The sequence below is a fragment of the Budorcas taxicolor genome, chromosome 9 (genome assembly GCF_023091745.1).
Source record: "Budorcas taxicolor isolate Tak-1 chromosome 9, Takin1.1, whole genome shotgun sequence".
Taxonomy (NCBI): Eukaryota; Metazoa; Chordata; class Mammalia; order Artiodactyla; family Bovidae; genus Budorcas; species Budorcas taxicolor.
In genome coordinates, this window is record NC_068918.1 from 30,945,480 (window position 1) to 31,089,658 (window position 144,179).

Here is a 144,179-nt window from a genome sequence, read left to right on the forward strand (position 1 = left end):
AGTAGTTTGAGGATAGGGTTGTACCCCTTTACTCAATCCTAAAGAAATCACGTCACTCGAAATCACATGGTTATAAGAAAAGTACACTTGAGCACAAGAAGTTCCCAGTATCTGGAATAAACAAGAAGCCTTGTTTGATTGAAACACACAGATCTCCTCTTTAGTTTTCAGCCCCGACAGTCTCCTGTTCCCACATATTATAACTTGTTGTTCGGACCCCCTCCTTATTTTTTCATTCCACAGCCGTTTTTGAGCACCTGGCCATGCCAGTCACTATATTAAATGCTAGAAGAATAACCAACACATTGCAGTGCTGGGCCATTCACAAGCCCCTTTTACCATCATCGTATTATTTGGCCATGTAATGTGAGCTATTTACAATGTGAACCGAGACTCGGTCATCCTTACATCATCTCAGACTTAGTTTGGTGCCTGCTCGTACACTTAATGTTTGTTGAATGGATGCATAAATGTACATGAGGATGAGGAGTGAATATATAAAACCTTATAATCCTGGTTTATGCATTTTTTTCATTGGCTATCAAGCATTCATTCACTTCTCTCCTTAACTCTTTTTTCCCTTGAAAATGTTTTCTGATCCTTCTCATTCCCTTCTCCCTTGTAGAGCATCTCCTAATGGTGCTCAGAAGCAACACCTCAACTCCCCAGAAGTCCCTCAACCTTCTGCCTCTGTCCCTTGGCTGGGATCTTTGTTATCTTAACAAGCTCTGGGTGAGGGGACCCTGTGGGTCAGTACCACTCTGGCCTCTTTTTGAAACAGATCAACTCTTCTTGTGTTGGGGCATGCTGCACCATGTGACTTGTGAGACCTTAGTTCCCTGACCAGGGATTAAACCCAGGCCCTGGCAGTGAAAGTTCTGAGTCCTAACCACTGGACTGTTAGGGAGTTCCCAGAACTGACCAACACTTTATGAAGGTTTGGCAATTGGACTAAGATGCAAATTTTGTATTCTTATTACTGTTGTAGAATAAGTTTAATTAGGATAAAAATCTGTGTAGATTTTCCTTGTTAGATTAGAAATCAAGATAGCCACATGTAAGAAACCTAGAAAACTGTGGTGGAAACCATAAGCTAAGCTCATATACATTTAGCACGCAGGGTGAGGGCAATAGGGAAAATCAGGAAATGGATGGTGTTTAGAGATTGCTAGAAATATTTCAAGCAGTTAGCTACTAGCCTCACAAACAGAAGGGGGTGTGTATGTGTGTTTAAGTACCTTTTATATCCACCTTACCTGTCTCCTGAGAAACCTGTATGCAGGTCAAGAAACAATGGTTAAAACTGGACATGTAACAACGGACGGGTTCCAAATTGGGAAAGCAGTACGTTAAGGCTGTATATTGTCACTCAGTTTATTTAACTTACATGCAGAGTACATCATGTGAAATGCCGGGCTGGATGAAGCACAAGCTGGAGTCAAGATTGCCGGGAGAAATATCTATAACCTCAGATATGCAGGTGACACCACCTTTATGGCAGAAAGCAAAGAGGAACTAAAAAGCCTCTTGATGAAGATGAAAGAGAAGAGTGAGAAAGTTGGCCTAAAATTCAGCATTCAAAAAACGAAGATCATGGCATCTGGTCCCATCCCTTTATGGCAAATAGATAGGAAAACAATGGAAACAGTGAAAGACTTTATATCCTTGGCATCCAAAATCATTCCAGATGGTGACTGTAGCCATGAAATTAAAAGACGCTTGCTCCTCAGAAGAAAAGCTATGTCAAACCTAGACAGCTTATTAAAAAGTGGAGACATTACTTTGCCTGCAAAGGTCCATAGAGATATTTATTCCCCCTTTTACTTATGTACTTAATCATTTACTTATATCAATAGAGATCATGGATATTTATATTTTGTGCTAAACCCATACCTTTGTGTGTGTGTGTGAATGTGCTTTCTTTGCTCAATAAAATGTTATAACTTTCAAAGTCAACAGAGGTGAATTTCAAAACTTTTAGTGGTTATGCAGTACCGCTGCATGCTTTTGCTTCCACTTTTTATTTCCAATAGTGCTGGAATAACAGCCTTGTACATTCATTTTTGTGCGCTTGTGTGACTATTCTTTAGTTTACCATTCTAATCCCATCCTTAAGGCCTATTATACTTAATTTTTGTTCCCTGCTCCTCAAGCTTCCCTGCTTCCCCTTAGCTTCTTCTATCTTCTCTACCTAGAACATTGTTCCTATGTCTTTGCCCAGAAAGACAAAGACACAACAGGGCGATCAGGGAAGGAGATGCACTTTAACTGCTCCCCCAGCCAAGAGACCGGAGAGGGAGAGGGTGTGAGGTGAGAGCCCAGAAGCAGGAGGCAGAGAGAGAAGGGCCTAAAGACAGAGGAAGCAGTGGGGTTTATCCTGAGGATGAAGGAGAGCCATAGGGGCAGCGGGATGGCAGGCCAGATGAGCTTTCACCCGTGCCACATACCAGGGCTGGAACCAAGTTAAGGTGAAACAGCCGTCTCAAGAGGCACTAGAGTTACTCACCCCCTCTGCCTCATTTATCCGGACACTACTGTAGAGGATTAGCTTTGTCATCTCATGTTTTGTTATTAACTTTACTAGCCACTTTCCTGTTGGTAAAGATTGTGCCAGGTTTCCCCTAAATTACCACATTAAATCATCGGGAAAACTGAAGGCCTGCCTCCCTCAGCGCATCTACAGGATTGTGTCTTGTTGAGCTGACACTCCCATAATGGGTCAGGAAGAGGGTCAGGATGAGGGTCTTCCACAGGAGCTTCCACCACGAGGCAAACAAATGTGCCTGTAGACTTTGATCAGGAGGAAACGTGTATTCCTTCTCTCAGCATGTATTTATGGGCATTAAGAGACGTGAAAACTGGTAGAATGCAGTCCCAGGCCTTGTGCTTAGTCACACGGGAGGGGATCGAATATATTAGATTCCAGTTCATACCTGCTGCCCCCTTTTTAATCCCTCATCTCCATCCACAACCTTCATGCATTTCTGTGATAGAGAATGGAAGAGAGAGCTGGGGCGAGACACAGGGAAGGGGGAGAATTGCTCAAGCATCGTAAACACACTCCAGCACCGTTGTGCATAAAATCAGGTGTAAATTGAGATCCAGGTTGACCTATGGAGATAAGAAGGCAGGCTGGGACAGTGGCTACAAGCAAGGGCTCTGGCATCACCCCGGCCAGGTTTCCACACACTGGCCCACAGTGTGACTCCAGGCAAAGTACTCACCCTCTTTTAAGTTTTAATGTCTCATCTTAAAATGGGGAAAATAGAACCTTCCTCACTGGATTGCTGGAAAGAAGTGGTATGTAAAGCATCTGTCTCGGAGCCTGACTACAGTGTTTAATAATTGGTGGCTTTCATCACCCCGGAGAATAAGAGAGGAGACCTGGATGTGGAGGCAGGAAGAGGTGGTTACCCTGGAAGTGTGGGAGAGGGGGTGCGCTGGCAAAGAGTGGGACAGCCAGGGTGCGCATGAACTGAAAATTCAGGCTTCCTCTGCCGTCCTGTGCACATGTAAAGCCTCAGGTCAGAAGGGAGGTAAGCAGGGCATTGGCACCAGGGAGAAGCCACCCTTCCTGTCCCGTCCCCACCTTTCCCTGCCCAAACTGCCACTAGCTGCTGCTCACTGAAGGCGGTGGCGGCACAGCTTCCACAGGGAGGAGACCCTGGGAGATGGATCTGTTTACTTGTCTTGTTAAGTTGCTGTCTTGTCTCCTTCAGCAGTTGTGGCCCACTTCATTCATCCAGTCGCACCGAGGAAAACAGATACCTTAAGTGGGTCAGAGGAACGCAGTGTGGCCCAGAACCTGCTGACTTTGCAGTCTTTACGTACACCACAAACAGTTATCAAATGTCTGCAAGTGTACATTTGGAAGATACAATGACACCTAACAGGACTTGTACGAAGGAGCACTGGTGATTAGAGAAAGGGTAGACAGAGAGAAGTGACCGCATTCCATGGGTATGCTGCGTGGAGCAAGTGACTTCTGAGTCAATGGAAAGGGAAGGCGTGTTTACCACAGAGTCTATTTTGTCAGGCAGCTCTTACTGAGAGAGATTGAGAATTAGCTAGAAGAAAACAGGATCAGAGATAGGTGTGTTTTAACACCAGAGTGACTTGGGCATGGGTGTGGACTGAGAGAGCAGAAGCGGCTGAACTAGTCAGCTCTCCCAGGCACTGTGGGGGAGCGGGGTGCGGCTAAGCAGAGGAGCAGTGCACCCTGCGATGGGGAGAGGAGGTGAGGTTAGCTGCTGCTGCTGCTGCTAAGTCACTCCAGTCGTGTCCAACTCTGTGCGACCCCGGAGACGGCAGCCCACCAGGCTCCCCCGTCCCTGGGATTCTCCAGGCAAGAACACTGGAGTGGGGTGCCATTTCCTTCTCCAATGCAGAAAGTGAAAAGTGAAAGTGAAGTTGATCAGTTGTGTCTGACTCTTAGCGACCCCATGGACTGCAGCCCACCAGGCGCCTCCGTCCATGGGATTTGCTGTAAATGTAGGTAAAATGGAGGGGGAGCAGGTTTTTCACACTTTCGAAGGTTCTTGGCTTAATTTTCTCAGTGAAGCAGGGAGTCGCCTCCTGAGACTGAATGAAGGAGGGTCGGTTGGCTGGGCCTGGAGAGAGAGGTGAAGCTATGCAAGAATCCCTGAAGACTGTTGACTGGGATGGAGGACCTAGCTGCTGCGTTGGAAGCAGAGGTTTTGTTAGGGTCCTAGACCTCAGGGGTGTGAAGTTTCTTTTAGCAAATGACAGTCTCTGCACCCCATAGGGAGAGGCAGACCGTACAGCGAGATGGGAAGGGGTGGTAAGTTTCAGGCCACCACTGTGTGTCAAGGCTGTACGGGAAAGTGGGAGGACATCAGGAGACTGGCACACTCAGACAAAGCCGGGAGACAGTGCGACTGGAGGGCCCCCTGAGGGGAAAGAAGAAATAATGCGAGGGGAAGGACTGTGATGAAGACTGAGGAGTCGCAGAAACTCTGTGCTGGTTTCAATAGTGTCCTCCCAAAGTCCATGCCCACCCAGAACTTCAGAATGTCACCTAATTTGGACATGGGGGTCTTTGCAGACATAATTAGTCAAGATGAAGTCATAATAGTCAAGATGAAGTCATAATGCATTAGGGTGGATCCTAAATTCAACGACTGGTGTCTTCATAAGAAAACAGAGACACAGTAATACACACAGAGAGAGGAGGATGTCTTATAAAGACAGAAGCAGAGGCTGAAGTGACACGGGTCTAGGAATCAAGGAATGGCAAGCATTGTCGGCAACCACCAGAACCAGGAGAGTGACATGAAACAGATTCTCCTTCAGGGTGTCTAGAAGGAACCACCAGCCAGACCTCGATTTATGACCAACCTAGATAGCATATTCAAAAGCAGAGACATTACTTTGCTGACTAAGGTCTGTCTAGTCGAGGCTATGGTTTTTCCTGTGGTCATGTATGGATGTGAGAGTTGGACTGTGAAGAAAGCTGAGCACCGAAGAATTGATGCTTTTGAAGCGTGGTGTTGGAGAAGACTCTTGAGAGTCCCTTGGACTGCAAGGAGATCCACCCAGTCCATTCTGAAGGAGATCAGCCCTGGGTGTTTTTTGGAAGGAATGATGCTGAAGCTGAAACTCCAGTACTTTGGCCACCGCATGGGAAGAGTTGACTCATTGGAAAAGACTCTGATGCTGGGAGGGATTGGGGGCAGGAGGAGAAGGGGACGACAGAGGATGAGATGGCTGGATGGCATCACTGACTCGATGGATGCAAGTCTGAGTGAACTCCGGGAGTTGGTGATGGACAGGGAGGCCTGGCGTGCTGCGATTCATGGGGTCGCAAAGAGTCGGACACGACTGAGCGACTGAACTGAACTGAACTGAACTGAATTCTCCAGAACTATGAGAGAATAAAAATTTCTGTTGTGCTATTTGTCACGGTACCCCTAGGAAAAGACTACAAAGAGGAAGAAGGTCATGGCTATAGAGCCAGGTTGATGGTGGCCACATCCCCTTTCCCACTTTTTTGCTTTGCCATGACAGTGAGGAGAAAAAGGGTTGGCTGACATTAGAGAGAGCCAGTGAGGTGGACTCGGCGGGACCTGGGAACTCATTAGATGATGGCTAGGGAGGGGAAGGAGACATGGACAAAAGGGGCCAAGAGGACTTGAAGGTGTCACAGCCAGTAAATGAGTGGCCACTGACCTCCTTGTCCTGTGACTGGCACAGCCCTTCTCCCCTGGAAGAAGAACATATGGTCTGAGAAGATTCGGGAGGCTGGGTGGAGGCTCAGGAAAGAAGTGGAGGAGGGGCCGTGCTGCTAAGTGACGAGTGAGTTTGTGGTGAGGAGGTAGAGATAATCAGAAGCGATGATGTCTTCCACAGCTGAGGAATGAATGAGAGGAAGGTCAGGTAGAAAAGCTGTGCTCTTTGGACATCAGTGTGGTTTGTCTGCTAAAGGGTTACCTTGGACTCAAGAAAAATTAGTATAATTGTCATTTTTTTCTCTCCCACCCCATGTACGTATATTACATAAATATTAAATTGAACTACATCTCTGCATCATAATCCTGGCTATTCTAACCTCCTACCTGAGTTGGTCACAATGAAACAGAATTGGAAGAAGGCTCAAAGGAAAGAGCACATGACTGTGCCAATGTTGTGTGCATGCACACGCGTGTATGCATGTGGTGAGGAGACGGGAAGTGCTTAGAAACTGGGTGTCTCATCCCAACAGTGTCCTTTGGTACACCGGTGTGGCTGATTTCTGGGAGGGTGGCTCGCACTGCTACCTGCCCCGACTCTGCCCGTGTGGTGCTCTCTCTCTCTGGAGGAGTGGCCATAGCACCCAGGAAGTCCTGGGTCTGGGTCTCCTCTGGTTAGCAGGGGCTCAAGTTCCCTCGGAGGGGATCACCACCTCCCCTGTGTTGTAGATCATGGCCCAGGCTGCTCCTGCTTCTTGTAGCTGCTGGATAAGGACTCATCCCTAATGCTGTGTTTTGTCTTACTGTAGCAGCAATTTGTTGTTCATCTTCATTATTTCTAAGTACAACCCCTTGGTCTACATTCCTGGCATAGAAACAAAGAACTGGTTAAAGCTAATACCTTCTTCTAATGGAACCTGGAGAGCAAACCCAGAGGATCAGGGTAGGCAACTCTTCCAAGAGCCCGAAAGCCATTTTCCTTCCAGCACAGTCTTGATGCTTTCCTTGCCTCTGTTTGCTCAGATAGTTCTTAGATGTAATAGAATACTCCACTTGCAGCTTGATGCCAAGAGAAGATTTATGCTTATTTATCAAACCTTCACAAAGAATAGAGTTAAGTAGGATGAAAATTAAGCACAGAAGCAAATAGAGTTAAATAGGATGAAAATTAAGCACAGAAGCAAATCAAAGCTTAGGTGTTTTATTATGCATACCGCCACCCACAGAGCCCAGGTCTCTTGATCAAGAGATAAAGCAGAAAAGTCTGGAGGGAAGAACCAGGTAAATCAATGAAGGGGATGTTTCCTTTGCTCCTGTTGTCAACAGCTCTGTGTTGCCCAGTAAATTTCACAACATTTGAAGGCCAGTATAACATAGGAGGGATTCCCTGGTGGTTCCGCAGTAAAGAATCCGTCTGCAATGCAGGAGATGCGGGTTTGATCTCCAGGCTGGGAAAATCCCCTGGAGAATGAAATGTCAACTCACCCCAGTATTCTTGCCTGGGAAATTCCATGGACAGAGGAGCCTGGAGGGCTACAGTCAACGGGGTCACAAGGACTCCAACATAACTTGGCAATTAAACAACAACAACAACAACATAATACAGAGGAATACTGAAGAAGTGCAAACTTCTTATTAATTCATTCAATATTTTGAGCATCTATTGTGCACTGGGCATTGAGCAAGGAGAGCGCTGGGAATATAAAAAAGAATACAATATCTGTCTTGTGGTAGGCATTAAGATCCATACAAAGCACATAGGCAGGAACTACAGTTACTGTCTGGGGAAGCTGGGAAGTCTTCAGGGAGGAGGTGATAATTCAGGTAATTCTGCAAGATGAGTAGGAGACTGCTAAGTATTAGAAATAGCATGCACTAAAGTACAGAGCTGTAAAGAACATCTTTTGTTCAAGGAACATTAAGAAGTTGAAGGCCGTAATAATTTAGGTAGTGACAGGGGATATGGCCAGAGACGCAGGCCTTCTACCAAACAAGAAAAATGGATTTTATCCTATGAAGGGAGCTCTGCTGGGAGTCTTTTAAGTCTCTGCTTGGTGATGGACTGGACTAAACACTGGAAGACTAAAGATGAAGGGTGACAGGTGAGGGTATGGAGGGAAAAGAAGAACTGGCAAAACAAAGGGAAAGAAAAGAGTCAAGGTGAACTGCCAAGATTCCTGGCTGTGCAGCTGGGTGGGTGGTAATGCTATTAACAGAGCGGGGAGTACAAGATAGCCAGCAGGTTTGGCAGGGAATCAGCACATTCACTCCAAACCTATTTAATGCACCTTGGAGCACTCTGCAAAAAACTCAGAGGGAGTGGACAATACAAGACCACAGAGCGGGAGGTTGGGACTTGTAGTGCAGACAAGGATAGACCTACAAAGAGGAGGTCCACCCGCAAGTTGAGAATCAAGACAGGCACTACTGGGGACTTCCGGGGTGGTTCAGTGGTAAGGATTCTGCCCTTGCAATGCAGGAGGCATTGGTTCAATCCCTGGCCAGGGAACTGAGATCCCTGCACACCACACAGCGAGGAAAAAAGCAAGCAAACAAACAGACATGGGCACAGTATAGGAATTAAGTATGACATCCTGAGCTACAAACTAGAAAGAACCTAGAAGAGTTGGTGATCCAGAAGGCTGGAGCACAGTAGATGGAAACTGCTTCAGGAAGCAGCTATATCCAGCCAGGAACACATGACTCCCATCCTCCCACACAAGTCTGTGATGAAGTGAAGAAAATCCATCAGGTAGAAGGCACCTGACATCTTTCTCTGTCTTTCTCTGACTCTGCCCAGTGCCCTTCAGGGCTCATCTCTGGTTCAAATCCCTTTGCAGCCAGAAGGGACGTCAAGACCACAAGTCATGGGGAATGGACAGGTGGGTCCTTTCCTGGATAGTTCAATTGCAACCTGGGAAGGGACAGCAATTTACTCTGTTAAAAGATTTTTTTTACCATTATGCAATAAAAGATATAATAAAGGAAAATTTGGAAATACGGGGAAAAAAGGAGAGAATACTTAGTTTCAGAAATCACCATTACCCTTGTGGAACATTTCCTTCTAATCTTTTTCTATATACATAAAGTGAAGAAGAACTAAAGAGCCTCTTGATGAAAGTGAAAGAGGAGAGTGAAAAAGTTGGCTTAAAGCTCAATATTCAGAAAACAAAGATCATGGCATCTGGTCCCATCACTTCATGGCAAATAGAGAAACAGTGGAAACAATGGCTGACTTTATTTTTTTGGGCTCCAAAATCACTGCAGATGGTGATTGCAGCCATGAAATTAAAAGACGCTTACTCCTTGGAAGAAAAGTTATGACCAACCTAGAGAGCATATTCAAAAGCAGAGACATTACTTTGCCAACAAAGGTCCGTCTAGTCAAGGCTATGGTTTTTCCAGTGGTCTTGTATGGATGTGAGAGTTGGACTGTGAAGAAAGCTGAGTGCCAAAGAATTGATGCTTTTGAACTGTGGTGTTGGAGAAGACTCTTGAGAGTCCCTTGGACTGCAAGGAGATCCAACCAGTTCATCCTAAAGGAGATCAGTACTGGGTGTTCCCTGGAAGGACAGATGTTGAAGCTGAAACTCCAATACTTTGGCCACCTGAAGGGAAGAGAAAATGGGACTCATTTGAAAGGACCCTGATGCTGGGAAAGATTGAAGGCAGGAGGAGAAGGGGATGACAGAGGATGAAATGGTTGGATGGCATCACCGACTCAATGGACATGAGTTTGGGTAAACTCTGGGAGTTGGTGATGGATGGGGACGCCTGGCGTGCTGCAGTCCATGGGGTCACAAAGAGTTGGACATGACTGAGTGACTGAACTGAACTGAAGAGTTTTGCTTATTTTTTGGTTATTGCTAGCATATGTACTCTTGTCTGGAAAATCCCATGGACAGAGGAGCCTGGTAGGCTGCAGTCCATGGGGTTGCTAAGAGTCAGACACAACTGATCAACTTCACTTTCACTTTTCACTTTCATGCACTGGAGAAGGAAATGGCAACCCACTCCAGTGTTCTTGCCTGGAGAATCCCAGGGATGGGGGAGCCTGGTGGGCTGCCGTCTATGGGGTTGCCCAGAGTCAGACACGACTGAAGCGACTTAGCAGCAGCAGCAACATATGATAAGGTTAGGTTTAATGAAGTGTTAGCATACATATATAATGATTCATTTAAAATATTATAAGCTATGTTATTGTACATATTTCATAAATACCACTTTTAATGATTGCATAAATTGCTTTGATTGAAACAATAATCTATTTGAGTCTTATAATACATACATGGTAAAAATTCAAAATGCAGAAAAGGTATACATGAAAAATAAGTCTCTCCCATCCCTATCTCTCAGCCCTTCAGTTCTCCTTAAACATAAAACTAGTTCCATTCTGTTGTGTGTTCTTCCAGGGATATTCTACATATATCCAAATATGCATTTATAAATAAATGTAAATAATATTCTTTCTTCTCCCCCTAATGGCAGCATATTATACACAATGTCTGCAGCTTGCTTTTTTCACTTATCAGTGTATCTTGAAGTCTGTTCCAAATTGCCAAATTAAAGCTGCCTTGTTCTTTTTATTAGAAAAGCGATTTCTTAGTAGGCAACAAAGGGTGGCTCTCCTAGGAGCAGCGGGACCCTCGCTTGGGCCAAGGTGCCTGTCAGCCAGGTCTGCTCCTATGAGCCAGGAATGTCAAGTCTGATATCTCCATCTCCCATCCATAGGATAGGGTGACCCAGAAGCCCAGGAGGCAGGAATGTTTCTCATTAACGAATGGAGGCTGACTGGAAGACTGAACCTTGCTCCAGAAGTGAGGCTGTTTTCTATTTCATGTTCACTGGCTTGTGAAAGCCCACATGCTCCAGGAAACCTCCCCAGGCCTCTCTAGCCATCAGTCTGTCAAATAGATCAAAGGCAGATCTCTCCAGTAGATCTCCAGGGATGGCGTGACAACCTTGCTACAGACATCCCTCCATCTCCTGGCCACAGCTCTTTTCTCATAGTTTTCTTGAAATTTCCCAGTTAGAGGGCCAGCCTTCAACACTAGATCTATCCTGCTAGTATTTTAAGGAGTCTTACTTTACTAACTCAATTAGTTCATGCATTTAATATTCAGAAAGATAACCAAAAATCTGAGAGGTTTGATAAAATAATGTTAAAGGCCCTAAAAGAAAGGGAGATTATTGAAGAGAAATATGGACAGTGGCCTAAAGTATTTGTTGGAAACAAGATTTTCCTGTTTTCCTGAACTTCTAAGACCTCCTCCTACTCAACCCCAGATAAACAGGAAGGGTGGATTTCTCATGTTGATAGTGCTGATGGGACCCAAAGGGTCACACTGTGCAGCTCTTGATCTCAAGGAACCTATAATCCACTGTGTGCCAGGCACAGTGCCAGGCACTATGAATAGATACAGTGAGGTGAGGAGGGGTTCATGGTCCAGATGGTAAGACAGATATCAGTGCAACAGATATCACTAGTGAGTGAAGAGTGGAGGCCCAAAGAATGATAGAGGTTGAGTTTTCAAACTGTGGTCCTTGACTCACTGGTGGATCATGAAAGCAAACTTAGCAAACTCAGGCAGATGCTTTAACCTCTGAGCCACCAGGGAAGCACCATGAATGTGATCAGGATCTTTTTTTTTTTTTTTTTTTTGGCTGAGCATGTCTTTGTTGCCGCTTGTGGGATCTAGTTGTCTGATAAGGGATTGAACCCAGGCCCCCTGCATTGGGAGCATGGAGTCTCAGCCACCTGGACCACCAGGGAAGTCCCTAGGATCTTTTTGTAAAAATAGTAGAATAGCATGAAAAATCCTAAAGCTTGTGGCATATATTTTGAACACCGCTTTGTGAAACTTTTCTTTTCCAGTTACATATCAAGTTATACGAGTTTCAGTCATCCTTAAAAATGTATTTATTACTGTGGATTATGGGTATAAAGTTGAAAACAACTGACTTCACAGGAAAGAGTGATTTATGTACTTGTGAGTAGCCAGGGGAAAATACCTCAAAAGTACAGGACCCAGCACTGAGTATGTGCTCAAAAATATTTACTGAAGCTGTGCATGCTGCAGGACTTTAAGGGAAGGCCAAATAACGCAGAGTGGGCTCAATAACCCTAATCCTTGGGATCAAATGTGGGGGCTACTCAGGCAATATTTCATATTTCTTACATCTGAGATCCTTCCACTTTGTTCCAAGATCATTGCTGCCATTCTAATGCAGGTCCTCATCATCTCTGGGCTAGACTCTGGCAAAGGCTCTAAACTGGTGTCCCTTCTCCCCCAGCCCTCTGTACCAGACAGTAGTGTATTCAGCTATAACAGGAATCCCTACCTCAGTGGTTTAAACAAGTAGCGATTTATTATTCACATGTAACAAAAAGTCTGGATATAGACTAACCAGAGCTTATATAAATAGTAGCTCAAGGGTGTGATCTGAAAACCAAGCTCCTTCTATCCGCCTGCTCTGTATATCTTTAGCATGAAACCTTCATCCTCGTGGTTGTAAGATGTCTGCTGTACCTCCAGGCATTATATCCTTTTCCCAGATAGAAAAAAAAAATGTAGAACAAAGAAACATACCTTTTCATCGGTAAAACAATAGCCTTCCCTGAGACTACTGATGTCCACTCAGTAGACTTCCAAATTATATCTCATTAACCACTTCTACTGTAACATACCCTCCCAAGGGCTTCCCTGTGCCAAGGGAACCAGTGAGTTTGCGTTTTTGACTGAATACATTGAAGCCTTCAAAGAAAATATAGGGTTTTGTTAGGAAAAAAAAGAAAAAAGATGTCTAGAATCATCAGCTACATCCCTTTTAACATAATCCTTGCTTCTAATCTTTCAGTGGTTTTCCATTGCTCTTAAGAGCAAATCTGAAAGCCTTAATGTTGCTGTTAGGGACTGATCATGTCCCACCAGGCCCCCAAATTCATGTGCTCATATGACTAAAAGATAAACTAAGGCATATTAAAAATTTTAAGAGTTTATCTGAGTAAAACTCAATTCGAGTTGGGCAGCAGCCAATCTAGCAGGCCGAAAGGAGCTCTAAGAAGCTGTACAAAATGAGAGACTTTTATAGCCCGAAGGGTGTAGGACCAAGGAAATTATACTAGGCAAAAAAGTGTGTTGGTTATTTAAGGTTACTTTACTTTAGGGGATGACAGGGGTCTCTCATGTAGATTATCTAACTAGTGCTGATCAGGCAATTTCTGACTGACTGGTTTAAGATTCCATTTCTAGGAGAGATGAAACTGTAATTAAGTCTCAGTTTGACGACATGGGGTTTAGTACAAGCAACTCCACTTGGGGCCTGGTATTTTTTAATATCCCCGTGGGCCTTAGAAAGCATCACTACGAACAAGGCTAGTGGAGGTGACGGAATTCCAGTGGAGCTATTTCAAATCCTGAAAGATGATGCTGTGAAAGTGCTGCACTCAATATGCCAGCAAATGTGGAAAACTCACCAGTGGCCACAGCACTGGAAAAGGTCAGTTTTCATTCCAATCCCAAAGAAAGGCAATGCCAAAGAATGCTCAAACTACCACACAATTGCACTCATCTCACACGCTAGTAAAGAGATGCTTAAAATTCTCCAAGCCAGGCTTCAGCAATACATGAATTGTGAACTTCCAGATGTTCAAGCTGGCTTTAGAAAAGGCAGAGGAACCAGAGATCAAATTGCCAACATCTGCTGGATCATTGAAAAGGCAAGAGAGTTCCAGAAAAACATCTATTTCTGCTTTATTGACTATGCCAAAGCCTTTGACTGTGTGGATCACAACAAACTGTGGAAAATTCTGAGAGAGATGGGAATACCAGAACCCCTGACCTCCCTCCTGAGAAACCTGTATGCAGGTCAGGAAGGAACAATTAGAACTGGACATGGAACAACAGACTGGTTCCAAATAGGAAAAGGAGTACATCAAGGCTGTATACTGTGACCCTGCTTATTTAACTTATATGCAGAGTACATCATGAGAAATGCTGGGCTGGAAGAAGCACAAGCTGTAATCAAGATTGCTGGGAGAAATATCAATAACCTCAGATATGCAGATGACACCACCCTTATGGCAGAAAGTGAAGAACTAAAGAGCCTGTTGATGAAAGTGAAAGAGGAGAGTGAAAAATTTGGCTTAAAACTCAACATTCAGAAAACGAAGATCATGGCATCTGGTCCCATCACTTCATGGGAAATAGATGGGGAAACAGTGGAAACAGCGGCAGACGTTATCTTTTTGGGGCTCCAAAATCACTGCAGATGGTGACTGCAGCCATGAAATTAAAAGACGCTTACTCTGGTGGCTCAGAGGTTAAAGCGTCTGCCTGCATTGCGGGAAACCCAGGTTCGATCCCTGGGTCGGGAAGATACCCTGGAGAAGGAAATGGCAACCCACTCCAGTTTTCTTGCCTGGGAAATCCCATGGACGCAGGAGCCTGGCGGCCTACAGTCCACGGGGTTGCAAAGAGTCAGACATGACAGAGTGACTTCACTTTCACTTTCACTTTACTCCTTGGAAAGAAAGTTATGACCAACCTAGAGAGCATATTCAAGAGCAGAGACATTACTTTGCCAACAAAGGTCCATCTAGTCAAGGCTATGGTTTTTCCAGTGGTCATGTATGGATGTGAGAGTTGGACTGTGAAGAAAGCTGGGTGCTGAAGAATAGATGCTTTTGAACTGTGGTGTTGGAGAAGACTCTTGAGAGTCCCTTGGACTGCAAGGAGATCCAACCAGTCCATTCTAAAGGAGATCAGCCCTGGGTGTCCTTTGGAAAGAATGATGCTAAAGCTGAAACTCTAATACTTTGGCCACCTCATGTGAAGAGTTGACTCATTGGAAAATACTCTGATGTTGGGAGGGGTTGGGGGCAGGAGGAAAAGGGGACGACAGAGGATGAGATGGTTGGATGGCATCACCAACTCGATGGATGTGAGTTTGAGTGAACTCCGGGAGTTGGTGATGGACAGGGAGGCCTGGCGTGCTGCTATTCATGGGGTTGCAGAGTTGGACATGACTGAGCAACTGAACTGAACTGAACTGAACTGAGACAGGGGCTTCCAAGGTGGCTCAGTGGCAAAAAATCCACCTGCCAATGCAGGAGACAAAGGAGACTCAGGTTTGATCTCTGGGTCGGGAAGATCCCTTGGAGAAGGGATGGCAACTCACTCCAGTATTCTGGTCTGGAAACTCCCATGGACAGAGGAGCCTGGTGTGTTACAGTCCATAGGGTTGCAAAGAGTTGGACACGACTTAGTGATTGAACAACAGTGTCTTTAGTAGAAGAGATTAGTACATACAGAGACACCAGGAATGCATGGACACAGAGGAAAAGCCACGTGAGGACACAGTAAGAAGGCAGCCACCTGCAAACCAAGGAGAGAGGCCGCAGGAGAAACCAAACTGCCAACAACTCCATCTTGGAGGTGTTCCAGCTTCCATTTCTCCACTGTGAGAAAATAAATTTCTGCTGTTCAAGCCACCTAGTCTGTGCTATTTTGTTATGGTAGCCTGTGATATTGTGATTTATAATAAGAAATATATATTTGGTTTTCCTCCCCTTAATGGCACAGAGCTCCTAAAACCCTTGGAATTTTCAAAGTGATGAGTGCAATAAAGGTGTCTTTTGTTATGTTAATGAGGTGATTTGGGGAAGGCTCCTAGGTAACCTAAGGATCTGGGTTAGTTGCCAGGGGAACCAACCAAGGGATTAGAGGATTGGAAACTTCAGCCCTCTAAAGAGGAGAGAGGGGCTGGAGATTGAGCTCCATCACCAAAGGCCGATGATTTAATCAATCTTGCCTTTCTAATGAAGCCTCCATTAAAACCCAAAAGAACCGAGTTCAGAGAGCTTCTGGATTGGTCAACATGTGGAGATGCAGTGACTGTCTCACAGAGCTTGGAAGCTCCTCACCCCTTCCCACACACCTTGATCTAAGCATCTCTTCCATCTGAGTGTTCTTGAGTTATATCCTTTCGTGCTGCTGCTGCTGCTGCTGCGTTGCTTCAGCCGTGTCTGACTCTGTGCAACCCCATAGATGGCAGCCTACCAGGCTCCCCCGTCCCTGGGATTCTCCAGGCAAGAACACTGGAGTGGATTGCCATTTCCTTCTCCAGTGCATGAAAGTGAAAAGTGAAAGTGAAGTTGATCAGTTGTGTCGAAGTCTTAGCGACCCCATGGACTGCAGCCTACCAGGCTCCTCTGTCCATGGGATTTTCCAGGCAAGAGTACTGGAGAGGGGTGCCATTGCCTTCTCCACATCCTTTCATAGTAAGCCAGTAATCTAGTAAGTAAAATATTTCTCAGTGTTCTGTGTTTGATTCTAGCAAATTAATCAAACCCAAGAGTGGTGTATATGGGGGGTTGCACCTTGTAGGACTAAGCTCTTAACCTGTGGGATCTGAGCCTATCTCCAGGCAGATGGTGTCAGCATTGAGCTAATTGTTTCACAGTACAGGAAAAAAAACAAAACAAAACCAAACCCACAACTCTTTAGAGAAGAGAATGGCAACCCACTCCAGTATTTCTGCCTAGGAAATCCCATGGACAGAGGAGCCTGTCAGGCTGAGTTGGACATGAGTTAGCGACTAAACAACAACAATAGAAAAAAAACAAAGCAAAACTCACAAATCCTAGGCCCTAACAAACTAAGATAGTTGCTTAAAAGAGCTGAGCATGATCTGGATCCCCACTAACCTTGGGCTCCCTTACTGTCTACCAGACGAGCTGGCCTTCTGTAGTTACTAGAACAGGTGAGCCCTGCTCCAGGCTTTGGACCTTTGCACACACTGTTCCTTTTCCCTAGTGCTCTGTTCCCCTGCTTTTTACATGACCAACCTCTTGTCCCACAGGTCTCCACTAACATTTCACTTCCCTGAACAGCCCATGTGACAGAGGTGGCTTCCTGATGTTCTCCATCTCAGGCCATGATGTGTTTCATAAATCTTATGAAAAGTATTATTATGATTTATAATAATTTTTTTGTTTACTTTTGTATGTTCTTTAAGTAGAGGATCTCAAGCTCCATCAGGGTGGGAAGATGTCTAGCTCCTACTTGTGTCCCTATGGCCTAGCACATCCTATATCGTCCATAAATAATTTCTGAAGGAGTGAATAGGATGTAAGTTATCTGGAATTATCTGGTTGGTTAAATTTATTTTTAACTATGTGTGGAATGACAGGAGGAAGAGCAAGCCTGGCCTTCCTGGATGGAGGATGGGTAGCAGCTGTATACAATCACCACCCACAAATATGCTCCTGGGGTTTTGAAGGGAGTGGCACTCTCCTGCTTCCTTTAAGTCATTTAAGACCTTTCACTGACCTTGCTGGCATGGAATGAAGATGATCTTCCAAGCAGGTTGTTTGTTAGTGGTTCTAGTAACAGCTTGGTAAAGGAGGTTAGAGGTAATCCCATGGCCTAAACTGGTCAGAATCTCATCAACTGCAGTGCAGCCTCTTTCAACGCTGTGCCAAACTCAATCTAGTTCGTTAAATGAAGACACATAAGCGTGTTCCTTTTCAAACAATTGAGCAACAAAAAACAAAACCCAAGCTATTTTAAAAGCTTTGTAGAAGGGAAGGTTACTCCAATCATCCCATATCACAAAGGCTGAACATCACAAAGGACTGTCAAATGGCAACTGGAACCTACTCCAAGTCTCTTAGGTGAAATCTTTCTCCAAGGCGAAATCTTAAGATGCAGAGCAGCAATTACCTTGACACACCTGGCCATAAATCTCCTTGTTTGAAAAATTCATACCTAAAAGATTGTTGGAACAATGCAATATTATTTCAAAACATCCAAGGTTATGCAAAAGCAGTGAGACTAGCTAGTCAAAAACAAAGATATAAGAAGAGTTCCTGGAGTTCCATTGATAAAATTTACCTTAAAAGGTATTCTGTACCAAAGGTTTCTGGGCCTCTGAACATGTTGAAAAGGAGCAAAAATATTACACTTGCATGTTTTTGCTAAATGAATAAAATGTGGGCTAATCCACATTAGAGTTGGCTAATCCTCTCAATAATTAGATCAGGACTTTACCTCTAAAGGACTCCCCTGGTGGCACAGATAGTACAGAATCTGACTGCAGTGCAGCAGACTTGGGCTTGATTCCTGGGTCAGGATGACCTGCTGGAGAAAAGAATGGTAACTCACTCCAGTATTCCTGTCTGGAGAATTTCATGGACAGAGGAGCCTGGCAGGTTATAGTCCATGGGATCACAAACAGTCAGACATGACTGAGCAACTAACATTTTACCTTGAAAAGAAATCCAAACATTAGCTTTCCCCTTTTTTCATTTTATAAACACAGGTGAACCTTATTTTAAAATACATTGTGCTCCTGGAAGAATGTATGCAAACAATATTTTTGGAACTAGAACCATACAATATCTAAAGATTCCAACTATTTTAGGGCTCCTTATTCTGAATTTTTTTTTAAAAAATTAGTAAATGTGTTTGTAATGAAAATACTCACTTTCTAATTCTTCCATCTTTGTAAAAGCAGATTTTAGAGGCTCACATTTGTATGTCTTGTGGAGTAAAAACAGGATTATACACCATGATCAAATAGGATTTATTCTAGGAATGCAAGATTGGCTTAACCTTCAAAAGTCAATTAATATAATATGTCACATTAATAGAATAAAGGCCAAACCCTACAGGATCATCATAACAGATGCAGAAAAAGCAGTTAACAAAATTTAAGACCACTTGATGATAAAAACACTCAACAAACTAGGAATAGAAGGAAATGACTTCAACCTGATATAAAATATTTATTGGGAAAAAAAAACACAAAACCCACAGTTAACATCAAATCAGTGGTGAAAGACTGGCTATTTCCCCCTAAGATGAGAAGCAAGATGAAGATGTCTGCTGTTCTCATTTCTATTTAACATTGCATAGGACATTCTAGCCAGGCAATTAGGCAACAGTAAGAAATAGAAGGCATTCAGATTGGAACACAGAAAATGAAATAAAGAAAAGAATTCCATTTACAATACCCTCAGAAAGAATAAATACTTGGTACTAATTTTAATAAAAGAAGTAAAAGGCTTTTAAGCTAAAAAAAAAAAAAAAAGAAACTACAAAACAGCACTGAAAGAAATTAAAGAAAACCTACATAAATGGAAAGATATCTCATGTTCATGGTTTACAAAAATCCCTGTCAAAATCACAGCTGACTTCTTTGCAGAAATTAACAACTGATTCTAAACTTCATGTGAAAATTTAAGAGACCAGAAAAGCCAAAACAATTTTGAAAAAGAACAGTTTGAAGATACATTTCTCCATTTCAAAACTCACTACGAGGCAACAGTGTTCAAGACAGCACGGACTGGCATTATAACAAGCATATGTGTCAATAGAATAAAATTGAGAGTCCAGAAATAAAGTCTTATATTTACTGCAAACTGACCTTTGACTAGGATGCAAAACTATCCAGTTGGGAAAGAACAGTCTTTTCAACAAATGGTGCAAGGCTGCTGGATATCCATATGCAAAAGAATGAATTGGAGTTCCCTATCTCACATAATACAAAAATTAACTCAAAATCGAAGACCTAAATGTAAGAGTCAAAACTCTAAAACCCTTCAGAGAAAACATAGGAGTCTTTGTGACATTGGAATAGGCAATGGTTTCTCAGATATGAGACCCAAACACACTCAACAAAAGAAAAAATTAATAAATGCGACTTAATCAAAATTCAAAATTTTCATGCTTCAAAGGACATCATCAAGAAAACAAAAAGAAAACTCACAGGATAGGAGAAAATATTTATAAGTCATATATCTAACAGGGGACTTGATTCTAGAATGTATGAAGAGCCTGTGCATGTATGCGTGCTAAGTTGCTTCAGTCGTATCTGACTCTTTGTGACCCTATGGACTGTAGCCTGCCAGGCTCCTCTGTCCATGCAATTCTCCAGGAAAGAATATTGGAGTGGGTTGCCATGCCCTCCTCTAGGGGATCTTCCCGACCCAGTGATTGAACCCACACCCCCTGCAGCTCCTGCATTGCAGGCAGATTCTTTACTGCTGAGCCGCTGGGGAAGCCCATAAAAAGCTCATTGTTATTGTTCAGTCACCCAGTCATGTCCCACTCTTTGCAGCCCCACAAACTGCAATACACAAGACCTCCCTGTCCCTCACCATCTCCCAGAGTTTGCCCAAGTTCATGCTCATTGCACCAGTGATTGCACGGATGGCTGGACACAGCCATCTCATCCTCTGACGCCCACTTCTCCTCCTGCCCTCAATCTTTCCCAGCATCAGGGACTTTTCCAATGAGTTGTCTGCTCACATCAGATGACCAAAATACTGAAACTTCAGCTTCAGCATCAGTCTTTCCAGTGAATATTCAGGGTTCATCTCCCTTAAGATTGACTGGTTTGATCTCCTTGCAGTCCAAGGGACTTTCAGGAGTCTTCTCTAGCACCACAGTTTGAAGGCATCAATTCTTTGGCAATCTTCCTTCTTTACGGTCCAGCTTTCACAACCATAAGTGACCACTGAGAAGACTATAGCCTTGATTATACAGACGTTTGTTGGCAGAGTTCATATCTCTGTTTTTCAATACGCTGTCTAGGTTTGTCATCACTTTCCTGCTTGTGGGTCAAGAAGCAATAGTTTGAACCCTGTATGGAATAACTGATTGGTTCAAGATGAAGAAAGGAGTAGGACAGGGCTATCTGCTGTCACCCTGCTTGTTCAACCTATACTCTGAGCACCTCATGAGAAATGCTGAGCTGGATGAGTGACAAGCTGGAATCAAGATAGGCGGGAGAAACATCAACAACCTCAGATACCTGGATGATGCCACTCTAATGGCAGAAAGTGAAGAGGAACTGAAGAGCTTCTTGATGAGGGTGAAGGAGGAGAGTGAAACAGCCAGCTTAAGACTAAATATTGAAAAAAACAACTAAGATCATGGCATCTGGCCCATTACCGCAGGGCAAATAGAAGGAGAAAAGGTAGAAGTAAGGACAGATTTCTTCTTGGGCTCCGGAATCACTGTGGACAGTGACTGCAGCCATGAAATCAAAAGATTTGGCTTCTTGGCAGGAAAACAATGACAAAGAGCCCATCAGTTCAGTTCAGTCGCTCAGTCGTGTCCAACTCTTTGCAACCCCATGAGTCGCAGCATGCCAGGCCTCCCTGTTCATCACCAACTCCCGGAGTTCACTCAAACTCATGTCTATCGAGTCAGTGATGCCATCCAGCCATCTCATCCTCTGTCGTCCCCTTCTCCTCCTGCCCCCAATCTCTCCCAGCATCAGAGTCTTTTCCAATGAGTCAACTCTTCGCATGAGGTGGCCAAAGTACTGGAGTTTCAGCTTTAGCATCATTCCTTCCAAAGAAATCCCAAGGCTGATCTCCTTCAGAATGGACTGGTTGGATCTCCTTGCAGTCCAAGGGACTCTCAAGAGTCCTCTCCAACACCACAGTTCAAAAGCATCTATTCTTCAGCACTCAGCCTTCTTCACAGTCCAACTCTCACATCCATACATGACTATTGGAAAAACCATAGCCTTGACTAGACAGACCTTAGTCAGCAAAGTAATATCTCTGCTTTTGAATATGCTATCTAGGTTGGTTATAACTTTCCTTCCAAGGAGTAAGCGTTTTTTAATTTCATGGCTGCAGTCACCATCTGCAGTGATTTTGGAGCCCAAAAAATAAAGTCTGACACTGTTTCCACTGTTTCCCCATCTATTTCCCATGAAGTGATGGGATCGGATGCCATGGTCTTTGTTTTCTGAATGTTGAGCTTTAAGCCAACATTTTTACTCTCCTCTTTCACTTTCATCAAGAGGTTTTTTAGTTCCTCTTCACTTTCTGCCATAAGGGTGGTGTCATCTGCATATCTGAGGTTATTGATATTTCTCCCAGCAATCTTGGTTCCAGCTTGTATTTCTTCCAGTCCAGCGTTTCTCATGATGTACTCTGCATAGAAGTTAAATAAGCAGGGTGACAATATACAGCAACTGGACATGGAATAACGGACTGGTTCCAAATAGGAAAAGGAGTACGTCAAGAGCCCACACAACTTTGTAATTAAAAGACAAACAGAAAGTGGAAGTGTTAGTCGCTCTTAGTTGCATCCGACTCTTTGTGACCCCATGGACTGTAGCCTTCCAGGCTCCTCTGTCCGTGGAGTTCTCCAGGTAAGAATACTGGAGTGGGTAGCTACTCCCTTCTCCAGAGGATCTTCCCGACCCAGGGATCCAACCCAGATCTCCCACATTGCAAGCAGATTCCTTACCCTCTGAGCCACCAGGGAAGCCCCCAAAGACAAATAACCTTATTGCTATATGAGGAAAGGATCTAACAGACATTTCGCCAAGGAAGATTTACCAATAGCCAATACGCACATAAAAAGATATTTAACACCACTGGTCATCAGGGTAATGCAAATCAAAACCGCAATGCAAAGTAGCTGTCTGAAAACAGCTTATGGTAACCTGTTATTTACTGGCAAAGAAGTACCTCCTTTTGTGGACAAATGAAATAAATTAAATACCACGGAAAAATAAAAAATGCAAAACACTAAATGGGTGGCACCCCACTCCAGTACTCTTGCCTGGAAAACCCCATGGATGGAGGAGCCCGGTAGGCTGCAGTCCATGGGGTCGCTAAGAGTCTGACAGGACTGAGCGACTTCACTTTCACTTTTCACTTTAATGCATTGGAGAAGGAAATGGCAACCCACTCCAGTGTTCTTGCCTGGAGAATCCCAGGGACGAGGGAGCCTGGTGGGCTGCTGTCTATGGGGTCACACAGAGTCAGACACGACTGAAGTGACTTAGCAGCAGAAAAACAAAAAACTACAAGTTTTGGTAAGAATGTGGAGAAATTAGAACATATTATTAACACCTAATTCACTTATACCATCCCTAGTAATATATCTAAAAGAATTAAAAACAGGTATTCATGCAGATACATGTGCACAAACATTCATAGCAGCATTGTTTACAATAGCTAAATGGTGAAAGTGATCCAAATGGCCATCAACAGAAGAATGAATAAGCAGAAGGGGGCATATCCATACAGTGAAATACTACTTGAATAAAAAATCGATGAAGTACTGATACAATATACAAAATGGATGAGCCTATAAAACATCATGCTAAGGGAAAAAGGCAGTCACAAAGGATCCCATTTCATATGGTTCCAGTTAAATGAAACGTCCAAATTTGGTAAATCCATAGAGTACATAGATTAGTAGTTATCTTGGCCTGGGGAAGAAGAGAGGAAATGGAGGTTAAGGAGTAGAAGGTTTCTTTTGGGATAATGAAAATGTTATAAAAGCCATTGAATCATACATTTCATGACTGAATCATACATTTGAATCATACATGTTAAATGAATGAATTGTACAGCATATGAGTTATATCTCCATGTAGCTATTTGAAAAATTAACACTAAGAACTTTTTTGAAAAAGCAAACTACTTCCTTGGAAGAAGCATTACTATTTCTAGTACTGAGACTGGAGAGACTAAGACAGGTGTTCAGAGAATGTCCTACAAGATGTGATAAATGACAGTCCCGGTGATAGCTTTCAATGCAACAACATAAGGATGTTCTTAGAATCCTCTTTAATAAAGGACAGGGCACTAAGGAAAATGCAATTCAATGCTCTCGGGCTTAATAATCCAATGAGGTACTCTGGAGAAATGAACAACCTGTGCATCTTTCAGGAGAACTTCCATAACTATTTTTTTCAGCCTTGTTTCCCCCTTCTTTCACATACTATCAATATTTACAAATATAATGATGCTTACTGAGAAAACTAGAGACAAGTGAAAAGAGAAAATAAAAATCACCCATAAGTTTACCACCTAGAAATGATCACTGTTAGCTTTTGAAGTTGGAGATAACCAGTATTGGAAAATAGTTGTTTAAAAGAAATTCATTTAAAACAAGAGACAACATTTCATAGCAAATCGTGTGTGCGATGGGGAAGAAAAGATCTGATACGAATATTATCTTAAAAAATAAACCAAAAACTTATAAAGATTTATGCAATTTATATTGCTTCTGCAAGTATGAGTGAATCAAATTTCCATTTTGGAGAAGTGTAATTTTATGAACATATTTATTTGTTTAGTAACTTGATTAGACGATCTTCATTTCATCATTTGACCTTTACAGCACAATTCCATACAGAGCATTGCTGTTCATATATATATGTTTGAGTACTTTACTCATTTTTCCAATGGCCTAACTGTAGAATACTGAGTGACAGTGAGTTCAAGCTAGTATATCATGCAATGGAACACTATTCAGCCACAAAATGGACTAGAGTATTTATACATGCTACAACATGGGTGAACTCTGAAGACATTACGCTAAGTGAAAGTTAATCACAAAAAAACACATATTGTACCATTCCGTTTACATGAAATGTCCAGAGTAGGCAAATCCATGGAGATAAAAAGTGGATTACTCAGAGGAGGAAAGAATGAAGAGTGACTGCTAATGGATATGGGACTTCTCGAGGTGATAAAAATGTTCTGAAGTTAGTAGTGATTGTTGTACAACTCTGTGAATATCCTAAAACTACTGATATGTACATTTTAAAAGGGCAAATCTTAGCTGCTACTGCTGCTAAGTCGCTTCAGTCATGTCTGACCCTGTGCGATCTCATAGACAGCAGCCCACCAGGATCCTCTGTCCCTGGGATTCTCCAGGCAAGAATACTGGAGTGGGTTACCATTTCCTTCTCCAATGTGTGAGAGTGAAAAACAAAAGTGAAGTTGCTCAGTCGTGTCTGACTCTTCACAACCCCATCGACTATAACCTACCAGGCTCCTCTGTCCATGGGATTTTCCAGGCAAGAGTACTGGAGTGGGATGCCATTTCTTTCTCCATTCAATATATGAATATATCCCCCAAAACATTATACTCTCTGGCAAGTTCTTGGAAAACAGCTGTCCTCTGCTACTGGTAAATGAGTTGCCTTCTTGCACAAATTGAGGACCCTGAGGATGACCAGGGTTGGAAAAGTAGGCTATACCACATTCCCTAAAAGTGATAGGACCACAGCTTGAGGAGCCTGCTTGGAGAATTTTATCTTACTCCTATTCTTTATGCACTCTTCCCACAGCAAAGAAACAGCCAAGGAATTCTCCTGCTGATGACCCTAAATATACTGCTCACTCAATAAGGAATTGATAATTGATGATATGCTTTATTGAATTGGTATGATACAAAGCCATATAGCACTAAAAACTTGCCTCACTCTTACCTGATTATTATAGAAACAGCTAGGCAAGGACTCAGGATGTGGTGGAAGGATGGAAGCAGCAAGTTTCTTATGGTGAGATGGTTTTCTCTTCCTCCCTCCCTGTCTTCCTCTTCTTTCTTTCCCTCTTTCTCCTCCTTTTTCCTGTTCCTTTATTGTTCTTAAGTTGGCACAGTATTATGAGTAATTTATATAATTATAGTATTACAATATCTAATACATTTTCCAGAAGACAGCATCTTTTATCTACATTAATACTTCGGTAGATATCATTTAATTTCAAATCATTATTTTTAAAAGGACAGATGAAGGTAAAGGCTGAAGGATTATCCCGACTTTTATTAACGTGTCCTCACACTTCATGTACACTAACCATAGAAGGTGTCATTTAACTGAAAGAAGATAATGTATCCTTCCCCTCCTGGCCTCTCAAGGAATACCTGAATATTTTCTAAGTGCCTATTGTTAAGTCCCAAATGAGTAGAAAAACGAAATGTTTTTTCTATCAATTGCCTTACAGATGGGTACAAATTTCTGCAGCTGCTTTTTGCTTTTTCATTTTTCTTAAAACTTGGCTGCCACAAGCCAGTTCAATTAGTTTTAAGTTAGATTTATATCTGCTAAATAATTCACTTTATTAAAAAAATATATTCCTATTTATTTATTTGGCTTCCCTGGGTCTTCATTGTGGGATGTTCCCTGACCAGGAATGGAACCCCGAACCCCTGCATTAGGAGCTCAGAGTCTTAGCCACTGGACTACCAGGGAAATCTCAATAATTCGCTTTTTGAGAGATCAAAGTCACAAGTTAGTTCCAGGTCTATCTAGTTGTGGTTATTATTCAAATTAGTAGGAAAGGACTTAATAACAACAACAAAAAGAAATAAAGAGAGAACGCAAACCATCAACAACAACAAAAAGAACTTAAAACTTGATCCTTTTCCTACCCCCAATGTCCTATGAAAAGTTTTGCCTGAACTCAATCTTTTCTCCGTATAATGTCTGCTCATTGGTCATATTTATGCCTCTAAAGTTTCATAGAATAAATGTAATCCTCTTTCCTCCTGACTGTTTTTTGAACATCTGGAGACAATTGTTACATCCTTCTCAAGTACTTTGCTCTTTTCCTGATTCCTGGTAAGTGCTTCCTCAAACCTTCACACATGGCTTCCTGCACATTTACAACTCAATTTAAAGGTCACCTCTACACAGATATCTTCCTTAGTGGCTTCCCTAGTGGTTCAGTTGGTAAACAGTCCAGCCGCAATGTGAGAGACCTGGGTTCAATCCCTGGGTTGGGAAGATCCCCTGAAGGAAATGGCAACCCACTCCAGTATTCCTGCCTGGAGAATTAAATGGACAGAGGAGCCTGGTGGGCTACATTCCATGGAGTCACAAATAGTCAGACATGACTAACTGACTAACTTTCTTTCATTCTTTCTTACAGAGATATCTTCCCTTGTTATTCTAAGACAACCTGTCTTAGTCGTTTCATCAACTCTTTTATCATCCTTGTATCATTTATCACTTTCTTAACTTATCCATTTGTGAACACTTTTACTGCCTGCCTCTTTCCCTCCTAGAATGTGAGTCTGGTAATCTGCCTCTCTTGTTCACACAGTTCCTAGTGGAATTGAGTGTTCAACAGGACCCAGCCATTCCATTCCTAGATATCGACCCAAATGAAACAAAAATATTGTCCATACAAAAACTTGTAACATGAATGTACATAGCAGCTTTCTCCATAATGGCCCCAGACTGGAAACATCACAAATGCCCACAATCAGATAAATAGATAAGCAAAATGAGATACATCCATAAGATGACATACCATTCAGTAATGAATTACAGATAGATGAAGCAAGATGTGCAAACCTCAAAATCTTCAGGCTGAGTGCAAGAATCCAGTCATAGGAGCCCTGCTCTATTTCATTTCTATAAAATTCTAGAAAATGATAATTATAGTGACAGAAAGCAGAGACATTACTTTGCCAACAAAAGTCCATCTAGTCAAAGCTATGGTTTTTCTAGTAGTCATGTATAGATGTGAGAGTTGGATTATATAAAGAAAGCTGAGCGCCGAAGAACAGATGCTTCTGAACTGTGGTGTTGGAAAAGACTCTTGAGAATCCCTTGGACAGCAAGGAGATCCGAACAGTCCATCCTAAAGGAAATCAGTCCTGAATATTCACTGGAAGGACTGATGCTGAAGCTGAAACTCCAACTTTGGCCACCTGATGTGAAGAAATGACTAATTTGAAAAGACCCTGATACTGGGAAAGATTGAAGGCAGGAGAAAGGGACGACAGAGGATGAGATGGTTGGATGGCATCACTGACTCGATGGACATGAGTTCAAGCAAGCTTCAGGAGCTGGTGATGGACAAGGAAGCCTGGTGTACTGCCGTCTATGGGGTTGCAGGGTAGGACACAACTGAGCGACTGAATGGGACTGACTGACAGAAAGCAGATCAGTGGTTGCCTGGGGCTTAAAGTAGAGGGAGAATGGACTACAGAGAAGCATAAGGAATTTTTTGGAGTAATGAAAATGTTCCCATCTTTATTGTGCTAGTGTTTTCATGGGTTTATACAAATGTCAAAACTCACCAAATCATACACTTTAAAGGGATATACTTTATTGTACAAAAATTATATTCCAATTGATAAAAATAAATTTGTTTAGTGACTGCCTTTTTTCCCTCTGGCAAATCATCTCCACCCAATCTGGCAAGGTTTGGAGATTTTTCATTGCTCTTGTCACCATCTTCTGAACACAGTCCAGCAGCTCAAGTTCCTCCAAGTGTGTGCCCAGAATTGGAACCAATGCTGCAAATGTGGTTTGAGCAAATTAGAGAACAATGGGTCTCTGTTCTTCCACTTTTTATTACTGTATACTCATATCAGGCTTTGCTGTTTTCAGACTTTCTTGTCTATTTCAGGCATTCTATTTCAGTCAACCTGAATGTTGTACTTCTGTCAGTGCCGCTTAAATTTCTGTGGATCTTTCTGGAAGTCTGCTCACACTGATGACTGACATAGTGTTTGTCCCCTGGGTCATTTCCCAACTGTAGAACCACATCTCTCTTATCCTAAAAATGTTCATATATATTTCCCCTCTAGGTACTGAACTTTTCATTTATCAAACTAAATTTGTCTTTTTGGCTTCAGGCCATATTCCAAGCCTGCCAAGATATTTTACATTTATGTCTTCTAATAGCCCCACTGCTTTGTCATCCACAAATGTGCCCTGTCTTCATTCAAGTGGAAGATAAACTTGTTTAAGGAGCAAAAGTCAACAACAGAGCCCCGAGGCTTGCCAACAAAGATTTCATTTGTAGTTATCACAGATTATTCATCATTCATCAGTAGTCTTTGGGTACACTAGTCCTTCAAATTGCTTTGAATCGGCCTGAATGCTTTTTCAGTTATATCACATTTAAAAAAAAATTAATGACAGGAAAACACTTACAATTTGATACTGATTTTAAGAGCAGGGTACCTAGTAGTTAACCCTACTACTACTGGCTCATGACTGAAGGGGGTATAAAGGGCTTCTAAAGGGCTTGACAAATTTCTTTATCTGGATAATGGTTATAACAGTACATTCATTTTGTAAAAATTCATTGCATTTACTTATCTGAATAATACCCCATTCCCATTTGTGGTATTAATGGGAAATTAATGTGGTACTGAAAAGCAGAGACATTACTTTGCCAACAAAGGTCCGTCTAGTCCAGGCTATGGTTTTTCCAGTGGTCATGTATGGATGTGAGAGTTGGACTGTGAAGAAAGCTGAGCACCAAAGAATTGATGCTTTTGAACTGTGGTGTTGGAGAAGATTCTCGAGAGTCCCTTGGACTACAAGGAGATCCAACCAGTCCATTCTGAAGGAGATCAGCCCTGGGTGTTCTTTGGAAGGAATGATACTAAAGCTGAAACTCCAGTACTTTGGCCACCTCATGCGAAGAGCTGACTCATTGGAAAAGACTCTGATGCTGGGAGGGATTGAGGGCAGGAGGAGAAGGGGACGACAGAGGATGAGATGGCTGGATGGCATCACCGACTCGATGGATGTGAGTTTGAGTGAACTCCGGGAGTTGGTGATGGACAGGGAGGCCTGGCGTGCTGCGATTCATGGGGTCGCAAAGAGTTGGACACAACTGAGCGACTGAACTGAACTGAACTGAATGTAGTATTAATTAAAAAATTTTAACTTTAAAAAGTTTGCTTTTTTAAAAAAGCAGAACTCCAAATAATATAGTAAGATCATCTTAAGAACCTGCATTTTTAAAGCAATAAGATGTAGCAAAATGTTAATAGTAGTATTCTGGGTGGTGAGATTACATGACTTTTCTCCTCTGCAAGTTTCTCTTCAATAATCAGAAAAATGATGTTTCTTATAATCAAGGAAAAAAAGTTTTATTATGATTGATTGATTTCTGGGCTTGTGGGAGCCTAGTTCTTCAACCAAGGATCAAACCCAGACCCCTGCAGTGGAAGCTTAGAATCCTAACCACTGGACCACCAGGGAATTCCCAAAATTGTATTTTAAAGAAAATACTTTCTAAATTGAAAACATACGTGTAAGGTATTGTTCTAGCGTGACACCTGAAACATACTGTTGTTGTTTAGTAAGTTATGTTCAACTCTTTTGCTATCCCACAGACTGTAGCGTGCCAGGTTCCTCTGTCCATGGCATTTCCCAGGCAAGAATACTAGAATGGGCTGCCATTTCCTTCTCCAGGGAATCTTTTGGACCCAGGGATCAAACCCTTGTCTCCTGTATTGGCAGGCAGGCTCTTTACCACTGAGCCACCAGAGAAGCCTCTGCAACATAATAATGCTTGATAAATGAGTGAATGACCACTTCTCTATCTGCCAGGCAAGGACTCCTTTCGAAAAAGCAATGTGATCAGTTAACACTCTCAGCTCCCAGGGAATTCATGCTGGCTTCTAGCAATGACTACCTTCTTGTCCGAGTAAGTGCTCACAACCCACCTGTGTAATAATTCTCCCCAAAATGTTGCCAGGACCAAATCTGCCTCACTCTGCTTCCTCATAATTCCTTCAAGATTAGCTAATGGTCCTTTTCTGGGATCAAGACTCAGATTCTTTCAATCAGCCTGGTGCTTTCCATACTACATCTCATCCACCTTGAGGTGAGGACTATGGAGCCCCACTTTGCAACCATGATGGCTCTGTTCCTCTCACTTCCTGAGCATGGAAATCACTTAAGAACTCTGCCAGCTAGTACTGTACCACTTGCTTTATCGGGGCCTCTTTAAAGATATTACTTACCTTTCTACTGCTACGAGCACAAAACAAAGCCTCATTTGTTTTCTTTGCGTTTTTTGAAAAACTAACACTTCTAACATTACTTAGGGAACCATACCACTAATTGGTATTGCCAGTGGTTTTGACTGTCTTTAATTGGATCCTTGTCTTAAAATCTTAGCTGAGGGCTCAGAGAGTATCAGGAGATGATGTCACTTTCTTTTAAGGCCACAGCTCTGTCCCTAACATTGCTCTGCCTGCAGTGTTAGGCACTGCCTCCCGCATGTTCCACTCTTGAGGAGCTCCTTGGCATGTTTGCATTTTTTTTTTATTTTTTCATCTTTTACTTATTTAATTTTTGGCTGCACTGGGTCTTCACTGCTGCACACGCGCTTTCTCTAGTTGCAGTGAGTAGCGGCTACTCTTCGTCAAGGTGCGCAGCCTTCTCATTTCGTTGGCTTCTCTGTTGCGGAGCAGGGGCTCTAGGCACACGGATTCAGTAGCTGTGGCTTGCAGGCTCTAGAGAGCAGGTTCAGAAGCTGTGGTGCATGGGCTAAATTGCTCTGCACTATGTGGGATCTTCCCGGACCAGGGATTGGATTCATGTTCCCTACCTTAGCAGGCAGTTCTTACCCACTGTGCCACCAGGGAAGTCCATGACTGATTTTTCAAAATTCAGTTTAATCCTTCCCCAAGGTCTCCCTATGCAGAGGAAGGTGCTGGGCATAAAACTCAAACTTGTGACTAGACTATGAATCGAATGGATGGAAAGAGGCCTAAGGGGACAGCAATGGATTCTCATGCTCTTTCCCTCAGTGCCATAAACCCTAGGATTGCCTCTTAGCTCCGAGCCAGAGGCAATCAGATTGTCTTCTAAAGTGATGTCTCAATTCAGGTCTCTGCCACCTGCTTTGTCAGCTGACTCTGAGGAACTAGCTTCTAGCTAAGGGGCTGGGAAAATAAACTTCTCAGGTTGATGTATGTGAATCTTCCAAGTCCATTTTAAATGCGCCTGCTAACACTAAGCAGGTAGTGCTTTGCCCTCCAGAAACCTCTTTCTGATCTTGCCTGCAGTGTTTCAGAGGGACAGAGGGGATCCCTGAACCCAGCCTCTGCTTAAGCTCAACTCTGGCTCTGGCTGCAGGTCCTTTTCCCTGATCTGGCATCCAGAGCCAGGGCCTCTGCAGCCCTGGGTTCCAGCTTAACGGGAGGGCATGCCTCATAGAGCCAACACTTGCCACTCTGCTTCTAGGTGAACCTGTCTGAGTTTGAGGAATCAATTCCAATCCAGTAAGAGACTTAAAAGCTCAGGGGCCTTGCTCCTTGCTTGGCAAAAGCCTTAACTGTTGAGTTCTAGAAGCTTTCCCGTCACCACCACCCCTTTTTTGTTTTAATCTTCTTTAATACAGACTCCAGCCCCACTGGAGATTTCCCTCGTGGCTCAGATGGTAAAACGTCTGTCTACAATGACAAAGCCCCAGGTTCGATCCCTGGGTCGGGAAAATCCCCTGGAGAAGGAAATGGCAGCCCACTCCAGTACTATTGCCTGGCAAATCCCATGGACAGAGCCTGGTGGGCTACAGTCCATGGGGTTGCAAAGAGTTGGACACGACTGAATAGCTCCACTTTCCACTTTTTCCAGCCCCACTAACAAGCAGGGGCCTGTGGTGTGAGACCTTTCTTCCTGTGTTTAGAACCTACTTTCTGGTGCTCAGAGTGTGACAAGGCAGGGTGGGAGGTGAGAATGGATTGGGGGAGGAACGGAAGTTGTTTCAAGGAAGCACCAAATCAAGAAAATTAAATATGCTGAAAGGCTTACCTTATGTTTATGCCTTATTCTAAAACTTTTTCCCTAAGAATTTTGAACTGGAAAAGGTGCAAAGACTTCAATTCAAGCAAGGCAGTCAAAATTTTCAAACATGGCATAATATGGTCCACTCTGGGTGGTACAGAAAAAGGTGTTATCTTTGCTGTTTTTAAACTTGAACCACTAAAGTTGGTATGAGAGGAAAACAATATACATATAAAAGCAAGTTGACTTTCTTTTCACACCTGGCATAAGCCTTGAGCCAACAAATCCAATTTAACTTTTTGTTCACAGTAGCTTTTTTTTTTTAGTAGGTTATGTATTTTTGTAAATATTTGGCTGTACCAGATCTTAGTTGCAGTATGTGGGAACCAGTTCCCCAACCAGAGATAGAAGACAGGTCCCCTGCATTGGGAATGCAGACTCAGCCTCTGGATTACCAAGGAAGACCCAACAGAAGCATATTTAAATGGATGTGAACAGTCTACACAATTTCATAATGTATATATATATATATAATATACACTAGAATACATATATGTATATATCCTAAAATATATCTGCCTTTCATGTAATTATGAGGTGTTTTTATGATTTCTATGATCCATCAATTATTATCCTATTATCCATTAGGATAATAATAAATACTGTGTATTTTTGTAGGCTCTTAATTTCATAATGGACAAAGTACTGATATTGAAATTTCATTAAAAAACAAACCTTCTCTTCTTGGTCAAATTTAGCAGTGGTTTGTGATTTTAACTTCCGTTTTAAAACTTCTGTGAATCCTTTCCCGGCCTCACCTTTGGGTGGGGGGGAGGAGAAATGGGTAAAAATATAAATGAAAGAAAGAAATCAGAAGAAGCTAGATAATTGAAAACTGACTTGGGCTAAGTTCGCCTCCACCCGCTTCCTTTATTGATTTGGGTAATAACACCTCTACTTTGGACTATGTTCAATACCAAGATAATAAATAGCATTTAAGTTATAAAAAGGAATAAAACTTCATGAAATTGTATATACCTTGGTATTAATATTAATATCCTAGAAAATATATGTTTTGTATTTAAAAAATAATAATAATCTGCTTTTCTCATCTATCAAAAACCAAATTTAAGTAAAACTTAGGACAGGGAACTTACCACCTTTACTGAAATGGATACATATTCTCCAATCAATGTATGTGTTCTAATGTTCAAGGACAAATGGAAATTAAAATGCACTTCCCACAAAAATGATATAAATGGTGAATCAAGAGTTCCAGATAGCTGACAACTACAACAAAAAGTCCTTGAGTTAGATTTCAGTAATACTATGTAATATTCTCTTATGAAGAAGATTCAAAGACTAAAAAACTGCACAGGAAACAAGCTGTTTATTGCTGTTCAGTAGCTAAATTGTATCCAACTCTTTACAGCCCCATGGACTGCAGCATGACAGGCTTCCCTGTCCTTTACTACCTCTGAAGGTTACTGATTAAAACAACAAAACACTTTCAAGACATCACATCTGCAGAAAATGTGGCGATCTTTACATTAAGATTGGTTGAAATGCTGAGGCAGGTCTTCCTGATGGAGAGGGGTCAAGGTGTTAAAACATGCCCACCAAACTGAGAAAACATCTTGAGACCAAAAAATGAGGCTGGACACTTCATGCGATCAGATTATAGGGTAGTTTACTTAGAGGGTAGGATGGGATGGATGACATCCGGAAACACTGGAGATTTTTATAGTTAACCAAGGGTACGAGGGTACGTGCTTGGAAAACAGGAAGTGCGTTCCAAAGTCAAGATTTATGAACGGGTAACTAGTCTCTTGGGTACTGAGAATACGTCAGCCAAAGGTCTTCATTATTGTTTGGAGCCTAACAATAATAAAGAGTGCAGAGGCCACCTGGACCTAATGATCACTAAACAGTATCTATTCACTACAAAGCCATTGACAACAGAGATTCACTACACAGTACAACCCTAGGTAGGGTGAGCTGAAGGACAGGAGGCGCTGAACAGGCCCAAGATGGCATCACGTTATAACAGCCATTCAACATGGCAGAGGGTCCTTCTTGTAAGTGACTGGTGAAAAGGGCCCATTGCTTTGCCTCCTGAATCACTGTCTTCATCAGTGTTAGTTGGACCTGTCAGGGGTCAAGCACTGGGCAAAGACTATACTCCTATCATTACTGATGCTCCTTTCATGACTCCCTTTCTCCCCAGCTACTGTCCATCTACTTGTAGATAGCAGGACATGAATCGTTTTAATTTAACCCTCTCTCTCCATTTAGACATAATCTGCCTACTTCAGGTCTAGATCTCCTGGAGAAGGGAAAGGCTACTCACTCCAGGATTCTGACCTGGAGAATTCCATGGACTGTATAGTCCATGGGGTCACAAAGTCGGACACAACTGAGTGACTTTCACTTTCACTTTTCTTTTTTCAGGTCTAAAATTATGTAGTCTTGGTTAAATTTATAATCAAGGACTTCCTTGATGGTGCAGTAGATAAGAATCCACCTGCCAACGTAGGGGACACAGGTTTGATCCCTGGTCTGGGAAGATTCCACATGCCTTGGAGCAACCAAGCTCATGTGCCACAATTATTAAGCCTGAGTGCTGCTGCTACTGAAGCCTGTGTGCCTAGAACCTGTGTTCTGCAACGAGAAGCCAAAAAAAAAAAAGAAAAACAATGTATAATCAAGCAGCAAGTGCACATAAGTGATACTAACGCCCTCCTTTTTAAGAGGAGAGTATCAGCCATCTGGAAAGGGATGGGGAGAGGGAAGGCTAAGGAATGGGTTCACAAAAGAGAAAGGATAAAGAAAGTAAAATTGAGATTCCAGTTTTTGCTTAGTGTCAGCAAACTCATATAAATGCATGCACACACAAAGACATGGAGGAGCTCCTTGACATGGAATTGAAAACAAAAGCATTTCTATTTCATATAACACACCATGGTTTACGTATGTTTGTTCTTATACAGCATAATTGGGTTGTGTAAAGGAGCCTTTTTGCCAGGGACTCAATCAAGGAAACTAAAATTTACATTTAGGGAAAACAAGTTTGCAATACTAGGAATAGGAAGTAGAAAGCCTTTTGCCATTTTTCTAGGCACAGGGCCAGTCTTCAAGAAAATTTCAAAACAAGCTGTTTGGTTTTGACTTACTCCTACTCAGTATGTAAACACCCAGGGCCTTCGTGCGCCCTTTACCTAGGGCTACCTGGTACCCTCAAATGTCCTCTGCCTTAACTTACCATTCCTCTTTTCTCACTTCGACCCTTAGCAAAACTTCTTTTCTCTCTGAGAAGATGGATTAGGCTTCATTTAGTAGTAGAATCTCTTGAAATTAAAATAATCAGTAGTAAGGCAATATGTCAGGTAGTAGACATCTCAGAGATTTATGTTCTAAGACATAAAGCTTAAAATCTCAAAATGAATCTCTGGTAGAATTTTAGGCAGAACAACAGGAAAGTCAGGTTGTAGGTATATGCTGGGAGATGGGGTCACGTTTCCAAGCAGCTCACACTGAGCATGTATACAGTTACTTTGGAACATTTACACTTTCCATGACTTCCTCCCTTTATCTAAGGCTTAACTCAAAATTCTCTAAAATACCACTGGTTGTTCTGGGGATCCTTCCTCACTTATCCACCCAATGAGACAGGGGACATTGTAGAGGGTGGGCAGAGGGTAATGTCACATCACAGAAAGAAAATGGCATACCTGGGTATAATATCTCCAGTAAAAGTGTAACTTTCAATCTAATACTAGTATGTTACTGTTCATAATGTATATAATATATATAGTTTAGGTAAATTATCAAGTTATAAAAATATATAATAAAATCTTATAAGAAACTCTGAAACAATGGATGCTTCATAACTACAATAAAAATGCAGCTATTGGCTAAATTCCATCAATTCTTTTTAATTCTCTTTGATTTGTTCTCATCTTCTGCTTTCCTTTCTGCAGGTCGCTTCTTCAGCCCCTTCATTTTCCTGGTTTGTAGTTTGCTTAGGTCTTGCTTTTGCATATGAATTCTTCCATAAGTTGTACCAAAAGTATCATGAGAGATATTTTTCTTCTTCTTTGGCTATGAAACAGTAATATATGAAAAAACAGTTGAGTCTACTATTATGAACTGATAAAAATCCTAGTGTACAACAACTATTGTTTAACAACTTCAACCTAAGAAACTAATCATTGTCATGCACCGAGAGAAGTTCTTATGTTTAGCTTAAGGATTATGACTATCATTTCAAATATTTACTGGCATTCCAGAGATGCCATTTCTACTTGCTTTTTAAAACCATTCAAAAGTCAAAATACATTTTATGGAAGTATGGGTTATACATCCTAGGCTTGAAATTACATTTTCACAATGCCCAAAATGAGACCTATTTTTGCTGAAAACTGGCAGTCTTGGCTACCAGGAAGCACTCGGCAACACTTGATGCTTGGTTTCTACAATTTTATTATCCTTTATGATTGGCTTATTTGCTTCTTCCTTCTTTCTTTGGCTCTGAAAGTCTAATTTTATCTATTATATTGATCTGTTTATATATGTCCTTTAATGTAATATGCTACAAATCCTTTTTGGAAAGAAGAGAGGAATATACAAATAAACATGGCACCAAGCTGCAAGTCATGTACCTTCAGGGCTTTGGGCATTTTCATAGATAATTTATAAAGGTCATCTGATGCTAGATGTGTCCGCCTCAGAACCAAATCCAACGAGGGTCCCATCTCTTCCAATTCAATCCGTGGTGTTCTACAGCCAGATTTCTTCAACAGCAACCTTTATGAAATAGCAAAAAGAAATGTTGCTTTGACTTTGATAATCAAAATCCCATTCCTCCAAATACTTTTGTTCTAGAGAATTATAGTTCCATAAAATAACAAAATGTTTGGAAAGCCTAATTTTAATACTTTATATACAGATAGTCCTCCTAAGAAGTGGAATCTTTTATTTGATGTCTTTATTTAAGGTTTACATAATTATATTAAAAATTTTAAGTGGATCTTTAAGACATTATATTTACATAATTAACAAATTCTTATTTCTCTAAGATCCGTTCAGAATCAACTTTTCTCCAAAGCACAGACACTGATCTCTATAGACTGGAATGAACATAACAAAACCATGACTTTCTGGATACCATATGTATAAATAACCTTGGATCTGAAAGCATATGAGGAATACAGTGCGGGGAAGAAGGGAGATTCATTTAATTCTTTTTTGGGGGAGTGACATTATAAGAACTGCTCAAAGACTTGAAGGTTATTTGTGCTGAAAGACTCAAATTCGTTAGAGTGATCAGATCTCCACACAGAAAAGAACTAAATAATAATGTTCAGAAAAGATGAGCCTTTTCACATAAAAGTCAGGATGAGAAGGAAGTAACAAGTGACACAGAGAAGAGAAAGAAGAGGAAAGCAGAATAAGTAAAACCCAGGAATAAGAAAATACCAGGAAGCAGGAGTGAAATGTGTAAAACCTTATTAAAAGCCCTGCGTCACATGAAGACAACCAACCAATACAGTCCACTTACAGGAAGTGCTTTTACTGGCTTCTGGAAGAGTCACAGAGATAGGTACGCTGTATCAGACACAGTAGTTCACACTCAACTAAACAAGGCAAAAAGGAAAAACGAAGCAAAAAACCCCACAGCCTAGGATATGTAAAGAGCAGAAATGTTAAACAAACAAAAACATACAAACATTAAAAGATAAAATAAATGTTAGTATGGGGCTTTAAGGGAGCAAGCACAGGGAAAAAAGGAGCTTAAACAAGGGCTCTTAAGCCACTCTCCTCATGGGGATTCTGGGAGAAGAGACCTGAGGGAAGGCCTGTCTCTGGCCTACTGAGGGGAAAACATTTTTAGGAGCTGAAGATGGCTGACATCATGCCATTGTCCTTAATATTTCACTCAAAGCATACAGGGGCAGTGACCATGTAACTCTTTTATATCACAGGTTTTTATTTTTTATTCTGCAATCGCCTCTACATCTTTCATATCTCAAATAAACTGTATTTATCATGCTGAACTCGTATCAAGACTAAATCTTGGGAATTCCCTGGTGGGCCAGTGGCTAGCACTCCGCACTTCCACTGCAGGGAGCATGAGTCCACTCTCTGGTTGGAGAACTAAGATCCCTGTACGCCGAGTGAAGCAGCCAACAGAAAAAATGAAAAAAAAAAATAGACTAAATCTTGATTAATACCTTGTGTTCAGTAGATTAACTTAAGAAATTAAGGAAATCACATACATAAAATTTCAATGAAAAAAATTTCTGCCACTTAAAATGCTGCTGCTGCTGCTGCTAAGTCGCTTCAGTCGTGTCCGATTCTGTGCGACTCCACAGACGGCAGCCCACCAGGCTCCTCTGTCCCTGGGATTCTCCAGGCAAGAATACTGGAGTGGGTTGCCGTTTCTTTCTCCAATGCATGCATGCATGCTAAGTTGCTTCAGTCGTGTCCGACTCTGTGCGACCCGATGGACAGCAGCCCACCAGGGTCCTGTGTCCACGGGAGTCTCCAGGCAAGAATACTGGAGTGGGTTGCCATTTCCTTCGCCACTTAAAATGCTAATTTCAGCTAAATGGAAAACCTGTCAATACAGAACAGTTCATGGCATGCCTGATGGAGTCCGATTACCCAAGGACCTTTTTATTTATGCAAGTGTCCTCCCAACAGAGTAATCTTTTGAGCAGTATGGAAAGTTAGTAAGATTGTTTCCATGTAACTACATATGCTGCTACTTACTGATGAATTAATTATAGTGCCATACTAGACAGTATGCGTGGATGATCTTAATCACTTCATTGAGTATGCTTATTATTCTATTTCTACTTGATAGAAGTAGAAGGAAACTTACTCCAGCTTTCAGTTCTCTGCATATGGTTTCTCGTGATAGAGCTATCATCTTTTCATTAACAGAATTTAATCATGAAATCTAGAATCTAAAATCATTAAATGTTAATCTTTAAAAAAAAAACACAACCATCTATTTACACTTTCTCAGAGGAAATGTATTAAGATAATTTATAAAGGATTTTTGTGATCGTACTAAGGAAAATACATGAAGACTCTATTAAATATCAACTCTTAAAAAATAAAATTAAAACCATTTCCTTTACCCTCAATGCCATCATAAACACTGCACTTCTTTTTAAAGCAGACATTTTGATTCCAGGCTTTCGTATCTCCAGTCAAATACCTACTACTGCCCAGAATATTTATACCCCATGTAAATCTCCATCTCAGATCCTAACCTCAAGCTCTGTTTTTTGTTTCCCTATAAGCTCTAAATCATACATAACTTTCAGTTCTAGGAGACTAGATGGTATACAATGCAGGGATACAAAGACAAACAGAACCCAGTTCCTTCCCTCTCAGATGGGTTTAGGCTATTAGACATGTTAATCGGTAATCTCTATAGTATTTACGCATGACTTGCCTATTTCTTGAGAAAGACTGGCATTACCCTCTTGCTTAAATTGTAATTTCCTTATCTTTCTTCCTTTCACATCCCTCTCTTCTGTTTTCAGTACTTAAACTCCCTACCCAGAATGTTGTTTGCTTTTTAAGGTATGCTAATACTTCCTGTTCTGCATATTTCTCCCCATAAAACCTACCCGATGCCATGGCAAAGGCATACATGGCAGTTATTAAAGATCTTCTGTTTCATATTAATAGTTCTGGCCCTACAGTGAACAAAATTCTCCAAGGAATTAATTATTATTGGATATACAGGAAGATGCCAGTAACACTATGATTAATTTCCCCAAAAGGTCTGGTCAACATTTCTATTAATATAATTTCATACTCACAGTTCTTTTCATCCAAAAAGCACAAAACCATTTTATAATCCTTATTCATCTTCACAAGTTAATAAGTGTCAATATTAACTACTGGGGTTCCCCCCCATGGTGCAGTGGTAAAAAATCTGCCTGCAAACAGAGGAGACTCAGGTTTGATCCCAGGGTCGGGAAGTCCCCTAGAGTAGGAGATGGCAACCCACTGCAGTAATCCTATCTGGAAAATTCCACGGACAGAGGAGCCTGGCGAGCTAGTCAATGGGGTCGCAGAGTGGGATACGACCAAGTGACTGCATACACACATTAACTATCACCTTAACTTTGCCTATGGGCCGGCTGGAAGAGGGCAGGACACCCAAGAGCAGCCTGTGAGAATCCTGAGAAGCCACACGAGGACAGAAACTCTTTTCTGGCACATTCCTACCTCTGTCTGCACCTCTCTCCCTCTGAAAAAAGGAGAATTATCCATCTCAGAGGTACCTCAGAATTACCTACATGGTATCACTACACTTTGCAAAGAAAAAACAGAAGCCCTGAGAGGTGACCTGACCATGTTCTGTCGTGAAGCCTGGCACAGAGCCAGGTCACTAGGCTCAGAGCTGATGCTCATTCCAGGGACCACCTCTTCCTCTCCTAAGCAGAGCACAGCCCTAGGAGGCTAAGCTAATCCACATAGAGGGATTCTCCCACTAGCAGCTTGCTCTCAATCACAATGTCCATTTTCTATTTCAAGTCAACAGCTAACAGGTATTAGAGGATATAGATACGAAAACCTGGGATTAAAGTTTTACAGCAGGGTTTCTAATTTTAAAAATTCAAATCTTTTTTTTTTCAATGGGAGATGCATTTCAACAAAAATATACTTCTTAAAGTGGGTGGATGGTTATTTATAGTTACACTGTCAATTTATCCTTGTTCTTAAGTCTGATTTACTAATTTTCTGTCCATTTTGCTTTTTTTTTTTATATCTTTCTTTTCTTTTACAAATTAATTTTTCCTTTCACTAAATACAATTAAAAAAAAAAAAACAACTTTTGGTTGTGCCGTGCAGCATGTGAGATCTTATTTCCCCAACCAGGGATTGAACCTACACACCCAGCATTGGAAGCACAGAATCTTAACCACTGAACCACCAGGAAAATCTCACTAAATATAAGTTCTGACATAAGAGAATACTTTCTTTGAAATTGTTCACCATGAAAGAGTTTTAGATTATTATTATTATCCATTTCTCTTTCTCAAAGATTTTTATCTTTACATTTTTAGTTCCACTGTATCCCCAGGGTCTCCCTGTTTAACGTAAGTTTTCAAAAAGATTTTGTTAGTGAGTTTTCATCTTTCATTTCTTGCTCTATACATAGGAGTCACCTATTTTGTATACATTCTTTTTTCTTAATATATATATATTTTTTATTGAAGTATAGTTGACTTACAATATTTCAGGTACACAGCAAGGTGATTCAGTTATACACATATATTATCTTTGAAATTATTTTCTATTATAGGTTATCACAAGATATTGACTACAGTTTTCTGTGCTATACAGTAAACCATCATTGCTTGTTGCATATCTATTCTTTTTACTCAAAAATCTAGCATTCTATTTACACTAAATAAGTGGAGTCAAAATATCATAAATAGTTTAGTTAGGCTTTTAGTTCTTAAAAGTCCCAAAACCAAGTTTGAAAGTTCAAACAACAGACTACAGGGGCTTTCAATCTCAACTATTTATAAGAAAAAAAAACAAAACACAGAAAAACAGAAATAGAGGTACCATTCATGGGGTGAAAAGAACTGAATATCTGACTCCATACACACTTGAGAAAAAGATGGAAATTACTGACCAAAAAAAAAACCAGGTGAACATTTAGTTCATTTAGATGTTCACTGGACACAAGCTGGTCAATCACGTATTCCATTGAGACAAAAACAAAATTAAAACCATGGATGAAACGCTGAAGTCCACACACAGCTGTACAAATAGCACACTTGCACAGAAGACACTGCCAAGCCCGGGCTGCCAGCACTTAGGCTGCACTGCCACGGCACAGTGCAACACAGACGCCACTCTGATGTCAATGTACAGGCAGTTTGTGGGAGTCAATGTATTCTTTAGCAAAGTGTGGGCTCCATCATCAGCGCTAGAACTTTATTTTAAATACGAGGGGGAAAAAGTCATGCTTACCTCAAATGCTCAGTTGTGACATGTCATTAGATTTTTAATGAAAACAAAATCAGCTTGTTCAGATTTATATTTATATTGTGTTGGGGGTAAGGTAGAAGGCCTGGGCTGGAGAATGAAGGTAAAATGAATCTAGTCATTGAATGTTCTTATTCCCTTCAACTCCATTTTTTTAGACTCAGGGTTTTGAGATTTGCTTTAGCTGGCTTAAGACTTATAGCTTGGTGCTCTAAGTCCAGTCAAGAAAAATAAGGAAATACTGCATAAAAGTAGGGCAAGTCAAGACTGAATACGTGTTTTGAGCTCAGAGAAAGTGTCTGAGGCTCCAGAGTCCTGGAAAAGCAGGGTTTCCGAGAGGCAGAAGTTAGCAGAGGAGTGACAGACCTGAGGATCAGCATACAGCTATTTGTCACTGCTATTTTGCAAACTCTCCAAATAAACTTCTGGTCAGACACCAATTCTCAGTTTGAGCTCTATTAAATAGTCACACTAAAATGCTAACCTTGATGATTAATAAAAACATGTAAATGCACTTACTTATAGCTTCGAAAGTAAATCTTCCCATTCAGGGCAGTGAAATGTAGAACGTACTCTAAACCAGCCAGGCGGATATTTGATACTGTGGGGCCTCTGAAGAAATCTAAAAGCACACATTAGGTCGTTAAAAAAAAATTTTTTTAAGACCAACATACCTTTAAAATTCAGTTACAAATTAGCTGCATTCTAAACAAATGGAACTCTTTAATGTCTTATCTAAAAAAGGTAAGTAGCACAAAACTGATCCCTGAAAAATGTGATGGTCCCATCCTTCTATCATTTAATCTCATGACTATATTTCTGTGTTTAGTTCACTGAGCCATGTATTAGGTTGGTGCAAAAGTAACTGCAGTTTTTGCATTGTTGAAACTTGGTGTTTGATATCGCAATACATTCTAAATAAATGTGGTTATACTATATATCATTTTAATGTGAATTTCCTGCTTTATGGTTTTCTGCTTATGATTTATTATTGCTGTTTATTTTATATTTATCCTAGACTATGGAGATGATGTTAGACAAAAAGCAAATTTAAGGGATTTTCTTATTTGAGTTCAAAATGGGTCATAGCAGCAGAGACAGCTCACAACATCGACAATGTGTTTGGCAAACGAGACAATAACCTTGAAGGTGAGGAGCATAGTGGTCAGCCATCGGAAATTGACAACGACCAGTTGAGAGCATCATCGAAACTGATCCTCTTACAACTATACGAGAAGTTGCCAAAAAACTCAACATCAACCATTCTATGGTCATTCAGCATTTGGAGCAAATTGGAAAGGTGAAAAGGCTCTATAAGCGTGTGCCTTGTGAACTGACCGGAAATCAAAAAAATTGTCATTTTGAAGTGTCATTTTCTCTTACTCTATGCAACAACTGAAACATTTCTCAATCGGATTGTGACCTGCAACAAAAGTGGATTTTACATGACAACTGGTGACGACCAGCTCAATGGCTGGACAAGAAACTCTAAAGCACTTCCCAAAGCCAAACCTGCACCAAAAAAGGTCATGGTCACTGGTGCTGCCGGTCTGCTCCACCACAGCCTTCAGAGTTCTGGTGAAACCGTTACATCTGAGAAGTATGCTCAGCACATCAATGAGGTACCCTGAAAACCACAATGCCTGCAGCTGGCATGGGTCAACAGAAAGGGCCCAATTCTTCCGCAGACAACGCCTAGATACACGTCGCCAATCAATGTTTCAAAAGTTGCACAAACTGCGCTACAAAGTTCTGCCTCATCCAGCATATTCATGACCTCTCGCCATCTGAATACTACTTCTTCAAGCATCTTGACAACCAGCAGAACAATGCAAAAAATGCTTTCCAAGAGTTCATTGACTCCCGAAGCAGATTTTTATGCTACAAAAATAAACAAACTTATTTTTTGATGGCAAAAATGCATTGATTGTAATGGTTCTTATTTTGATTAATAAAGATGTGTTTGAGCTAATACTTATAATGATTTAAAATTCACGGTCTGAAACCACAATTTTGTACCAACCTAATAATTTTTCAGTTTTGAAGTTCTCCTTCTAAACCAATGCTCAGCACAAGAGTATATCATGTTTACTGTGATTATTAATTTTTTAGAAAATGTAAAACAAGATATAAAATTTTAATCTACTAAGACAGATAGGTTAGTATAGCAAAGGTCTATAAAAATGGCTGTTCAAACTTTGACTATTAAATTGAACTGGTGTTTGTTATATGGTGGAGGCCAACAAGAAAACGTCAACAAAGAATCTCAACTATATGAGCAAAGTAAAGCAACCTGAAGTGTTCAAGACAGAAAAGAACCACCAAGATAAGGGAGTAGGTTGTTTTCTCAGAGTGGTAGTAACACCCAAGTGGCACATGAGACAATTTTAAATGATATACAGGCAGATATAACCTACAATGCATTATTTATGTTATTATATACCATTTTCCATTTAGAGTAGGAACATACAATTTCTTTTTAAAAAGAGAAATCAATTTAAAGAAAAATCTCCAGTGAACAACACTATGGATATTACATAGACATGGCTAAAGTTATAAAGATGACACATGAATGAAAAAAGTTTGGAAAATACATTAGTGAAGTTTGGTCACCTCATTCTGCACATAAGAAGACCGAACCTGAAGGAGGCTAAATGGAAACACACGAATAACGTTCAGCTGAGACAAAGTTATGCATAAAAAGTCATCCAACTTAATTACTTAGGAAGAGCTCCCACAAGACAGATGATGTCATGAACAGGAAATATCTCATATTCTGTCCCAAATGTAGCTACCCAGCACTTTTCTTCCATCTTCCCATTAGCTCATAAGACGGGAATAATCTCCATGTGCATGGACATATACATCTTTTGTAGTTTGCCTTTTCCTTCTTATGGATAACTAAGAGAAAATCACATTTCTAATGTATATAAAACAGACATAAGTGTGTCAACACATGTACATAATACCTTTCCTTACTACTCCAAACAAATATTCCTCAGGGATACTTTTATAAACCAAATATACTTTTTAAATTCTGCTCTAAAACTTGATGAGAATAATGGCAAACTTTCTCATAATTTTACCAAACCCTGACTCTTTCAGTGGCCAAGTTAATAAAGCCCCACTCACTGTTGTGGCAGCATTACTGAAGTCATAGTCATTCTGGAGAACAAGATATGTAAATTCCAGTCTCCCCTGAAACAGCTTTTGCAATGCAAACCATACAGCCATGTGTTTATCCATAAGATTTTAAGAAAGAAAGAAAAGAAAACTGAAATGAGGTAGCAAGTTTTAAGAACATTACCCTTAGCTCACACCATACACAAAAATTAACTCAAAATGGATCATAAATCTAAACCTAAGATATGACTTCAACAATATATATAAATTATTACAAATTATATATACGCACATATATATGAAAAAAGTCTTTGCAACCTTGAGATAAGCAAAGGTTTCTTAAACAAAACACTGCATAAACATACCATTAAAGGAAAAAAATGCATAAAGTAGATTTCACAAAAATTTAAAACTTCTGCTCTTTAAAAGAAATCACTGTTTGCAGATGACAGGATACTATACAAAGAAAATCATAAAGATGCCACCAAATATCTACTAGAGCTTATCAATGAATACAGTAAAGTTGTCGGATACAAAATTAATACACAGAAATCTGTTGCATTTGTATACACTAACAGCACACTAGCAGAGAAATTAAGGAAACATTCCCATTAACAATCATGTCAAAAATAATAAAATACCTAGGAAAAAACCTACTTAAGGAAGGTAAAAGACCTATACTTGGAAAACTGTAAGACATGGATGAAAGAAACTCAAGATGACACAAACACATGGAAAGATACACTGTGTTCACAAACTGGAAGAATTACGTTAAAATGACCATAATACCCTATAGATTCCAATGCAATTGGATTCCTATCAAATTACCAATGGCATAGAACTAAAACAAACAATTTTTAAATGTGTATGGAAACACAAAAGACCCAAATAGTCAAACAGTTGTTTCATGTCCGGTTCCAACTGTTGCTTCTTGACATGCATACAGGTTTCTCAGGAGACCAATAAGGCGGTTTGGTAGTCCCATTTCTTTTAAGAATTTTCCACAGTGTGTTGTGATCCACACAGTCAAAGGCTTTCACCATAGTCAATGAAGCAGAAGTAGATGTTTTTCTGGAATTCCCTTGCTTTCTCTATGGTCCAACAAATGTTGGCAATTTGATCTTTGCCTTTTCTAAACCCAGCATGTACATCTGGAAGTTCTCAGTTCATGTACTGCTGAAGCCTACCTAGCCTGAAGGATTTTGAGCATAACCTTGCTAGGATGTGAAATGAGCACAACTGTACAGTAGTTTGAATATTCTTTGGCATTGCCCTTCTTTGAGAGTGGAATGAAAGCTGACCTTTTCCAGTCTCATGGCCCCTGCTGAGTTTCCCAAAGTGAAAAAAGGTGTTACTCAGTCATGTCCAACTCTTTGTGACCACATGCACAGTAGCCCACCAGGCTCCTTTGTCCGTGGGATTCCCCAGTCAAGAATACTAGAGTGGGCTGCCACTTCCTTCTCCAGGGATCAAACCCAGGTCTCCTGCATCGCGGGCAAATTCTTTACCATCTGAGCCACCAATTTGTCTTCTAACACCTTAGTTCTGTTTAACCAGGATAAAAACTTGGTTAAACAGAAGTAAAGGGGTAGAAGACAAATCAGTTAGTCAGAAGGAAAGCCCCAGTTTGAAAATTTTTTCAATGGATCAATTCTAAGCAAAAGTAACACCTTAAGTGTGACTGTGTCCATGACTAAAAACATTGGAAAAGGGCACAGTAGGTTGACCACAGTGTTGATGAGAAATACCAGGAGATTTGCAGTCAGAGATCAGATCAGATCCTGATTCTGCCACTTACTACCTCTTCACTCTGGACAAAAGTAAACTGGTCTCAATTTCTTCATCCACAACATGGGAATAATATTACAATAATGAATCAAGTATTTGCTTAATTTCTAGTGTGGTTACATTTGGAAATGAGGGCTCTATGGAAATAATTCAGGTGAAATGAGGTATGTCATAAGGATGGGGTCTGATCCCATAGGATTAGTGTTTTGAAAAGAGACTAGAAAACTTCAACCTCTCTTTCCTCTTCTCCCTCCTTCCCTTCCTCCCCAAGGAAAAGCCTTGTGAGCACATAGCAAAAAGCCAGCAAGAGAGTCCTCAGCAGAAACCTGGACTCTTAGAACTGTAAGAAAATAAATTTCTATTGTTTATAAGCTACCCAGTCAGTCTGTGGTCTTTTGTTACGGCAGCTTGAGCAGACTCATAGAATTACCTTTGTAAAAGCTGTAGAAAGGATTACATTTAATAAACTATCTGACCTAATCTATGGTAGTTATTTTCATTATTATATATACATTAAAGTAGAATAAGAATTAGGAAATGAGAAAGGTTAAAATAAAACAATGACCACAGATGTAGAAATGGCCACTAACACAGACAAAGGCAAAGAAGGAAAAAAAGTAACTGAGGTAATTAGGTTTATGATAGACTTTAAAAGAACACTAATTAAAACTAACCTATTACTTGATTCATTATCTTTACATACAAGAAGTTGTTTACTTTGTTGTGTTAGTCACTAAGTCACAGCTGACTCTTTCGCGACTCCAGGGACTGCAGCCCACCAGGCTCCTCTGTCCGTGGGATTTCCCAGGCAAGAATACTAGAGCGGGTTGCCATTCCCTTCTCCAAGGGATCTCCACACCCAGGAATGGAACCCACATCTCCTGCTTGGCAGGTGGATTCTTTACCACTGAGCCGCCTGGGAAGCCCCATACAAGGAGTAGTCACACTTAAAAGTAACCATAAAAATAAGGATGGACTGGGAGTTCCCTGATAGTCTAGTGGTAAGGATTAGGCACTTTAACTGCCGTGGCCTGGGTTCAATCCCTCGTTCTGGCGGGGAAACTAAGATCCCACAAGCCACACAGTGTAACCAAAATTAAAGGAAAAAAAAACAGGATGGACTGAATAGAAAAGCAGGACCCACTGAGATTAACTACAAATCTATATAAATATTTAGGGCTTCCCTTGTGGCTCAGCTGGTAAAGAATCCGCCTACAATTTGGGAGACCTGGGTTTGATCCCTGGGTTGAGAAGGTCCCCTGGAGAAGGGAAAGGCTCCCCACTTCAATATTCTGGCCTGGAGAATTCCATGGACTGTATAGTCCATGGGGTCACAAAGAGTCAAACACGACTGAGCAACTTTCACTCACTCACATTTATATAATATTTAAGGAAGCAAAAGAGAAGCAAAATTCAGAATGAGCAAAACAGATACCTGGCATGAAAATACTGAAGTTAACTTTTCTTTCTGGCCAGTTACTAACAAAAACACCTTCCTAACAGGAGAAAAGCCCCTGATAAATTCTCTTTACCTACTGCTCTACATGTGAACACACAACACCAACCAAATCGGCAACTTTCTTACTCCCTATTTATATTAAAAACTCAACTCTAAGTGCCGGACAAGCTTACTATCCCTCTACCTGTATTTCCTCTTTCCCTACGCCTTTGTGGTTTTTACTTCCTACTGCTCATCACTGCATTATGTGGTTATTCCTGCCATCTAGTGGAAGCACAGAATAATAAGATAACCATTTAAACAAAAGCAACAAAGCTGTTTCTAACAAATTATAAATACTTCCCTCATTAACAGTAATTAAACGTAAGAACAAGGAGAGAAAAGCTGGACATCTGGGCCAATGCAGTACAAGTACTAGAAATCTTGGCTAAAAAAAAACCTCCCCTGATGTTCCCAAATATGTAATATTCAAAGAAATATTGGTCCTTGTCTTCCATGTATTTTTTTTTTAATCCATGGAAAACAGAGGTAAGAACCTAAAGTAAAGACTCTGCAAAGGAATTATTTACCATGGACAGTATGAAGAGGAGAAGCAGAAAGCACAAGCTTTGGGTTTTGATTCTGCCCCACCTGCTTAATAACACTTAACCTCTCTCAGCCTCCATCTTCCCATCTATATATTGAAATGTTACCAAACTCAAGAGCTTTAGTAAGGATTAAGGAGGTAATAGAAATACTTAGTTTTTCAAAAATAGCCATTATTAATAAAAGAAATGAGAAGTCCTGAAAACTGTATTCCCAACAGGACCATAAGTAATTCCAATAAAGTAACATAAAAGCAATGTGTCCGCCCACAAACTTTCTTCAGTTGGCTCAGATTTGTAAAGAGCATATATTTAATTTATTGATAAAATATATCCAAGGAACTTTTCAAAGTGATCTAGGGCAAAGTATGTAAAAACCCAAAAGAAGGGCAACCAAAAAAGTTAAGGCATAGCTTGTAATAATGATGCAAAAAATGCTAAACTGAACACATTATTTAAATTTAAGAAAATTCCACTGAGTATCAAAAGAGTTAATATCTCTAGGGATAAACTAAATTACTTTTCAGAGTTAGAATACAGCTATGGAGATGTGATCACAGAGTATTAAGTATTAGTAACCTTTAAGAAATCATAGAGAACAATAATGCCAGCTTTTCAACAAAGAGAAAAAGTGGTTTAAAATTGGTAAATCTAACAGCAATCTCAGGCAATAACTACACTGTATACTGGAATTTAAGAAAGTGACCTGTGAACACACAGAAAGGGATGTTGTCATTAGATAAAACATTAGGAATGAATATTGTTCACTAAGAAGCAGTCACCTATAAAACAACCTTAGGAGGTTTTTTATTTTTGTTTTTAAATGGAAAAGGGAGGAAGGAAATTGGTGGAGGTCAAGAAAGCAAATTATATAGGGTTACAGTGTGAAGTGCCTTGTATATCTGACTAAGAGAAACTAACAGAGGTTTTTGAATTGGGAGTAGATGATGTATAATAATCTTTAAAATAGAACTTTTCAATTTTCTAAATTTAATAATACCAATAATGATAGGAGATGGGTGCAACAATGTAGTAAAGTATAAAATGCCATATAAATAGGTTGGTACCAAAGTTACCACACTAGCAGAAAGAAATAATGACCTATAGAGTATAATATCCCTTTAACTCTCTCTGTCTAGTGGGGAATAAACAAAATAATCAAAAGGAAAGAGAGAGATCAAAAGAAAAAAGCTGTTTATCCAGAGTGAAGCTGCAAACTGCCACCACCAATGACAACTCTTAGAATGCCTACTTGAGCTATCCTGCAGATAAGAATTAAAATACTTACCAATAAGAAGACTTTTTAGTCTTCTGTAGTCTTCTGTTACATCAAAATCATCACCTGCAAATATTAACATGGGTTTTGTTCCCTCAGGACATTTACTATTCTAGGAAATAAAAAAATGTAATTATATAATTATCAAGTCTGAACTGTTTATATGCTGATTTTCAAGTAGTCAATATTTATAGCAACCCATTTTCATATTTTCTTAACTGTCCTAAAACTATATCTATGAATACTGATTTTACTTATTGTTCTTGGCCCCACTGCAAGGCATGTGGGATCTTAGTTCCCCAATCAAGAATTGAACCTGTGACCCCTGCACTGGAAGCACGGTCTTAAACACCAGAATGCCAGGAAGTCCCTATGAATACTGATTTTACTTCAAACTAGAGTGGGGATTTTTTCATTTATACATTTTTTAATACTAAAAAATATTTTTTTCATTCTACTTTCTTAGTATCAAATTAATAAGTGATTAAAGAATGAGGTAAGCTACTTTCTATGCAAAGAATAAAATAAAAAGCTAAGCTGGAAAACAAACACATCCCTCTAACGGCCAACATTTCAGAGCTGAAATAAATTTAATTTCTTTGAATTATTTGTAACAATGTGCTTTTCCTACTGCGTCATTTGTAGTATTTTAAAATGAAAACTAAATAAACTACCAGCTAAACATTCACATGGGAAGCAATATGTTATACAAGCTACAGAAAATATGGGCAGTCCTCACTCAACAGAATCAAAGCTCTTACTACAAAAAGTGTTTTGTCTAGTTCTGGCTTTTCTTTTTCTTTTTTTTTGGTTGCACTGCATGGTTTGTGGGATTTTAGTTTCCAAACCTGGGACTGAACCCAGGGCCCTTGGCAGTGAAAGCTCAGAGTCCTAACTGGAACTCCAGGAATCTCTCTAATTCGAGATTTTCAATACCAAAAGGAATTGTGAATTTTTGTTTTACCAAAGTGAAAAAGAAACAAAGAGAAAAAATTCTTTAACTAAAGGATTAATTTAGGGAAGAAAAATGATTGTTGGTCTGAGCTTTCCATTGATTCTAATATCTCTACTCCGACACTAATCAAGGATTTTCCAAATTGGGGGATGAGGAGGTGATAAGACAACAAACCAACAAACATCCTCTGCCGCTGGCCCAGAGGTCATTTGTTGCTTCCCTGGTCACCATGACCACTCTTGTTGACATTCTCTGCTTTCAACCTGAACCTGAACTGTCTACTTAGGAGATGGGCTAAGTCTGATTGAGGGCCTGAATAGACCTTTCAGACCCACTGACTCTTCCGTGTTCATCTGTGCCTGAAAAGTTAGTCAAAGTTAAGTTGCTCTGTCATGTCCGACTCTTTGCGACCCTGTGGACTGTAGCCCACCAGGTTTCTCCCTCCATGGGATTCTCCAGGCAACAACACTGGAGTGGGTTGCCATTTCCTTCTCCAGGGGATGTTCCCGACCCAGGGATCGAACTCAGGTCTCCTGCATTGCAGGCAAACGCTTTAACTTCTGAGCCACCAGGGAAGCCCTAACTAACCTTAAATTTTAAATAATCTCATTCCTTAGACTTATTCTATGCAGAATAACCACCCCTAGAATTTTGATCATCTTAGAAAACAAGTTTCTAGATTAATCACTCTATTTCCTGGTAGTGTCTAATCACTTGTTGCTTAAGTATTAACAAAAGGATGAAGCTTGGCAATAAAAGTGGGCAAGTCAGAAAAGAAATGCCTGGTAAAGATGTCTTTAAAATGAGGAGGTAGAAATAAAGAGGAAATAAATCTGGAGAGAAAGTGCAACAAGACATGCAACTTCAAAACAAACCAAAAATATAAGCTTGTATAATAACCAAATAACAGGTCATAGTGAAGGGGACTGGTTAATAGCCTATGTAGGGATTGCCAATGTAAGCACATTCTCATCAGTTAGTGAATTTTATAGTTATGGATATGTTCCATGAGTGAAAATTTAGTACTTGATTTAAACAGCTCTTGTTAAGAACAAGCCTGCCAAACACTAATGATTTTGTGGTCCAGTTTAGAAGCTGCACAGTGACAGGGTATGTCTTTGCTCTGGAAGGGAAGTACAAAGAGCAGAGGGTTTGGCGTGTAGCCATCGGCCAGCGCTCACGTCCACTGGCAGGTGGCCACACTAGCAGCAGCGGCACTGCTCATCTCCAGAGGTTCATACACAGCCCCAAAGAGGACCCGTAACACGCTGTGATAACATGACAGCATCCACAACAAGGCATCACAGTTTACATAGTTTTCAAAATACCTTTCAACATATTATTTTCACTGATAAACATTTTCACATATATTATCTCATCTGACATTGTTACACCTATTTAACACTGGACTGCCAATTGTGGGCCAGGGAAATAACTGACTTGTCAGGTCACAAATGTCACCTAAATGACAAGCAAAGGCCTCAAACCCAAGTGTTCTGTCTCTAAATCCAATCTCACTGTTCTACCCTGTACCTGAGGAGGCTCATGTAGCTGATTAAGTGGGGATCTAATAAAAGCTCTTTTTTAAATCTATAGGAAATCTAGACGGCATGTCCTCTTCTTAGGGGAGGCTGGGAAAAGGAGTGACTATGTATTTGCTATAATTCTTTCAGCTATACCAAGATCCTCAAAGATCCATAAACTGAGAACAATTACATAACCTTCCATTAAAGACTTCAATATCCTTTCTTTCAAAATTCTTGAGTCCTAATGCTCCCCGGCCTTTTGGCTAAGATCAAGTATAGTACCAAAGTCCTTGAGTCCTAATCTTAGTTGTACCATTTACTATATGTATGACCCTAGGTCATCAACGGAATTCCTTTGGGCCTCTGTCACCAAATCTATACAACAGGGAAAATAATTTTGGCCTTAGAAGGCAGCTAAGAGGTCACAGTGAAATGTTGTGTTTGCTGGACAAGATCAAGCCAAGAGCAGAGGTCAGAGCGAGCGGAAGCCCAATTTGGATCCAGGAGCTGCATTAGGACAGTTTTTTTGACTTTCTAAAACTATTTGCTACTTTCTATTTCATAATCCCAAACAAAGGAGACACAAAGGTGCCAGTCCTCAAGGGGAGAAGTGAGCTAGCAATTTGATGGCTAGCAGCCAAAATACTCTAGGATCACCCAGAGCTTCCCAGGTTTAAAACAGGGTTCACTTTGAAAATTTTGAAATTTCTGAGGTTAAGGATAGCACTTCTACTAAGAGCCTAAGGGAGAGTTAGTAACAACTGTGAATTCTAACTGCCTACATATGTGTTATACACTGTAAATATCTTCTTCTTTTTGAAGATAAAATGAAACTGTGCTTTTTAGTTTTTAGAGCACACTAGCATAAAAACCAAGTTCTTTCTCATTTAAGCTACAAAACTGTATCCTTACTCTTCACCACAAGATGTCACTATTGCCCAAGAGCAACATAGAATGCTTATTTTAAAAAAATCAATTATCTTACCTTAATATCTTTAAGGGAGACAAACTTCTCAATACCTAATTCAATCATATCCAGCACATGGTAGTCATACATACGACCTAGAAAAAAAATACATTCTCTTTTAATCATTTATTTTTCCAAAAGAGCTGCCTTATATTCATCTACTTATCTGCCTCTTTTTTTTGTCCTTTAATCTCCCAGACATGTTCCTTCTTTCTTAAATTTTCAACTCCACCTAGAATGAACTGTTACAACCTTGGTCCTAGAAAGGATCTTGAAAGATCACCTAGCCAAACTTCCTTATTTTACAGCAGAGCAAATAAAAGTCCATGGAGGGTAATGAGCTTGCCATTGAGTCACTGACTATGCCAACCCAAGTCTCAATACAAAGCAAGGGTTTATTTTCAAATATGTTTATTACACAGGTATTTATTAGGACAGGGTCACTTTATGTGAGTATGATACTTTTTTTTTCCTAACTCTAATACTGATTTTAGGATATATGTTTTATAGTCATAAAACCTCTACAGCTTGATTGAAGGTGATATTAACATACCCATCCTTTACCTGCAGACTGGTAGATAAACAAAAAACTAGCTTAGTGTTTACTGGTTACTCCTGAATACCGTCAATATGAGCCACAGAACTGACTCTATAAAATAAAAGTTTTAAAAAGTAAATGACATTTACCTATTACTAGATTATTTGGGCGCTTCTTATTATGGGAGCCAAACATGAATAAAGAACAATCTGACTTCTTTGAAAAAAATTCCTGTAAAACCAAAGAAATTCCATTAAATCAATGCATAAATATAAGAACTTTAAGAATTGTACTTCTCTGAAATAAAAGGTACTCAAACTGGAAGGGAAGGGGTAAAACTGTCATTATAAGCAGAAGACATGCTACTAAACACAGAAAATCCTAGAGTCCACACAAAAACTATTAGAACTGATCAATGAATTCAGCAAAGTAGCAGGATACAAGATTAACATACAGAAACATGCTGCATTTCTTTATACTAACAAGGAAATACCAGAAAGGGAAAGTAAAAGAAAAAAAAATCCCTTTTTTATCACATAAAAAAAAACCAACAACAACTTAGGAACAAACCTGCCCAAGCAAGTGAAAGACTTAAACACTGAGAACCATTAAGACAGTGACAAGGGAAACTGAAGATGATTTAAAGAAATGAAAAGACATCCCACACTCTGGATTGGAGGAATTAATATTGTTAAAATGGCCATATTATCCAAAGTAATCTACCGATTTAATGTGATCCCTATCAAATTATCCACGATATTTTTCACAGAACCAAAACAAATAATCCTAAAATTTATATGGGACCTATATATAAAATTTAGGTCCCTATATGGGACCTAAAGATCCAGAACTGCCAAAGCAATCCTAAAGAAAGAGAATAAATAAAGCAAGAGGCATAACCCTCCCACATTCCAGACAATACTAAAAAGCTACAGTAATCAAAACAGCATGGTAGCGGCACAAAACCAGACTATGCATCAGTGGAACAGAAGACAGAGCCCAGAAATAAAGCCACACACCCACGGTCAATAATCTTCAACAAAGGAGGCAAAAATATACAAGGGAGACAAGACAGTCTCTTTAGCAAGTGGAGCTAGGAAAGCCAGACAGCTGATGTAAATCAATGAAGTTAGAACACACCTCACATAAAATAAACTCAAAATGGCTTAAAGGCTCAAATAAAAGCAAAAATAAATAAGATCTAATCAAACTTACAAGCTTCTGCACAACAAAGGAAACCATAAACAAAATGAAAAAAGACAACCTGTAGAATGGGAGAAAATATCTGCAAACAATGAGGCCAATAAGGGCTTAATTTCCAAAATACACAAACAGTTCATACTACTCAATAACAACAACAACAAAAAAACAACCCAAACAATGGACAGAAGACCTAAATATTCATTTCTCCAAAGAAAACATACAGATGGCCAATAAGCACATGAAAAGACGCTCAACATAGCTAATTATTAAAGCAATGCAAATCGAAACTACAGTAAGGTACCACCTCACATAAGCCAGAAAGGTGGTGGTGTTGGTGGTAGTTTAGTCGAAAGTCATGTCAGACTCTTGCAACCCCGTGGACTGTAGCCCACCAGGCTCCTCTGTCCATGGAATTCTCCAGGCATGAATCCTGGAGTGGGCTGCCATTTCCTTCTCCAGGGGATCTTCCCAACCCAGGGACTGAACTTTAGTCTCCTGCATTGTAGGCGGATTCTTTACCAACTGAGCCACTGGGCAAAATGACTATTATAAAAAAGTCTAGGGGACCTCCCTGGCAGTCTGGTGGTTTAGACTGTGCCTCCACTACAGGGGGGCATGGGTTCCATCCCTGGCTAGGGAACTAAGATTCCACATACCACATGATGCGACCTGCAAAAATAAAAAGTCTATGAATAACAAATGCTGGAGAGAGTGTAGAGAAAAAGAAACCCTCCTACACCATTGGGAATGTAAGTTGCGTGCAGCTACTATGCAAAATAGCATGAAGACTCCTTCAAAAACTAAAAACAAGGGCTTCCCTGGTGGCTCAGTGGTAAGGAATCCACCTGCCAATGTAGGAGACAGAGTTCAATCCCTGGTCTAGGAAGATCCCACATACCATGGAGCAACTAAGCCCGAGCCCGTGTACAACTACTGAACCTGTGCTCTAGAGCCTGGGAACTGCAACTCCTGAGCCCACATGCCTGAAGTCTGTGCTCCACAAGAGAAGCCACTGCAAACAGAAGCCCCAGCACTGCAACCAGAGCAGCCCCTGCTCACCACAATTAGAGAAAAGCTTGCGCAGCAACAAAGACCTAGCACAGTCAACACTAAATTAGTTTAAAAAAAAGCCACCAGCAATAACTAAAAACTGAGCTACCATATAATCCAGCAATCCCACTGCTGGGCACATATCTGGAGAAAACTCTAATTCGAAAAGATACATGCACCCCAAAATTCATAGCAGCACTATTTACAACAACCAAGACATGGGAGCAACCTAAATGTCCATTGACAGATGAATGGATAAAGAAGATGTGACGCGCGCACACGCGCGCGCGCACACACACACACACACAGTGCAATACCACTCAGCAATAAAGAATGAAATAATGTCATTTGCAGCAATATTGATTAACCTAGAGGTGATCATAATAACTGAAGACAAAGACAACAGCATGTAACTTGTATGTATAGCCTAAAATATGACACAAATGAACTTATTTACAAAACAGACTCACACACACAGAAAACAAATTTACAGTTACCAAAAGGGAAAGAAGGTGGGGAAAGGATAATTTAGGAGTTTGGATTAGCAGATTCAAACTACCATACATAAACAACAAAGTCCTACTATACGGCACAGGGAATTATATTTGATATCCTGTAATAAACCATAATGGAAAAGAATATGAAGAAGAACATATATATGTATAAATGAATCACTTTGAGGTATACCAGAAACTAACTCAACATTGTAAATCAACTACACTTCAATTAAAAAGGAAAAAAGAATTGTACCTCTAAACTAAAAATAATATGTCCATGACTCTTTTCAGTGGAAATTAAAGAAGACATAGTAAACTAGATAGGAATAAACAAAGGAAACGGTCCTTATTTGCAGCCTTTTACTTAAATTTTTTAAAATTTGAGGTACTTAGGGAAAAGATGTGAGTTTAAGACCAAAATGAAAACTGCTGCTGCTGCTCCTGCTAAGTCACTTCAGTCATGTCTGACTCTGTGCGACCCCATAGACGGCAGCCCACCAGGCTCCCCCGTCCCTGGGACTCTCCAGGCAAGAACACTGGAGTGGGTTGCCATTTCCTTCTCCGGTGCATGAAAGTGAAAAGTCAAAGTGAAGTCACTCAGTAAGTGTCTGACTCTTCGTGACCCCATGGACTGCAGCCTACCAGGCTCCTCCGTCCATGGGATTTGCCAGGCAAGAGTACTGGAGTGGGTTGCTATTGCCTTCTCCAAAATGAAAACTACTAGGTTAATAAATTTTAAAAGGCCATTTATTTTCAGTTATGCTGTTATTTTGGAACAGCACATGAAGTATTCCATTACAGGACACACATGAATTAATCAATATGGTGTTTTTGGATATTTATAAATGTACCCATGTGTTTACAAGGCATTTAACTACTTTTCACTGCAAACTTCATCCATGCAGGAATCTTGCCCTAGAATCTCCACACCATCCCAGCTGTGACTAGTTCCACTTCGTGTACCAAGCAAGGACTAACTGACAGATCTATGATGTTCCTACCAGTAAGAGATTTTCTGCCATTTGGCTCTCAAAAGTACTGACTTCCATTACAGATTTGAGAGAGGTGGAAATAGTTATGGGGTATCCTAGACAGTTTCTTCTACATTAGTACCTATACTTTACATCCCACATATTGATACTTTGATTCAGTTTACAGAGATTCCCAATCTCAGCACAAAAATTAGATTGAATGTGTTCCAGGTTAGTTCCAGCACAGTTGGAAAAGCTTCCTAAATTTATTTATTCATTTATTTTTGGCTTCATCAGGTCCTTGTTGTGGCACATGGACTTAGTTGCCCCGCAGCACGTGGGACCTTAGTTCTCTGACCAGGAATGGAACCCACATCCCCTGCATCTGAAGGCAGATTCTTAGCCACTGGATCATCACGGAAGTCCAAGCTTCCTAAATTAATGGCAAATAATTAAAGAACATGTGAAGCAACCATAATCCTCAACTTCTTTATTGAGTCCAAGACCTGAGGTGTGGGCCCCTAGTTTGGTTATCATTCATTCCAGTGTTGAAAGAAGTAAATGGGACAAACAACTACCTACTTGTCTTTCTACTCCCTGTGTAGAGGAGAGAGTCAGAACTCAGAGTAAGAATTCTGGCTTTGCCATTTACTATGGGATCGGTCAGAGAAGGTAATGGCAACCCACTCCAGTACTCTTGCCTGGAAAATCCCATGGATGGAGGAGCCTGGTAGGCTGCAGTCCATGGGGTCGCTAAGAGTCAGACACGACTGAATGACTTCACTTTCACTTTTTACTTTCATGCACTGGAGAAGGAAATGGCAACCCACTCCAGTGTTCTTGCCTGGACAGTCCCAGGGACGGGGGAGCCTGGTGGGCTGCCGTCTATGGGGTCGCACAGAGTCGGACATGACTGAAGCGACTTAGCAGAAGCAGCAGCAGCAGCATGGGATCGGTCAATCTTTCTGAGAATCAGTTTTATCATGTAAATCAAAGACAGTAACACCTCCTGCAAAAATCTGCAAGAACCACAAGAGATGTTATATGTGAAAGCAATTTACACTGGGTCTGACACCAAACAGTTGTTAAAAAAAAAAAAATTTTGTTTTTACGTTCTCATGTTAACATCCCAAAGGTTTCCATAAACTACCTTTCACATATATGTATATATGTGGTATGTGTGCTAAGTCACTCAGTTGTGTCCAATTCTTTGAGATCCCATGGACTGTAGCCCCCCCAGGCTCCTCTGTTCATTGGGATTCTCCATGGGAGAATTACCATGCCCTCCTCCAGGGGATCTTCCCAACCCAGGTCTCCCATATTACAGGCAGATTCTTTACTGTCTGAGCTACCAGGGAAGCCTATATATAGTACTTATTTGTCATCCTTCTCCATAAAGTCAACTTTTTATTAAAATTCTAGAGCAAGAGATGTCAAATTATCTCCAAAAGGCCAGATAATAAATGTTTTAGACTTTTTATATACTTAAAAAAAAAGTTTTAAAAATGTAAAAACCACCTTAGCTTGTGAGCCTCAGAGAAGCAGGGATTCAGCCCACAGGAAGTATATTCCCCAGCTCCTGTGCACAATTCCAAGACTGCAGTATAAGAAGTGTGCTACTGGGAGATGGGCAGTCAGGAGGAAAACAACCAAATTTCTAACATGACCACTGTTTCCACAACCATTTGGAGCTCTAGCAGTATGAAATTTATTACAGCCAATGAAATATCTCCTGTTTCTGGAAGTAAAAGATCAAGGAGGGTAAAAGCCATAATTTCAAGTGTAAGAAAAAATGTCCTATCAACATTAAATTGAAAAAAAAAAATACAAAATGCTACAGATTCTACAACATAATACTTCTACACAGTGACCACTCAACTAAAAGCACCACGGTATTACAAAATAAAACCAGCCCTGGATAAGTCATGTATAGAAGAGATAGAATTCTGGGCTAGACTCTATATACATTTTTACTTTCACGATCTATTCAACAAATGACTGTGAAAAATTCAAGACTGTGATAAAAGCAACTTAATTAAAAAACAACATTTATTTTGAGAATACTTTTCTTAATATATTGCAATTTTCACTGCAGTTAGATGCCACATTAGGATAAGATGCTCAATTTCAGTTTTTTAAGTAATCATTGAGATTCTATTAAAAAAAACTTTTTCTATTAAATTCACTAACTAAAAGAACAAACTATGGGACTTCCCTGGCAGTTCAGGGGTTAAGACTCCGAACTCCCAAAACAGAGGGGGCGCAGTGGGTTCAGCCCCTGGTCAGGGAAACTAAGATTCCACATGCCACGCAGCAAACAACCAAATGAGACGAGCAATGGTATTCCTGCCAAGAGAACATAGTCATGTTCTCATGGTTCGCAAAAAGTCAGGTCGTGCTCCCTGTTTTAAAAATATTCGAAAAAAGAAAAGTAAACTTTTTAAAAATCAAATTTGCATTATAAAAACATCCATAACGAACTTCCTTTGGACAATCCATTAATTATCCACCTAAAGTATAATTAACTCTTTAAAATTCTATCAATACACATGCAGGCAATGAACACATACTATCCATAGTGAAGCATAAGATCTATAGTAATATTTTTGGAAATAAAAAAGTCTTATTCCCCCTTTATACTGCATCAAAATTTTGTAACACAGGATGATTTCTAATTCAAAGTCATAAGTTAGGACTACTATTAAATTAAATGAATTAGGGTGAATAATCACTTGTATGCCCTCTTAAATCAGAGATTCTTATACTTACCAATGATGTCTGATCCTCAAATGGCCTTGTAATGTTTTTCCTAATGTTTAAAAAAAAGTGACTATAATTTTAATAAGCAATTCACTCATAACAATAAGGTAATAATATTAAATAAAGATAATTATATATTCAAATGATCAAAAAAAGAAGCTGGAAGATATTTATTCATTCAAATATTTATTTAGTGCCAAGCACTGTTCTAGGAGCTAGGGATACCATAATACCATGTCAAACAAGATCCCTACTTTCACGGAAGTTACATTCTAGAGGAAAAGTAAACAATTTCAAAAAGTTCTAAGTGTTGTGACAAAAATAAAGCAGGGCACCGTGTTAGTATGAAGAATGGAAAACGATTATTTGAGCTGAGACCCAATAAATGAGGAGTTAGCCATGGAAGAGTTTTGAGATTAAGAGTACTCTAGGAAGAGGGAACCAAGTAAGGAAAGGTTCCGAGATGGAAACAAGTGTAGACTATTCAAGAAACAGAAAGCAACAAACATCACTGGAACTTAATGAGCAAAGAGTTAATGGTGGGATATGAGGTCAAAGATGAAGACATGGTCCAGAAAGTGTGGGGCCTTGCTGGTTCAGGTAAGGAATGAAGGTTATTAAAAGACAAGCACAGGGGGATTTTAGACAAGAGTGATAATGACTGGATTCGAATGTTCTTTTTAAAGGGCTGATCTGCCTACTATGTGAGGAGGGAATGTAGCACAGCAAGAGTGAAGAGGTCAGTAAGCAGCTATCACAGTAATCCAGAAGAGAAAGAAAGTGGGGGGCTGGGCCAGCAGTGGCAGCAGTGGACATGGACAGTGGATAGAGAAGTGTAGAATGCTATCTTCCTAGGCAAAAGGTTTGTTCAAATATGCATGAAGAAATTCTGCTAAGATACACAAAAAACTAATGATGCTGGTTGTTCTAAGGAGAGTGTGTGCATATTTATATTTTCACTGTATATTTTTGAATTTTTAGTCACATAAATATACAGTTCATAATTTTTACCAACTTAAAGAGAAAAAAATTCATATATACAACATGATCTCAATTTTGTTTAAAGAAAAAAAAAGATGTATAGACACAAAACTACATGAGGAGAAAATATACACAGTGTTTATCTATGAGTGATTATTTACTCTTATCCCAATTATTTAAGATAATATATATTACTTTTACAATCAATAAAAAATTATTTAGAAAAATTATGCAAAAGGAAAAATTACTGCAGCATTTATGATTAACAGCCAAAAGCAATTCACAAGTAAATAGAAGACAGAAATTACAAAGAAGAAAAGGAGAAAGGCTCAAATGAAGTCTCTGGTATTGGAGTAGAGCTGAAATTAGTAGTACGAACCCATGAATTTTTAGGAAATATCAATATCAACTCAGGGCTTTTAAAATATATAGATAAATATAAACAAATACAGACGTGCATACATGCATAGGTTAATGTACCTATGTACATTTTCAAGCTCTTGTCTGCTAGAGGACTGATGACACTCCAGTAGCAACTGACCATATTTAATGCCCAGATCTCTGTTTCTAAGTTATCTTTCTCCAATATATGGAACCAGGACTGATTCCAGGGCTCTGGCAATGAAAACTGCAAGATGAGCCTAGAGCATCTTGTGATGCCAGAAAGGAAGTGCTCAAACACAGGGGCACTTTGAAAGGGCACACAAGCCAACCTGACAGAGATTCCAATGGCCAAAGAGAGAACAATTTAGCAACAAAATAAATCATGACAGCACTGAACCCCAAAGAACGTAATAAATATATAGTCCACACCAACATAAATAAGTAATTTAAACAAATGGAGAAGAAGGGACTGATTTTCATTACAGAATCCCAATTAATAAATGTAGAGGGAATGCAGGGAAATAGAAAACCACTACACCACCACAGTAATCACTATTGTAGACAGGATTCACTGATGGATGCTAAAATGAATAAGCAAAAGTTTGAGGAGAACTAGGATTACTTGAAAACTTGTAAGTATCTCCTCTAAACATCTGTTAATTACAAAGGGGAAAATATCAATAGCAACTTTATAGTGGGGAAATCTAGCAGACACCACTTTAATCAAATTTAACACCACCAGTAAGAAGATATCAAGTGTTCCTTGGTAAGATATACTGAAAAGGCACATCACTTTTATGATATTACTGCCAAAAATGTACAATCTCAATCTATTCATAATATAAGACAAGTCCAAACTGAAGGATATTTTACAAAATAACGGACAAGTGATCATCAAAAGTGTCAAGGTCATCAAAGATGCGAAAGGTTGAGGAATTGTCATAAATTGGAGGAGACTAAGAAGACATGACAATTAAACACAATGTGGGATCCTAGAAGAGGAAAAGAATATTAATGAAAAGACTGGCATGAACCAAATCAAGCCTGTGATTAAAAAGTAAGTGTGTATAAATTACTCTCCCCATGTTCATTTCTTACTTGTGATAACTGTGCTTACAGAAGTTATAACATTAAGAGATGTGGGAGAAGGGTATAAGGGAACTCTACTTTTTTTGCAACTTTTCTGTAAGTCCATTACTATTTCAAAGTAATACATACATGCTATGATTACAACTCTGTAAGAATGTTCAGTACAAATGAATACACAAATGGGAAAGAAGTTTTGAAATACGCATAGCTATGTATGTAAGGCAATGTAATATTTTTTAAATAAAATATTTTTCTAAGTCTCCCATAAAGTGATTGGTTGTTACTTTTATAATGAAACAATATAATTAAATAAGTAAAAGAAATCATACTTACTTTTTATACAGAATGCCATACGGTTTCTTCAGTGCATACTGTAAAACATAATTTATAGCTTTCAAAACAAAACATATTCTGAAAAGCAGAGATAAAAGTGAAGCACTGTAACAGTCATTATGCAAGGTTATCCTAGCTCCTGAATCCTATTCTGATATCTTCTGCATGGCTCCCCTTTGATCACATATAACTTCCAACACAAGCTTAATATTTTTAGACAGGACTTTCCTAATTAAAAATTTCTATGCCCTTTCAATATTCTATCCAATTTAAATGATTCCCTTCACTTCCTTAAATTCTAGCTTCATTTAGCCCGCTTTCCTTTAACCACCCCCAATTATTTGCAATTCCCCAAATGTATCATGCTCCTTCACACTCCCTTTGTGCACAAGCTTTTGCCTCAGCCTTGGAAGCCCTTCTCTTCCTCTTCCTTTTCCTCTTCTCATTTCAACTCCTTCAAAGGGAAGCTTAATTGTCACCTCTAGGAAGCCCACCCTGTGTGGCAACCCTCATGGGATTTTAACTCAGCCTCCCATCCTACTCCATGACAGAGGAGGAGACAGTTGGATGGCATCACCGACTCGATGGACAGTGAGTTAAGAGTAAGCTGCAGGAGTTGGTGATGGACAAGGAAGCCTGGTGTGCTGCAGTCCATGGGATCTCAAAGAGTCGCTCAAAGACTGAGCAACTGAACTGACTATCTGACCGACTCCCGTCCTACTCCGTGCATACCTCCAGCACAGCACATCACTCACAATGCTGTAACTTTTACTCTCTCATTAAGCTCACTGAAGGGAGAGATTATGTCTTATATAAATATTAATCCCCAGCATCCAGCACAGTAGTTGGTATTGTTGAAAAAAATAAAGGGATATAATATGCAGTTAGCTCATTTTACAAATTAGATATGTTCTTGAAATGTGACGAAATCAAATTCCAGTCATTGAAATCAGGTGAAATTTACTAAGGGAGCTGGAAGGAAAACCAGCAGTCAGTTCCTTGGCAAGGCAAACAATCTCCAACTTTAGCCTTTTTCTAAGGTTAGCATTTCTTAAGGCAAGGCAAAGTTTTCTATATATTTCTCAGCAGCCCAGTTAGTATACTAAAAACTTTCTAAAATGATTTCAACACCATTTAAAAAGTGTGTATATATATAAATATACGTACCACATCTCTAAGCACTTGTGTTACTGTTGAATTTGCATTTCCCCCTTTAATCAACATAGCATTTTTGATATTTTCACTGAGTTTTGGTTCTCTCTTCTCAAGGAATCTCTTGGCTCTTTTTGTTTTGGGTTTTCTGTTGCAAAAAATCACAATTTATAACAACTTAAGACATTTTCCTCATATTACAAAACCAAGACTTATATACAAATTCTTAAATATCAAAGAGATATTACATAACATTTATTAGTTAGGATTCCACAAAATCTCATTTTTGGGGAAATATTAATAAAATATATTCAGTTATTACTAGTAAATGCAGTAATTACATTTGGTATTTAAAAAGACTTCCATTTTTATATTCCCAGCATTCTATTACTGTTTTCTAAATCTTTTGTTAAAAAAACAAGGACTCAAGTGAATACTGTTGCTATTTTTACCCTATTATTTTTTCTTTAATCTTAAAGCAATCAAACCAGTACTCTGCACCTGAACACAATGAACTGCACATCAACTGCCAGTCAACTTGTGGGCATAGGGAGGCTAATTACTTCTTATCTTTCCTCCAGGTATAAGACCACAATGCCTGCCAGGAAGTATCCAATGTCCCACTCCAATATCATTGCTGATAAAGTCAAATACTATTGCCACCAACTGAGAATAATAACAACTGACACTTCATTACAGTTAGTCTATTAAGGCCTAATCTTTTACAGATGAGTCAGCAGACATAATCTGTCCAAAGCCACACAGCTTGGCATGTAGGCCAATCTTCAAAATGAGCTACACTTAAAAACTCACCTAGACCAATCATCCTGTAAAATATGAAAGGAAAACAGGGGCTTCCCTGGTGGCTCAGAGGTAAAGAATCTGCCTGCAATGCAGGAGACCCAGGTTCGATCCCTGATCCGGGCAGATCCCACATGCTGCAGAAAACTAAGCCTGGGCACCACAACTGTTGAGCCCAGGAACTGCAGCTACTGAAGTTCCTGTGCCCTAGAGCCTGTACTCCGCAACAAGAGAAACCAATACAATGAGGTACCGGAGCACCACAATGAGAGAGCAGCCCTCACAGCAACAAACACCTAGCACAGCCAAATATATATACATACACATACACACTTATACTATATATGGGAAACAAATTCATTATTCTGATTGTATTCTGTCACATCGAGTAGAAGGCTTTTATACACTGCCTTGTTCACCTCCACTTACACTACAGTGAGATTCCTGATTTCCCATCTGCCACCTACAGAAATAATTTTTCTCTTAACTATGATCCTCCCTTCTTCCTGTTCCATGTACACTTCGGGATGGAAAAGAAAAACAGAATACACACACACATACTGTACCATACAGACTTTAAAAAACTCTCCTCCTGATAAAATATCAAGCACATATAAAGCTTCTAATCATTTACTGGTTGATAAAGATACACATTATTTTTTAAGTCAAACCAAGACAGATTTAGTGCACCCATAACCCAATAAAAGTGCTGTATGTTGCATATTCCGCTGTATGTTGCGGACTTCTGATTAACCAGCAACTTCATGGCAAATAGATGGGGAAAAACAGTAGAAACAGTGGCTGACTTTATTTTGGGGGGCTCCAAAATCACTGCAGATAGTGACTGCAACCATGAAATTAAAAGAAGCTTACTCCTTGGAAGCAAAGTTATGACCAACCTAGACAGCATATTAAAAAGCAAAGAGCCCAGTCACTGAGCCGCCGCCGAGGACTCAGCAGCCTCCCCCTTGAGCCCCCTCGCTTCCCGACGCTCCGTCCCCCCTGCCGCCTTCTCCCGCCGCCGCCTTCCGCAGGCCATTTCCACCGAGGAAAAGGAATCCTATCGTATGTCCGCTATCCAGAACCTCCACTCTTTCGACCCCTTTGCTGATGCAAGTAAGGGTGATGATCTGCTTCCTGCTGGCACTGAGGATTATATCCATATAAGAATTCAACAGAGAAACGGCAGGAAGACCCTTACCACTGTCCAAGGGATCGCTGATGATTACGATAAAAAGAAACTAGTGAAGGCGTTTAAGAAGAAATTTGCCTGCAATGGTACTGTAATTGAGCATCCAGAATATGGAGAAGTGATTCAGCTACAGGGTGACCAGCGCAAGAACATATGCCAGTTCCTGGTAGAGATTGGACTGGCTAAGGACGACCAGCTGAAGGTTCATGGGTTTTAAGTGCTTTTGGCTCACTGAAGCTTAAGTGAGGATTTCCTTGCAATGAGTAGAATTTCCCTTCTGTCCCTTGTCACAAGTTTAAAAACCTCACAGCTTGTATAATGTAACCACTTAGGGTCTGCTTTTAACCTGGACTAGTGTAACTCCTTCATGCAATAAACGGAAAAGAGCCATGCTGTCTAGTCTTGAAGTCCCTCATTTAAACAGAGGTCAAGCAGTAGGCGCCTGGCAGTGTCCGCCTGAAACAAAGCAATAGCAGTGATGTTTCAGCCAAGTCCAGAGCCCCAGGATCACAGATGGCTATGTCTGGCCGGAAGCTCCTCGGCAGTCCCTCTGCAAAGTTCCCTGCCCTGAGAACATGTCACCACCTGGACAGTCCTCGATGAAACGGAGAGTGGAGGATGGGTGAGGCAGCTGTACTGCTGGAGGGTGCCTTCGGTGGTCAGGGAAGGATCCTGTGACGTCTCCAACGTGACTGGGTGGGCAGGGCTTAGAGCATCCACCCTCCAGTGAGGTGACAGGACATCTGGCTTGCCACCAAGGTCTTCATGACCAGACATGTCCTAGCTAATCGACATCCAAACTAGAATGTGAGGCCAACCTTCTATCAGGTAAACTTTTGACAAGGGAACAAATTTCAAACCAATGTTATCAGTCACGTAGCTGTAGAGCTTGCAACTTAACTAGCAACAGCTGCCCATTGCCTTGTGAAGTAAACTGGTTTTTTGTTTTTTTTCCCCCTCTTCAGTTTTAATGTTATGTAATGTATTTAAACCCTTATTTAAATAAAACTTGTTTTCAGAAAAAAAAAAAAAAAGCAAAGACATTACTTTGCCAACAAAGGTCCATCTAGTCAAGGCTATGGTTTTTCCAGTAGTCATGTATGGATGTGAGAGTTTGACCATAAAGAAAGCTGAGCACCAAACAACTGATTGCTTTTGAACTGTGGTGTTGGAGAAGACTCTTGAGTCCCTTGGACTGCAAGGAGATCCAACCAGTCCATCCTAAAGGAGATCAGTCCTGAGTGTTCACTGGAAGGACTGATGCTAAAGCTGAAACTCCAATACTTTGGCCACCTAATGGGAAGAACTGACTCATTTGAAAAGACCCTGATGTTGGGAAAGATTGAAGGCAGGAGGAGAAGAGGACCACAGAGGATGAGATGGTTGGATGGGATCACCGACTCAATGATCATGAGTTTGGGTAAACTCCGGGAATTGGTGATGGACAGGGAGGCCTGGCGTGCTGCGGTTCAGGGGGTCTTAAAGAGTCGGACACGCCTGAGTGACTGAACTGAATGAACCAGCAACTAATGCAAACACCTTGTACGTTTTCTTAGCTGTCTGTCCCCCAATGAGTCAATAAACTAGTCTTACTCATCTTCGCAGCCCCAGACCTGCAGAGTGTACAGCAAATGCAAAAACCCCTGAATTAATGACCAAACGAATAATTTGTCCTTTTGATTATACGTTAACCCAGGTAAACAGCAAAAAAAACCCATAGCAAATCACGTAACTATTTAGGAGATCGAGAAACACTTTCTGGACGAATTTAAAGCAGCGATTAACCAAGGACAACTCAAGAAACATGTACGAGTTTGGGAAAAAGAGGAAATGAGCATCTCTCTGCGCTGCAACAAAGCCTTTATCTACATTCTCGCAAATAATCCTCACATTCTATGAAGAATGACTATTATAAATGCTACTTTACACAGCAAACTGAAATTTAGGGAGGCTATATGACCCAACCACAAAGCTCTAAGCGGCCTGTCACCTCAATCTGTCAGATTCGAGGGCTGTGCTCAGAGCCCCTCACTCTAACGCCTTTCTCACACATCTGCGGAAACGAAGGCATTCCCAATTGTCTAGGATAAAAGCTGCCAAAGCCTTGGTGCCACCTCCACCTCCGGGCTCCCACACGCGGACTTCCCCGCTCTCCATCTCCCCTCAAGGAGCTCCAGCTCCCTCCTGGAGCTGCTCCAATCCACCCGGACTGGCAACGGGTGTGAGGAAGGAGCATGGAGGGCAGAAGCGCTAACACCCCATCCCGCTACAGGAGCCCCCTTGCGCCAACGTTACCGGGGAAAGATCCCAGTGCACTTACACAACTCTATCCAAAGCGTCCATCGCTACCTCAGGGGGAACCGGGTGAACGCACGTGTACCGCCAGCTTACGCGATAGGGCTGTGTGTTGGCGGAGGCGGAACCAAGCTTCCGGAAACGGAAGTTGCCTCTGACGCCACTTCCTGGGGCCGAAGCGGACTCCTGGAGATGCTATTGGCTGTGGAGGAGGGACTATGTTCTCTTGGTTACAGGTTTTTGCGTGGGTTCTTTTCAGAAAGTTAACGCTCGCTTCTAGGAGCTTGAGGTACACACCTGTATATGATACTGGTCAGGGTTCTTGGCCTTCCCTCAATCAATAGAAATTGGAGAGGCCAGCGAAGAAATTAAGGCATCTTTGCAGATACACTAAAAGGGGGCTACTGCGCCTGCAGGAGAGACTAAAACCAAGTAACAGGTTCCCTTGCTTGCTGGGAAGGGGGCGGGGCAGGTGAGCTGGTTCCTTATATGGCGTGAGGACACGGTGGGTACAGGGGTGGTCTGGAGGGGTGGCTCACTTCTTAGGTGGTGTTGAGTGCACTAGCATAGTTTTGCTCCCAGCTCTAGATAAGTGGCAGCTGGGTTTTATGTGTGTATGTGTTTTTTAAAATCTTGTCCATAAGTTGCTCCAACTGCCCATGCACATAGTTATTTTTAATCTCTTATGGTTTCTTATGGACAGGTGTTATTCATCTGGGAATCCCCCAGGATGCTAGAAAGGTTGATAGAATGGTAGGTACTCACATAGTCACTAAAATGATCAATGTGCAATATGCACCGTTGACAAAACAGTGAGATCAGTGAGGTAGAGTTTATAACTGCCATGGTGCCTGGCACATAAAAGGTAAGGAGAAAATAATACTAAGATCGTTACTTTCCCCTGTGTTTCAATTGTATATTTCAGGTACTATGTTAGTCCAGTAAAGTGTACAATTTCTGTGGTTTTTAGTGTATCTGCAAAGATGTACATCCACCACCACTAATTCCAAAACATTTTTATCACCCTTCTCATAACCATCCTGATAACCTCTAATCTATGTCTCCATAGATCTGCCTATGGAGAATATACCGTATCAATGGATTCATACAATACGTGGCCTTTTTTGTCTGGCTTATTTCACTTACTGTGTTCCCATGTGCTCATGTTTACAGTTCACATGTATTGTAGCATGTATCAGTACTTCATTCTCAGTACATTCATTTATTTAGAACTGAGTAATGGTCCATTCTGTGGATATACCGTGTTTGCTTATCCATTCAAAAATTTATGTTTCCACTTTTATAATCTTAAAGATTATACCTTATGATGCTTTGAACATCCATGTTCAAGTTTTTGTGTAGACTTTTGTTTTTAATTCTCTAGAATTGCATATGGCCAATTTGGAGGAACTGTAAAACTTCTGCCTGCACTGTTTTAGATTTCTATTAACAATGTAAGAGGGCCTGGAATTGGTTTTTCTATTGCTGCTGTAACAAATTACCACAAATTTATTATCATAACACAAATTTATTATGTTAGACTTCTAGAGATGGTTGCTCCTTGGAAGAAAAACTGTGACAAACCTAGACAGCATATTAAAAAGCAGAGAAATTGCTTTGCCAACAAAGGTCCATCTAGCAATGGTTTTTCCAGTAGTCATGTATGAATGTGAGAGGTGGACTATAAAGAAAGCTGAGCACCCAAAAATGATGCTTTTGAACTGTGGTGTTGGAGAAGACTCTTGAGAGTCCCTTGAACAGCAAGGAGATCCAACCAGCCCATCCTAAAAGAAATCAGTCCTGAATATTCATTGGAAGGACTGATGCTGAAGCTGACACACTCAATGCTTTGGCCACCTGATCCAAAGAACTGACTCACTGGAAAAGACCCTGATGCTGGGAAAGATTGAAGGTGGGAAGAGGAGGAGATGACTGAGGATGGGATGGTTGGATAGCATCACCAACTTGATACACACGAGTTTGAGCAAGTTCCAGGAGTCGGTGATGGACAGGGAAGCTTGGCATGCTGCAGTCCATGGAGTGGCAAAGAGTCAGACACTACTGAGCGACTGAACTGAGACCTCTAGAAACCAGAAGCCTAATTTTACAGGTCTAAAATTGTCAGTGGGGCTCCATTCCCCCTAAAAACTGGAGGGAGAATCTTTACCTTTCCAGGTTATATAAGCTGTTTGCATTTCTTGGTATTCCTGTTATCTTGAAAAGGCATCACCTGAACTTCTGTTTCTACTGGCGTAACTTCTTTTTCTGTTACTTGTTTGACTCCCTCTTATAAAACTCTTGCAATTACATGTGGCCCACTTGGATAATCCACCATCTCAAAATCCTTAACCTAATCATATACCAAATTCCCTTTGGCCAAGTACGGTAACATATTCACAGATCGCTACGTTTAGAGCGTGGACATGTTTTGGGGAGAGCATTATTCTATTAACCACAGGTTCCAACTTCTCCACTTATCTCCAAAATTTGCTATTGTTCATCTTTTTTCATCAAGCCATCCTACCTAGTGGGTATAAAGTGGTAGGTCATTGTGGTTTTCATTTGTATTACCCTGATGACAAGTGATATTGAGCATCTTTTCATAGGTTGATTAACCATATCTTCTTCCAGAAAAATGCTCAGATCCTTTGTCTTTTTATTGAGTTGCAATAGTTTCTCATATACTCTAGATACAAGTCCCTTATCTGATGGATAATTTGCAAATATTTTCTCCAATTGAACAGATGTCTTTTTTTCTAGTGTCCTTCGAATCAAAAAAGTTCAATTTTGATGAAGTCCAATGTGTCATTTTTTTCTTTTGTTGCTTCCACTTTTCATGTTTTATCTAAAAGACCATTTCTTAATCCAACATAATAAAAGATTTATACCTATATTTTCTCCAAAGAGTTTTATAACTTTAGCCCTTACATTTATTTAAGCCATTAATCCATTTTTTAAAAAAAATTATATATTAAAAAATGCATGTATTTATTAGGCTGCACCAGGTCTTAGCTGCCACACTTGGGATCTTTGGTTGCGGCATGTGGGATCCATGGCATGTGGGATCTAGTTCCCCGATCTGGGATCAAACCGGGGCCCCCTGCATTGGGAGCAGGGAGTCTCAACCACTGGACCACTAGGGAAGTCCCTGTTGGCCCATTTTGAGTAAGTCTTTGTATATATGAGATTGGGGAGGGGTCCCACTTCATTCTTTTGCACGTGGATGTCCAGTTGTCCCAGCACCGTTTATTGAAAAGACTCTCTCTGCTTCATTGTATTGCCTTTGTTCCCTAATCTAAGATCAGTTGACTGTGTCTATTTCTGGCCTCTCTATGCTGTTCCTTTGACTTACTTGTCTATTCTTTCAGCAGTTCCCACTGTCTATATTACTACAGTTTTTACAGTAAGTCTTGAAGTCCTACTATATTCTTTAACATCGTATTGGCTATTCTGAGGTTTGGCCTCTCCAGATAAACTTTAGAGTCAGTTTGACAGGATCCATAGAAAACTTGCTGTAGTTTTGTTGGGACTGCATGGAATCTATAGATCAAGCTTGGAAGAACTAATATCTAGAAAATAGGGCTACTTTCATATACACAAGGAAAGCTGCACACACTGCTGCTGCTGCTAAGTTGCTTCAGTCGTGTCCGACTCTGTGCGACCCCACAGACGGCAGCCCACCAGGCTCCCCCATCTCTGGGATTCTCCAGGCAAGAACACTGGAGTGGGTTGCCATTTCCTTCTCCAGTGCATGAAAGTGAAAAGGGAAAGTGAAGCCGCTCAGTCGTGTCCAACTCTTAGCGACCCCATGGACTGCAGCCTCCCAAGCTCCTCCCATGGGATTTTCCAGGCAAGAGTACTGGAGTGGGTTGCCATTGCCTTCTCCCACCTGAATAAATTCTGGGATTCTGTTACAAAGAGAAAAAGGAAGACCAGATATTGGGGCAAGTAATTAGCAGTCTCTCCACATACATATGGTAGAAAAAAATGTTTCTGATTAAAGGAAAGCTGAGACTAAAGTCATATAAAAATTGGGAGGATATACATGCTTATGGTTTGGACTTTTAATCAGGGTATGTTGTTTTCCAATTAAATAGGAAAAAAGTTACAAAACTTATGGAAGGAAAAATTTTCTCATCCTAAAACATTAATTTTCTAATCTGTCAAAACAAAGTTGTACCTCCAACAGTTGAGAGGTATAATTTTTTAAAATTTTTAATGGGAGGATACTTGCTTTACAACATTGTGCTGGTTTCTGCCACACAACGTGAACCAGCCATAAGCATACATGATCCCCCTCCATCCTGAGCCTCCCTCCCACTCTCCCATCCCACATCTCTAGGTCATCACAGAGCACTATGAGATATAATTAATGTGAGGTGTGTTCTATTCCAGCATAAACCATATAAAATGGCTGGGTTATATAGTCAGAAACAAATACTGGTAATTTCATACAGATCAACCTGTATCAAAGTTTGTGAATAATTTACTTAAAAAAATACTAGTTAGAGCAGATCTAGCTTATCACCGTAATACTTAATTTTTAATTGGAGGATAATGGCTTTACAATGTTGTATCACTGTAGTAAAATGACTGTTACAGCTGAATTCCAGTCATCTTTCTTCAGTAGGAAAGGAGTGAAATTACATTTGGAATATCAGGAACTGTACCTTCACCCTTAAGCACTTCTGAATTCTTCTGTTCTCAGAATTGTAATATTGATGTTGGTAGACTGGAAGATGTCCCCCCCGCAAATATTTTCATGCCATAATTTTCAGTGTTATGCTTGTTTAAATTACATGGCAAAACAGACTTTGCAGATGGAATTAAGTTACAGACCTTAAAATAGGGAAGTCAGCCAGATGTGCCCAATGTAATCAAATAAAAGACAGAGGGTCTAACATCAACAGGATGACAGAAGTAGCAGGAGAGAGTCAAGGACTGAGAGGAACTTGACCATGGTTGGCTTTGAAGAGAAGGGGCTATGAGTCAAGAACGCAGCCAGCCTCTGGAATATGGGAATGGCTCTCGGCCAACAGCAAGCAAATGGGACCATGATCCTTCAATTGCAAAGAACTGAATTCTGTAAACAACTGAATGAGCAAGGAAATGGAGTCCCCCATCCCACCTCCAGAAGAGAAGTTCTACAAATACCTTGATTTTAGCCCAGGTGAAACCCATCTCAAACAGCTGACCTACAATACACTTTTGTAGCTTAATACACATAAGCCATTAAATGTGGTAATTTGCAATGGCTGCAATAGAAACTTATGCACCTACCTTAGTAAAACCTCCATTTTAAAGGACTCATCACAGAATGGTCCCTATAGTCCCTGAAACCATATTTTTAAAAACTCATATATTTGGTCCTTAATGATTCTAGTATATTAAACTACTAGAAACTGAAATGTGTATATAGCTAACAAAAATTAAAATTGTGAACTACAAAGTCAATTATTTTATATAAAAATTCTATAAAAAGTTCATGACTAGTTATTATGAGAAACATTTCATCTAGGAGTGATTTCTAAGGCAGTTTCTTGGGTATCCATAAAAACAGACCCTTCTGTCTCAAAAGAAGGGATATCAATAAGAGGGCCAGAATCCTCTATTTCCAAGTTCGGTGGTTTCTCCTGTTCATAAATCAGGTTTGAATTATCTTTCATTTGAGTCTCATGCTCTTCCAACTCCAAAGATTTATCTGGATCTGAAGCTACAGCTTCATCCTCTTCATGTTGATGCAGAAAATTACAAATCATGTTGGGTCTATAGGAGAAATCATTCTCCTTGATTTGCAGCCATTCCACACCACCTAATAGGGGAGGGTGTGGGTGGGGTGAGAAACCAAGAAATATGAGAAAGGAATTTTAGTTACTTACAAATATTTTTAATTTAAATGTTCATATGAGTATTTATCAAAATAAAACCCCAACTTAAAGAAAGGAATATTGTGCCTGAACCAATCGATAACAAACGTATAATTTTCATCTTACATGGAGACCTTGGAAAGCCTATAAGGTATGCATTATGAAAATCACTGCTATTCTAAGCCCTTTCTCCAGAGTCCAGTTCCCAGCTCATTCTGAGAGATAACTGATCTTCCACTGCCATCTCTTGTCCAGAAGAAAATTGTCACTTCCCTACAATTTTCTTCTTATTCAGTCAGCTTTCAAATACGGTGGATGATACCACTCTATCGTCTTCCAAGTCAACATTTATGTGTCATTTTAAATTGAAGAATCCAATTGTGAAATAAAAAACCTCTCTGAAATAAAATACCTCTCCAAAAAAATCCTTGAAAAAAATGTTTGTTCCTTTTCATACCTACAGCCAAAGCCCTAATCCCTCAATGAACACCCATAGTCAAGAATTGCTTCAATAATGCTAGCCATTTTTTTCTCTTATCCTTTTGACCCTTTCAGAAAGCCAAGCATTTTCATAGATACTTAATTCCTATAACCCATGCTCTTTACTGTCACTGTCAAAGTTCCATTAGGTATCTGTAAGATATCCCAACCTATCTTGTCACCCTGTTTGAGCATCCATCTGTCCTATACCCCACCATAAACTAACTCTTCTGCAGCTGTTTGTTGAAACATCCTTACGGTTGACCCCATATCTTTTCTCTATAAAATCTCCCTCTTTCAAAACTCGATTAGGCCTTTCCCTACAGCTCAGCTTCAACTATTGACTTCTATTAAAAAAAAAAAAAACCAACCTATTTTTTGCTTCCAATAACATTATTCTAAACATAGAGAATAACATTATTCTAAAAAAAAAATTTTTTTTAGTCATCAAGTTCAAAATCTTAAAGCTACCCTAAAGCCTACTCCGTTATTTAGCATAATACTTGGCACATAACAGATAACTAAGTTGAGTGAAATGGGTGTCGGGTCATAGACATCCATGTCTGTCTAAATGTGATTCACTTTAGAGTACAAGCTCCTAGAAAATAAGGCCTACACCTCCTGTCTACTTTGTTCTGCTGGCATCCAAGATGGTCCCCAATGACCCTCACCTACCTGACACGCATGCCCCTGTGTCGTCCCCTCCCACACAGACAGGATATCAAAGAAATGACAGAATGTGACTTCTAAGGCTAGTTCATAAAAGACATTGTGGCTTCTACTTTGGTCTTAAAAATCACTTTGTCTGGGAAAGCCAGCTGCTGTGCCAAAGGGCACTCAAACCAGTAGTGTGAGGAGGGCAAGGCAGTGGCGCCTCCAGCACAAACGCACTAGCCATGTGAGTGAACCATCCTACAGTTAGATCTTTCCAGCCCTACTTAAGTCTTCAGATGACTATAGCCCAGTCAACAAAATGACTGCAACCTCATGAGAGACCCAAGCCAGACTACCTAGCTAATAAGCTGTTTCCCAATTCCTGATTCATAGAAACCATGGGAGACACTGCTTCTGCTGCTGTTGTTTTAAGCCATTAAGTTTAGGGGCCACTTTTTATGCAGCAATAGATAACCAGTACAGCCTTGAATAGTTGGTTGCTAATTTATTTGATTAAAATACACCCAAATTTTGCACTTCCCTGGTGGCACAGTGGATAACAATCTGCCTTCAAATGCAGGCGACACAGGTTCGATCCCTGGTTTGGGAAGATTCCATATGCTGTGGGAGCAACTAAGCCCATAAGCCACAACTACTGAGTCTGTGTGCTGCAACTACTGAAGCCCATGTGCCTAGAGCCTGTGCTCCACAACAAGAGCAGCCACAGCGATGAAAAGCCTGTGTACTGCAAAAAAGAGTAGCCCTGCTTGCTGCAACTACAGGAAACCCGTACAAAGCTAATGAATAAATAAAAAGATGCACCCAGATTCTCCCGAAGATCTATTAGATTATGAAAAGACTAGAGCGAACTCTGTAACTTCCTTCAAGAAGAATATTTAAATGATAGTTAAGCCATCTGATATGTATCTGCCTTTCAAGTTCATTCTAGAACTTCAAGTGCCTCCTTCCTATTATTTTCAAAGTGCCTAAAAAAGAGGATAGTTGTGGAATACGTAAGAACAAAGATTTGTTATATAGTTATGTGTAGCTGGTATAAATTTCTAGATGATGAATGTACCTTCAAATATTTGTTCTTTACAATAAATCAAGCCACGAATATTCATCATTAGGGTCTTATTTACTAGTGTTTCAAATATGTCTTTGAGCAATAAGCCTTGTTTTTGGTGGACAAACACATTTATTCTGACCATGTCCCAAATTCCCTAGGGCAACAAAAAGAGGTTGGTGTGGTGAACAATGGGCTTTTAAACCATCAAGTGTTTATTTGGCCATCTCTGCAAACATGTGCCTGCTACAGGTGCAAGAAACACCCATAAAGTCTCTAGTGTTGGATGACTAGCACCTGGAGAAGGCTAACTGGGTGTTTATTAAGAACTAGACTTCAGATTAACAACTGTGGTCTTAGAGTCCCTCCCTCACATATAAAGCCAGCTTCTTCCAGTCGTGAGCATCTTGGGGAAGGTCACTGCATCTCCCCAAAGCTCAGGAGATGCTGTGGGGTCAAGAACTGCTACCATTGTATCTTTTGCACTTACAAAGTTTTAATGGTGGGGAGAGGAGTGGCTGCTGAATTCCTTGGGGTTGAAATCATGTCAAGTTGCTTGACAAACTCCTCAAATCATTTCCAATGCAAAGCAGATAAAAATTTCTCATATGTCTCCAGTGCCCCCAGCTATATGAGAATTCAACTAAATTTTAAAATCTATCTTTGGTACTTTTTATGGAGAGCTCTCAATTTGCACATACTTAACCTATTACACATAGTTATTATTATGAAGTACAAAGAACATCCTGGCAACAATGTGTCATAAAGCCAATACTGAATCATCTATTTTCAGAGAAATAAGTGAACTAACCTATGTTTTCTTCTCCTTCCTTCTTTTCCGTCAGAAGAGTCCTTGTCATGCTGAGCTTCTTCATTGTGTGGCACTTATATTTTAGCACTGTTTTGTTACTGCCTTCTGCATCCACTAAAATACAAAATGAACACTATTATACTGCTTGATGGCATCAAATAATCGTGTTAAGCCTCAATGGTTCCAGTTTAGAGAGCTAAACTACTTCCTATCAAGATAATGCAGTTAAGTTCAAGATTTAACTCATTCCTCCTGCTCCAGCCACAGAGAAGTAATAGATTAAATACTTAAGAACTGAAGATACAAATGAACTCAAAGACAACACACATCTACAGGGGACAGAAACCCGAAGTTAGAGTAAAGCTACAACGCTGGACTGGAAGAAACACAAGCTGGAGTCAAGATTGCCGGGAGAAATATCAATAACCTCAGATATGCAGATGACACCACCCTTATGGCAGAAAGTGAAGAGGAACTAAAAAGCCTCTTGATGAAAGTGAAAGAGGAGAGTGAAAAAGTTGGCTTAAAACTCAACATTCAGAAAACAAAGATCATGGCATCTGGTCCCAGCACTTCATGGGAAATAGATGGGGAAACAGTGGAAACAGTGTCAGACTTTATTTTGGGGGGCTCCAAAATCACTGCAGATGGTGACTATAGCCATGAAATTAAAAGACGCTTACTCCTTGGAAGAAAAGTTATGATCAACCTAGACAGCATATTCAAAAGCAGAGATACTACTTTGCCGACTAAGGTCCGTATAGTCAAGGCTATGGTTTTTCCAGTAGTCATGTATGGATGCAAGAGTTGGACTGTGAAGAAGGCTGAGCGCCGAAGAACTGATGCTTTTGAACTGTGGTGTTGGAGAAGACTCTTGAGAGTCCCTTGGACTGCAAGGAGATCCAACCAGTCCATTCTGAAGGAGATCAACCCTGGGATTTCTTTGGAAGGAATGATGCTAAAGCTGAAACTCCAGTACTTTGGCCACCTTGTGCGAAGAGTTGACTCCTTGGAAAAGACTCTGATGCTGGGAGGGATTGGGGGCAGGAGGAGAAGGGGACGACTGAGGATGAGATGGCTGGATGGCATCACGGACTCAATGGACGGGAGTCTGAGTGAACTCCGGGAGTTGATGATGGACAGGGAGGTCTGGCGTGCTGCAATTCATGGGGTCGCAAAGAGTCGGACACGACTGAGCGACTGAACTGAACTGAACAGGTCTATTAGGTGCCAGCCCTGAAGTGGGAAAGCGGGGTCGGGAATTTGGGTTTACTGGGTAATGAGATCTAAAGTTCTGTCGCTCAAAATGAAGCACCAAAGTCAGACACTACTTGAAGCCAGACTGGAGTGAGAAGATCCCCAGTCAGGAGAGAAAGCTGAGAAAAAAAAATTGCTATCCACCTGCTGCTTGGGGTCACAGCTTTATAAAAACTGTGGGTGTAGGTGGGAATGACGGATGAGACTCTGTGCTAAGGATGTGAAGCATGCTGAAATCCTGCCACTGTGTGACTACTGATACTACACTTTAGAGAGCAACACAGTGGTGTCTATTAAGTTGAACCATGTAAAACTGGCAATATTCAGCCCAAATTGTTAATTTCAGATGGTTGAATCTACTACACACACTTACCAATCTAACAGTTCCGTTTCTAAGTGTATACCCAAGAGGCATTTTTACATAGACGCACGAGACATTTTTGTGATGAGTAAATAAGCATAATTAAGAAAACAGGCTCTGGAGCAGACCATCTTGGTTCCAATCCTGGCTCTGCTTCTAGGTCTATGACCTTGAGAATGTTTTTATCTCTCTGTGCTTCAGTTCCTTCAAATATAAAATGAAGATAACAATGCCCTCTACCTCATAGACTCGTGGTGAGGATTCAGGACATTTATACATGGAACACTTAGAACAGTGGCTGACATACAGAAAGCACTCAATAAATTTTAGTAGTTATTAATAAAAATGGAAGCAACCAACATGTCCATTAATTGGAGAAAAAACTGCAGTACATCACAAATAGCAATAGAGAAAATAGTTATATATACATATATATATATAAGCATGTAAAAAAATCTCAAAATGTATCTCTGATTGAAAAAAAGATATAGAATGATACATTTATCAAATGCTACAATTTATATGAAGTGTGAAAGTATCCAGAAAGTGCTATTTATTGTCTGCTGATACATACATATGTAATATAAAATCAGGTGTAAGAAAGATAAACACCAAATTCAAGAGAGTGATCACCTCTGAAGACAAGTGATTACCTCTGAAGACAGAAGGGAGTAATTTTGGAGAGGGATACACGGGCTTCAAATGCACCTGGAATGTTTTTTAACTACCTAGCCAAAAGTGATGATTTGACACAGGTAGACAGTGGGTACATGAGATGTTTAACTTTAATATCCATCATATACAAGTATGTTTGAAATATTTCACAACAAAAAGAGTTGAGTCAGCATAGCAATCACTTACCATATTCAACATTTTCTTCAAATATAACACAGGTCCCAACAGTGTCTGCAGAAAAACATTAAGGCAACTTGTTGAAATAGCTGCTTTCTCCAAAAGGCATATAAAAAAGGGAATTTCACCTCTCTGACATCCTCCTACCTTCATACTCTCCAGCAAAGACATAGCTGTCCACTTGCAGAATGGGCCTTTCAGTATCAATTCCCTACAACAGAATATAGGACCATTAAAAAGTCATTAGTAAAAACAGCCTTGGGAGTGGGGGAAATGGGTGAAGAGAGGCTCAAATAATACCAACTTCCAGTCATAAAATAAATAAGTCCTGGGATGTTCTTAACATCACGGTGACTATAGCTGGTACTGTACTTTATATCTGAAAGTTGCTAAGACAGTAGATCTTCAAAGTCATTACCAGAAGAAAAAAAATTTTGTAATTATATATGTAGTGATGGGGGTTAATTAGACATTGTGGTGATCACTTCACAATACAAATACTAAAAACGTACAGCTGAAACTAGTATAATTAAAAAAAAAACTGTTGTTAAATCCTTCAGTCATGTCTGCCTCCTGGCAACCCCATGGACTGCAGCACGCCAGGCTTCCCTGTCTTTCAGCATCTCCCTGAGTTTATTCATACTCATGTCCATTGAGTCAGTGATGCCATCCAACGATCTTGTCCTCTGTCGTCCCCTTCTCCTCCTGTCTTCAATCTTTCCTAGCAGCAGGGTCTTTCCCAATAAGTCAGCTCTTCACATCAAGCGGCCCAAGTATTGGAGCTTCAGCATCAGTCCTTCCAGTGAATATTCAGGGTTGATTTCCTTTAGGATCAACTGGTTTGATCTCATTGCTGTCCAAGAGACTTTCAAGAGTCTTCTCTAGCACCACAGTTTGAAGGCTCAATTCTCAGCACTCAGCCTTTTTTATTGTCCATCTCTCACATCCGTACATGACTACTGGAAAAACCGTAGCTTTGACTAGATGGACCTTGGTAGGCAAAGTAATGTCTCTGCTTTTTAATATGCTGTCTAGGTTGGTCATAACTTTTCTTCCAAGGAGCAAGCGTCTTTTAATTTCATGGCTGCAGTCACCAGCTGCAGTGATTTTGGAGCCCAAGAAAATAAAGTCTGTCACTGTTTTCATTGTTTTCCCATCTATTTGCTATTAAGTGATGGGACCAGATGCCATGATCTTAGTTTTTTGAATGTTGAGTTTTAAGCCAACTTTTCACTCTCCTCTTTCACTTTCATCAAGAGGCTTTTTAGTTCTTCTTCGCTTTCTGCCGTAAGTGCAGTGTCATCTGTGTATCTGAGGGTATTGATACTTCTCCCAGCAATCTTAATTCCAGCTTCTGCTTTATCCAGCCCGGCATTTCGTATGATATACTCTGCATGTAAGTTAAATAAGCAGGTGACAATATACAACCTTGACATACTCCTTTCCCAATCTGGTTGCAAACTGTTGTTTCTTGACCTGCATACAGGTTTCTAAGGAGGCAAGTAAGGTGGTCTGGTATTCCCATCTCCTGAAGAATTTTCCATAGCTTGTTGTGATCCACACAATCAAAGGCTTTAGCCTAGTCAATGAAGCAGAAGTAGATGCTTTTCTGGAATTCTCTCGCTTTTTCTATGATCCAACGGATGTTGGCAATTTGATCTCTGGTTCCTCTTCCTTTTCTAAATCCAGCTTGTACATCTGGAAGTTTGTGGTTCACATACTGTTGAAGCCTAGCTTGAAGGATTTTAAGCATTACTTTGCTAGCATATGAAATGAGTAAAACTGTGTGGTAATTTGCACATTCTTTGGCACTGCCTTTCTTTGGGATTGGAATGAAAGCTGACCAGGTCAGTTTTATAAAAAATATTTTATTTTTTATGAAAATTATATATTATAAAATAATTTATTTCTGTTTGGCTGTGCTGGGTCTTCGGGGCTGTGTGGGCTTTCCTCTATCGCAGCGAGCTGGGGCTACTCTCTAATCACAGTGCTCCGGCCTCTCACTGCAGTGGCTTCTCTTGTTGCACAGCATGGGCTCTATGGCACTCAGGCTTCAGCAGCTGTGGCTGGAGGGCTCGGAAGCACTGGGCTCAGCAGTTGATGCGCAGGGGGCTTAGTTGCTCTGGGGCATGTGGGATCTTCCTGGATCAAGGATCAAACTCTGGTCTCCTACATTGGCAGGTCGATTCTTTACCACTGAGCCCCCAGGGGAATCTAGTATAATATTATATGTCAATTATTCCTCAATTTAAAAAAGAAAAGAAGGATTTCCCTGGTGGTCCAGTGGTTAAAATTCCATTGCAGGGGGCACAGGTTAGATCCCTGGTCAGGAAGCGAAGATCCCACCTGCCTGGAGTGGGCACAGTAGTTGCAGCCCGGAGGCTCTTTAGTTGTGTCCTGTGGGCTTCAGCGTCCGTGGCACTGAGACTTAGCTGCCCCAGGGCATGTGGGATCTTAGTTCCCCGCACCAAGAATTGTACCCCTGAGCCCTGCATTGCAAGGCAGATTCTTAACCAGGGAGGTCCAAAAACACTGCATTTTTTTTTCAAAATTTCACCTTCCATTTAAAAATGCCACCCCCTCCCCCACAAATCTTTAACTCTTCCCAGCCACACATGCAGACATCAGGCATCGTTGTTGATGCTGTCAACTACAAACTGGCACTTGCCAAGAGCACTGCCAATGACTGAACAAGGGCATCTGCCACCTGCCCCTGTGGAGACGGAACCCTGTGCTGCTGCAGCTACTGACCTTCAGCACCTCCTGAGAGAGCTCAGGGTGCAGTGAGGCACTGTGTGCTCCAGGGAATCTGGTGCGACAGATCTTTAGATAGTTGGATCTTTTCAGGAACTGATTTTATGATCCGAACCCTTGCATCTCCTCATACCTGGAAAAGCACTAAATCCCTTCATGGTGACATCAAATCCTTGTGACTAGCAGAAAACCTTTTGTAATATGAGTGCTTAATGGTACTGAACTCCCCCTTCACCAAAATCTTATATATTGACCCTTCCCCACTGTCTCTTTGGAGCAGTCTCTCAGAACTATCAGAGACGCTGCCTCCCTGGCTGCAGTTCTCATTTTGCCCCAAATAAAACTTAACTCCCTACTCTCAAGCTGTGCATCCTTTTGTAGCCGACAATGCTGTAGAAGTTGGGCATTAGTTTTCTCCCAGCTGCTCCCATAGCTCCCTGTACTGTGACTGTCTCCAATGGTTCACTGCTTTGTATACCTGGAATTAATCTATTTTAAGGGGATGCTTTTGAATTGTGGCATTGGAGAAGACTGCGAGAGTCCCTCGGACAGCAAGAAGATCCAACCAGTTCATCCTAAAGGAACTCAGTCCTGAATATTCACTGGAAAGACTGATGCTGAAGCTGAAACTCCAATACTTTGGCCACCTAATGCGAAGAACTGACTCATTTGAAAAGACCCTGATGCTGGGACAGACTGAAGGCAGGCGGAGAAGGGAACGACAGAGGATGAGATGGTTGGATGGCATCACCGCAATGGACATGAGTTTGAGTAAGGTTTGGGAGCTGGTGGTGGACAGGGAAGCCTGGCGCGCTGCAGTCCATGAGGTCGCAAAAAGACACGACTGAGCGACTTAACTGTCTCAACTAAAGGGGATGGGTATGTCACCATTCATTCTTGTTTCAGATTTAAGAAAACCTACAACAACCCACCAATTCTACAAGACTCACCAAAATCTTGCACTTATTTTCACATTTTGAGAGCAAGTCTGAATCAAGAATTCCTGATAATTCCACCATAACCAACTGCTCCTGGTGGAAGAAAGAAGGGTTAACGCGTTAGCCTGTGAGAATGCAGGAAGAGGCAGGCAGTTAAGGAGAAAAGCCAAACACTCGCAGTGAAACGACTCCACTTTCGTGAAAATTAGGTTCTGCTTTCAAGGAGAGGAAGCGCGCTCCGTTAACGAAGGTAACCTCCCTCCTTCCCCCTAGAACGTCCGTGTGGCCCGTAGGGCTGTGGGCAGCTGCTTTCCGCCCCGCGCGCTCGGGGGCACAGTCCCGCCAGGCGCCCCGGGGCCGCGCCTCGACTCCCTGCCGCGCACACAGCCACTTCCACCCCCGCCACCACCGCGCGGGCTTCCGCCGTGGCACTCACTGTTTCCTCCTCCTCCTCTTCCTCCTCTTCGTCCCAGTCCACCCAACTCGGCTCCTTGGCAGCTGCCGCCATGCCGCCGCTCCTCTGCGCCGCCAGCGAACCGTGGGCCCCGCCCGCCAGGGCCGCCATCTTGAGTAAGGGCAGCGGCTCCGGCGGCGCCCGCCGCTGCTGCCAGCACGCGAGATGGCGGCCGCCGGGCCCACGTGGACCTCCTTTTCCCCTCCGAGAGCTGGAGCCAGGACTCTGGCCTCTGTCGGGGAGCTTCGGCGACCTAGGGAGCCCTCGGACTCCCGTCGCTGGTGGGACGAGCCCACTGGCGAGCGAGGCAGAGGAGATCAAGAAGGTGCAGGCAAAGAGGCCACCGTGCGCGAGGGGAATGGAGAGGCCTAGAGTATCTCCATCCTACATTGCTTTGAAAGAAATTCTTTATGTTGTGTAAACACTCATCCTCAATTCAAGTTCTCCCCGAGCCAAGCTAAGGCTCGTTCACTGCCCTAGGAAGTGAGCTTGGGTTTCAGGACCCTGCAAAAGCTGCAGGCTTCGCAGGTGGCGCTAATGGTAAAGATACCGCCTGCCAATACAGGAGAAGGGGGTCGATCCCTGGGTTGGGAGGATACTCTGGAGGCGGGCATGGCAACCCATTCAAGGACTGAGGAGCCTGGCGGGCTGCAGTCCGTAGGGTCCCATAGAGAGGGACACGATTGAAGCGACTTCGCACGCAAAAAAGATGTAGGAATGGCAGATGGAGATCCGATTGCCCTAAGCGCTGTAAGAGACAGAAATTGGGGAGTACTAGACGAAGGAGCCTGGTGGGCCGCAGTCCATGGAGTCGCTAAGAGTCGGACACGACTGAAGCGACTTAGCAGCAGCAGAGACTAAGTAGGAGAAGGCAATGGCAGCCCACTCCAGTTCTCTTGCCTGGAAAATCCCATGGACGGAGGAGCCTGGAAGGCTGCAGTCCATGGGGTCGCTGAGGGTTGGACACGACTGAGCGAGCGACTTGACTTTCACTTTTCACTTTCATGCATTGGAGAAGGCAATGGCAACCCACTCCAGTGTTCTTGCCTGGAGAAGCCCAGGGACGCAGGAGCCTGGTGGGCTGCCGTCTATGGGGTCACACAGAGTCGGACACGACTGAAGTGACTTAGTAGTAGTAGTTAGTAGAGACTAAGTAAAGTGAAGTTTCAAACAGGATTTTTGTAAAACTAACTTCATGGATTTTTCTGATTATAAAACAAATGACCGTTGTAGAGAGACAGGATGATCTACCTCCATAGAGTATGAGAGTTAGGGTCTGATACTTGTCTGATTTTGCTGCATTATTAACTGCAAGGCTTTAGGCAAGTTGGTTTTTGTGAGGATTAAAAGAGATAATACCTGTAAAACGGATTTAGCCCATTGTCTGGCACATATTAAGCACTTAATATGCATTTAGTCTAGTCATGGTAATAATGTATACAAATTTAGAGTATTATAACTTTAAAAAAATTTTCAGGGAATTTTCTGGTGGTCCAGTGGTTAAGACTATGCTTTGTCTGCGGTGGCCTTGGTGGGGGAAATATGATCCCACAGGCCATGCTGTGTGGCTGAAGAAAATGAAAAACAAAAACATTTTCCTACACAGTTTAGCTTTCCAGCTTCTTTCTACATACACAAACAATTTTTATTACAAAAATGTGTTCAAACTATACATCTGTTTAAAACTTGCTTTTCTCACTATATGTAGTATCATGGATGTTTTCCATGATAAATATAGATCTATGTGATGGTATTTATTGATATTGCACAACACTTTAGTAAACATTTTTGTGCATTTTTACCCATTCCTTCATTAAATGCATGGGATTTCATAGCTTTAAAAAAATGGGAGAAGTACTGGACTTCTTAGAAGTTGTAGAACTTAGAAGTTCTAGATCTGGAATATAGTAATTGTGATCTGGCACAAGCTGCTGTGCTTCCTCACCCCCTGTGTTCTTATTTATTAAATGAAGATAAAATTATTCATCCTTACTGTATATTTTTTGTTTGACGATTAGATTGTGTCTCAAACAGTGCTTTACAAGTTGAGAAATTAAATGGTCAGATATTACTGGGGATCAGGGAGAATAAAAAGAACAATCCAAGCTGAGGGAGCAGCAGAAGTGAAAGTTTGAGGTTTGAAAATACATTTTATGAGGTCAGTGTAATGCCTCAGGATGTCCCTTTCAAATAAACAAGGCTCATACTTCTAGTCAAGGTTAGTACTGTTTACTATTTAAGACATAATTGTTAAGCTTATTTATTTTGAATGGTTTATGAAATGATACAGACAGAGAAGTAAGCCTTCCATCCCTGTCTGCCAGCTCCCGTTTCCATTACTGTTGCTGATCAGTCATGTCTGACTCTTTGTGACCCCATGGACTGCAGCATGCCATGCTTCCCTGTCCTTCACTATCTCCCAGAGTTTGCTCAAATTCATGTCTGTTGAGTTGGTGATGCCATCCAACCATTTCATCCTCTGTCGCCCTCTTCTCCTGCCCTCAATCTTTGCCAGCATCAAGGTCTTGTACAAGGAATCGGCTTTTCTCATCAGGTGGCCAAAGTATTGGAGCTTCAACTTCAGCATCAGTCCTTCCAATGAATATTCAGGGTTGATTTCCTTTAGGAGGGTTTCCCTGCTGGCTCAGAAGGAAAAGAATTCACCTGTAATGCAGGAGACCCAGATTCAGGAAGACTCGCTGGACAAGGGAAGGGCTACCCACTCCAGTATTCTTGCCTGGAGAATTCCATGGTCAGAGGAGCCGGGTGGGCTTCAGTCCATGGGGTCCCAAAGAATTGGAAACAACTGAGTGAATTTCACTTTTCCTTTAGGACTGACTGATTTGATATTCTTGCAGTCCAAGGGATTCTCAAGTCTCCAGAATCACAATTCAAAAGCATCAATTTTTTTGGCGCTCAGCCTTTTTTATGGTCCAACTCGCACACCTGTACGTAACTATTGAAAAAACCTTAGCTTTGACTGTGGACCTTTGTCGGCAAAGTGATGTCTCTGCTTTTGAATACGCTGTCTAGATTTGTGATAGCTTCCCTTTCAAGGAGTATGAGTCTTTTATTTTCATGGCTGTAGTCACTGTCTGCAGTGATTTTGGAGCCCAAGAAAAGAAAATACGTCACTGTTTCCATTTTTTCCTTTTCTATTTGCCATGAAGTGATGGGACCAGATGCCGTGGTCTTGGTTTTTTGTTTTTGTTTTTTTAATATTTATTTATTTAGGCTGGGCTATGTCTTAGTTGCAACATGCGGGGGATCTTTGGTCTTCATTGTAGCATGCAGGATATTTACTTGCAGCATTCAGTTCAGTTCAGTCACTCACTCGTGTCTGACTCTTTGAAACCCCATGGAATGCAGCACTCCAGGCTTCCCTGTCCATCACCAACTCTGGGAGCTTGCTCAAACTCATGTTCATTGAGTCGGTGATGCTATCCAACCATCTCATCCTCTGTTGTCCCCTTCTCCTCCTGCCTTCAATCTTTTCCAGCATCAGGGTCTTTTCAAATGAGTCAGATCTTCCCATCAGATGGCCAAAGTAGTGGAGCTTCAGCTTTAGCATCAGTTCTTTCAATGAATGCTCAGGGTTGATTTCTTTTAGGATTGACTACTTTGATCTCCTTGCAGTCCAGGTGATTTTCTCAAGAGTCTTTTCCAATACCACAGTTCAAAAACATCAGTTCTTTGGTGCTCAGCTTTCTTTATGGCTCAACTCTCACATCCATACATAACTACTGGAAAAGCCTTAGCTTTGGCTATATGGACCTTTGTCGGCAAAGTAACATCTCTGCATTTTAATATGCTGTCTAGGTTTGTCATAGCTTTTCTTCCAAGAAGCATGCAGACTCTTAGTTGTGGCACGTGGGATTTAGTTCCCTGACCAGGGATCATACCCAGGCCCCCTGCATCGGGAGCTCAGAGTCTTATGCACTGGAACACCAGGATAGTCCTCATCTTAGTTTTTTAATCTTGACTTTATGCTGGCTTTTTCACTCTCCTCTTTCACTATCATCAAGAGGCTCTTTAGTTCCTCTTCAGTTTCTGCCACAAGAGTGGTATTATCTGCATATCTAAGGTTGTTGATATTTCTCCTGGCAATCTTGATTCCAGCTTGTGATTCATTCAGCCTGACATTTTGCATGATATACTCTATACATAAGTTAAATAAGCAGGGTGACAATATACAACCTTGTCATGCTCCTTTCCCAATTTTGAACCAATCAGTATTTCCATGTCTGGTTCTAACTGTTGCTTCTTGACCTTCATGAAAGTTTCTCAGGAGACAGATAAAGTGATCTGGTATTCCCATTTCTTTAAGAATTTTCCACAGTTTTTGTGATCCACACAGTCAAAGGCTTTTAGGTAGTCAATGAAGCAAAAGTAGAATTTTTTTGGAATTCCCTTGCATTCTTTAAGATCCACAGATGTTGGCAATTTGATCTCTGGTTCCTCTGCCTTTTCTAAACCCAAGTTGTACATCTGAAAGTTCTTGGTTCATGTAGTGCTAAAGCCTAGCCTGGAGGATTGTGAGCTTGCTAGCATGTGAAATGAGGGCAATTGTATGGCAGGTTGAACATTCTTTGGCACTGCCCTTCTTTGGGATTAAAGTGAAAACGAACATTTTCCAGTCCTGTGGCCACTGCTGAGTTTTCCAAATTTGCTGACACACTGAGTGCAACACTTTAACAGCATCATCTTTTAGGATTTTAAACAGCTCAGCTGGAATTCCATCACCTCCACTAGCTTTGTTTGTAGTAATGCTTCCTAAGGCCCACTTGATTTCACACTCCAGGATGTCTGACTCTATGTGAGTGATCACACCATCATGGTTATCCAGGTCGTTAAAACTTTTTGTATATTTCTTCTGGCTTCTGTATATTCTTGCCACCTCTTAATCTCTGCTTCTGTTAGGTCCTTACTGTCTCTGTCCTTTATTGTGCCCATCCTTTCAAGAATTAGTCCCTTGATATCTCCAATTTTCTTGAAGAGATTTCTAGTCTTTCCCATTCTATTGTTTTCCTCCATTTCTTTGCATTGTTCATGTAAGAAGGCTTTCTTATTTCTCCTTGCTATTCTCTGGAACTCTGCATTCAGATGGTTATATCTTTTTCTTTCTCCCTTGCCTTTCACTTCTCTTCTGTTCTCAACTATTTGTAAAGCCTCTTCAGACAACCACTTTGCCTTCTTGCATTTCTTTTTCTTTGGGATGGTTTTGGTTACTGCCTCCTCCTGTACAATGTTACAAACCCCCATCCATAGTTCTTCAGGTACTCTGTCTACCAGATCTAATCCCTTGAATCTATTTATCACCTCCACATTATAATCATAAGGGATTTGATTTTGGTCATACCTGAATGGCCTAGTGGTTTTCCCTACTTTCTTCAATTAAAGCCTGAATTTTGTGATAAGGAGCTGATGATCTGAGCTACAGTCAGCTACAGGTCTTGCTTTTGCTGACTGTATAGAGCTTCTCCATCTTTGGCAGCAAAGAATATAATAAATCTGATTTCAGTATTGACCATTTGGTGATGTCCATGTGTAGAGTGTCTCTTATGTTGTTGGAATAAGGTGTTTGCTCTGACTAGTATTTCTCTTGACAAAACTTTCATTTTGTACTCCAAGTCCAAACTTGCCTGTTACTCCAGGTATCTCTTGACTTACTACTTTTGCACTCCAGTCCCCTATGATGAAAAGGACATATTTTTTGGTGTTAGTTCTAGAAGGTTTTGTAGGTCTTCATAGAACTGTTCAACTTCAGCTTCTTTGGCATTAGTGGTTGGGGCATAGACTTGGATTACTGTGATGTTGAATGGTTTGCCTTGGAAACGAACCAAAATCATTCTGTCATTTTTGAAGCTGCACCCGCGTACTTAGTGCATTTTGAACTCTTTTGCTGACTATGAGGGCTACTCCATTTCTTCTAAGGGATTCTTGTCCACAGTAGTAGATATAAGGGTCATCTGAATTAAATTCACCCATTCCCATATGCTTTTGTTCACTGATTCCCAAAATGTTCACTCTTGCCATCTCCTTCTTGACCACGTCTAATTTACTTTGATTCATGGACCTAACATTCCAGGTTCCTATACAATATTGTTCTCTACAGCATCAGACTTTTACCACCAGACACATCCACAACTGAGCATTGTTTCGCTTTTGCCCAGCTGCTTTTTCTTTTTGGAGCTATTAGTAATTGCCCTCTGCTCTTCCCCAGTACCTTATTGGATGCCTTCTGACCTGGGGGCTCATCATCTGGTCTCATATTTTTTGTCTTTTCATTCTGTCCATTGGGTTCTCATGGCAAGAATATTGGAGTGGTTTGCCATTCCCTCCTCCAGTGGACGACGTTTTGTCAGAACTCTCCATTACAACCTGTCTGTCTTGGGTTGCCCTGCACAGCATGGCTCACAGCTTCACTGAGTTATACGAGCCCCTTCGCCATGACGAGGCTGTGATCCATGAAGGGATCACCTTTCCCTAGGTAGCTGGGTTTTTGTTGTTGTTGTTTTACCAGTTTCTTATGTATCCTTTCAGAAATACTCTATGTATTTTCAAAAACACACCTGCATACAAAATCTGTAAATTTTAATATTATAATGTAGCACATAGATGAAAAAAAACATTCCCTTGGGAGGAAACAAGACCTTTTAGGATTGTCTCCATTGCCTAAAGCTTTGAAAATTAGCTTAAAGATGGAAAAAGCTCTCAGACAGAATAAAGAAACTTACTGAGCAGAATAACCCATCAGCGTCAGCTTTGAAAGAAGCCTTTTGGTGACTGGAATTTCTGACTTGTAACTAGAATCCGTTCTTAATACCTTGTCCTCTCAGTCCAAAGAGATCGTAAGACCCAGGAGCCAGCTTTAAGAAACTAAATTACCTTGGCTTAAAAACAGACAAGAAGAGAAGAGGGCTGCAGAGGATGAGATGGTTAGATAGCTTTACCAACTGAGTGAACATTAATCCGAGCAAACTCCAGGAGACCATGAAGGACAGGGGAGCCTGGCTTGCTGCAGTCCATGGGGTCACAAAGAATCGGACAAGACAGCAACTGAACAACACCAGAAAATAGAATTAATAAACAATACATGTCACATGTATATAATGTAATCTTATTTAGCAATAAAAATGAAGTACAGATATGTGCTACAACATGGATAAACTTGAAAAGTACTCTAAGAATCCAGAAGGCCACATATTGAATAATTCCATTGATATGAGATGTCCAGTACTGGCAAACCTATAGAGAGAGGAAATAGATCAGTGGTTGCCAGGGCCTGAGGGGAAGAGGAATTGGAAATGCCTTCTTTTGGGGATGATGAAAATGTTTAGGAATCAGTGGTGATTGTTGCATGTCGCTGCGTGTACTAAATACCCCTGAATTACATACAATTGAACAAACTTTATGGTATGTGAATTATATTTTAATAAAGCTGTTTTTTTTTAAGACAACAATAATAGAAGCACTAGTTTAAAACTGAACAGGGAAGCAAAAATTGCTTGTGGCAGTTGCTTTGTACTGACTAATATGGAAGAGTTTCAATAATTTAACATTGGATGTGCTTTACCAGCAGCTTCCCTTGTGGCTCAGCTGGCAAAGAATCCACCTACAATGCAGGAGACCTGGGTTTAATCCCTGGGTTGGGAAGATTCCCTGGAGAAGGGAAAGGCTACCTGCTCCAGTATTCTGGCCTGGAGAACTCCATGATCTATACAGTCCATGGGGTTGCAAAGAGTCGGACACGACTGAGTGACTTTCACTCACCCACTCCCCAATGGCTCGGCAGTAAACGAATGCATCTGCAATGCAGGAGATGCAGGTTCCATCCCTGGGTTGGGAAGATCTCCCGGAGAAGGAAATGGCCACCTACTCTAGTATTCTTGCCTGTATACTTTTATACTCTATAAAATCCCATGGACACGGAGCCAGGTGGGCTGCAGTCCATGGGGCTGGACACGACTGAACACACACACATATACATGGTTTACCAGTGCACACAAGCTAAATATCAGCCCTCAGCCGTGTAACGTCCATGTTATACATTAGGAAGCTGAGTGTTAGAAAATCAGGAAACTTTACTTGTCTAACTCAGTCCCCTGTAGTCTGTTATCTTTTCTGAGAAACTGGGAAGCATAACGGACCTGGTAGAGATGTCAGCCCTTGACTCAGGCCAGCTGGGGTGGAGGAATGACATGGAGTATCAAACCTTACAGAGTTGAGAAGGGAGACAAAGAACTTGGGGCGTCACACCTAATCGTACCCTGTCATCTCTTCAGCAAAGTTTGAGTAACATCAGCGTCCCTCGTTCTGTGAACTTGTCCTTTACTGTGTTCCCCAGCTCTTTTTGCTTTGTTCTTTCTTGTATTGACTGTTTCTTAGTATGTGAATTGCAGTTGTAAACTTGGATATATTTAGAAACAAAACATGTTTGTTTATTTTCTTTAAATCAAATTGAACTTAACTAAACCCCTGTCACATCAGGATGGCAGGAAATCTTAATCTCCATCAGTTTCTTCCCTTTTACATCCCCTTCCCCCTCATTCCCAGATCATACATGGTACTTGAAGAGATTGCCCCAGCCTTCAGCCCACATTGGTTACTCTGAGCTGCCCGAAGTTGCAGCCTCACAGATCCTTGAAATGCAGGGACTCTGTTTCTGCAGAGTGCACCGCTGCTGTGTTTTGGATGCTCAGTGGTCTACCCTTTCTAAGCAGCCCATTGGCCTCAACACCTCTCCAGGGTGCTGCTAGGGAAATGAGGACCTCCAGTTCACACTCCTTCCCAACTTAAAGAAATCTCCATTTATTTCCTCCAGTTTAAAATAAAGGCATCTCTTCCCTTTTTCCTCTCAGACATCTACCATCATTTCTTCAGTGAGCTCAGACTCTAACAATAGATGGGAAAAGCCGCAGTCTTCAGGTAGCTTCAGCTTTCTGTCCTTTAGACATCCAAGACAAAGGAATACAAATGGCCCGGCTGCCGCTTGGAAGGGACCAAGTGGGAAAATGCAGCGTACTAGGATCTCCATAAGTTATCCTGCCATATTAATAAAACCTTTTGGAAGAAGTCAAACCTTGTCTTGTTGATTTTAAGAGTCAAAGGAGTCTGTTCACACCCTAAGTTAATATAGGCTAGGAGCTTGAGGGCTCAGAGTGCTCATAGAATAGGGATTCGGCGGCTGTGGCAACCCCAGTACCCTGGAGATCTTGTGTGGTTTCTGGGGCATCTCCAGAAAGCATGAGGTAGTGAGAGGAATAAGGTAAATACCTGGATGTTGCTGACATTCTATAAAGGAAGAAAGCTCAAAGTGTTCTAAGAAATGAAGTTCCGCTGCTAAGCAGTTATGGATAACAAAATGAGGGAAGATTTACAAGTCATATTAAAAAGAGCCACAGAAGAGACAAATTACATGGTTTTCTATAACTACAGTTGGAGCTAGTAGAGAAAAAGCTATGTAATTTGGTAGGAGGGCCAATTGATCTTTAAAAAATGTGTGTGTATGTATCATGCATGGACTCCAGTTGTGGTGTGCGGGCTTAGTTGCTCCATACATGTGGGATCGTAGTTTCCTTAACACGGATCATACCTGCGTCCCCTGCATTGCAAGGCATACTCTTAATCACTGGACACCCAGAGGAGTCCCCAGGATCAGCTGATTTTAATTGTAATTAGTAAGAGGAACCTTACGAAAAAAGTTTAGAAATGTAATTTCTGAGAAACATACATGAGGTTCCATGGTCAGTATTTAAAAGCCTGACAGTGCTGCTGCTGCTAAGTCGCTTCAGTCATGTCCGACTGTACAGCCCCATAGACGGCAGCCCACCAGGCTCCCCCGTCCCTGGGATACTCCAGGCAAGAACACCGGAGTGGGTTGCCATTTCCTTCTGCAGTGCATGAAAGTGAAAAGTGAAAGTGAAGTCGCTCAGTCGTGTCCAACTCTTCGCAACCCCATGGATTCCAGCCCACCAGGCTCCTCCGTCTATGGGATTTTCCAAGCAAGAGTACTGGAGTGGGGTGCCATTGCCTTCTCCAAGAGCCTGCCACTAGGAGGAGACAAATGAACTAAAAATTGTTATTCTGCTCTTCTTCCCTTAGAACACATTTTCTAAATTAAGAGCTTGTATGAAAATTATATTTAGTAGCAGAATCCTAGTGAAAGAGTCTTTAGTGATTAGTAACATTTTGTCTTAAAAATGAACATTTTACTTAAATAGTAGTTCATATTCCATTAGGTTCTTTCTTTAAAATACATCTCTTACTCTTTTTTAAAAAGATATTTGAAAGAATTTTTAAATTAATAAATCAATTTATTTATTTTATTTTTGGTTGCACTGAGGCTTCATTGCTGTGCAAGGGCCCTCCCTAGTTGAGGTGCATGGGCCTCTCATTGTGATGGCTCCTCTTGTTACGCAGCACAAACTCTAGGCACATAGGCTTCAGTGGTGCAGCATGCAGGCACAGTAGTTGAGGCTCACAGGCTCTAGGACACAGGCTCAGTAGTTGTGGCGCACAGGTTTAGTTGCTCAGCAGCATGTGGAATCTTCCTGGACCAGGGCTCAAACCAGTGTTCCCTGCATTGGCAGGCAGATTCTTATCCATTGGGCCACCAGGGACGTCTTCTTACTCTGTCTTAAATTCAAAAACTAGACCCTAGGCCCTCAAACTTCAGCTGCATCAGAATCACGGCGGAGGACTTGTTAGGGTGCAGATAGCTCAGCCAGAGTTTTTGATTCAGCAGGTCTGAGAAATAGCACAGGACATAAAATATGCATTTCTAGCAAGTTCCTAGGCGATACTGATGCTGCTGGTCTAGTGAACACGCTTTGAGAACCACTGTGCTAGCTAGATGACTGTGGAAAGTAAACGACTTCCCAGTAACCAGATTCAGTTAAATATTGAGAACATAGTAATCAAAGCATTTCAGCTTGCAAGAAAAGTATCAGTATCAGAACAGTATCAGTATCAGTAACAGTATCAGAAATAAGATTGGGATGATCATTTTTGGGGGGGTCTGAATTTAAAAAGCCATATATACTTAATTTGGTAGCACTATGGCACTACTGGAAGCTATTGGAATGTGTTTTAGGCAGTGATAATGGTGACTGCAGCCATGAAATTAAAAGACGCTTACTCCTTGGAAGAAAAGTTATGACCAACCTAGATAGCATATTCAAAAGCAGAGACATTGCTTTGCCAACAAAGATCCGTCTAGTCAAGGCTATGGTTTTTCCTGTGGTCACGTATGGATGTGAGAATTGGACTGTGAAGAAAGCTGAGCACCGAAGAATTGATGCTTTCGAACTGTGGTGTTGGAGAAGACTCTTGAGAGTCCTTTGGACTGCAGGGAGATCCAACCAGTCCATTCCAAAGGAGATCAGCCCTGGGATTTCTTTGGAAGGAATGAGGCTAAAGCTGAAACTCCAGTATTTTGGCCAGCTAATGCGAAGAGTTGACTCATTGGAAAAGACTCTGATGCTGAGGGGGATTGGGGGAAGGAGGAGAAGGGGATGACAGAGGATGAGATGGCTGGATGGCATCACTGACTTGGTGGATGTGAGTCTGAATGAACTCCGGGAGTTGGTGATGGACAGGGAGGCCTGGCGTGCTGCGATTCATGGGGTCGCAAAGAGTCGGACACAACTGAGCAACTGAACTGAACTGGAACTGAAAGTAAAATGGCACAGGCAAATGGAAATACAGAGGCCAGAGAGACTAGGTGGGGTCCACAGGGATTCTTCTCAATCTAGGAAACAGGTACCCTATATAAAGTCCCCAATAAATGTAGAAAATGTACTCAAGGCATCAATATGGCTCACTGACAACTAACTAGAAGCTTCCTATAATGTTAAAGCAAAAATAGATGGATTTTGCAAAATCTGCCTAATTTTTGAAAGATAACAGAGTACTTCCCTGGAAGTCAGTGGTTAAGACTCCACCTTCCAATGCAGGAAGCATGGGTTTGATCCCTGGTTGGAGAACTAGGGTCCCACATGCTATCAGTTGCAGCCAAAAGTTTTAAAATAAATCAAAATAATAGGAGTATAAGAAATTTCTCCAAAGTGGGTAGAGAAAGATTTAAAAGTTGCTGAGTTACATTCCCTAGGAGTACCCTCCTCCCTACCACTTATATTTTTTTGCTGTTAGAGGTATTTTGTAGAAACATTTGAGAAATACTGGTGTAGATCAGAAGTGGTTGATGGCTTAGACCATCATGATGACATTCGTAGTTGGAGAAGTGTCAGGTTTCAGCAAAGCCTGTGATATCTGGCATCACGGACTTGATGGACATGAGTTTGCGTAAGCTCTGGGAGTTGGTGATGGACAGGGAAGCCTGACGTGCTGCAATCCATAGGGTCACAAAGAGTTGGACATGACTGAGCAACTGAACTGTGATATGTGGTAGAATCTGTAGAACTTGTTTTCTAATTAGATGGAGTAGGGTGAGGGGTGGGCTTCCCTCATGGCTCAGTGGTAAAGAATCTGCCTGCACTGCAGTAGCTGCAGAAGACATGGGTTCAGTTCCTGGGTGGGTGTGGAGACCTAATCCAGTATTCTTGCCTGGAGAATCCCATGGAGAGAGGAACCTGGCAGGCTGCAGTCCATAGGGTCCCAAAGAGTCGGACATGAATGAAGCGACTTAGCGCACACAAACGCAGGGTGAGGGGAAGAGAAAGAACAGGAGCAGATAGAAAAATTGAAGCTACTAAGATTAAGAGCCTGGATGACTGGTAAAATGGGAATGTGTGTATTTTACCTGTTTATTTTGTTTTGTTTTTAAAAGAAGAAAAACCTAAGGGAGAACTTGTATGTGGAGATAAATGTCGAGATTGGCTTTGGACGCCAAGTATAAGTACAGTTAGCAGTCAGTAGTTGAATTGTGGTCATGGAACTTGAGAAGGTTTAGTGATTAATCTAGTTATTTATAAAAAAAGGAAGCTGAAGCTTTTTCCTAACATCTGATCCTTTTATTCAGTCGCTAAGTCGTGTCTCTTTTCGAACCCATGGACTGCAGCACGCCCTGCAGCCTGGCATTTCGCATAATGTGCTCTGCATAGAAGTGAAATAAGCAGGGTAACAATATACAGCCTTATACTCCTTTCCTAATTTTGAATCAGTCTGTTGTTCCATGTCTGGTTCTAACTGTTTCTTCTTGACCTGCTTACAGGTTTCTCAGGAGACAGGTAATGTGGTCTGGTATTCCCATCTCTTTAAGAATTTTCCATAGTTTGTTGTGATCCACACAGTCAAAGGCTTTAGTGTAGTCAATGAAGCAGAAGTGGATGTTTTTCTGAATTCCCTTGCTTTCTCTATGATCCAACAGATGTTGGCAATTTGATCTCTGGTTCCTCTGCCTTTTCTAAATCCAGCTTGTTCATCTGAAATTTCTCGGTTCATGTACTGCTGAAGCCTAACTTGAAGGATTTTGAGCATTACCTTGCTAGCATGTGAAATGAGTGTAATTGTATGGTAGTTTGAACATTCTTTGGCATTGCCCTTTTTTGGGATTGGAATGAAAACTGACCTTTTCCAGCCCTGTGGAAATGAAGAGGCCGTTAAAAAAAAAGGGAAGTTTAAAAAAAAAACTCTCCAATTATGAGCCTGAGAGTCAGTTCAGAAGTATGGTATTTACAACATGAGGTATAGCCCCATTTGCTGTGTCCAGACAGATAAAAGCGTGACTAACCAGACCAGTGGTTCTCAAATGTAGTCCCAAGACCCATGTGGTGAGCTTTACTCAGGATTCAAATGCAGATTCTCAGACGTACCCTAGACTACTAAATCAGAAAGGCTTGGGAATGAAGCCCAACAATTAGTAGTATAACACTCTCTCCAGGTGATTCTGATGCATACTTAACAGTGAAAATCGAGCTCGGTCAGAGTTTTCTTCCTTTTAAGAATTTGAAATGGGATCTACAGAGGATCAGTCTGTTGGTTGTGGGAGAGAAGCTGAAAGTTGGTCTTAGAGACTATGAGTAAGCTGGAATTATGAGTAAGCAGAGCTATAACTAGCTAAATGAGGTGGTAGGCTGGTAGTCATCGAGACAGAGGAATGGTGACACCCTCTGGTTGGGGAAAACTGCATTCCTGCTGCAGCCAAGAGTGACAAGTTAACCCAGTCTCTAGGCACGCATGGAATTTGTCCAGTTTCATGTTCATTTCAGTTCCCAATGGAAGCCCAATCATACTGCTATTCTTAGGTACCCATGATATTCTTATCTTTTTATTGTCATGTGCATCCTTAAAATAGATGGGCTTCCCATTACTTGAGATTTCCTGAGTGAGTCTGTGCTCCTGAAACATAAAAAGCTGATACAGCTCCAAAACAGATGGAGAATAAGTTTAATAGAAATAGTTCCTTTAATAAAACTTATGCATTTATTTCTTTTCTTTCTATATGCTTAACTATTGTTATGCATATATGTCCAGTGGTTAAGTATACTCACATTGTTGTGCAACCAGTCTCTAGAAATTTTTCTTTCCTTATTTTTTAACTCTTTTATTTTTGGACTTGCTATGTGGCTTGCGGGATCTCAGTTCCCTGACTATGGATTGAACCCAGACCACAGCAGTGAAAGCACCGAATCCTAACCACTGGACCACCAGGGAACTCCCAGAACTTTTTCATCTTGCAAAGAATTGCTTTTTAAAGAACTAATTTTGGGGACTTCCTGATGGTTCAGTGGCTAAGACTTCATGCTCCCAGTGCAGAGGGCCCAGGTTTGACCCCTGGTCAGGGAACTAGATCCCACATGCCACAACTAAGAGTTCACATGCTACAATTAAGACCCAGCACAGCCAAGTAAATAATTTCTTTTTAATAAAGAACTAATTTTTTATGAAATCTATTTTAAGGCTATCGCCTTTCCACCTGAACCACTTCCTAACTTAACCATCGAGTCTGATGCTCAAGGTCATATTGGCAATTTTGGGGTTTGTTTGTTTTTACTTCTCTTATTGGCCTCTTTATTCAGGCAATCACTCAGAAAAAAATACTATTACTTTTAGTACTTTCAGCAGGAATATCTCTTGATCGCTCCTCATTTCCCTCAGCTACTGCCTTAATCCAGATCTAAATTTCCCACATTCATTTTCAACATCTTCTGTGTATGATGTATTTATCTTTTCTGTTTCTAATTATGTGCTTCACATTTTCCATATTGATCTTCAAATAATAACAGTTATGAAATTCAAATAGAGTTCTAAACATTAAAGATTCTATCAACTGTTGGTAAATAGGGCAGCTGCCAAATTAGCACTGTCAATACCTTAGGACTCTAATTTGCCTGGATCCTTGACCCCTGAGATTGTAAAAGACAGGTTGAATTAGAAGAGACAATCTCTAAATTTTCTCCATCCATGACATTGCCTAGACCATTTATATTTTTGCCTTTCCATCTTGATGGCATTTAGTCTATTTACAGAATATTACTTATTTAAAGAGCTTGGTCTTACAGAATTAGCATTTTATTATCAATACATTTCAAAAAGGAAGTCAAAGTGCTAAGAACAAAATTACTAGGGTGTTACAAATGCTTTCATCTGTTATAACAGTTTGGCTTGTATCAGAACGTCCCATACCTTATCAAACCTCACACTCTACTTTTTCACCCACTAACATTTTTGTTCCAACCAAGCCAAACTGTTGAAACTCTATATCCTGCTTTATTTTTTTCGCTGTTTGCCACTGGGTCTTTGCTTATGTCATTTGTTCTGGTAGGCTAACCTTTGCTCCTTAGTCTCTGCCTATTACTTCTCTTACTCCAGGAAATTTATCCTGACTAGCCTACTCTATATTCATTCATTCAACTCACATTTACTAAACATTTAATATGTGCCAGGCCCTCCTTCCACTTTTCTTATCAGTTTCTCTGTGCAGCTCTTAAATTAACTAAACAAAAGGACATTAACCTGAGGTGCTTCTAATTCTGTGGCAGCCTAAGAGTAAACAATCAGAGATCTAAGCCTGGTGCCGTGCCTCAAGGTCATGAAACTGAAACCTAAGGACAACCAATCACAAACGACCAGCAAGGCTTGAAGCTATAGCCCGCCAATGAATGCCGTACTTTGCTCTGTCTTCTGTGGACAGAGCACTCCTGACGAATTCCAGTTTGGCACTGCCTAATTGGAATCGATTTTTGTTCAAATTAACTCTTAAAAATTTTAATATGCCTCGCTGTATCTTTTAAGACAATTTAAAATCATATTGCTCACATCTGCTTTGTATTTGTTAGTTCATGTGTGTGTGTGTGTGTATATGTGTTTTCTCAAGTTGATTTTAAGTGCCTTGAGTTAATTTTTTGACTTCTTTGCACAGTGTTGTGGCATTAAGGTTGTTGAATGGATGGATGGATGAATTAAATAATGTGAAAACTTGTTTAATTCAGAGGAATTTGAAGGAAACAACTAGAATTAAAAAATCTTAACTAGATAAAATTCACTCTGAATGCAAACAGCTTTGAGGATTATGTTGTAGGTGATTCGACCAAGTGACCTGTCTTTATACTGGGACTCCTCTATAAACATATGCACTACTCCACAAACACTGAAATCACTCAGTTCTGACCCTTACTCATTCACTGTTAACTATTTCTTCTCTAAGTGACTTAACTCAGTGACTGAGACATGTTCTGTTCAGAAAATGTTTATGTATTATTAAAAGGAATTAATATGTGTTGTGTTTAGTGTTTGCTTGTATAAGGGTACAAGTTCTTTCATTGCAGGGACCCAGTATTTGAAGTAATTTCACACACATAGATTTCATAATTAATACAATTCTAAATTTATAGTGGATACTTAATACATGTTTCTGGAGTGGATGAATAAATCGCAAAAAAAAAAAAAAAAGTTTTATTCTTTGAAAAAAAAGAGTCTTCTTTTCCTAAGTCTGTGTTTCTCAGTATGATACTGGACCACATATTTTAGAATCACTTGGGATTCTTGTTAAAAATAGAAATTCTTGGGATTTCCCTGGTAGTCCAGTGGCTAAGATTCTGTACTCCCAATGCATGGGGCCCGTGTTTGAGCCCTGATCAGGGACCTAGACCCCGCAGGCTGCAGTGAAGATCAAAGATCCCAGTGCAGCCAAATAAACAAATAAATGAATAACTTTAAAAATAGAAATTCTTCAGCCACAGACCTAACAGAATCTTGTAGGGGTGAGGTTGGGTGGGTAGATGGAACGACCAGAAGTACACACTTTGAACAGGTGCCTCACATAATTCTGATGCTCCCATAAGTCTGAGCACCATTGCCCTAAGTATTGGGGTGGCCAAAAAGTTCATTTGGATTTTTCTGTTAAAGATGTTACTGAAAAACCGAAATAAACTTTTTGGTCAACCCAATAAAAGGTAGACCCATGAAGACCCATGAAGGTACCTGCTCAGTAGTCAAGAGCATAAACCTTAAAGCCAGATTGCCTGAGCTTATCACTAAACATATGTTCTATGCATACTATTTAACCTCCCTGTGTCTCAGTTTCCTCATCTACAAAATGGGAAGAACAGTATAATTATTGCTGAAAGTTATCGTGAGGGTTAAATGAGTCAATATAGGTAAGGTGCTTGGAACAGAGCCTGGCTGTATAAACACTGTTTTTATCACTTTCTAACAAAGCGGTACATTTCTGTATATAGCGTGTCTTGTTGTAAGAAGACCTAACCCTCAGAGTTTGTCCTTTCTATCCCCTCTCCTTTTCTGTTTCCGAGGAGTAGACACTTCAGGCTAGGATATTGCCTTGTGCTGTGCTGTACTTAGTCACTCAGTCATGTCCGACTCTTTGTGACCGCAAGGACTGTGGCCTGCCAGGCTCCTCTGTCCATGGGGATTCTTCAGGCAAGAAAACTTCAGTGGGTTGCCATGCCCTCCTCCAGGGGATCTTCCCAATTCAGGGATAGAAGCCAGGTCTCCCGCACTACAGGCAGATTCTTTACCTTCTGAGCCACCAGGAATGTTCAAGAATACTGGAGTGGGTAGCCTATCCCTTCTCCAGAGGATCTTCTCGACCCAGGAATCAAACCAGGGTCTCCTGCATTTCAGGAGGATTCTTTACCAGCTGAGCTAGCAGGGAAGCCCGGATATCACCTTATTGCAGGGCAGACCTGCACAAAGAAAGCTTAGATCTTTTACCACGTGCTGCTGAGCCAGAGATCAGTATTCAGTCTTTTGTACAGCTTACCTGTAATTAAAATCAAATAAAAAGGGCAGAGATTCAAATGAGTCTAACATATTTTCTCACCAGAAAGTGTTTGGGTAGCTGCAAAGGGTAACAGAACAGCCTATTGTAGCCACTGCCCTACAGCCAAGTCATCTCCTATCCCAAGTCTCTGTGGAGAGCACCTTGATGGTGGGGTCTCTTCTTCCTTCCTACTCTTGTCTCAAAGACATTTGCCAGTCTCTGGTGGGTGGGAAAGCATTCCCAAGACCAAACCAGAGTTTATAACTCTCCCTCAGAGAGTACGATGAGCTTTGGCAACTGATCACTTGAGGATGAATCCTTGACAGTAGGTGTGCCTGGGAAGTTTAGGACAGTTTTTCAACAATGGGCTTTTTGTTAGCCTGTGACTTCAGACTGGATATGATTAATGAACTCTTTTATTTATTTATTTAATTTTTAATTTTTGGCCGCAAGGCACGTGGGAGTCTCATTCCCCCAACCAAGGGTGGAACCCACATACCCTGCACTGGAATCGCAGAGTCCCAACCTCTGTACTGCCAGGGAAATCCCTGGACTCAAAATTTTCTCCTATCACGCGACTTCTAGAAAGTTACTTAAAATTTCTATTTCCCCAATTTGTAAACAGGAACTTAGAATGTTAGTGCTTAGAAGAAATATCTAAGAATTGAATACAACTCATTAAATTTTTATAAAGAAGCTAACTCCACAGAGGTTGAAGGACTTACTTAAGCATATAAGTGATTGGGTCAGGAATAAACATGAAGTTTAGTTAATTTTGCTATTAAGAAAGGGATAAAATTGAGGAAACAATGAAATTTTTGCTTGAAGTCCAAACATTTTAATGTATTGATATTTTACCTTTTTGATGTTATTTCTGACAATCTAGCTAATGAATAAAAGATTATTTTCTAGTATCTCATCTAATGAGACTATAATAGAAGCTTTGCCGTTAAACATAATATATAGAATTTTATGGTTTCTTTGGATATATCTTTTTCATAATAATTCTGGAGTTTATTTTCCTTTTAATTTATTTATTTTTGGCTACACTGGGTCTTTGTTGTACTTGAGCTTTCTCTAATTGTGGAGACCAGGGGTTACTCTTTGTTGCAGTGAAGAGGCTTCTCATTGCAGAGGCTTCTCTTGTGGAACGTGGCTCTAGGGCATGCGGGCTTCAGTAATTGTGGCACAAAGGCTCAGCAGTTGTGGCTTGTGGGTTCTAGAGTACAGGCTCAATATGTGGCACGTGGGCTTAGTTGCCCTGCAGCATGTGGCATCTTCCAGGACCGGGGATTGAATCAGTGTCCCCTGCTTTGCAAGGTGGATTCAACCACTGCACCACCAGGGAAGCACTTAATTGATGATTTAATGAATCAGTTCTCTAAAAAAATTATTTCATTACGGTGTGTGAGTATATCTCAATTAAAAATTGTTCTAAATTTCCATCACTCATCAAAAGTATATTTCACTTCTATGAACTTCAATTATACTCTTAAATATAATTTCAGATATGTAGAAAAGTTGCAGGAATCGTATGAAGAATCTCCAGTATAATCTTCACTATAAAATATTACATATATATAGTATATTTCTTTATTTCTATTTATATATACACGTTTTTTTTCCCTGAGACATTTGAAAGTGAGTTGCAGGCACGATGCCCTTCTAACCTTAATTCTTAACTGGAAATAGTGTACCGCACCCAGCAACTCTACAGTAATCCAGTATCGGTCTTTTCAGCAACACCCACTCAGGCAGATAATAATCATTGTTGATAGCATCATTTTCAAATTGTAGCATCTTCTGACTTGAACAATGGTAGATAAAAATCTAGCAATAAGAATAATTAATATAGCTTTTTCCCTCAATAGATATTTACTAAAGAGTATGTTGGTGCCCTAATGAGTGAAAGAATAAAATGTGTCTATATTTTACTCATTTGAAAGTTGCTGAGCTCAACAAAGATTTCTCTTCCTCCCTCTCCATTTCCCCCTAACACAGTGAAGCATTTTCTTTCGGAGTGAGAAGAGAATTGAAAATAAAATTGCATTTGCTTATGGATGAAGGAGGATCAAAGGGTCAAATCAGACATCTAAAAAGACTGATTCTGAACTCTGGATGTAGTTTTGCTTTCTGCAGTTTGATTATTGTGTCAGCTGTTTCTTTTTTGCTGACGTTGGAGTGAAATTGCAGAGTGTCAAAGAGATCTTTAAGAAGTTTCTCTTTCTTGCTTCTATTGCATTGCTTTCCAAATTATGTTAACTTTCAGTGGATGCTTACAGGACTTAAGGAAAACCCTTTCCCTTGTCACCTTGAAGGGCTCCTTCAGCCCACATCGCCAGTTGAATACTGATCGCCTTGGCATCAATAGCAACAGAATTTGTGAGATCCTATAAGGATATAGTGGACAATTAACACAAGTGCCCTTAGGTTAAAACAACCACAGGAGCTCTGCGTGGCAAAGAGGACAGAGGGTCAGCAATAATATATGGCATTTATTTAAGCACTTAAATTTCCAGTGTTGCCTTTTCCAAACAAAGCACCTTTGGGTAGGAAGTTAGTCATCATGACTATATAGTTTAGTATACATAATCAGAGAGCAAAGTGGCCTGTTGTAAGCCCAACTCATCCCTATAAAAGGAGAGTTTTGTAGCAACAAATTGTTGGCAACAATTAGACCTTATTCCTGGTTTTAAGCAAAACCTTTAGACATAATTGTTTCTTATGTTTAAGAGGACAAACTTGTGAAATGTGTCTAAACCTTAATTATAACCTTATCCTTCTCTGTTCCCTGATGTGAAACTGGCCTCTTACCAGATGAATAGAACATGATCTGCTGTTTTACTAGCATCAGATATTGTGAGGGTACTGCCATCTTTTCAGTGCCAGTGTGTCTTTGTTTAATTAAGGTCTGAAGAAAAATATAATATGAACACAAGTAAAATGCACTTTATTTTTATTGTGTTGATAGTCCAAAGACTACTGCTAAAAAAGAAAAAATCCCAGGTAAACTTACTGCCTTTTGTAGAAATGTAGTGTCAGTGAATATTTATCAAGCTCCCTTGCTACGTGATACTCTTTTACATATTCATGAATGTGGAAATAAGTTTAAAAGTTGATGCAATTTGATTAGTCTGCACTATGACTTATGAGGCTGTGATTTTTCTACAAAGATAATGTTTCTTTTCATACTTTGAGTGATACAGGATAGCCACTAGTTAAGGATAAGAGCTTCCAACATTAAACAAAAAATTTCCAGTGTTTTAAAAAAAGAACATGACTAAGCAGTTGTTATTGGGATCTTCCTCTTATTTTATTTCACCTCGTTCTTTGTTTAAAATGACATGTTGACTGTAAGCAATGAGCACTACTAAGTATCATCTAGACTGGATTCTCCCATTTTTTTTTTTTTAGTTTATATTTATTTTCTCAGGTATTAATTCATACACCTGCCTTTTTGCAGGGAGAGGTTTTTAATTTTGTTTTAAGGAGAGAGGTGCTGGCTTCAGTGTCACAGAACTTCTCTCACGATTCATTGCATAATTTTCTATATGGAAGTCTAGTAGGTTGAGAACACAAATGGGCATCACCAATGGCTTTTCATAAACCTCTGATAACTTTAGATAATATTTTACTCACATTATGCTTAAAATTAACAGCATCTATTTATCTCTCATGAACTTGCGTTCCATGAAACGTTGCCCAGTATCTGATAAGCAATTGGATAATAGAGGACTATGTGTTACTTATTACGGTGTCCTTCGGTGTTAAGGAAAAGACAGTACACCCTGTAGAAAATTAATACATATATATGAACACATATGGAGAAGGCAATGGCACCCCACTCCGGTATTCTTGCCTGGAAAATCCCATGGATGGAGGAGCCTGGTAGGCTGCCGTCCATGGGGTCGCTAAGAGTTGGACACGACTGAAGCGACTTAAGCAGCAGTAGCAGCAGCATGAACACATATATTTCTATTCAAAAGTATATGGTCAAATTCATTTATTTATTTAAAAAAGTTTTATTGGAGTATAGTCGATTTGCAAAGTTGTGTTAGATTCACGTGTATAGCAAAGTGAACCTGTTATACATATATATATATATATACACACACACACACACACATACATATATATCTCCACTCTTTTATTTTGGGGGTGTTGTTTAAAGTTGAAGTTGGGAAAATATGTACTAATAAAAAATAATTTTAAATTTCTTATGTATTACCATTGTGTTACTTTGGAGAAGTAACAAAAGTTCTTTTTTAACTGCCATGGAAAGAAAGTGGCACACCACTAATGGGGATATGAGGATGGACAGCCAAAACTTCCCAGAGCACTTAATTATATTAGTCTAACTTTCTGTCACCAGTGTCACATCCTGGATTAGTCATGAGACAGAGAGTTTAAGAAATGTCTAAAAATGGCAAATTATAACACAACTTAACTATAAATGCCATTATCATTAAAGAAATGAATGAAAGTAAAAGCCACGACCTTTAAGCATGTTCTGTAACAGACATCAGCTGTCTCATTTATAAAATGAGAAAAATGCATCCGATAATACTAAGATCCTTTCCACACAGCATGCTTAATGCTTTTTCAGGGATAGAAAGGCCTCTTGACTGAGACAAGGAATGGACAAAAATCAGTTCCTATGAAAATAATGGTAAGATAGAAAAATATGTAGTATCACCATTCAGTGATGCAAATGCCTGGACTTCTAAAGCTCTGTACCAGACCCTCTGTTACTCACCTGATGTCAGCCACAGTAGAGCATTTTTGCCAGAGTTTGCCCTTACAGGGGTTTACCATGTTCTGGAAATGGACTGTCCAGCAATGTGGCAGGTGGGAGCTTTTTGCTCCGGTGTGGAGTTCCAGCCTTCTGAGATTCCTCTGTTCTGCAAGCTCTTCGACCAGTGTTTCTGTGTTGGTGCTATCCATTATATTGTAACCTCTCGCGGGGCAGGGGTCAGACCCCACCCAAGTCTGTATCCCATTCTAGCTTGCCGAGTCCTTTGCAGATAGTAGCTACTCAGTAAATGCCATTGGAATGATCTCTTTGTCTAGGGAATAATAATGAAACTGAACTCTTAAATGGCAGTTCACATTAAAGAATATTCATATGGTATCTACCACCTAAAATATTTGCTTTTTCTTATGTTCATGAAACATTTGACCCTTTCTTCGGAGTCAGGTCAGGTTCAGCTTTCTCCATGAAGCACTAACTGGTTGTTACAGGCTTTGATGATAGCTTCTTTTATATATAGAGAATTTTGTTTATCTTTAGTTTTGTCTATGCTGGGCCTTCATTGCTCTTCACAGGCTTTCTCTAGTTGCGGCGAGTGGGAACTACTCTTCGCTGCGGTGCACAGGCTTCTCATTCATTGCACAGGCTTCTCATTCATTGCACGGGCTTCTCATTCATTGCACTGGCTTATCTTGTTGCACAGCACAGGTTTCAGGCACATGGGGTTCATTAGTTGCAGCATATGAGCTTTATTTTTGTCCCTGTCAGGTGGCCAGACATATTGGGTCTCTATCACATTAAATTTTGAGTATATCACAGGGAAGAAGAGTTCAGTGTTTCCTTGTATCCTATAGGCTTGGTGCCATTACAGTATAGGTACTAAATAAACATTTGATGATGATCTTGGTGAACATAATGATCAATAATAGATGGTTTACTCTTAGGGGTTCAGATCAGTTTCTTATAGCAAACTTCAAATACTTCACTTACATGTTTTCTAGGAGGCCAGTTCTTTGAGAGTGAAAACTTTGCTTCTGTGTTGCTCCATACAGGCCTTCCTTCCAGACCTCTGCAGCCTGGCTGAGCTTGCACCCAACAGTAGCCTCCTCTAGATCTTATTGTCTTAGTTTTTCTGGAAGCCAAGGGATTTGAAGGACGATCAAATGTTTTAAAAAAAGTGAAAGTCAAAATATATTTCCATGAGTTAATTTTGAATATACTGTACAAAGGGTAATGAAAGAATAGACGTTATAGACACTGCAGGTTGTTATTATCTAATAGGGTGCTCTGGATACACACAATTGAAAATATGTAAGAATGTATAATATATAAATGCAAATATAATGCATCATATATGAACAATTGTATCTCTATACTCAGAGCCAAAAGTAGTCAAAGAAGGCCTGATGGGGACTTCCCTGAATCCACCTTCCAATGTGGGGGATGCAAGTTCGATACCTGGTCAGGGAACTAAGATCCCACATATTGCTGGGCAACTAAGCCCCCATGCCACATCTAGAGAGCCAATGCACCACAACGATGACCCAACGCAGCCAAAATAAGAAGAAGGTCTGTTGGAAGGAGAGAGGCAGGAAGAGGGGAGAGGAAGGAAGGGAGGGAGCAGGAAGGAAGGATGGAAAGAAGGAAGGAAAGGCGACATGAGAACAGGTCCCAGGAACAAGGGATGGTGCTATGAGAAGCTTTCGGGTAAGTGGGATGACGTCTGTGTAGTATATTTAGCCGACCCGCTCAGTGGAGTGGCTTTCCCACTCCAAAGCAGGTTAAAAGACTGGTAGCAAGAGAAGGAAGAGGTCAACTGAAAAGGGGCCAGGAGGCTCAGTGTAAACAGTGGACAGTGTCTATGATTTGCAGATTTATGATGTATTCAAAGCAGCACTTGAGGAGGGTGAATTGTGTTATAATAATAATAATAATAGCTAACATCTATTGAACGCTTACTATATGCCAGATGCATATATGTAAGCACTCTATATTTTTGCCCATTTTATCTTACAGCATCCCTATGAAGGAGACACTGACATTTCTATTGTACAGGCAAGGAAACTGAGGAAAAGATCTGTGAAGGTGCTTCTGAATAGCAGATTTAGAATATGAACGCAGGCTGTCTAACTGTAAAAGTGGTGTTCCCATCCACTATGTGATGTGACCTCTCTTTCCATAGAGCTCTTTACATACTTGACAGAGAGCTTGGAGATTCCTAAGGAGGTTGTAATGGTCCCAGGCATATAGTGACTAGACTGAGCGTGGACTATGATCACAGAAAAAGTGAGAAAGGGATGAAACTGAGAAAAATTCCCATTGGAGAATCAATCGGGAACTTTCCTGCTGATCTAGTGGTTAAGACTCAGCACTTCCAATGTAAGGTAGGTGGGTTCCATCCCTGGTTAGGAAACTAAGAATCCACATGCTGTGTGGGGTGACCAAAAATATAAAGTTAAAATTTTTTTTAAAGAGAGGTCCAATCAGACTTGGTAGATATGCTTGAATATGCAGAAGAGAGCTATTAGGATGGTAAAGATGTTTGTGTCTATCTATATAATTTCAATCCAAAAATATTTCTTGAGCATTTACTATGTGCCAGAAACTGTTACATGCTGGCACAGGAAGAATGACTCAAATGCTTGAAGTCCCTGCATTTATGAAGCAAGACTGTGTTATTAGTAAATATATATATAAAACAGCTATATATGTATAGACGAGAAGGATCACAATGAACTGATGACCCTGGTTGTTCAGGAGAGGAACAAAATGGACGCAGGGGCCTGAGTAGAAGAGACACCAGTGTTATACCTCCTGGATTTTTACAACACATCACGTGTTATTGACTCAAAAGTTGTGATTATTTTAAAAAAGCTGGAATAAGACATATATGTGTATGTGTGTGTCTGTGTTTGTGTATTTGCCCGTGTATGCATATACTTTCTGGCATTTCATAGGAAGAACTAGCAAACCTGGATGCTCCTGGGGAAGGGAATTGGGCATGTGGGGAATGGAAGTAGTTCGGGTGACTTTTCACTCTACACTTTGGCATCATTTGCATTTTTATGATTCAGATATTGAATATATTATGCACATACAAGTATTATTTTAAAAATTGAGTTTTAAAACATAGTAAGCAGAAACCTAGGAAGAGAGGTTTTATACACAAAGGTCACACAAATTTTAAACATGTTTTCTATACTATTGTGCTTTCTCCAAGTTGTAACTTTACCAAACTTAGCATTCAAAGAAAAAGTGTGTGTGTTCACACTGGCTGCAGGTGAACCAGCAAAAACATTGGCATTTGTGAAAATAAGGGAACTGAAATATTTGGGCCTTTGGCTAATGTGCAAAAAACTTCTCAGCTATCAAAATTCTCTTGATAAGTTTTTAAAAAACGCCTGAGGCAGTTTCACTTGATACAACAAACACACTGTTGAAACAGGTTCAACTGGTGGCTAGCCTCCACCCATAGGCTTCAGGGGGTTTGTGCTTTCTTGTAGAACTAACCCTGACACGACAGCACTAGGCTTTAAATCTAAATTGATCTACTCAGTCCCAAGCAGTTTGGATCATGAAACCCTTTTGTCTTTCACAGAAGTAGGATGGCCTAATTTGGTGAAGTCATGATTAGATTGGGCTTCCCTAGTTGTTCAGTAGGTGGTAATGAATCCACCTGCAGTGCAGGAGACCCCAGCTCGATTCCTAGGGCGGGAAGATCCCCTGGAGAAGGGATAGGCTACCCACTCCAGTATACTTGGGCTTCTCTGGTGGCTCAGATGGTAAAGAATCCGCCTGCAATGCAGGAGATGTGGGTTCGATCCCTGGGTTGGGAATCTCCTATAGAGAAAGGAATGGCTACCCACTCCAGTATTCTTGCCTGGAGAATTCACAATGTTGCATTAGTTTCAAGTGCACAGCAAAGTGATTTAGTTATACATCTATACATTCTTTTTTTCAAATTCTTTTCCCATATAGGTTATCACAGAATCCCTGTGTTAAGTGTGTATATGTTAATCCCAAACTCCCAGTTTAATCCCCCCCGCCCAGTTCTATACAGTTTGATCCCAAGTGGGTTCATGTAGCCACCACCCACCTTAAAATACAGAGTGGTTATATCATTACAAGCTTCTCATTTTGCCTTCCTATAACCTAACCAACCTCCCACCCACGACCTTTACATCGGTTTCTTTTCATTGCTGTGTAGTATTCCATTTTTTGAATTTGTTCATTTACCTATTGCTGGACATTTGGGTTGTTGCCAGATTTTGACTATTATGAATAAAGCTACTATAAACATTCATGTACAAGTCTTTGTATGAACGTATCCTTTCACTTCTCTTGTGTAAATATATAAGAATGGAATGGCTGATTCATATGGTAGATATAGTCTCAACTTTTTAAGTAACTGACAAACTTTTTCAAAGTAGTTGTATCCACTAGCAATGTATGGGGGTTCTAATGGCTACACATTCTTTCCAACACTCCAGCCTTTTATAAAAATCAGTTTGGAGATATAATTTACATACCATATAATTCACTCATTTATTTAAAGGATACAATTACATTGTCTTTAGTGTGTTTACAGAGATGTGCATCTAACAACACAGTCAATTTTAGAACATTTTCATCACCCCCAAAAGAGACCTCTGTATCACAATGAGGTCACTCCTTCAGTTCAGTTCAGTCGCTCAGTCATGTCTGACTCTTTGCAACCCCATGGACTGCAGCATGCCAGGCCTCCCTGTCCATCACCAACTCCTGGAGTTTACTCAAACTCATGTCCATTGAGTCAGTGATGCCATCCAACCATCTCATTCTCCGTCATCCCCTCTCCTCCCACCTTCAATCTTTCCCAGCGTCAGGATTTTTTCAAATGAGTCAGTTCTTTGCGTCAGGTGACCAAAGTATTGGAGCTTCAGCTTTAGCATCAGTCCTTCCAATGAATACTGTCCCCAACCCTCAACACCAGTCCTATGCAACAGGTAATCTACTTTCCGTCTCTGTGGCTTTGCCTATTCTGGACATTTTACATAGATGGAATCGTACAATATGTGGACTTTTGTGATGGGCATCTTATACATATTATAGTGTTTTCAAGGTACATCCATTTTGCAGCAGGTATCTGCACTTCATTCCTGTTTATTCCATTGTATGGTTATACTACAAACCCACTCATCAGTTTATGGACGTTTGGGTGAATTTTAGCCTTTTAAATTGAGGCCATTCTTATGGGTGTGTACTGATGGCATCACCAACTCAGTGTACATGAGTCTGAGCAAACTCTGAGACAGTGAAGGACAGGGAAGCCTGGCATGCTGCAGTCCATGGTGTTGCAAAGAGTCAGACACAGCTGACCAACTGAACCACAGCAGCAAGTGATACTCATTGTGATTTTTAGTTTGCATTTTCCTAATGATTAATAATGCTGTATGTCTGGAAAAGGCCTTTTATTTTATTTGGTCTTTGAGAGATATTTTCTTTGTGTGGAGAATTCTCAGTTTAGCATTTTTCCTTTCAATCTTTCAGAAACGTTGCTCCACCATCTTCCAGCTTGCACTGACAACATACCTGCTGTCTTTATCTTTGTTCCTCTGTAGGCCATCTTTTCTACCCACCACCCCCCGCCCCCGCCCCTTGGCTGTTTTTAAGATCCTTTTTTAAAAATCACTGATTCTATGCAATTTGTTGTTTCTTCATGTTTCCTGTGTTTGGGATTATTAAAATTCTTGGAACTATGAGATTTTAGTTACAGCCCATCTCCCTTCAAATATCTTTGCCCTTCAGGAACTCCAAATACATGTACATTTGACCTCTTGAAAGTTGTCCTATGGGTCACTCTTTTTTCCTAGTCTTTTTTGTTTTTGTTTCATTGTGGATAGTTTCTATTGCTCTGTCTTCAAAATTCAATCATGTGAATTACTTCTGGGTTCATTTTGATAGATTTTTCTCCTCAGCATGGTTGTATTTTCCTTCTTCTTTGCATGCCTGGTAATGTTGTACTGGATGACAGCATTTTTTGAGCTTTGTTCTGAGATGTAGTTACTTAGAAGCAATTAGACCCCTTGTAGTGTTTTTAAAAGGAGAATCCACAGTGTTAAGACCTGATAATTTAATGAGAAAGAATCTGATCAAATTTCCTTCCAGGGCATGAAACAGTTAGCTACTAGATTCTATCTTGGCTAGAAGCATACATTTTATCTCTAACTTCTTAAGAAATAATGTTATGTGCTTATAGTACCATATTTTATTTATTAAAAAAAATATTTATTTATTTGATTGGACGGTTCTCAGTTGTGGCATGTGGGATCTAGTTCCCTGACAGGGATCAAACCTGGGCCCCTGCATTGCGAGCAGAGTCTTAGCCACGGGACCACCAAGGAAGTCCCACCATATTTTATTTATAATTTTCACTGGCAAAGTGGCAGAGATGGTAACTCTGACTTTACTACTTAACTTTAATTAACTTTTAAAATTAACTTTATTAATGCTCAAAATGAATGAACTCTTAGGTGTAACACATGATTGGCAATAAAAGATGGGAGGGAGCTGGGGGGAAGAATAACATTCCTCTCACCAAACAGTACTGCATGCCCCATCTCAAACTCAGATTCTCTTCCTAAAATTTACATACTGCATATCTGCTTGCCTCAAAGTCTACATCACTGTCTGCTAAGTGACAGTAATCCTAGCTATTATTGATGAAAGTTGGATTCGTTCTGGCAGTTTTGTTGCTTCCCTCCTCTAATATTTATTAAATGTTTACTATGTGCCACATATATAGTCCTAGGTACATTAGCTGTTACTCTGTTAAATAGCCCAAAATTTAGAAGCTTAAAACAACTTTTGTAAGTCCGCAATCTGGGAGCAGCTTAATTTCGTCTGGGTCAGGGAGTCATGAGGTTGCAGAAGAGATGTTGTTGACCAGGACTGCAGTCATCTAAAGCTTGACTGAGTCTAGAGAGTTTATTTCCAAGATGCTTTTTATGATCTTTCTTTGGAAGTGATACTCTATAATTTCTGCAATGTCATATTTGCTGCTTAAACCAGCCCCTGTCAATGTGAGAATATAACTGAGGGCCATCTTGGAAGGTGGCCTCCACACTTGAGAAGTAACAAAACAGATAAAAAATCTCTGCCCTCAAAGTTCACATCCTAGTAGGAGCAGCTGGACAATAAATAGTAACATGATAAATTACTTAGCATCTAATGGAAAAAAAAAACTATTTATAAAGACTAAGTGATATTAGGATTGCTTTGGGATCTGTTTGCAATTTTCAAATAAGATGTGCACAGTAGGTCTTATTGACTTTGGGTGGTGAGAGAGTGAGCTATGTAGGTTACTAAAGGAAGAGCATTCTAGGGCACAGTGCATAGGTCCTGAGACACCATCATGCCTGGTGTGTTCTTGGAGCAACAGGGAGCCAGGAGTGGAGAGGAGCGGAGCATGCAAGGGGAAAGTAGATGAGGTTAGAGATGGAGGAGTCAAACTGAGTGAAATGGGGAGCTATTGGAAGATTTTGAGCAGAGGGCTTTATATTCTTTTCATTCCCTCTTACTATGTCTTATGCTTCTGTTCAGTAAATATTTGTGGATTGATTTCAGCGGGAGCCTAAGTGAAAATGCTGACTTAAGAGTTAGATACTAATAGTGACAACTGCTGGACGGCGGTTCCAGGGCAGCCAGGAGGGGAGATGTTTTGAGGCAGACAAAACATAGTGGAAACTTCAGGCTATACCACATAGCGAAAGATATTTTAGAAATACCATTAAGATAATTCACACACTTAAAAGAAGGTCTTCAGTCCCACTGTCTCATTGTTTTGGACACAGATGACGGAGGTTTCCTTTTATCTACTCTGACACTTGATAGCGTTTTGTCCTATGACCACAAGCAGTGCGTCACAAATACAGTGTCACTGAGTGACAGTGTAGTGTTTTTAAAAGGAGAATCCCAATGTTAAGACCTGATGATTTAATAAGAAAGAATCTGATCAAATTTCCTTCAAGAATATGGAACAGTTAGCTACGAGATTAGTGACTTATTGGTCATAATTTTCAGGTGCAAGAGAGGTTACATTGTGAAGTAACCACTTTAATTAGGTTCTACAATGATAATTATTTAAAATGGGATGATCTACTTTTCAGCTGTTAAGAGCTTTTTATTCTAGGAAGTGAGTGTTGTTATACCTGTTTATACATATTTTAATAATGTTTTATAAATACCTAATAACTAAAATATTCAAAAAGTTACTGAGAATTATTCTGCCTTAGCATTAGAATTCATCTCCTCAGGACAGGTGGTAATAACACTTGAATGTTCTTTGAACGAACAGCCTCAGGAACGAGTGAGCTGCGTTGCAGGGTAGCATCTGCCTGAAATGCATTTGGATCCCTGTTTTCTTGATCAGAGTGGCATGACTTCCACAAAGACAAGGAAATGATCCTCATGTCATGTCTCCCCTCCCCTGACCCCCAGCTTCTACTTTCTAAAGTACATAGAGAGGCTTCCCTGGTGGCTCAGTGGTAAAGAATCTGCTTGCCAATGCAGGAGACACGGGTTCTATCTCTGGTCCAGGAAGATCCCACATGCTGCAGAACAGCCACAACTATTAAGCTGGTGTTCTAGAGCCTGGGAACTGCAACTGCTGAGCCCACATGTGGCAGCTACTGAAGCCTGCATACTTTAGAGCCTGTGCTCCGCAACAAGAGAAGCCACTGCAATTAGCCCACACACTGCAATGAAGACCCAGCACAGCCAAAAAAAAAAAAAGAGTACAGAGCGCTATCAGCCCTACACAGTGCCTGCTGACTCATATCAGTTCCAAACGGTTACTGCTTTGCAACCAGATAAGGACAGAAACTGAGGGCAGCGTTTTAAGAGTTTTTATATAATATTTGCCAGCTGAATTAATTTTTTTTGAATCAAGCTGTATCTTTTAAAAAATTCATTTTCATAGTAATTGACTTACAGCAGTTTAAACAGCCATCCATCCATAACAGATTGGAAATAAAAACTGGTCCTTCATGTCAAAAATTTAACAAACGCTATTCTAGATGACCCTTTAGCCCAGATCCAAACAGAAAAAGATGTGGTGGTTCCCACATTAGTCCAGCCTTGTCTCTTTGAATGTGTGAATTCCACTGGCCTCTGAACCTGCCTGGTCTTATTGGAACCTTGGCCTCCATTCTATTTCTGCATCTGCTCTGAAATGTAGTAGGCTCAGCCCAGCATGTCTCCACAGGCCTGTGTCTGCCCAAAGGCAGCTATCTTCTAAATTCACACCGCTGTCCTGTGCTATAGACTATGATAGGTGGTTTCAGGGAAGCAGTGAGCAACAGCATGAACTTTTCTAGTAGATACTGTATGTACTCTAGTTTTATAACTTGCTTTTCTCGCTTCACTTCAGTTCAGTTCAGTCGCTCAGTCATGTCCGACTCTTTGCGACCCCATGAGCCATAGCATGCCAGGCCTCCCTGTCCATCACCAACTCCCAGAGTCCACCCAAACCCATGTCCATTGAGTCGGTGATGCCATCCAACCATCTCATCCTCCTGCCCTCAATCCCTCCCAGCATCAGAGTCTTTTCCAGTGAGTCAGCTCTTCACATCAGGTGGCCAAAGTATTGGAGTTTCAGCTTCAGCATCAGTCCTTCCAATGAATATTCAGGACTGATCTCCTTTAGGATGGACTGGTTGGATCTCCTTGCAGTCCAAGGGACTCTCAAGAGTCTTCTCCAACACCACAGTTCAAAAGCATCAATTCTTCAGCGCTCAGCCTTCTTCACAGTCCAACTCTCACATCCATACATGACTACTGGAAAAACCATAGCCTTGACTAAACGGACCTTTGTTGACAAAGTAATGTCTCTGCTTTTGAATATGCTATCTAGGTTGGTCATAACTTTCCTTCCAAGGAGTAAGCGTCTTTTAATTTCATGGCTGCAATCACCATCTGCAGTGATGTTGGAACCCAAAAAAATAAAGTCTGACACTGTTTCCACTGTTTCCCCATCTACTTGCCATGAAGTAATGGGACCAGATGCCATGATCTTCGTTTTCTGAACGTTGAGCTTTAAGCCAACTTTTTCATTCTCCTTATTCACTTTCATCAAGAGGGTTTTTAGTTCCTTTTCACTTTCTGCCATAAGGGTAGTGTCATCTGCATATCTGAGGTTTTTGATATTTCTCCCAGCAATCTTGATTCCAGCTTGTGCTTCTTCCAGCCCAGCGTTTCTCATGATGTACTTTGCATATAAGTTAAATAAGCAGGGTGACAATATACAGCCTTGATGTACTTCTTTTCCTATTTGGAACCAGTCTGTTGTTCCATGTCCAGCTCTACCTGTTGCTTCTTGACTTGCATACAGGTTTCTCAAGAGGCAGGTCAGGTGGTCTGGTATTCCCATCTCTTTCAGAATTTTTCAGTTTGTCATGATCCACACAGTCAAAGGTTTTGGTATAGTCAATAAAGCAGAAATAGATGTTTTTCTGGAACTCTCTTGCTTTTTCCATGATCCAGCGGATGCTGGCAATTTGATCTCCGGTTCCTCTGCCTTTTCTAAAACCAGCTTGAACATCTGGAATTTCAGGGTTCATGTATTGCTGAAGCCTGGCTTGGAGAATTTTAAGCATCACTTTACTAGCTTAACATGTTACAAAAGTGTTATCATGCCAATAGAGACCTATGGGTTTTGACAGCATCAACATATTTCAATGTACAATTATTTTTTAAATCTTTATTTATTATTATTGTGTTGTGCTGGGTCTTTATTGCCGTGTGCAGACTTTTTCGAGCTGCAGCAGGTGGGGGCTTCTCCCTAGGTGTAGGTGACAGGCTTTAGTAGTTGTGTCACACAGGCTTACTTGCCCCACGGCATGTGGGATCTTGCCAGATCAAGGATCGGACCCATGTTCCCTGCACTGGCAGGCGGATTCTTAACCACTGGACCACTAGGGAAGTCTCTCAATGAATGATCATTTAACCAGTCTCCTACTTGCTCACAGGTTTGTTCTACCTGTGTTAAGCAATTCTTTCAAATTAGAAGTAAATACATTGAAGAAGTTTGCATAAAAGGTTATTCTTTATGAAAGTGCCTATAATCTCAGAGTCCCAGCATAGCAAATTTGGATTCTTTTATCTACCTTTTGGCTCAATTAAATTCAACATATCCAAAAGCAACCCTGTTATCTCCTACCCCAGTCCTCCTCCGTCTCCCGAGTTGTCAGCAGAAGCAAGCCAGAAGACTAGATTGCCTTCTTTTTACCTCTTTCAGTTCAGTTCAGTCACTCAGTCGTGTCCGACTCTTTGCAACCCCATGAATCGCAGCATGCCAGGCCTCCCTGTTCACCACCATCTCCCAGAGTTCACTCAGACTCATGTCCATCGAGTCCGTGATGCCATCCAGCCATCTCATCCTCTGTCGTCCCCTTCTCCTCCTGCCCGCAATACCTCCCAGCATCAGGGTCTTTTCCAATGAGTCAACTCTTCTCATGAGGTGGCCAAAGTACTGGAGTTTCAGCTTCAGCATCATTCCTTCCAAAGAAATCCCAGGGTTGATCTCCTTCAGAATGGACTGGTTGGATCTCCTTGCAGTCCAAGTCTGACACTGTTTCCACTGTTTCCCCATCTCTTTCCAATGAAGTGATGGTACCAGATGCCATGAATGTTGAGCTTTAAGCCAACTTTTTCATTCTCCTCTTTCACTTTCATCAAGAGGTTTTTTAGCTCCTCTTCACTTTCTGCCATAAGGGTGGTGTCATCTGCATTTCTGAGGTTATTGATATTTCTCCCAGCAATCTTGATTCCAGCTTGTGTTTCTTCCAGTCCAGCGTTTCTCATGATGTACTCTGCATATGTTAAATAAGCAGGGTGACAATATACAGCCTTGACGTACTCCTTTTCCTATTTGGAACCAGTCTGTTGTTCCATGTCCAGTTCTAACTGTTGCTTCCTGACCTGCATACAGATTTCTCAAGAGGCAGGTCAGGTGGTCTGGTATTCCCATCTCTTTCAGAATTTTCCAGTTTCTTGTGATCCACACAGTCAAAGGCTTTCGCATAGTCAATAAAGCAGAAATAGATGTTTTTCTGGAACTCTTGCTTTTTCCATGATCCAGCGGATGTTGGCAATTTGATCTCTGGTTCCTCTGCCTTTTCTAAAACCAGCTTGAACATCAGGGAGTTCACGGTTCACGTATTGCTGAAGCCTGGCTGGGAGAATTTTGAGCATTACTTTACTAGCATGTGAGATGAGTGCAATTGTGTGGTAGTTTGAGCATTCTTTGGCATTGCCTTTCTTTGGGACTGGAATGAAAACTGACCTTTTCCAGTCCTGTGGCCACTGCTGAGTTTTCCAAATTTGCTGGCATATTGAGTACAGCACTTTCACAGCATCATCTTTCAGGATTTGAAATAGCTCAACTGGAATTCCATCACCTCCACTGGCTTTATTCGTAGTGATGCTTTCCAAGGCCCACCTGACTTCACTTTCCAAGATGTCTGGCTCCAGATTAGTGATCACACCATCATGATTTTCCGGGTCGTGAAGATCTTTTTTGTACAGTTCTTCCGTGTATGCTTGCCACCTCTTCTTAATATCTTCTGCTTCTGTTAGGTCCATACCATTTCTGTCCTTTATCGAGCCCATCTTTGCATGGTATCTCTAATTCTCTTGAAGAGATCTCTGGTCTTTCCCATTCTGTTGTTTTCCTCAATTTCTTCGCATTGATCGCTGAAGAAGGCTTTCTTATCTCTTCTTGCTATTCTTTGGAACTCTGCATTCAGATGCTTGTATCTTTCCTTTTCTCCTTTCCTTTTCGCCTCTCTTCTTTTCACAGCTATGTGTAGGGCCTCCCCAGACAGCCATTTTGCTTTTTTGCATTTCTTTTCCATGTTTATATTTTTTCTGTTTTAGTAATTTTACTGCATTAGTTGTAACATTTCTCACCTTTCCTCTTACAGGAGTCTAACCCATCTCTTGATATCCAGTCTTTACCCCCCAGCCAAATGGATTTCTGCAGTCCATTTTGAAGCTCCCTCCAGGATTCTTTCTTGTTCCCAAGTCAAGTTTCTTCAGGAAATTATACAGGAATTTTCCTCATTATATAGAAATCTTTAGCTGAGAACAATTTCTGGAGAGTCAGCTATGATCTGCCAGTAGCTAGCACTCGGTGGAGTGGGGAGCTAAAGGGGAAATGAAATCCAAATTTAGCACCAAAGTATCCACTGGCAATCTTTCCAGCATTTTAATCACTTTCCCCACTTCTTTCCCTATGCAGTCCTTCACCTAAATGGAGATTCTTACTATTTCTGGAGCAAGCAATTCACCTTGATCTGTTTGAAAAAAGATCTGCTTAGAATACTATTCTTTTGTTATTTAGTATATCCCCACAGCTATTAGCTCAAAGATGACCTCTTTCATTGAATCTTTCCTACCCGTCCCCACCCCAGGTAAGGGGCTTTTGCAGTACATGTCACTCTCAGATCACTATTTATATGTCTACTTCCTCTACTAGAATGAGACCCCAGGAGGGCGAGCGATTATGTCTTGTGTGTGTGCCTGCTAAGTTGCTTCAGTCATGTCTGACTCTGTGCAACCCTATAGACTGCCAGGCTCCGTTGTCCATAGGATTCTCCAGGCAAGAATACTGGAAGGGGTTGCTGTCCCTCCTCCGGGGGATCTTCCCCACCCAGGGATCAAACCCTCATCTCTTAAGTGTACCTGCATTGGCAGATGGGTTATTTACCACTAGTACCATCTGGGAAGCCCGATTATGTCTTACTTATTTTTATATACTGAGCACCTAGCACTATGTACTGAGTTTTAATTCATATCCAGGATTTGTAGCTGACTAAACATTCATGCAGTTTTACCTAGTTAGCATAATGAACACATTTCCTTTAGCATTTTAATGTAATTGCGTTGACAGTATAAGCAGATTAATCAGGACCCTAATTTTTGACATCTAGGTTGTTTTCTACAAACGACTTTGTATATGGCTATCTATCTACGTATTTTCTCAAGTTAAAAATGCACTGCCACATTATCCTCCCTAAGAAGTATTTTCCAGGCTATCATCACTGAATTGGTATCTTTTTCCATAAAAACTTCACAAGCATTTATGTTCAGTCGCTCAGTTGTGTCCAACTCTTTGCGACCCCATGGACTGCAGCACGAGGCTTCTGTCTTTCACCGTCTCCCGGAGCTTGCTCAAACTCATGTCGAGTCAGTGACGCCTTCCAACCATCTCATCCTGTCGTCCCCTTCTCCTCCCACCTTCAATCTTTCCCAGCATCAGGGTCTTTTCAAATGAGTCGGTTCTTCCCATTAGGTGGCCAAAGTGTTGGAGTTTCAGCTTTAGCATCAGTCCTTCCAATGAATATTCAGGGCTGATTTCCTTTAGGCTTGATTGGTTGGACCTCCTTGCAGCCCAAGGGACTCTCAAGTCTCCAACACCCCAGTTCAAAAACATCAATTCTTCAGCGCTCAGCATTCTTTATAGCCCAACTCTCACATCCATAGATGACTGCTGGAAAAACCATAGCTTTGACGAGATGGACCTTTGTTGGCAAAGTAATGTCTCTGCTTTTTAACATGCTGTCTAGTTTGGTCATAGCTTTTCTTCCAAGGAGCAAGCGTCTTTTAATTTCATGGCTGCATTAGGTTCCTTATTTCTCCTTATTTTCCAGGCTTTTAATCCCTGCAAAATAATGAGGGCTAAGCTGGGGAAAATGAGTAGGAGAGCCCATGAGCATGTGTGGAGCACCAGGGTGAAGGACATCACAGGGTTAATGAAGGCAGCTAACTATCCTAGAGTTCACTTCAACCTCCCTTACTACATTTTTCTGGAATAAAATCTTTATTAGTATAGTTGACGTACAGTATTACGTAATTATAGGTGTACGATGTAGTGTGTCACAATTTTTAAAGGTTATACTCCTTTATAGTCATAAAATACTGGCTTTATTTTTTGTACCATATATCCTTATAGCTTATTTTACACCTAATAGTTTGTACCTATTAATTCCCTACACTGAAACTAATTCTTGTTTTTGTAAATAAAGGAGGTGAAATAACTGAATTCCCAACTTTTGAGTAGGTATTCAAAGGCAGACTTATTTAGAGAAGGTTTAGCTGAGGGGTTGCTTAGTGATTAAGAGCGAGCCAGAGTTTTGAATCTGGACTCACCACTTCTACTTGTGCAACCTTGGGCAAGATACTTTGACAGTTTTGAGAACCTGTTTCAGTCATAAGGTTCCACTAACTAGACCCTCCCCAAGAACAGGAACAGTATGTTAACAGAATAAAGGAGACAAACCATATGGTCATTTTCACTGGATGCAAAAAGTTGGGGAGGGGTGTCTGCCAAAATACAATACCCATTTGTGAGAAAAACAGAGCAAAGTATAAACAGAAGCATTATGTATAAAAGGTATCCATCTAGGCACCTACATAAAACCAACAGCATTCTTGATGGACTACTCTTTCCTTCTTAAAATTGGGATGCACAAGCCTTAATGGTACAAAACCCACCTACCAATGCAGGAGACGTGAGTTCGATTCCTGGGTTGGGAAGATCCCCTGGAAAAGGACTTGGCAACCCACTCCAGTATTCTTGCCTGGACAATCCCATGGCAGAGGAGGCTGGTGGGCTACAGTCCATGGGGTCACAAAGGGGTGGACACAACTGAGCAACTAAGCATGCACACACAAAGGCTGAGGCGAGGAAAACTCCTAGGGAGCAAAATGCAAGGATGCATTTACTCCCAGATGCCCACTTACACCACCCTGATCTGACAGTACTCCTTGAATATCACTCCCTAGGTGTCTTCCCAACTTTACAATAGTCACAAGCTGCTCTTACCATTTATACTCAACATGTATTAGAAGTCCTAACAGGTAAACAGGTAAGAAAATAATTTTTCAAAACCAGTGAGCAACATAGAGAACAGACTTATGGACATGGGGAAAGGGGAAGAGAGGGTGAGATGTATGGAAAGAACATGGAAACTTACATTACCATATGTAAAATAGATAGCCAACAGGAATTTGCTGTATGCCTCAGGAAAAACGCTAACAGGGGCTCTGTATCCACCTAGAGGGGTGGGATGGGGAGGGAAATGGGAGGAAGCTTCAAAAGGGAGGGGATATATGTATACCTATGGCTGATTCATGTTGAGGTTTGACAGAAAACAGCAAAATTCTGTAAAGCAATTATTCTTCAATAAAAAATAATTTAATAATTTTAAATTTTAATTTTTATTAGCAAGGTCTCATGACACAAGAGAAAAAAATTTTAATTGTTATCTGTGAGCAAGTTATCAATTGGAGAAAAACCCAATTCCACTGATAGGTTTTTATCAAAAAATCTTAAAAGTTATGACAATCAAAATCACACAAAACATTATACCAAACATTGCTGAGAAAAAGATGACAGATGGAGTCAACTCAATCCTAATCCATCATAGTGCCTGTCAGGACTTTAAAAGATAGAAATCAACAGACTTACTTTAATATTTGCACATAAATACAGAATTCATCAAAGTCAAAGGCTCCAAAGTAATTCAGTGGAAAAAGCACAAATGGTGCTGGATTTACCATATGGATAAAAACAAACCTCAACCCCTACCTTGTATCACAGAAAAAAAACTGAGGTGGATAATAAGATGTAAAAGCCAAAAATTATAAAGCTTTTACAAGAAAACAATGTCACCAACCCAATGTGGAGGAAGGCAAATTTATTATAAAAGATCCACTTAACAAGGTGGTAAATTATGACTGCTGAAATTTAAGAACTACTCCAGACACTACTAGAAAAACAAAGACAGACTAGGAGAAAATATTTACAAAATACACCAAAAAATTGTATCCAAAATATATAGTTCCATATCTCATTAATGAAAACAGCTAATTTTTAAATATACAAAACTTATTTTCATTCTAAGAATACAGTAATGGCTAACTGAACACACAAGAGTGCACGCTCATTAGAGAAACATAGATTAACACAAGATACTACTACACACTCAGAAGCTACAATGCTCATATGAGGAAATGTTCATAGCAGCTTTATTAATACTTTCTCACAACTGAGAACCAACAAAATGTTCATTTAACATAACAGCTAAACAAACTGTGGTACATTCATACAGTGGACTACTACTCAGCAATAAGAAATACATGGTTCAACCTCTCAAAACTGTGTACTTACGAAAGCATTAAGTGATTCAATTTAGTTTCAGAGCTGGGATGGGGGAGGAAACCCTACTCTTTAGTGAAAAAATCTGGATAGTAGTTAAACAATGAGTAATACTTCATTGCTTAGGTAGTGGTATAAGGGAAATTTCTTTGGTCCTGATGTGGCTGTGGGCCAAGAGTATACATTCTTAAAAATTGTAAAGATTTGTATGTATCAACTTTGTAAATCTGACCTAATGAGGTGTGTGTAACAGATAGTTCAGTGTACCAGAGCAGAATTGAGGACTCTGAAGCTAGGGTGTGATGGTTCAAGGAGAAATACATCCAATTTAGATGTTTAATTATAAATTTCAACCTATCTGGGGGGCTTCTAACTCACGTGTGTTGTCAGTTGCTCAGTTGTGTCTGACTCTTTGTGACCCCATGGACTGTAGCCCACCCAGCTCCTCTGTCCATAGGACCCTCCAGGTGAAAAAGACTGGAGTAGGCTGCCATGTCCTACTCAAACAGGATATGGGACATCTCTTGACACTGCCAATAGTTTTCTTCCAATCTGAGTTACATCACAAACCTCTATGACTCTGCCTCAATTTCATCCTAGGTTTCACTCAGGAAAATGCTGGATTACAAGTAGTTTGAAGATGGTTCAGTTTGGGGATAAGAATTGACACTTCTCGTGTTATAAAGGACTAACAAAGTGAATTCTAAGGCGCAAACGGAAGTGGGAAGAAACTAGGGAAGGAAAACAAACTGATGGGGATCAACAGTGGGCATGCCTGCAGTGAACTCCTTTAGTCTCTAAAGGTAGAAATGGGTGGATAGGAATTCAAAGGACTAATCCTTCTTCCATTATAACAGAAAGGGCAGATGAAGACGTCAAGTTTGAAGGTGGGTAGCTGGGAAGTGGTGTTACCTGGCTAAGACAATGAAAGTCTTTCCTGTTTCATGGTGTGTCACATTTACCATATTCAGATTATGTCCCCGAATCTCATCAGTTAACACCAGGTGTTTGCCAAACTCAAGTTACCTGTTCCTATAAAACAATCTGGCACTGTAAGACTGCACACACCTTTAACATCTTGCTTTTCTAAGATCAACCTTTTCTTTTTAGAGCTGGGTTCTGTGGCACTCAGGAATCTTGGTTCACTGACTAGAGAGCTAACCTGTGCCCCCTGCACTGGGAGCGCAGAGTCTTAATCAGTGGACTGCCAGGGAGGTCCTTCTAAGATCAACCCTTTTTAACTCAGATTTTGGACAATATTCTGATAAGCTTATTTTAAGAAAGATCTGAATATAATAAAGATTCCAGTTTTTAGCTTATTGTATATGAGACTGAAGAACTGAAATTTTGCCAAATGCTGAGATATGTATCTGCACAGCACAACGATCAAAAGCTTTTAACTATGTTCTAGTTGCAAGAACTGTGAATTAAACTCTGCTCCCCATCCCACCAGGAAGTACCTATTCCATAATAAATGCTGGAATATTCCATCTTCAAACTTTTCTAGTTCCAAACTCTAGCATTCTTATTCTACTTACACTTTTCCTACTCTGATGACCTGGGATACAGCCCAGATGATTTCCTTTCAGCTTCAGTTATGAAGCTACTATCAACAACAAATCGTTTAAAACTGTTCTCCCAGAACTTAAAGATCTTATCTTTATAACATCTCCCATAACCTTAAAAAAATCATTAAATATTAATTCCTTCAATTAATTACAAAAACTTTATATAGAGTCTAGTATTTGGTCATGTATACTATTTAAAAAAATACATTGACAGAAAACTTTCTGAATGTCACTAGACAATGAATTAAGCAAACCTTTATTGAAGCTTAAATTGTGGGTACAGAAATACATTTCAAGTGATTTAAGTCCAACACCATGAAGAGAGAAATTATGGCACCAAAATTTTCCCTCCTCTACCATACATACTAGGATTAATTTAGATTACTAGTCAATCTATTTTTCATTTTTTTCTAGGCTTTGTTCCATACAAAATTTGTGCAGGTCTTCAACATGAAATAGAAATCTTTTAAATCTATTAGGGGGAGGAAAATCAGACCTCGAGCCAATAAATGTCATCAAATCTACTGGGACACTGTTCAAGAACAAAATCCACTTTGAGCATTGGTCCTCATAATAGCACCAAAACATTAGGTACTGTGCGTAATTACAGAAAATCAGAATGATCCATTGATTGAAAGCTTCTTCAATGAAGCTCTGAATCAACAATGTGCTTAAAATAAAAGTCAAGTGTTCCAACCACTTGATTTCAAACCAAGCAGATTTTATGTTCAGAAACACTAAAAAAAAAAGTGTTTCCTTCATAAATACGGAAGGAACAAAAGCATCACTGCATCAATCCAGAATCAAAAATTGTTTGAGGACAAGAAGAAATACAAAATTGAGTCAACTTTGCTCTTTTATCAACTGCTTAAATGTCCATGTTAGCAAATACAGCTAAAAGATGCCAACGCTTTTATGCCTGTATTTTTAGGTCATTTCCCATCAATGATTTAGGAATTTTGTGTGTAACGTTTCGTGGAGAGCATTCTGCTGCACTGAGTATGTCTGAATAACCTTAACAGTTCTCATTCATCACCTGATCCTATTCCATGGTGAAAGGACAAACAAGCAAGAGGAACCAAGTCGGAACACTTTTACATGTATCATAAAGTCACAGATCTTTTAAGTCACAAGATGGAAAAGACATTCAATCTGCTTTGAACCAAAGTTCATGGCATATCAACAGAAATTAGTGGAAATGGATACAAAAGTAAGTTAAGGTGAATCATCTGACCTGACTTGATTTGTTGAAACCAATACCCTTATCTTCAATCTCCTCGTTAATAAATTGTGATAAAAAATTCTTTTGTACTACTTAGCAAGTTAATAAAGACATGGTACTTATCAGAAGCTCATTTCATTTAATGGGGGACACCAAATGGCACAGTTTCCATACAGTTCTGCCATATTCCCTAGTACCAATCTACGCCTTCTTTGCTAATCAACAATAGTTTATTCCAAAAGAGCTCATGGCAATGAAAAATGTCAAACTCCATTGACCTTAAAAGAAAATTAAGCCTAGGGTCTACCCCCGCCTACCCCCTCTGGGGTACAGATTAGTATAAAACCCACAGTGTAACAGTGTATTGCTTTATTGAGGGGGTGTGATTGGGAGGGGAGACACCATGGTAATGGAAGGAATCAAAGTGATACAAGCACAGAAAGCGGTGTTAAAGTATAAATACACAGAATGGACAGTTTCCTTAGAGGACTTGACTCGTGGAAGAAAAACTTTAACTGCTGTTGCAAAAACATCTGTATGAAGTAGAAATCGGTTTCAATAACATTAGTAGAGAATATATCCTAGAAAGTGGAGGTAACTGGATGTAAAATCCTGGCAGCAATTAATAGAACAGTCCCAGATGGCTAGGCTGAGGCCAACACCTAATGAGGACGAAAGCCTTGTCTGTGGGGAATTTTGGATGACACCTGGAGAAATATTACACTGTGCGTAAACCAAATTGAATTGTTTTCACAAGTGTTGTAAAGTTTCATATAGTAAAAGGTTTTTTCTACATGCACTTCAATTTCACAGCAAGAGTGGCATAGGATACCTAAACACAGAAGAGAGCATTCATGCAAGATATCTAATTCCTTGATATAATAATGCATACAATTCAAAATGATTACACTATCATTACATCTAGGGCTTTCTGCAACTATAAGGTGGTGGTTATGGAAAGCATGGCCCTTGGTATCAATATCTAAAAAGCAGCCACCACCTTCTATGTGTGTTCTCTTTTTGCGTTTTTTCTTCATGTTTCTTAATCAACTCTGCTGTTGTTGCTGCTTCTTAGCAAAACTGGTAAAAACAAAATTGTAATCATTGAACAAAGCACTCTGGCAATCAAGACGTTTAAAACCTTCAATCTTCTGGGGCGAGGAAAGCACTGTGCGACATTTAGAACTCTGGGGAAAAAATGAAATTAACCATTAGCATTTCCAATCTGCAGTAATATTTTCAAACAAAGCAGTCATGCAGTAAGTATTTAAGACTGCTATTTTAGTCAGACTGTGGCACTGGGGGCTTCCCTGGTGGCTCAGAGTGATAAAGAATCTGCCTGCCAGTGCAGGAGACACAGGTTTGATCCCTGATCCAGGAAGTTCCCACATGCTACTGAGCCAAGTAAGCCCATGTGCCACAACTGGGCCCTTGTGCCCTAGAGCTGGTGATCCACAAAAAGAGAAGCCATCATTAATGGGAAGCCCACACCTGCAACGAAGAGTAGCCCCTGCTCCCTACAACTAGAGAAAAGCCTGTGTAGTGACGAAAACCCGGCACAACCAGAAATAAATAAATAAAATTTAAAAACCAAAACAACAACAAAACCAACCCCATGGAACTGAAATATTTTAGCTGACTTCCTAGGGGCTGGATGCAGGGGGACACTTTATGTCTTCTGGCACCACCATCCCCAAGGTCTGTCAACAGGGAAAACAGATAGGATAAGAGGAGCCCATGAACTGGGCTAGATATAAAACAAGGACCAGAAGTCTGATGACAGGCATAAGGCTTCTCATCTACCAAACACCTCAATTAGTAGTATCTCTGGCTGATTATATGGCATCTCAGAATACATTTTATGACATGCCTCACTATCCTTATTTTCTGTCAGATTTTATTGCCGATGAAAAAAACGTATTACCTGATTTACAAACAGGGTGGTCACAAATTTTCCTGGCTTGAAGACTTCCACAACTTTCCTGATCAGGTCATCATAGGAGGTCTGACTTAAGTTTGTTTCAAAGCTAACATAAGAAAATTCTGGTTCTGGAGTGATGTGAATAGTCCAGTAAGTTCCCTTAAGAGAAATAGCTTTGTGTTAATAATGGAAAGGGCACACTTAAAGGTTTAAATTATTAAGCAAGATATTCTTACTTACATCCGATTTCATCCCATTCATTGAATACCCACAAGGATTGAACATTGTGGCATCAATGACAGAACCTGGTATCAGGTCACGAATTCCACTCTCCTGGGAAAGAAAGCCAGAGACTGATTTAAAAGCAAATCTGGAAAAGAAACAGAGAATGAGCCAAAGTATTTAGCTGCCAAGCAGGGTACAGAACCGTTATTGAAAATGCTTACACGAGTGACATCCTTTGCAGTAACACCATCTTTCATGTAGAACTGGTCCATGACTGCTGGGTCAAGCTCACTCATCAGAATTTCCAGGGTTTGATCTGGCTGATTGATTACCCTACTCTCTGGGAAATCCAAAGTATACAAGTACCTATATAAAAGTACAAAATAGTTTCTAAAAGTGACAACTGCAAGTTTAAAAAGAAATCTTATATAAAACAAAACCTCCATCAGATTGGGTTCAACATACCAACAGTCAGAATTCATACGTCCCATACAATATGCTGCTCCATCTGTTGAGGCAGGAGAACATAAAATAAATTTAACAGATCCATCTGACAGCAAGTAGGCAGGCTCCCCCCCCACTTTAAGAAAACACTTTATTGGCCGTCATTTAGAGATGCTCTTCGGCTAATAAGCCAGTTTGAATGGTGCTGAGAAAACTACGGTTTACTCTCCTCTAAGACTCCATCAGGAGATGGAGTTTGGTCGCCTATTTACCTACTCTCTCCAGGAAATGAAGTTATGCAGTTCGTCCTCCTTTCCATGGTGTTTCATAGCCTCATTCAACAGAGTAAGTTAACAGCTGGTTGAAATTTAAAATAAATTATATGCGGCACCCTGTTATAGCCTAGTATAGAAGATGAGATAAGAACAGGTAGGATGGAAATCTTTTAAAGATTTTCTTTTTTAAAATCACCCTTGTGAATGACTCTGCGCCAAGTTACTGAAATCATCTTAGGTTTTTAGCCTCTTCTAGGATATAAGGGTGTAAGATTAGGTAACCTTTACTTCCCTGTCCTTGAAGTGCAAAGAGGAAGGTCTATAAATAAAAGCTTATATAAATGGATAGAAGTAAATCTTGCCAATTTAGTTGAAGTGACACTACTAACTCACTTCAGTTGACCATTCTTAAGCCAGCTCAACTCCTGTACAGCATGGTAGACAGTTTCTTAACATGGACCAGTATCTTAGCATGGGTTTATGAAGTCATGGGGCATTTTTCTGGATGAAGGGATCACAGCCTTCATACCCACTGAAACAGACAGAAATGACAGCAACTGGCTAGAAGATGAGTTCTCCATCTGGCAGGTGATCAGTTACTTGATTTTTTTCTCCCATCATTTCAACAGTTACACAACAATACTCAAAAAGTTGTAGTCAGCTAAATTGATACATTTAACTTAACTATACAAAGTGCTATGTTTGATACACAGGCATACACACACAACACACATATCTAACATCCAGAAGCAGGACTCAATTCTACTTAAACTTACTTGGGAAAATTGCATTAAGGAACTCTATTTCTTCCTGGAAATTCCGGTGTGGGTACCCTTGGTGAGAAGGCTTCATGAAATTCTTACGAGAATAAAAGAAGCTCTAAAAAGACAGACAGGTAACTTCACACACAGAATTCTATCACCTTTCCTAAACCAATATACTATTTTCTACATATACATATCAAAGCCAAAACTATCTCCACAAATATTCTTTCCCAATGACACTTAACATATACTGTCATTCTTCCTGTGTGCGAATGTTCAGACGTTCAGTCGTGCCCAACTCTTTGCAGCCCCGTGGACTATAGCGCACTTTGCTGGCCGACAAAGGAAAATGAAGGCCGCCGTGTCAAAGAGCAAGGTTTCATACCAATACCCATGAGTCAGTGTTATATAGAGACACAGAGTCCTAACCACTGGACCACCAGGGGATTCCCTAGAGCAGGAGTGTCTGAGCTTTAAAACAGGCATGTAATAAAGATTTTGTGGGAGAATATGTATTGTATATATTTAGTTTCAAAAGAGTGATCCAAAAATTAACATATTGCTCAATTTAGATCATCTTATAGGGATCAACAAAAACAGTTTTAGGTCCCAATGACAGCTGTCCTTTGCCCTAGGACAAACTGAGTAAATTATTTACTAATATTTACAAATTGAGTTAAATATTAAAATTCAACATCTTATCACAACAATTAAAACCCAAGTATAAAGTCTGATAGCATTCAGGAATTAACCGACTATTGCTCTTTAATACAATCAGTTCTTTATTATGAAGTCTAGATGATTTTTCTTGCTTTCCCATCTTCTCTTATTTTCTCCACCATTCAGAGTTACAATGTTAAAGAATTAACTACTGAAAGTATCTGGTTTTTTCTTTCATTTTGAGTTTTATCCCAATTCCTTCTCTGGTTCCTCCACATTTTCCGCTGTCCATGAGTAACAGGCATTCTTTCTCTCCATGGTGTGAGTGTCCTTAGTCATTACAATTCAACAAGTATACAAACTTATTTACCAAGCACATCACCGAACTCTAACGTTTATACCCGACCAAAAGGATAAGTGTTTTTTTGACTACTTACTTGAATTGAGTCAAACCCACTGTAATCCCTAGCAAGTTTCAACAGGGGAACCAGTGCTTTCAGCAAGAGGGTGGTACCACATGTCTTCAAAATGAAACGTCTCTTGGAGACAAACATGCTACTCTCACTGCAGTTTAAAAGAAAGTCACAATATTATAACAATGTTTATGTACTACTGAGATGCTTAACCTATTATTATTGGACTATCATTTAAAGTGTAAATTTTTGGCTCATAATTTTAAACATTAAGTTCTCAAGGAAGCAAATAATTCTTCCTCTTCTATTACATGAAAGATCCCACGGAAACATAAACTAGGTATAAAGCATATTAGCTCATTACACAAACCCTCTTTTACAGGTCAATTTTCCTCCACACCTAACCCAACCCAGGACACTTATTAAATTCATTCTTTACTTCGTCTTGAACTGCCTGCTCTCACGTGTATGTCTGTAACCATCTCATTACTTTTCACTGGATAACAAGTTCCATGAGGAAAGGAATGTTGCTTTTACTATTATATCCCTAGGGCCTGGCACCTAATAGGCATTTGATAAACAACTGTATATGTCAAATATAGACTTAGTAAAAGCAGGCACCATGTTCAATACAATAGCCTCAAAGCCCAACATTCTATCTCTGTACCTAAAAAAGAACTGCATGGCTTTCCTCTCTTAAATAACAGCAATCCTATTTCTATGGTAAAGCTAATTTTCACTCTGCTTCAAGCTTTGATAGAGAAGCACAAACTAAAAATAAAGGAAGTGAGGGCAAGGGAACAATGCCATTCAATCCTCTTTTGCAGAAACTTCCTGCTAACCTCCAGGGTAATAAAGATGGCAGCCACCTTGAAGAGCTATTAGGTAAGACTTCAAACACCTTATTGCCTAGGGACACCTGAAGTAAACATTTTATTTTACACCATATTTTTTTAAAAAAGATAAAAACTATTATAGAACCAGTATACAGAGAACAATTAACTCTTCCATATGAAGTATGATTCACACTGAAATCGGTTAACCAATACTATTTCAGAGGGCTTACCTGAGTACATAAGCTTCCTGCTTGTCAGTTTTTGTCACACTTATGATTGAACATTGCACATCCTTCAAAAGTATGTCCCACTCGGATCTATTATTTAACCAAAAAGAGGATGATTAATTTATGACAGAACTTGCCTACTTTCATAAAAATTACAAAAGTCTCACCATGATTTAAAATCATGCTTTGTATTTTTTGTCTCATTCTTGCTCCACCTTCTCTTATGAATGTTACGTTAATGAAGTGACTTTTGGAAGCAAGTGAAGTTGGACGCTTGTTGCCAGGAAGGTCCACCTTGTGATTAGAAGGTTGGAACCTCTTATCCAGCCCCTGACCTATGTATGGATGGGGAGAGGGGCTGGAGATTAAGTTCAATCACTATGCTGCATGCCTGCTAAGCCGTCCAACTCTTTGCAACCCCATGGACTGTAGCCTCCAGGATCCTCTGTCCACTGAATTCTCCAGGCAAGAATACTGGAGTGGATTGCTGTGCCCTCCTCCAGGGGATTTTCCTTCTTTTATGAATACCAACATTTAATTGTTTCAAAATAATCTATATTGACATATACACCAAGTAAGATGGATGCATTTTGCTACAGCATGTTAAGAAGCAAACCAAAATCCAGGAAGTTATACTACGTATTTGCAATTCATTATGAAAAAGACAAATGAGACCCAAATAAGACGTTTCTCCAAAGAAGACATACAGATGGCCAACAAGCACATGCCCAGTGTCACTCATTAAGAGGAATGCAAATCAAAACTACAGTGAAGCATCACATCTCACCCATCAGAAGGGCCATCATTTGCTGGAGGGACGTGAAGAAAAAGGAACTAACTCTTCCTGCACCGTTGGTGGAAATATAAAGCAATAGAGCCACTATGGAGAACAGTATGGAGGTTCTTTAAAAAACTAAAAAAGAACTACCATATGAACCATGAACTTCCAGATGTTCAAGCTGGATTTAGGAAATGCAGAGGAACAGAGATAAAATTGCCAACATCCGCTTTGATCATGGAAAAAGCAAGAGAGTTCCAGAAAAACATCTACTCTGCTTTATGGACTACACCAAAGCCTTTGATTGTGTGCATCACAACAAACTGTGGAAAACTCTGAAAGAGTTGGGAATACCAGACCACTTAACCTGCCTCCTGAAAAATCTGTATACAGGTCAAGAAGCAACAGTTGGAACTGGACATGGAACAACAGACTGGTTACAAGTTAGGAAAAGAGTACGTCAAGGCTGCATTTTGTCACCCTGCTTATTTAACCTATATGCAGAGTACATCAAGAAAGATGCCAGGCTGGATGAAGTACAAGCTGGAATCAAGATTGCTGGGAGAAATATCAATAACCTCAGATATGCAGATGACATCACCCTTATGGCAGAAAGTGAAGAAGAACTAAACAGCCTCTTGAAGAAAATGAAAGAGGACAGTGAAAAAGTTGGCTTAAAACTCAACATTCAGAAAACTAAGATCATGGCATCTGGTCCCATCACTTCATGGCAAATCAATGGGGAAACAATGGGAACAGTGAAAGACTATTTTGAGGGGCTCCAATATCACTGCAGATGGTGACTGCGGTCATGAAATTAAAAGACACTTGCTCCTTGGAAGAAAAGTTATGACCAACCTAGACAGCATATTAAAAAGCAGAGACGTGACTTTGCCAACAAAGGTCTATCTTTGGTTTTTCCAGTAGTCATGTATGGATTTGAGAGTTGGACTATAAAGAAAGCTGAGCTCCGAAGAATTGATACTTTTGAACTGTGGTGTTGGAGAAGACTGTTGTGAGTCCCTTGGACTGCAAGGAGATCAAACCAGTCTATCCTAAAGGAAATCAGTCCTGAAGATTCACTGGAAGGACTGATGCTGAAGCTCCAATACTCTGGCCACCTGATGTGAAGAACTGACTCATTTGAAAAGACCCTGATGCTGGGAAAGATTGAAGGCAGGAGAAAAAAGGGATGACAGAGGGTGAGAGGGTTGGATGGCATCACCGACACAATGGACATGAGCTTGAGTATCTCTGGGAGTTGGTGATGGTCAGGGAGGCCTGGCGTGCTGCAGTCCATAGGGTAGCAAAGAGTTGCTATCGACTGAGCAACTGAACTGAACTGATGAACCAGTAGTCTCACTCCTGGGCATATATATATACATATATATCTGGAGAAAAATATGGCTCCAAAGAATATATGCACCCCAGCGTTCACTGCAGCACTGTTTACAATAGCCAAGACATGAAAACAACCTAAATGTTCACTGACAGAGGAATGGAAAAAGATGTGGTACAGGTATGCAATGGAATTACTCAGCCATGAAAAAGAACGTAATAATGCCATTTGTATCAACATCCATGGACCTAGAATTGTCAAGTAAGTCAGCCAGAGAAGAAATATCTAATGACATGCCTCATATGTGCAATCTAAAAAGAAATGGTACAGATGAACTTATTTACAAAACAAACAGATTGGCAGATTTAGAGGAAGACTTTATGGTTACTAGGCGGTAAGAATAGGGAAAACGGATAGTTAGGGTGTTTGGGATCAGCATGTACACACTACTGTATTTAAAACATATAACCAACAAGGTCCTGCTGTGTAGCACAGGGAACTCTGCTCAGTGTTATGTGGCAACCTGGATGGGAGAGAAATTCAATGGATACATGTATATGTATGGCTGACTTCCTCTGCTGTCTACCTGCAACTATCACAACATTATTAATCAACTATACCTCAATATAAAATATAAAGTTTAAAGAAAGAAAAAAAAACTAAATTGCTACATGATCCTTTTACTGTTTTTTAAAATGTCACCTTAATAGTTCAGGGTGAGTTATTAAAAATATTCATTTAACAGAATTATTCTGTTAAAGCACCAGATATATACATATATTCCACGTGAAGTGTTATCTTATTTTTATCTACATAAGTGAAGCTTACTCATTTCACTGCTAATATCTTACCTGTTTATAGAACCTACCCATAAACTTAAACATAGATTATTTTTTCAAATATTTTTTCTATAACATACTTTTCTGTCAATCTGACACAAAATGCTAAAATTTTTGACCAGGATTTGTTCATTTTCAGTGTCCATCTGAAATTTTTTCTCAACATTGTTCAAACTGGGCCATTCCTACTGATCTATCTTCAAGTTCACTCACTCTTTGTCATTTCTATTCTATAAGCCCATCCAGTAAACTTTTTATTCCAGTAGTTATTTTTTAGTTCCATCTTCTGCTTCTCTGCTAAGATTTGTGTTATTACTTCTTATAGCATGGTTATGATAACTGCTTTTAAATCCTGACCTGCACCACCTTGAGGCTGAAGTCTACTAGACTGTCTCCCTTTGAGGCAATTTCCTCATTGCTTGTGATTGCATCCTAGACATCACATTATATGATTTTAAATCTTCACACCCTATGGAGCATGCTGATTAAAAAAAAAACTATGTTAGCAGACAGTTGAAATGGTTAAGTTCAGTCTTCTTGTTCTCATCCAACTTCTATGTGTTAGGTTACTGTCTCCATAATCTCCACGACAGCTCCTAGCTCAACAGTGGGGGCGGGGTGGGGGTGTGTGTGTGTGTGAAGATGGCCTGCTTCTTGGCCCTCTGGCTAGAAAGCCCAGGCTTTAGTCTCCCGGCTCTGCAGCAGTCTACTATAGGACTGCCTGAGCTACAGCAGGAAGGAACAGGAAAAAAAAAAAGCAAAGCAATACAAAAACAACAAAGGAAAATCCCCACTCTCTGTAACCCAAAGGGGCCCCCTCCCATTCCTTGTCCACATTCCAGAAAGAGACCTCTCTAAGAGCTCAGTTTGTGTGCAATTCCAGGTTTCTGGCAGCTTTTGAGACCACCCCAGGAGATACCAAGAGAAAAAAGAAACAAACTCATGGACAATTCAGTGATGTTTTGAGTTTTGGCTTCCTCCTGCAATCCACCTAACATTTACTTTCCAGAGTGCTCAGCTGCTGCATGCATTCTGTCCAGGGTTTCTAGATGCATTTAGTGAGAGTAGAGTTTGCTTACTCCACCTTGATGGAAACAGGAATCCTCCTGCACTCATTCTATCACTGTTAATAAATTGTGCAACCATACTCTTCCTCACCTAAAAGAAACCCTTAAGTAGTCAGTAGTTTTCAAAGTCATGGTATGAAAGGAACTGCTTTAAAACATTTTAAGCCAAACACAATTGAATAGTCTATCAACCAAGTGATTATAAAAACAATTTAGAGAACTGATGGCTCAAAAATACAGGGCAGGAAAAATGTGAGATTTAGAATTGAAGAAGTCAATACAATGCTATCCATGAGCATAAAGAGGAGAGAGAAAACAGTTGGGAATTTCAGCAAATTATTAAAGTCACATTTTGGTAGAAAAATAAGCCCCTTATTTTTTCCTTAAATAAAGCTTTTTTGGATCCTAGCCACACCCAGATCATGATAAATATCTCAAATACTATGCTCTTTACAAATGATAGTACATGGACTGAATGGTCTTAGTCACTCTGCCAGAAAAGTAGAACATAAACGGCACGCCATCTTTTATTTATCTTTAATCAGTCAGTTGATTTTTGGTTGTGCGGAATCCTGGTTGCTGCACGTGGCTCCTCCTGCTGCAGAGCGTGGGCTCCAGGTGCCCGGCGCGCAGGCTCTGAACACAGGCTTCAGTAGTTGTGGCTCAGGCGCTTCTCTGCTCTGAGGCATGTGGATCAAACCCGTGTCCCCTCCATTGGCAGGCAGATTCTTATCCACTGTACCACCAGGTAAGTCCCATATTTTATATTAACAGTTTTTAGTCTGTGGTTTAATAAAAATAGAACAAATCAAAGTGTTTACATGGGAAAAGATACAATTACGATAAGAGACTTCTATGTCATCTGACTGAATAAGACTAGGAATGGCTAACTGGCTACTTTTTTTTTCCCTATGTGGACCATTTTTAAAGCCTTTATTACAATGTTGCTTCTGGTTTATGTTTTGTTTTTTTGGCCCCAAGGTATATGGGATCTTAGCCCCCTGACCAGGGAATCAAACCAGCACCCCCTGCATTGGAAGGCCAAGTCCCAGCTACTGGACTACCAGGGACATCCCCTACCCTTTTGGGGGCCGGGGCCGGGGAGGTGGCAAGCAGGACAGATTGTGGATTGGGAAAAGACAGTCTCTTGGGCAACTGGTGTTGGGAAAACTGGATCTGCACACAGAAGAATGAAACGGAATCCTTACCTTACACTGCATAACTCAAAATGGATTTAAACACCTCAATTAAGACACAAAACTATAAAACTCTTAGAAGAAAACATGGGGGTAAACTTTATGAGACTGGATTTGGCAAAGCTTTCTTGGATGTTACACAAAAAGCACAGGCAACAAAAGCAAAAATAGGCAAATAGAACTGCATCAGACTTAACGTTTGTGTATCAGAGGAAAGCACTCAACAGAGTGAAAAGACAATGTGCACAACTGGAAAAGCACCTGCAAACCTTACATCTTATAAGAGTAGTATCCGGAATAAATAAGGAACTCCAACAAGAAAAACAAATAACCTAATTTAACAGTGAGCAAAAGGTCTTAAATAGACAATTCCCCTCCCCCCCCAAAGATAAACAAAAGGCCAATAAGCACATAAAAAGATGCTCAATGCCACTAATCATAAGACAATGCGAATCACAATCACGATACCATCTCGGGCTCACTAGGATGTCAGATACTGAAAAGGAAAAATGAAAGAACAAGTACTGGCAAATGAAGAGAAATTTTAACACTTGTGCACCACTGGTGAATGGATGGATGAAGCACAAGCTGGAATCCAGAAATATCAAGAACCTCAATATGCAGATGACACCACATTTATGGCAGAAAGTGAAGAACAACTAAAGAGCCTCTTAATGAAAGTGAAAGAGGAGAGTGAAAAAGTTGGCTTAAAACTCAACATTCAGAAAACTAAGATCATGGCATCCGGTTCCATCACTTTGTGGCACATCAATGGGGAAACAATGGAAACAGTGAAAGACTATTTTGGGGGGCTCCAAAATCACTTCAGATGGTGACTGCAGCCATGAAATTAAAAGACGCTTGCTTCCTGGAAGAAAAGTTATGACCAACCTAGAAAACATATTAAAAAGCCAGAGACATGACTTTGCCAACAAAAGTCTGTCTAGTCAAAGAATATGGTTTTTCCAGTAGTCATGTATGGATGTGAGAGTTGGACTATAATTGATGCTTTTGAACTGTGGTGTTGGAGAAGACTCTTGAGAATCCCTTGGACTGCAAGGAGATCAAACCAGTCCATCCTAAAGGAAATGAGTCCTGAATATTCATTGGAAGGACTGATGCTGAAGCTCCAATACTTTGGCCACCTGATGCAAAGAACTGACTCATTTGAAAAGACCCTGATGCTGGGAAAGATTGAAGGAAGGAGGAGAAGGGGATAACAGAGGATGAGATGGTTGAATGGCATCACCAACTCAATGGACATGAGTATGAGCAAACTCCGGGAGTTGGCGATGAACAGGGGGGCCTGGCATACTGCAGTCCATGGGGTCGCAAAGAGTCAGACACAACTGAGTGACTGAACAGAACTACTGGTGAAAATGTAAAATGGTACAGCCGTTATGGAAAAATTATGAATGTTCCTTAAAAAAATGTAAAAAAACAGAACTACCACATGATCCAACAATTCTACTTCTGGGTGTGTGTGTGTGTATATAATTCAAGACAGGATCTGGAAGAGACATTTGCACATCTATGTTCATTGTTACAACTGTCAAGAGTAGGAAGCAACCCAAATGTCCATCAATGGATTAATGGATAAAGACAATGTGGTGTATGCAAAAAATGGCTTATGTGGCCTTAAAGGAAAGTTTATCACATGCTTCAATGTGAATGAACCTAAGAATTTCATGCTAAGTGAATCACACCAGTCAGAAAAGGATGAATACCACAAAAGGATATAGGTTTCCACTTATATATGGCACTCATCTCATACATTCATATGAAGTATCCAAAGTAGCCAAATCATAAGGAAAGGTGACTGATAAAGGCTAGAGGAAGAGAGGAGGGGAAATTAACCTGTAATGGGTAGTTTCAGTTTTGCAAAATGAAAAGTTCTACAGATCTCTTGCACAACACTGTGAATATATTTAATACTGAATGTTCACTTAAAATGGTTAAACTTAATGTTAGACTTTTACTTTTTAATAATTATTTATTTTTGGCTGTGCTGGGTCTTCACTGCTGTGTACAGGCTTTCTTTAGTTGTGGTAAGCAGGGGGCTTCTCACTGTGGTGACGTGTCTTGTTGCGGGGCACAGGCTCTACGGTGAGTGGGCTTCAGTAGTTGCGGTACATGGGCTCAGCTGCCCTGTGGCATGCGGGATCTTCCCAGGCCAGGGATTGAACCGGTGTCCTTTGCATTGCAAGGCGAATTCTTAAACACTGGACCAACAGGGAAGCCAATGTTAGACTTTTAAGAGAAGTAAATTATAGAGGGAACAGAATGCTGCTGGCAGATGCAAAAAACCCTTTAGAACAGTTTTGCTTTTATCCCTTGGATTCTACCCTCAGATATAGTGGGTCAGAAACTGCAGCTGGTGCCTGGAAACCTGCATTTATTTAAAAGGCCTCCATGTGATTAGGTTCCTCTAACAGATTTCCTCCTTTAAGCAAAAATCTCTGCTTTCAGGGTTATCAAGTAATTTACCCCGAAAGTTATGCAACTGAACTGTTTGAACGTTCCTGAAGTGTGACCTTAGTCAACAGCCTGACTCATCTGTTCAGACACTCTACTTATCACCTTGCATTCAGACCTCAACACCACAGCCAAGGTGGTAGCAGTCTAAGAGCAGTCTGCGTCAAACCCATCCTAAAACATGAGATTACTCTTCAGCAAAGTCTAGGCTGACCAAAATTTAATTCAGATATCCAGAGAAATAAGCTTTCATCTTCTGTTCAAAGCAATCAACCCAGAATGCACTGTTAATTATAATCAGAGAAACTTAAGTTCTCCACCTCAAACTTTCACCGAAAAATTAAATTAGCATCATTACTGCTACATTGATTTATTACTTTCAATGTGTACCTCTCAAAAAAAGGTGGTTTAAAGATAGCAGTTCAAGTTTTTTGAAACTGCTGTGAGGAATGTATTGAGAGGCTTAATTCAATAGGAAGCCCCTCTACTCCAAAATATTTACCCTAAAAGGTTTTTTGGCAAGGGGTTGTAAATTCCTCCAGTGTAAATTACTGATACTGCAATATGGTGCAATGATGTAGTCAAGTAAGGCATGAGTTCTGGGAAAATTAATGCTGAGGTGTAATTTACTATTTTTGCAACTGCTGCCAGTCCTTTGCTAAAGATTTTATCATATAAAATTTGAGTGAAGGAAAGAAAGAATAGCAGAAAATGCCAGTAGTCCTAAATGTCTTCTCCAATATTAACATTACAGATTCTAGTTTTCATATTTTGACACAGCTAAAACACCTCTGCTGTTGCTGCTAAGTCGCTTCAGTCGTGTCCGACTCTGTGCAACCCCGTAGACAGTAGCCCACCAGGCTCCGCAGTCCCTGGGATTCTCCAGGCAAGAACACTGGAGTGGGTTGCCATTTCCTTCTCCAATGCATGAAAGTGAAAAGTCAAAGTGAAGTCGATCTAGCCTTCCGCAATTAATAAACATTTACTCTTTACTTCCATTCATTTCAATTTCCCATGTGAACCCATTTCCTTACTAACAGTCCAGGTCTGCGATGAATTCTAAAGCAAAAAGGAAAGTCAATTTGAGAGCCCTGAAAGATCAAACTATCGTTCCTCACCAGTATTTCTTATTTTCTAACAGACTTCCTCCCCATAGCTGCCATTTCTTTTAAAAAGGTTTTTGTCTGGTCCAGCATTTTAGTCCAGCAACTCTTAAATTACAGAAACAGACATAAAGGTCTATTTCTATTCAACATCATTTGAAATCCAAAAATTCTAGTAGAGAAACTCGCGCGTTAAACCTAATATACTACTCCCTCTTTTTATATTTCAACCTTAATTACTTCGTGAAGCAGTCAATTTTAGAAAACATCACCTGTCTTATTCATTTGGATATCTGGACTATTGCTTTTCTGCAACATATTGTTAATCAGTATTATTTAATCCAAGCCATGCCAGAAAAGATAAACGAAAGATTCTCAGTATTATGTACTTCACTCAGATTACACTGAAGGGAAATTCTACTAAATGGCCTACAGGACAGTGGGAAATGTTAACAGAAAGTGGGTTCCAGCTTGGAGTAAAAGCTTGGAAAGATGGACGAATTTTGCTTCAGGTGCGTTCTATTCCTTCATACCATATTAAAAAAAATCAATCCAGATGGGCTGCAGATTTAAATATGAAAAGTAAAACAAAGTTTACAGGGAAAAAAGAATATCTTCATTACCTCCGGATGAGCAAAGATAATTTTAAACAGGACAGAAAAACCACAAACCATTAGTGAAAACACTGATAAACGGGACATTAAAATTATGAACTATTTTCTAAACTGTCATTAATAAAAACAGAAAAGGAAACCAAAGGATAGAAAATGTTTATAATGTACATATTGGAGAGATAATTCATCTATAATATATTAAAGAACTCCTGCAAACTAAAAAATCATCCCTAAAGAAAAAGAAGTGGACTTGAACAAGCATTTCACAAAAGACAGCCAAATGGTGGATAAAGATATAAAAGGATGTTCAACTCCATTAGTCCGAAGGGAAATACACAGACCACTATACACCCACAAAACAGCTAAAATTAAAAAGACAACACAAGTGTTAAATGAAGATATTGAGCAACGGCAGCCTTATGCTGAATATATGCACCCTGTGCTGTGCTTAGTCTCAACCGTGTCTGACTCTCTGGACCCCGGGGATTCTCTAGGCAGGAATACTCGAGTGGGCTGCCATCCCTCCTCCAGGGGATCTTCCCAACCCAGGGGTCAAACTCAGGTCTCCGCACTGCAGGCAGATTATTTTCCGTCTGAGCCACCAGGGAAGTCCAAGAATACTGGGACCGGCAGCATATCCCTCCTCCAGGGGAACTTCCCAACCCAGGAGCTTTACCAACCAGAGAAGCACTGTACGCACCCTCTGACTTAGCAGTTCCATTCCTAGGTGTGTGTGTACCTAACAGGAGAGCATACATGTTGTTTACAAAAAGACATTTACGCTAGTGTTCATAGCAATGTATTTGTGTTAGCAAACTGGAAATTATTGATGTAAATAGTATATTTGATAAATTGTGGTATATGAACACAAAAATACTATACAACATTGAGAACGAACTAAAAAAAACCCCAAACATAATGCTGACCAAAGGAGGCATATAATGCATAACAAATGATTCCATGTTATTAAAAAAACTAGGGAAAAACATGGTGTGTTAAACTCAGGATAGTGGTGTTCCCTCAGGTGGACAGCGGAATAGGTTATAATTGGAAGGAGGCACAGGGGGAGTGGTGGCTAGTTACATTACTTAGATATGAAGGCTGGTTACATGATGGGAT

General features: G+C 40.4%; 4 protein-coding genes across 6 annotated transcripts in view; 1 reads left to right on the forward strand and 3 right to left on the reverse strand.

Moving 5' to 3' along the window:
• Positions 1–36,437: 36,437 nt before the first annotated feature.
• Positions 36,438–69,559, reverse strand: RPF2 (ribosome production factor 2 homolog). The gene is made up of 10 exons (XM_052645578.1): positions 69,492–69,559; positions 65,194–65,326; positions 64,027–64,064; positions 61,249–61,288; positions 54,908–54,989; positions 54,239–54,315; positions 50,785–50,884; positions 43,062–43,164; positions 37,175–37,319; positions 36,438–36,614 (listed from the first exon to the last, which is right to left on the reverse strand). Exons 1-10 carry the CDS (start codon positions 69,512–69,514, stop codon positions 36,438–36,440), a joined length of 918 nt encoding a protein of 305 aa, XP_052501538.1. The 5' UTR covers positions 69,515–69,559.
• Positions 66,934–67,558, forward strand: LOC128053112 (eukaryotic translation initiation factor 1). Its single transcript, XM_052645579.1, has one exon. The coding sequence runs from the start codon at positions 67,047–67,049 to the stop codon at positions 67,386–67,388; it is 342 nt and encodes a 113-aa protein (XP_052501539.1). The 5' UTR covers positions 66,934–67,046; the 3' UTR covers positions 67,389–67,558.
• Positions 69,560–73,855: 4,296 nt separating the features above from the next.
• Positions 73,856–85,071, reverse strand: GTF3C6 (general transcription factor IIIC subunit 6). Its single transcript, XM_052645588.1, has 6 exons — positions 84,943–85,071; positions 84,519–84,599; positions 80,962–81,025; positions 80,824–80,868; positions 78,345–78,458; positions 73,856–75,278 (listed from the first exon to the last, which is right to left on the reverse strand). The coding sequence occupies exons 1-6, from the start codon at positions 85,069–85,071 to the stop codon at positions 74,977–74,979; spliced, it is 735 nt and encodes a 244-aa protein (XP_052501548.1). The 3' UTR covers positions 73,856–74,976.
• Positions 85,072–126,899: 41,828 nt separating this feature from the next.
• AMD1 (adenosylmethionine decarboxylase 1) overlaps positions 126,900–144,179 on the reverse strand; it is a 21,561-nt gene continuing 4,281 nt past the window's right edge. Inside the window, exons 2-11 of one of the 3 annotated variants that reach the window (XM_052645586.1) lie at positions 140,848–141,090; positions 138,139–138,454; positions 133,653–133,739; positions 132,611–132,737; positions 131,526–131,628; positions 130,496–130,538; positions 130,252–130,396; positions 130,046–130,138; positions 129,809–129,964; positions 126,900–129,071 (exon numbers count right to left, since the gene is read on the reverse strand). In XM_052645586.1, the coding sequence (XP_052501546.1) occupies positions 128,931–129,071; positions 129,809–129,964; positions 130,046–130,138; positions 130,252–130,396; positions 130,496–130,538; positions 131,526–131,628; positions 132,611–132,737; positions 133,653–133,739; positions 138,139–138,182 (939 nt within the window). In that variant the 5' untranslated portion in view covers positions 138,183–138,454; positions 140,848–141,090 and the 3' untranslated portion in view covers positions 126,900–128,930. The remainder of the gene's footprint in view (positions 129,072–129,808; positions 129,965–130,045; positions 130,139–130,251; positions 130,397–130,495; positions 130,539–131,525; positions 131,629–132,610; positions 132,738–133,652; positions 133,740–138,138; positions 138,455–140,847; positions 141,091–144,179) is intronic. The other 2 variants (XM_052645587.1, XM_052645585.1) reach the window with 2 other exon arrangements.

Coding starts and splice junctions, on each gene's coding strand:
- LOC128053112 (XM_052645579.1), top strand. CDS start 67,047: ATGTCCGCTATCCAGAACCTCCACTCTTTCGACCCCTTTGCTGATGCA.
- RPF2 (XM_052645578.1), bottom strand. CDS start 69,514: ATGGACGCTTTGGATAGAGTTGT. Junction 50,885..54,238: donor TCTCCCTTAAAGATATTAAG/GTAAGATAATTG, acceptor TTTATTTCCTAG/AATAGTAAATGTCCTGAGGG. Junction 43,165..50,784: donor ACTAAAAAGTCTTCTTATTG/GTAAGTATTTTA, acceptor GTGTGCTTTTAG/ATTTCTTCAGAGGCCCCACA.
- GTF3C6 (XM_052645588.1), bottom strand. CDS start 85,071: ATGGCGGCCCTGGCGGGCGGGGCCCACGGTTCGCTGGCGGCGCAGAGG. Junction 78,459..80,823: donor TGAAGAAAATGTTGAATATG/GTAAGTGATTGC, acceptor TTTGTATTTTAG/TGGATGCAGAAGGCAGTAAC. Junction 75,279..78,344: donor GGAAGGAGAAGAAAACATAG/GTTAGTTCACTT, acceptor CTCCCCTATTAG/GTGGTGTGGAATGGCTGCAA.